This window comes from Daucus carota, chromosome 8 (genome assembly GCF_001625215.2).
Source record: "Daucus carota subsp. sativus chromosome 8, DH1 v3.0, whole genome shotgun sequence".
Classification (NCBI taxonomy): Eukaryota; Viridiplantae; Streptophyta; class Magnoliopsida; order Apiales; family Apiaceae; genus Daucus; species Daucus carota.
This window is the reverse complement of record NC_030388.2, coordinates 21,856,625-21,968,192: the sequence shown is the minus strand read 5'-3', so window position 1 is coordinate 21,968,192 and position 111,568 is coordinate 21,856,625. Positions and strand designations below refer to the sequence as shown.

Below are 111,568 nucleotides of genomic sequence, written 5' to 3'. Positions count from 1 at the left end.
AAACACGTTAAATACAAAATCATGTACTGATTATTATATCTGCAGTGTTCAAACAACAAACTCAGAACCCGTTCAAAAATAATAGAATGAACAAATATACACAATGGAGCAAATATTGTAAATTAAGCTGGATATAATGCAGACCTATTTCACGGCCAATGGTGTTATTCTCTTTTTGACTTCGAGACATCATCCTTTGTCAAAGCATCGTCGGAAAAGGACTTTGATGGATACTACCTGATGCATACACGGATCAACGCAACATCACCTAGCATAGAAAGGATTGCAAAACTTGTTGACGACATTGAATCCGTCTTCATGCCAAAAAAACACGACCACCGTTATCACTACAATATAAAAAAAATGTTACTACCAAACAATCTGCAAATCGAGAGAGGAAAAAAATGATCAAATAGCAGAGAGCATAATGGAGGAGGAAGAGATTGATTAAGATAATTAAGAATGGATTTGTTATGATTAAATATCATGTTTGAATTTGAAATTAATCAGACTTAGTAATGAGTGCCATGATTGGAGGAACCGAATTCAATGCCATTTACAAACTCTCATGTGGTTGGAAGATGCTATGAGATCCAACATTATCTGGGTCGGGTTACATGAAGATCCGAAATTTGAAATTACAGTGTTAATTTGAATAGGAAAGAGACCGGGTTGATCCAGATGGATAATGGGTTGATCCAAGAGCATGTGAAATTACCAGAATAGCCTTAAAAAATCACTCATGCTTTAAGAAGTATATAGATTAAGCGTTCTGTTTAATACATAACGGAAAAACTAGTTGTTTTTTTTTTTTAAAAGCTAAGGTCGTTATGTGTTTAAAAATATTTATCAATAAACATATATGAAAATAAGTTTTTTAAGTAAAATAATATATCTACGGGTACCTACAACATAATAACAACAAAATTACCTAGAACATAGTAGAAAAAGAGGTCTTATTAGTCTTTTTTTAATCAAATATTGAAGTTTATTACCTAAATGTCTCCGATTATTTTCAAGGATTAGATAATAAAATATTTTGAATAAAAAAACATTAGAAAACGACTGTTATATTCTGATAAATGCTCTGCATAATCAATCTCGCAGCCTAATACCCGGACTAAATCAAATTTGTTTGATGCTCAAGTGATCGAAGATTATAAAGAATATTACATTCAATAAATTCAACCCTTATCCACAAATGCTAACTTTTTAGGGGTCGTTTGGTTTATAGGTATGTGGAATCAGGTATGGGGTTTGTTCATTCCAAACCCATACATGGTGTTTGGTTGGTGAAAATAAAATTTCAAACCCATACCTTAAACCCCCAAGGTATGAGTTTTTGATACCTAGGTGGGGAGGTGGGTTTGAGATGGAGGTATGAGAATCTATTCATTTTTGATTTTTTTGTCTCTATTTAAGTAATCAAATATTAATGTTTTATACAAAATTAAATCAATGATGCAAAAATATATAATAATAATAATTTTATTAATTTTTTTAATTAATATAAATTAATAACTTATTTTTTACAAAAATTGTATATATCGATTCCAGCACTCAACCAAACACATGACATCAGATATGATACCTCAAACCCATACCAGCTTAACCCGATTCCTCATTCCAACCCGATATCACCCTTCGAACCAAACGACCCCTTACTCTTTTGGAAAAAAAAATTGTCCCACAATACATGTCTACTTTTAGTTTCCAATGCAAATATATTGCAAATATTTCAAAATTACCCTTCTTGAAAGTTGTATAACAATTAATGGAGGTTGAATAAGAGTCTACATTCATGCATTTATTAGGGGTAGAAGTGAGAAAATTTTATCTAATCAATGCTTTCTTAATATGCGTAATTTTTTCAAAAGAGACATGTATTGTGGGACGGAGGGAGAAGCTGCCTCAATTTGAATATTACTGTACACGTCACGAAATTATTTAATTACTTTTGGCAAAAATACAAATTTTAGTGATGCAAGAGGGGGACTATTCATCATACTAGAAGGATCACAATACAACTTGGCACGTCTCAGTCTTCACAAAAATGGGAAATTATAATTGGTTCGTTGTTGCTATAAATCAAATCCAAGTAGTTCGCTTTAACGTGGGGTTGACTTATTATTATTTGATGTAGATACCGGTTCATGAATAAATGGCGTTCGCCCCTACCTTCACTATTAATATCACAAATATCAAGATCTGTAAAAATAACGTCAAATATATCTATTAACATTACATCATCTAGCGTTCTGTTACGGTTAAAAGAATATAACGTTAAAATCTAGCGTTATGTTAGGTTAACCCTACAAAAAACTACACAGTGTAGCGTTTTTGCTGAGGTTAAAACACCATAACGCTACACGATCTAGCGTTTCTTCTCAAATTAAAAATATTAAATTATCATGCGTTATTAACTGATATTGATGCCATTTTTTCCAACTCATTATTCTGGACATTAATTCTAAAATTTATGAAATCCCACATCATTTTTCATAAATAAAGATTTCGAAGTCTACGCCCGGTTTTGGGCAAGGGCACTTGCTCCTGCTTTTTACTTCTATCTTCTTTACACATTTGTATAAGGAAGTAATAAGTGCTTTTAAGAATTCGTGAAACAAATGTTAAAAATAGGGAAATACGAGCTTGACTTGTAATTTCTATTTTTCTCAAACACTTTAATAATTATAATTATTTGAAACCAATATAATTATAATTATTAATTATAATTTTGTATCGAATTGTCCTACTCAGTTTTTTTTTCAGATTATCCCGCATTCGAAACGGTTTAATTCCAAATATTCATATTTATTCTATAATATAGAATATAAATAATAACTGAAAAGATAAATGTGAGTAAATTTATTTGAAAATATATCATAAATTACATATAATAAATATATATATTATACACAATATATTATATGATTTTTCCCGTACGGTACCGAAAATCATAATAAAATATTAAATACCGCGACCCATGTCAATAACTTCTGTCTTCTTAAGAGCAAGTCCAACAATGTCCTAACAATTGCCTTATAAATATAATAAAAAATAGTGTCCTAGTGATTTAGGACATCATTTTAATATACCAACTCCAACAACATGCCTTATTAATGTGCCTTATAATTAAAATAGTAATATATTTGAATTATTGTTGGAGGGAAATGAAAAAGAGAGAGGAGAGAGATGTGTTGAAATGAGTGAAAGCTAATTTTTTATTGGTACAAATAATTTAGGACATGCATACTTGTGCCTCAAAAATAAGGCATTTGAGAGATGTCCTAGTGTTTTAAGGCACCACTAGGACATTGTTGGAGCACTCATTTGCTTCAAATGCCTTAAATTTTGATTTAGGACATCAATTTGAGGCACTCTTGGACTTGCTCTAACATAATTTAGATGTAAATGTAGCAGCAGATATATGTCACATCCCTATCGAAAATTGAATCCACTTAAATTAAATTCGACACCAACCCATAAAACCCAAGAATTTAGACAAATCTCACGCATCTAAGACACAAAAAATAGGTAGCACTAGTGTCCTAGCTGACGCCAAACATATAAAAGTCGTAAACTTACAACACATCTGTCTCTGTACATTTTGTCTCTAATTAGTCAAATATATCGAACTCTTCTGTTCCTGCACTTTAGTTTATTTCTTCAAACTACCAAAACTCAACTACTTCTTCACCACAAATCTCTCCGCAGTTTCGTAGCGCTTCACGATGCCGATTAAGAGATATATAGAGGAAGTTGAACCGGCTCAACCGGCGGCCAATGGTAGACCGGCCATGGGACCGGTTTATCGCAGCACCTTCGGTGTTGAGCCGCCTATTCCCGGCATGGAGAGCTGTTGGGACATTTTTCGGTACCTTTCCATTTATTTATTAAATTTTATTATTAATGATATATAGCGGCTCGAGAACAGTTTTAGCGTGAGAACACTTGGTTATGGTCTTTTCGTGTATTAGTATATGTTGTTTTGAGTTTAAAATTGTTATATGTTGTGCATTTTTTTGGTAGCATTTTAAATATATATATGTTGTGGATTTATAGAATTGTAATTATTCATTTTTAGAATTGTATCAATTTGTTACTGATTTACATTTTAGGAAATAGACAGTGTAGATTTGATTCCTTGTGTGGTTTTAGTTTATGACAAGGAGGATGATATTTGACTTTTTACATTGATATTTGACTTTTCATATTGAAGTTTGATATTCGGTTGAAATTGTGTTGAGTGATTATATGTTAATGTTACAGCATGTCGGCGGAGAAGTATCCCAATAATCCGATGCTTGGTCACCGTGAGTTTGTGAATGGGACGGTAAGTTTGTGTTGAAAACTATAAGCTCGTAATTAAGCTTTTTTTTTTAGTGGAGCTGAGGTTAGTTTTGTTGTTTTACATGAAGCATGGAGATTATGTGTGGTTGACATACAAACAAGTGTACGACATGGTGATCAAAGTTGGAAATGCTATTCGCAGTTGTGGTGTTGAACCAGTAAGTGATTATAATTAGTGCGTGAAATCATTGTTCTTTATGATACATTTTGCTTATGGCAGCTTGCTGCTTCAAAAAATTGTTTTTCGTTTCTGTTAAGTAATTATTATATACGCAATAACAAGTATGCTGACATGAAATTTCATCGGGTATATCCTTTAACGTTGTGATTATTGTCTTTGTCGTACATATTCTATATCATCAGTTAGCGGTTATTACATTTGGAAGATATTCTCTTGATATCAATAATTATTATCAAATTTGTATAGCTCCGATGCGTTTTGTATTTATACGGAACTTTGATATGGATTTCAGGGAGGAAGGTGTGGTATATATGGTGCCAATTCTGAAGGATGGGTCATTAGCATGGAGGTATTTCTTCTTTTGGATTTAATTTGTAATAAAACTTTTTAATTGTTGTTCACAAGATATTATAATTCAGCTTGAGCTGACATTGCTACTATTTGCATTATGTATCCTTCTCATTATGCAAATATTATCCTTCAGGCCATTTTCTTGTGACAACTTTGACTTTTGATCATTGATTACAAAATAGCATACCTCAAAAGGCCGATTTTTTACTTGTAGACATATATATTATGCGGATTCCTTTTTCACTTTGCTTTATATTAGTTGGCAGAGGTGGTTTCCAAAAACTTTTTTCTTGATTACTGACTTTTCTCCGCATGTGTAATGTGGTAAACTGGTGATATATGTATGTTTGGTATAATGATCTAATTTTCAAACTACATGTGCTAGAGTTTCTGTATTCTATAAGTAGAGTGTAGTTGCTCTGGGTAGTCACAAACACCAATGCAGCCTCATTCTCTTCCTTCTTTCCCAGTTTTCTCCTATGTTTCCTCTTAATATCCTAAGTATACTTCTGATTAATTTTTTATTTTGACCATAAGCTATGGAACCACCCTGTACATAAGTTTCGGGCCTACCATTGCAATAAAGTACACCTAATAATGTTATTCACGGACTGATGGAATATTTCTACATTTAGATGTAAGGTTAATTCTTTTATTTGCACATTAGGGTAGGGTTTAAATTGTATGCGTATGAGCGTATCAGCGTATGTCATTCAAATGAATAAGCAAACACCTACCGCAGCTAAAGCAACAAAATATCCCGCATATAACTTTATATTATTTCCAAGGTTCCAAACCCAGGGGCAATCAGATTAGTGTGACCAGTTCTACCTCGGCCCTATTGACTATTAAACAACTCACGGAAAAATATACCCCATCTCTCCTTAGTGTCGTTATCTTTCACTAGCACTGGATCATGTTCATCCTTGATAAACCTAACGGAGTTAGAGTGCTAGTAAATACAGGGCCGGACTTAGCATTATTTTCTTTCCGGGGCTGAACTGAACTAAAAATGATCAAAATAATATTACACTTACTACATGCTTATGCTCTTACCTGTTTATTGTGAAAATTTGCGGGACCTCATTAGGGCTGGTAATAATCAGAGTCCTGACAGTTGCTCTACTCAGGCAACTACATGTTGACATATGTCTGATTTCTTACTTGCAATTAAGCTTATAATAATTGTTGTTACATATGTTTGAATCAATTTACTTTATTCTACTTATTGTGGCGCTCTCTTTCACATGTGTTAGAAAGATTTGACCTATTTGTGAGATAGTACTTCTGTGATATATCCTGACAAAATGAACGAATGCAGGCTTGTAATGCTCATGGATTACGTTGTGTTCCTCTATACGACACCTTGGGTATGTATTTATTACAATGATTTGCAGTTTTTTTTTACACAACTAAGAAAACAAAAACACCTTATTACATATTAATTTGCCGTTAGATCCAATATCTTGAATATGTGCACTAATTGCACATTTGCACAGTTTTGCAATTAAAAATTGTTATGAATTCAAATATGTGTAACATTCAAAAGTTCAGAAATATCAAACGTGACAGCTTTTACCTTTTAAGTGCTTAGGCAGCCCACCACCTAATAGGAAAGAGTTAAGTAAAAAAAAGAAGTAATTTTAATTTTACATGGTTTGACAAGTCATTAGCGTGGTGTAGGTGCTGATGCTGTTGAATTTGTCATTTGCCATGCTGAGGTTTCAATTGTGTTCGCAGAAGAAAAAAAGATTTCAGAGGTAAACATTTCTTCTTAAGTTTTTGTGAAAATTTGTCGGACCTGGCCTCGTAGTAAATTTTTTGGTTTTCAATTCTTACTGCTTTCATGATATAAGTACTGTTTAGGTTGATAAATTCACATATCACTATTTTTTTTTTCAAATTCTTGGCGGTTACAAGTACTCACATTATGGACTATATTTGGGATATTGTCAACATTTTTCCATATGCTGGAATTTATTTTGGTCCACACCTTCTTGTCTTTTCAGGTATTTAAAACATTTCCCAAGACAACCGAGTACGTAAAAAGTAAGTTGCAGATAATTAACTATTTCCTTCCAACGCATGCAAAATTATAATTTAATCATATAATAATTCTTTGTAGCAATTGTAAGCTTCGGAAAGGTAACTCATGAACAAAGGGAAGAAGCTGAGAAGCTAGGTGTGGCAACATATTCTTGGGATGAATTCTTGCTGCTGGTAAGTTCTACTTCAGTTTCAAATTGTAATGTCCTACTTTGTGAAGTTTATGTTGAACATCACTCTTTCCTGTATCAAAAGTCGTGTTAACAAGTTTATGTGAAAATCTTGCATTATCTACTGTCCCTGTCCAGCTTTTCACTAGAAAATCAGTTTTTGATATTAAATTATTGTCAGTCAAGGAGCTGAATTTTTTTTGTTCAAACTCGAGTGTTTTTTTTAATGCATAAGTACTAGCTATCTGTAGGATAGTCTAAATTTTATAAATTTATAGCACTAATTTCACAAGCTTGTGTCATGGAGAAATCATATATTTATTTGCCCCTCTATGTGTGTGTGGTGATTAAAAGTATCTATATAAACCTACTATATCTAGTCTGTAATTACAAATTTTTATACGTATAAAGCATCAAACTCTACGTTTTGTGCAGGGAGATGATAAACACTTTGAGCTTCCAGTAAAAAAGAAAACTGACATATGCACAATAATGTACACCAGTGGAACTACAGGTGACCCCAAGGGTGTCTTAATTTCCAACAACAGCATTGTTACTATTATAGCTGCGGTGAACCGCTTCCTGCAGGGTGTGAATGAACCGGTAAATAACCACTACTTATACTCCTGCTCCTTTAATGTCATCAACATGCTAAACCTCTTTTTATTAAGGAAAACACTTTCCTCTTTATGTGAGACCCATTTTTTTTCTTTTTTGTTCTTTTTGATCTCCTTGTTTTTTATTCGCTCTCGGTTGTTTACTTTCCCGTTTTGGCAGTTAACAGTGAAAGATGTTTATCTTTCGTATCTTCCCCTGGCACATATATTTGACCGCATTATTGAAGAGTGCTTTATCAGCCATGGGGCGCAAATTGGATTCTGGCGTGGGGTATGTTGGCTACATGTTATATTCATCAAGTATGAGTTTTGAATTTTAGTTAATGTAGGGGCCATTTTACATTCTCAGGATGTGAAATTGTTAGTTGAAGACATTGGAGTGCTAAAGCCGACTGTCTTCTGTGCTGTACCTCGAGTTTTAGATAGAATCTATTCTGGTAAGTTTTCAATATTTTCTTAACTTATAATGCCTTCGTCTCTTGATCCTTATTGTTGCAAGGTTGCGTAGTTGTTTACCACATTGTATAAGCATAGTTGCTGTAGTATCCATTTGTTTATCATTTGCTAGTTGCTAGGAATGAATACCTCGAGCTGTTATCAATCCAAAAAATAAATAAATAAAGGGCATTGCAATCATAGTAATTTTTACAGGGTGTAATTCGGCAAAGGTTTTCTTTTTCCAACACAAAATGTGAGGAACAACTGCAACCTATTTAATCATATGATATTACAAATTAGCGTTCTTAAGTTCAGTTTACCAAGAATTGATAATATCTTTGCTGATGTTTTCTGCTTTGGTCCAAATATGATTGATAGATGTGATTAATAGTCGTGACAACTGTGCAACTGTAGGTCTGACACAGAAGATCTCTGCAGGCGGTTTCCTGAAGAACACGTTGTTTAATGTCGCGTACTCGTAGTAAGTAAAATCAGACCATCTAAATTTGTGATCTTTTGTGCATACTGCATACAATGATTGAGGCCTCAAGCTAAGCCTCTTTCTGGACGTAGACAACATCGTCAACCCCCACCCCCACCCCCGTCCCACAATATAGACCCCAGATTACTGGACTTCGAAAAATATGGTACTCTATATCAAATGACATTTTATACTTAAACGTTTATAAATCAGTAACCTCATGACCTGCCATGTAACATGATGAGGTGATATTCAAATATTTTATTTTTTATTATGTTATTACTTATTAGCCTATGATTTTTGAATATTCTGAAGCAAATTACGTGGCATGAATAAGGGGAAGAAACATGAGGATGCAGCTCCACTTTGTGATAAAGTTGTATTTAGTAAGGTGCGGAAATTTTAATAAATACTGTTTAATCAACATTTTTACATAAAAGGCTCATCAATTTCTCCTTAACCAGGTTAAGCAAGGTTTGGGAGGTAGAGTAAGGCTCATTTTATCTGGGGCTGCACCCCTTGCTAGCCATGTTGAAGCTTATCTTAAAGTGGTGACCTGCTGTCATGTCCTTCAAGGATATGGTAAGTAATATTCACAGGTGTTGAATTTTCTTGATTATTATGTTCTCATCATCATGTTTTTTAGGTAGAAGATTATAAGTCTGTTATGCTGGTCAGTTTGAGAAAGCTTTGCCGTTATCATTCACAGTATCAGCTGAAAGTCTTATTCATGTGTCTAATTTCTAATTTATTATCTGCCCTGCAGCTTCTTTGAGATGCACTTCGCTAATCATATTATTATATTTTGTATTAACTTATCTATCCAGGGAGTTGGCTTCTCACAGGTACCGTATGTGGTACGCTAGATTAATATTAGCCACTTTAGTAAAAACTATATTAGCTCTATTTTACCAGCTACAGGTTTGTATATAAAATTCAGAATTAAGCTCAAATGTTTCGGACACAGATTTGCGAATAGTTACACTGAATCCATTTCAGTATGATACTAGAATGGTTGGGATATGATTTCCCACATGATATTATTATTTGCTCTTGAATAAGCGTTATCGATTTGTAAATATATTATTCAATTAGTCCTCATCTTGGGTTTACAAATGGATCCCTTTCTGCTATATTTTTTCAAAGTAAGAAGGTATCGCACAATGTCTTTCTAGGACACCATAACTTTACTAAAGTTTGCCTTGTATGGAGGTGGAAAATTACTGGGAAATCTTGTGATAAGTATTAACGTCTTTCTAGGACACCATAACTTTGCTAAAGTTTGCCTTGTATTTGGAGAAGGGAATATTACTGGAAAATCTTGTAATAAGTATTACAGTGTTTTTGTGTGAAGTTCTTATCCTCTTGATTCTTTCTTTAAGTATTGGCTGGTATACCTATAATGTGTAAACTGAATGCTGTTTATGTTACCTGAAAAGTGTAGAGCCTCCTAATCAACATTTCATTTCCTATGTCCGTTCATCCTACCATCCTAGACACTTTGCTGCTTCAGTGTAACCTCGTTCATAAGTAACTATCCCAAAAAATTAAGAGTTTAATAAAGATAAATGTTCCGTAAAAGTATTCCATAACTTTGTGTGGTTTTCGATAATATACATAATTATCTGTTCTGCTGAGGTGAGTAGTAGCCCTAAGTCTATAATTATTCCCTAGTTATAGGTTTGCAGGTATGAAACTTGATTTTATGTTTGATTGTTTGTATTAGATTTTATATCTGAATTTTGGTCTATGCTGGTAAATTTTGTAATACATTGGAATTCATAAAGAAAGGGAATGTTCATACTTGTTACTTATTGCTGATCAATTTCTCTATCTCTTTATACCTCTGCAGGCCTCACAGAAACTTGTGCAGGGTCATTTGTCTCAATACCAAATGAGCAGACTATGCTGGGTACAGTGGGTCCTCCAGTACCTAATGTGATTGCACGTCTAGAATCTGTCCCTGAAATGGGTTATGATGCCCTTTCCGCTACTCCACGCGGAGAGATATGCATACGAGGGGACACCTTGTTTTCAGGTTATTACAAACGTGAAGACCTCACGAAAGAGGTTCTGGTTGATGGGTGGTTCCATACAGGTCTGCAAAAATTTAAATCATAACTTGATTTGGATTCCTTGCAGCAATGCACTCACATTTAGCCATGAACATCATGCCTGACAATGATTTATTGCAGGGGATATTGGTGAGTGGCAACCCAATGGAGCCATGAAAATCATTGACCGCAAGAAGAACATTTTTAAGCTTGCTCAAGGAGAATATGTGGCAGTAGAAAATTTGGAGAATATATATGGTCTTGTTGCTGCCATTGACTCGGTAGGCGCTTGGCAATTTTTATAAAAATCTCTCATCATTTCATTACACGAGTATCATATTTAAGCGTGACAAACTTTTATGAATAGATCAGTAAACTATATCATCCTTGGTATGCCATTTTTTTGAATTTATAGTCATCGTTATTATATTTACCGAAAGGGTAATTTGGGATATAAGCACATCTGTTTTGTTGTTTTGCAAAAAGAAATCGAGCACTCGATATGCCTTTAGTCTTGACAATTTAAACAAAAAGAGAAAATGAGTATTTTCCTTTGGTTGCACAAGGTTTAATTTTATTATATTAACCTCACTTTGAGTGAACAACTCCTGCAGTTTTATAAAACTACCCCCCCCCCCCCCCCCCTCCGGCACGGGTAACTACATTTAACATTCTCCTCAATTTGCCAGAAGAGACGCACCATTGAAAGAAGTATTCCAATGTGATTTATAATCTTTTTACTCTAAATGAAGTTTACTAATACTTCAGCTGCCTGACATTTTTATTTTCTATGCCCTTATATATGGAAGTTGTCATTACCTCTATGTACATGCCCTCTCCAGTGGAAATTAGTTTGACATGGGGTTGTATCATATGATGAACCCATCTGTATTTTATAGAAATAGGTAAAGTTATCTGTGTTTTGTATTGTTTGTTGCTTGTTAACTGAAGTACTTTCTAGCTTGTATACATATAGTAGAGCTATAAAACTAAAAGATCTTACTCTACATCACTTGTGCTTTGTTTTGAGATTAATACTTCCATCTTGAATCAGATATGGGTGTACGGAAATAGCTTTGAGTCTTTCCTTGTTGCTGTGGTGAACCCAAATATACAAGCTATTGAGCACTGGTGTAAAGAAAATGGGGTGTCGGGGGATTTTGATTCTCAATGTCAAAATGACAAAGTGAAAGAATACATACTTAAAGAACTGTCAAAGATCGGAAAAGAAAAAAAGGTTCACCTCATATCACATCTTGAGTACTTTACAAGTTTCTAGTATTGGTACCAATGAATTGTCTGTGTGTGTTTTCTTTAGACGGCACAGACAGGAAATAGAATATTCATCATTTTTTATCTTTATTTTTTTGGCAGCTGAAAGGATTTGAATTCATTAGGGCTGTTCACCTTGACCCTCTCCCATTTGACATGGATCGCGACCTTATCACTCCTACATATAAGAAGAAAAGGCCGCAGATGCTTAAGTACTATCAGGTAGCTTTATCTTATTTCCCTAAAATTTTGCAATGTTATGCTCACTTACTCTTCAGAACAATTATTAAAGATATACAGAAATCCATGATTTTTCAGTTATGATGGTCAAAGTAGGTATAGTCAACTGTAAAAGTTTTATGGCCTGTTTATTGTTGTTTACCTGCATCTTCCCTCTATGGGGCTGTGCCCATGGACTCATACTACTGGACGATGTTATAGTCACTTTCCTGAGTATACTTGTTCATTTAAAGGAATCAATTTCGGGTGACGGTCCTATAAGTCACCTTTTCTAACCAAATATATTTCATACCCTAATTGGGTTCAGAGAACCCTCCCCTGTGGATTATGAAATATTTTGTGCTTAAATTATATGAAGTTACGATTTTTTTTTCTTTCGTCATTGAAACTGAGATGGGATTTCCTGTTGCAGAATATCATTGACAACATGTACAAGAAGAAGTAATGTTTCGTAAGGGCACGATGTTTACATCTATTGGTTACCGTCAGAATGCAGACTGTACAGATCCTTTCTTCTGTGTCCAGTAATTATATTAAAATATGAGATGTATGATTTGAAGTTGTATTAGCAACTGAGAATCAAGCTAATTATTTGTTATTTGAAAGAACTACAGCAACGATGTATAAAAACAAATTGAGTTCTCACTACAACTCATTATCTGGCAGCTATTTCATTTTTTGTTTCTCAGTACATGGTAGAACCAAACCATACGTACACAGTATATCATGCTTAGAACAGGTCTGGGTAGTGGAGGGTAAAATATATGTAGACCATGCCCTTATTCGAAAAAAATAGGAAGATTATTTCTGTGAAAACTCGTGGCTTAGTGCAAGATAAAGTATTGTGTGATATATATGTAAATAGTATCTTGGCTCATGATTTTCTAAACATGGGCTCACTTTTGTCGTGAAATCTTTTGTTATTGAATGATGTGAGTTTTTAATTCAAACCAAAGTGCCATAACCGTAAAACTGGAGTCAATAAAGGCCATGAAATTCTTCAAACGGTTAATAAGGAGACTCTGAGCCATATGTTTCTGCAGAGTGAACTGACCCGCTCTAAACCGAGACTGAACCTCAACTCCTGTAATACGCCGTCTTCAATGTTTCTCATCTAATGTCATATCACTCGTGAGATTTAAGACTCCCATGTTCAAATTTAATTAATCCGCCCACATCCGACGAAGACGTTTTTCTTGACCACTGATATGTGTTCAACCCTTTCCACATAGGCTGAAGTACATTTGTTTCCTAGTACATGGTGAAATACTGAAATGTTTAGCATGGCCTTGCTGCTTACACATCGGTCTTAAGCAGCAATTTCCTGCATATATTATGAGGCCATTTGAGATATGTGTAAGATGTAAAATGGTTTGAACTTTGAAGTTGATTGCACAAAAACATTTTCAGTGTGGCTTCTATCCCAGATATCTAGGTACAACACAAGATAAACCCACCACTTTGGCTATCCAATTGTGCTTGCAATACTCATCTTTTAATTGCTATTTAAGTGACAAGCCAGCTTTATTTCAACGTTGCTGCACATACATGATATTAACTTTTTTTTATTTCTATAATCTAAAGAGTAATGATAAATAATCGTTGTACTTGCAAATGCATATAGTCTAAAATCAAAGCTTGAGAACTTAACTAGCACCACCAACAGATGCAAAGAGTTTCACAAAATATATATATATATTCATACTGGAAACACACAAATGCTGTAAAGGTTACAACATTACAATCTGAAGAAAACATCAAGGGGATCAGAAAAATGTAGCCCCTGCACACTTAAGAAACCTTGGCACTCTGTTGAGAAATTCTTTAACTTCTCAACTGTCACTCCACCCAGTCTCAGATATATATAAATATATGTAATTGGATGAGAAAGAGGATGAGCACTCATATATTAATCCTCTCTTCACTCCTTCCTCCCTCCAATATTTAAGCTTAACTTAATCTAACATTCTACTTAAGTTGCACAAAAAAAGAAAGACCTTCCTGGACTGCATCTGGTGTATATATGTATTTTCACAGTTCTTACGAAACCCGAAAATAGTATGACTATGAACCTTTCTTTGTTATGTCTTGATATTCTTCCGCTTTTAATCCAGGGTGTAGCTTGAAACAGAGACAGATGCTGCTGGAGCAGAATGGATGTACACAAACTCTATGCTTTTTCCAGGAGCCAGAGACTTGATCCATGCCGGAAACACATAAGAATTGCCATACTTTGCAAGACCCCATAGAGGACCATAGAGCTTTGACACGGAAATCCTGAGATTTCTCAGTGTCTTGCCAGATTTGTTAGTCACTACTGTGGAGTATCGGTAGTAGGTTTTTCCTCCAGAAACCCATGAAGCGGACATCTTTTGCTCAACAAAAATCTGTTTGGAAGATGACACTGCAAAAAAATGTTAAGTTAGTAACCATGTTTCAGATTAATTTACAGCTATAGCGATTTGAGAAGCAGCAAAAAATTACCTGGGGCAGGATTTGGTCTGTATTTTGGAGCTGGCTTAGGTTTAACATGTCTTGGAGCTGGCTTGGGTTTAACAGAAATAGGTCTCGGAGATGGAAGATTTACTGCATTAAAAGATGTTACTTCATAAGAGTTTCGTAAATGAAAAATATAGCCTTTGTTTCATACAAAAGAATAATTCTATTTACCTGGAAGCAACTGATTATAACCACTGTGTCCAGCATGTAGCCTAGCCAATAGTCCAAGTAGAGGAGCATTGTTGTATGTAGCAGGCTCAGTCTGCTCATAGTTATCTCTTTCATCGGCAAAATTATCATATGCATCAGGTCCTCCAACAATGGCACCAACAAGAAGATTGGGATCACTTGCCTTCCTACTAAACCAAGTTGCATAGCCTCCTCGGCAAGTAACAAATGAAGGGTTAACCTTGATTGACACAATTGAGGACCCTCGGTGGTGAACTTGCCTCGGGTAATTGTTTCCATAGCCAACCATGTAACTTGTAGCTCTTGGGTTGTCTCCGAGAATATAGTCCACCTAACATACAGATGTTAAGTACTTCTATAAACTACATAGCCAACTGTGAGACTTGTTATATTGACAACTTATGATCCATTCATAGTTACCTGAGATTTGGCGAAAGCAAGCATTTCAGATGGTTGGACATTTCCAGAAGGACACCTGAGGGTTTTCCTAGCAGAGGTCAGATAATCAGAATAGACAGTCATGAGGAAGGAAGCACTTGTAACAAACTGCAAGTTGTTCCATCTCTGTCGGAAAATTAGGCCTCCTGGAGTCTTCTGCACATTGCGACTGCCCTTTCCAAGGCATGAACACATGAAAAATTCTGCCTTCTCTTGGTATTTTCCAAACACAGATGCATGTTGTCCAGCTCTTCCACCCATTAGGAACTACAACAAGAAGATCATCAGCAATCTAATAACAGAAACCTTAAATACTAATTTAGTACATTCTGTAATTTTTAGTAGGGCTGTTTAACGAACCGAGCTGTTCGCGAACAAGCTCGAGCTCGGCTCGTTAAGAGCTCGTTCGGCTCGGCTCGTTAAGTTAACGAGCTCGAGCTCGAACACAAAAAATTGTTCGTTAAGTAAACGAGCTCGAGCCGAGCTTTTAGTATGTTCGGCTCGAGCTCGGCTCGAGCTCGACTCGAGCTCGCTCGGCTCGAGCTCGGCTCGTTAAAGCTCGAAAAAATGTAATATTTTTGGGTTTTTTTTTATAATTTATATATGTTATTGAACTCAGAATTCAACATATAATTTATATATATATATTTTAGTGATGTAACCAAAATTTCGGAAAATAATAATTTTATATAGTTTGCTATTTTAGTGATCCAACCGTATGGATGTTAACATATATACATTTTAGTGATATAAACAAAGTTTCAAAAAAATTAAAATTATTTGGTTAGCTATTTTAAGAGTCAACTAGCGGTTTGTCTTTATTTTTTTTCTGGCTCGGCTCGGCTCGACTCGACTCGGCTCGGCTTGTATTTGTTCGCGAACAAGCTCGTGTTCGGCTCGTTAGTTAACGAGCCGAGCTTGAACACAATTTTTTGTTCGATAAAAAAGCTCGGCTCGGCTCGACTCGTCAGAAAAAAAATTAAAGCTCGGCTCGGTTCGGTCAAAACTCGGCTCGGCTCGGTTCGTGAACAGCCCTAATTTTTAGTGTCTCAAATCCAAGTGTGTTAAAATTCTGACAAGTCATTGTATGTGCTGATCAATTCTAAATCAGTGCAATATTGCAGTTGCACCATGGCACATAAATTGCATCACAAATTTTAATTAAATTTTTTATTAAACAGCTGAAATTTTGAAATAACACATGCACACTTATTTTGTGTAAATAATATAAGTACCTTAGCAACAAGAGTTTGGACACCAGCATATTTAACATCCCACCCAAATTCAGTCATGGCCCAGCCAGTCCCACCAAGAGCATCACCATTTTTACCAAGGTAGTTCAAGTAGTACTGATTGTTTGTTGCCTTGTACAACCATGCTGCTCCCCACAATAACTCATCCTATTAACACAACAAGTAGTAACAAATAAGTTTCTTGTCTGTAACATGCATTCCGTAAAATCTTTTTTTCCCAAAAATAAGTCCTTATTCGAGAAAATAAGAATTTGGGTAAATATTTTTACAGTGCATGTAAAAAAAAAACTTACAGCATAACCACTGACAGAACGGTAGTACTTCTGAGCCACAGTAATGCTGCTGTCATATTTACCCCTGTATTTGTCTGCAAAGTCGAACAGCTGAAGGACAAAGAAACACAATAATTAATTAATTGCAGAGGTCAGAATTGTAAATTTAGACTGGACCGGTTGGTGAGTTAAATGTGAAGTTGCATGTGACTACCGACACTTTAAAAGGCCCGTGAGGCCGTGACACAACAAATATGGGCCCATGTCTTAACATCCGTGGTTTATGGATCAATAAAAGTTAACGGTTGAGATTTGGTTAATCTATTCCGGATCTTTGTGGCCCATCATGCATGTGTGTATATGGTCCCAATGTAAACAAATAACGTAGCATCTATTTTTTATTTTTTATTTTTATAAACAGGGCCCAAAGCCCTTTCATAACATGCTATGTTATCAACTCTAATGTGCCTGCTAAATTATTACCAGCATGGATTATGTTATTGTGACTAAAAACAAAAAATTGAGAGCATGGCACATAATTTTGTACACGGGAATAGCGAAAAATTATATAAAAACCCGAACCCGGCCAAAAAAATGAACATATTTTTGACTTATTTTATTTTTTTTAAATTAAGTTATTTATTTTCTGAAAAATATATTTTATAAAAAAGAGTATTTTTGTTAATAAAGAATATTTTTTATTGAGAATATTAATCACATATAAATTAAATATAAGGCAGATATACGAATATTATAAAATTTGGAGTCTTGTTTCCTCTTCTTTTTATAAATATTAATGTACGAATGAAGAGGGGTAGGGATTCCAAATTGTAACACAAACATCTAGTTAAAGAGACAACAAAGAAGAGTGGTGAATTGTTGATTCCATGTGAAAGGGAGAGGGTCAAAAGACACACTCATATTTTGACTTACTTTTAGTACTTTATTAAAGATTTTCTGGTAAATAAAATGACGGTGGGCCCACAAAGTTCGCACAAGTGGGACCGGAGAGTTATATGACTTGCCTTGAACTAGTGGTTGGTTGTTATGCGAGACATAAGTAGCTACCCAACTAAAACTTGTAAACATTTTAACTGGACTAAATCATAATATTAAGGGGTGTTTGTTTCCGGCTTTTAAGCCGGGCTTCTAGTTTATAAGTTATAAGCACTTATTTGTATTGTTTGTGTAAAAAATCAAGAAGCACTTATAAAAAGTTAGGAATGTTAATTTTTGTTTCAGGGCTTCTGCTTAGTTCCCAAATACTTTAATCACTTATAAATCTTAACTTGTTTCTAACTTATATTCCACTTTTTTATTTTAAGCAAGAAGCACTTATTTTAATAAGGTTAATTAAGAGTTTGCTAAAATTAAATTCCTTATTTAAATTGAAAAATTAATTGGTGAAATAAGTAGGAACACAACTAGCATGCTAGGAGTGTTAACGTGCGCCTAACACGGTGGTCCCCATTTATTGTACCCTAGCATTGGATGCTGCGCCACTGCTAACTTACACTGGCCACAACTACCCTGACACAAAGTCTAGACAATCCTAACTGCCTCATTAACTTCAACTGTCTAGCTAACATGCACACCACACCATTTATCTGCTAACATGCGCATTTTTGTAAAAATCATGGCACAAGATTTTACCTGATAGGCATGGGAGAGCAGAGTGTTGGCATAGCCAGGGTTAGAACGGCGGAACACCATGGAGGCCGCTGCCATAGCCGCCGCCGTCTCTCCGGCGAGATCCGACCCGGGATTACTCGGGTCGATCCGGTATGCTTGCCTTGATGTTGTCATATCTTCCGGCCTTTGCCAACAATAATGGTCAGTGTTACCATCTCCCACCTATTAATCAAATAATTAAAAAAAAAAAACGTTATAATTCATTAAATTAAACATTTAAAAATATATTTAAATGAAAGTGACACAATAAAGTACTCCTATTTCATAATGAGTTAATGACAATTATTAGTAACAGAATAATTAGTGCAAAACACAATTATTATGTACTATGTAGTATGATTAGTGAAGTAGTGACAGTAAAGTGGGTACCTCCCCATAGAAGACATGAGGCTCAGGGTGAGCTTTGATGAGATAGTCAGTTCCCCACTTAATAGCATCAATGGCATGGCCAAGCTCCCCACTAGAAGCCATTTGGTTACCATACTCTAGCACACTCCATGACATCATTGTCACAGTAAATGCCATTGGCAAACCAAACTTCACATTATCCCCTGCATCATAATACCCTCCCACCAAATTCACCTGCATCATAAAACCCGTCATTTCGAGACAGTCGGGACTAATATAATATTTTTACAGTTTTTTAACTAATTTTAAAAATGAAAGAAATTGTAATTACTTACACCAACAGATTTGCCATCATTGAGGCCAGAATGACCCCTCCATTTGATTCTCTGAGAAGAGGGGAGATACCCGGATCTCTGAGCTTCAAAGAAGAGAATGCTTTTGCTTAAAGCATCTCCATAGTTGTGTCCTCCCATGACTAGAGGAAGAAGCCCAAGAACTAAAAACAAGGGGCCCACCAAGCACAATCTCAAAACCTTCTCCATGTGTTTGGTATGTGAGATCTGTTCTGTAATAAGGCAATGTTGGCTAGGTTTATCAGCTAAAAGATGTAATAAACCAGGCCAGAACAGAGTGTATGTATGTACTGTGTATGTATATGTGTGTATGTGTGTGATTATATATAGAGGGAGAGATGGGAGAGAAGGGAGGGATGGAGAAATGGAGGAAATTAAGGCGCTATATAAGGAGGAAGGGAGGGAGGAGTGTTGCCAATTGTTCAGAAAGTTGGCAGTGTTAATAAATGCATTTTCAAAATTATTGATTTTTTAATTTCTTGTTTTGAAAAAATGGAGAGGAAATAGAAAAGAAATGCAATTTGGGGAAGGTGATGGTAATAAATAAATGGGGTGGACAAAAACAAGGGGTTTGAGTGCAGAGGCATGTGTTCTTGTTTGGGCATTTGAGTGTGTTGTTAGCATTCTGCCATTTACATTGTTGGTTTACTGTGGACCGAGACAATGAAATTTCAGAAGTGAAGCTTGCATATGGAAACTGCATTCAGTTGATATAGGAACCGGAACGGAACCAGAAATATTTTTTTGGAGGGCAAAATTTTAATAAAAAAATTTTAATCATATAAATTAGTTATATATAAGGGCTTGACTCCCATCCCTGTGCAGGAATGGTTAATTTATCGTAGACAGTGATAAGGCTGGGGTATATTATAATGATGGTAATTATCGAAAAATGATACGTATTCTGAAATTTGTTTATAAATTTATTTTTGAGAATTTGGTTGACAATTTTTAAACGATTTCAGTTATATTAATAATAATGAGATTCATTCATACATATAAAACACCCTACCAAAATCAACCATTCTGTTTGCCTTATTATTTGAAAAAGAATAAACTAAATTTAATGTATCTAGCATTACTCGTAAGTCAGTTACGTGTTGTGATAACTAGAAACTGTTTGATATACTTCGGTGTGGAAATATCGAATAATTTGAGACCAGTACCAAATTAAATTACGCATATTCATACTGATATGCTTAGGGATTAAAACAGTCATCTTTTGTGCACGTAAAGATTTTGATCAAACGAGGAAAGTAAGATGAGGCAGAAGGAATCATATTTATTTATTGTTTGCTACTATATTCTTTTTCGCTTTTTAGTTTACCGTGAGCGTTACTACTGAGTCAGAGCTCGGCAAGATAAGCTTATAAATCATCTCCTATAATAAAAATTCTTACCTAAAACCAATGTTCCAGAAATCGCTAGGCGTCCCAGGGCGGTCGGGGTACCTTCTAGCGATTAATCGGGAAATCGGGGATTAATCGGAAAGATTAATCGGAGCATTAATCGGACATATATTATTTTTAAATTATTATAATTAAACATAATTTAATGATTTTATCTACTTTTCACTACTAGCCGGTAAACAATATAATATCATATATTGAAATTAAATACTTGATACATGTAATACAAAATCATTGATTAAACAAATATATACCAACCACTATCTTATAAATAATGTAAGAAATATTAAATAAAATTAATCATTTTACTTGTTTTATAGGATATTAAGTTAAGTACAAGTAAATACTTAATTTTTTATAATAAAATCATAATTTTCGATTTTATTTATTAAAAATCTTTTTTTTTTGTTATTGGCCGCCTGGACCGCCTAGGCGGTATGTGGACCGCCTAGGACCGATTTTTGTAAAAAAACGCCTAATTCACCGCCTAGCACCGAATCGGGGCGTTTCGGGGCCGCCTAGCGCCTAGGCACCGCCTAGGCGGCCGCCTAGACCGATTTTTAGAACACTGCCTAAAACTATCAAGGTATCGTCTATTTGACATCTACGAATTACTTTTAAAAATTATACAAAAAATTTAGAACTCAAAGTCTCTCTCCCCCTCAGCGAAAAATATAGTCAGTCATATTTAGTTATTTATATTTGTCGATAGAAAAAAAATCTTTAGGTATAATTTTCATAAACATCAATATAGATAAATCTGATTGGAGTGATCATTGTTCACCTTAACAAAAAATTTACATAATCGGGTTGGCCATAACGATCGGCTAAATTGGATATTTAGGATATTTTGTAAAATTTGCTGCCTGTAAGACATTTTTGTTTCGATGGTATTGACTTATATTGATTGCTAATAATTTCAAAATTGTATGTTATTAATATTTTGGATTCTTGTAAATTAAATATATCACTTTAATATGATAACAACTGATGTGCAATCATCATATATGCTTCCTACAAGATCGACAAATATACTCATCCATCAAGATTGGCTATAATTATCGATTAAAGATGGGTATGGGTGGAATGTGACTTTTTAAAAAGATTGATTATATTTTTAATTTTCAAAACGCCAGTTTTTTGCTAAAAATTCTTCATGTTGGGAATACTCTAAGCTAGTCTTCTCTCGTTTCCTGAATATACTCACTTTTGAAAAATAAAAATACTCATTTAAAATATGTTTAATATGTTTATATAAAAAATTAAGTAATGAGTTTCAAAAAAATATTTTACATACATTAAAAAAGGATTAAGAATTTGATTTTTGAAAACAAGATAAGCTAAGCAAGCTCATATCAACCTTGGTAAGAGGTTATTAGTTAGAAATCTTGATAATGTATATTAAAAAATTACAAGAACAAATTTTCACCACTTCAAATATACAAAATTCTTTCTGTAATTTTCATTTGCATTATGTACCATAGATTATTGTGTTAAAATATTATTCTTTATTTGTCAGCGTTACAATACTATCTTATATATAATAATAATAATAACTTAAAACAATAATAAATTTATATTTTAAAATATAACTAATATGTAAGTTGATAGAGCATATATTTGTATATGTTTTTATATGATTTTATTCTCATAATTTTAGTATTTTGTAAATAATCGGGATATTACTAATTGAATTTAAGTGTTTAATGGTAGGAAAATAAATATTCCTAAAGTTGGATTAAATCAAGTTTATTTGGGCTTAATCAGATTAAAATTCGGATTTTCTAGGACAGCCTGCGAAGCAAATCTTGTTTGGGTCATAATTAGAGTTCTGGACATCAGAATTGGACGATTAAACAGCCCACAAGAAGATATCAGAATTTTCTACAAGTCCCAAGTGGTCCAGCAGTCAAAATCCAATTGGAGCAACCCAGAATCAGGCCTGAAAGTCAGCCTGCGAATTTCTTTTCAGAATCCAACTTGTTTTAGAAAATTGGATTTGTTTTTCAAGTAAACCATTGAAAACACTATTATTATTAGGGTTTGTATTATTAGAGAGATATCGAATATTGTGTGTATTGAGAGTTAGATGCAAAGAAAGCTTTGGAGATAACTTGAGCAAAGATTGAAGGGATTCAGTCCAAGTTCGAGATTTCATCAAGTTGTATTTTCTTCACTCTTGTACTCTTGTGACATGATTTCAGTAATATATATATTCGTGTTTTATTTAATTGTTATGGGTAACTAATCCTCTAATCCGAGGATTGGGGAGTATTTGTTGGCTTAATATGTTTGTTTGATCTAAGATTGTGATTTCTCTATGTATGCTAATCTGTCATTGAGCGCTTAACACAGTTATAGGAGTCGTGAACCTGTAATTGTATTTGTAGGATTTATAACGAATCGGGAGAGGATTTATATTTCTTGTACATGATATGACAGACATAACTCAACTAATTAATCGGGAGATTATTAGGTGAGTTGTGAAATAGAAAATCCTTGGTTCGTGATAGCTTATAATTTGGTTTTGATTGATCATGAGAGTGACTTCAAGGTTAAATTATAGCACTACTAGAAAAAGTGGAATAGACATCGCACTTTTAACATCAGTTAGAGTTGCCACTGATGTTAAAAATACTTTTAACATCATTTTTACTTAAACTGATGTGTTAAAGTACTTTAGACATCAGTTATTTATGCAACTGATGTGTAAGGTACGTGTTTAAAAAAAGTTTCACCATTCCCTCCCTCATTTCCCCCCTTATCAAAAATTTCCCTCACTTATAAAATTTCAACTTCCCTCCCTTAAACAAATTTCATCTCCCTCCAATATTCATAACACAAATCTTTAAAATACAATAATTAAAATACACAAATCATATATATTATAATTTTGAAATATTACAAATAAATATTAAAAAATTACAATTAGTCAACTAAATTAAAATATTAAAAATCCTTAAAATACACAAATCACATATATATATATATATATAACTTAATATATTAAAAATAAATATTAAAAATTATAATTATTCAATTAAAATATAAAACTAAATAAAACTACCCACAAACACATAAACTAACATATAATCACCCAACACCTTACAACCCTAACACATTACAAATATAAAACATAACTACATAAATAATAATACCTTAAAAGATAAAACATACATATCATTCACAAACTCTATCAAACTCATTTTAAAACAAAAATGTCTCAGGCAGAGAGGAGAGCTCAGGAACCCTAAAAATCAAGCCCGACATTAATCCACCGGCGTTCTTCAGCCTGCTATGTTCATCGTTCCTTTTGCTGGCTTCCAGCCTCTAGGTAACCCCCTCTCTCGCCCCATCCCCTTTTGCTCTCTTGTTATGGATTTGTATTAACTTTTTGGATGTATTATAGATATCTATGGAAGAACGAGCATCATTTGATGTGTACAGGCGAGATCTGCACTGCTGCCGAGAGATTGTTATGAGAAAGCGGTAATTATCTCTTTCCCTTAATCTCACATCATATTGTGTTTATTTTTTATCTATAAGGAACATATTTTTGCCGTAATTTGTTTTTATGATTATATATTAGCTTGCACCTTCAATTTTTTTAAATGTTGGTATGCCTGTTATGGGTATGTGCCCGAATTTCTAATTGGGGGCTTGGATGTGCTTTTATTAGTTAATTTAATTGGTTTTGTTTTGGACTTTGTGGTTTTAGCTTATAATCAATAGAAGGATTGTTTTTAGCAGAGTAGAGACTTTCTAATTGGGGGCTTGGGTATTATTTTGTATCTTGGAAGAGAACATTATAATCAATAGAAGGATTGTTTTTAGCAGAGTAGAGACTTGCATATCACAATTGATTGACATTCATTGTAGCTAGCAAAGAAACCTGATTCTTTAAGTTTTAAATACGGCGATTTTGGATAAAGATAGTTGGCTAAATTGGGCGGGTAAGACATTTTGTAAATGTTGTTCAATCTGCAAGATATTTTGTTTCAGCAGTACCCATATTTTAAATATATTATAATATTATTATTTAAATAATAACAAATAAAATATATCGTTTAATATTGTAATATATGATGTGGAATCTTTTTAGACATAGGTAATTCGTGATTCGATTGAAGAAAATTTTACATATAATATAGAAATTTTATTTATGATATTACCAATAAGTTTTATTCCAATTGGATTGTGTAAATTTGGCAAGTCTGTGACAAATTGCCATCCGATGTGATTGACTATAATGATTGATTATATCTTAAAATTAGTATTTATATTATTTTTAAAAATTGTTATTAATATAATGTATAATTTGAATTTGACAGTAGATGGTGCGATAATTTCTGTAGGTTCGATAAATACAGTAAATATTAATCGATTTTTGGATTAACTCAAAATAAGTGATTATTCTTATATATGATAAGTTATTTATAAGTGAAAAGTAATTTTTGATTTATGTATTTAAATAATTTCTTAGTATGTATAATTTATCGGATATAAATTTAATAATATAACAATAAATTATAAATTATTTTTTAAAGTGATCATTTACATATTTGTAAAATCAAATTTCAAGAATAAAAATAGATTACAAAGAAACTAGTATTTTTAAATTTTCAGATTCCAACTTATAGGTGAAAAATTGACTTATAAATTATTTACGCAAACAATTGGAATAAAGAATAAGTTGTTTCTTTGGATCTATAAGTAATTAAGTAGCAAGCTAGAATTAAATATTTGTTCAAACAGACTCTAATTGCTTGTCTACAATCAAAGAAAAAGTTTAATACATAAAACTGATGAAATTAATAGAATTCTCTCCCTCGTGAGTCGGCTGCTCCATCTTGCCCTAGCCCTGGCCATATCCATCTCCTTCTCCACCTCTTCTACTGTCTCTATCCCTATCTCCTTTTTCATCGCATCTCAATTCTCTAGCCGCCCCTTCTCCATCCACAAAACACTTCTTCTCTTCTTTTCAATTTTCTATGATGGCAATAATGGACTAAGGTAGTATTTGCAGTAAATCCCCCTATTAAGTAATCATGTATTACGATAGAAACTCCCAATTCTCTGGCAAATATAGCCTTTTTCATCATTTCTTCACATGTACCCGCAGCAGTGTTCAAGTAATGTCCTTTGATTTCACCAGTTTCAGCCTGTGCTTTATAAATTGCTTCGGCACAAAATAAGAAACGATCTCTCCACCGCATAAATGGTTGAGAGTTCACATTCTCATCGTCTTTGGTATCCTCTTTATTTATTTCTTTTTCAATAAAATTAAGTTTTGTTCCACAAAATTCGAGAAATTCATTTGGATTTTTTTATTGCCTTCTGTCTGAGTTATTATTTATGTGTTTGAGTGTCTCGCTTTGTGCGATGTGTTTGTGTTGAAAATGAATTTTACGATGTATTAAGTGATCTGAAGATTTCGCATCAACAACACTTTCGACATGTTTATAGCCAGTGTCCGGTAGATAGATAGCTGTGGTGCGTTTGGAGCGTTGAGAATATTTATATTCAGTTACTTAAGCAATACGGAAACAAAGCGACTAATTATTTAGCTCGTTTATTTATTTTTCAACCTAGTTGTATGATTAGTTTGGGGTTTTGTCCCGATTGACTCTTTTTCGTATTAATGAATTTCATTCTAAATTTTGTCAAAAAAAAATGATGAAATTAATACTCCCTCCGTCCCATTGGATTGTTAACATCACTTTTTGGCACGCTTTTTAAGGCCTCAATAAAATATAGTTCCATGATGTTTTTTTTTATAAAAAAAATTCTGAATAAAAGTTTGATGTCTAAACTTTTATTCAGAAAAAAAATAAATTTAAAAAATATTATATTGCTATATTTTATAAGAGCCTCAAAATGCGTGCAAACAGTGTACGTTAACAATCCCACGGGACTGAGGTAGTATATATTATCTACGATTTTTTTTTATTTGTAATAATGTCACGTACACTTTTAAATAAGGGGTTGCAGAGCGGAGATTAGCGAACAGTCCATCGAACACGAAAGAAACAGGGCCAGATAGGTAATTTCACACTATAAGATATGCATGCGGCCACGTGTCAATAACTTAAGATTTGAACTGAAACTTGATTCGTTAACTCGACAACCCGACACAAACAACTCGGCCACCATGAATTTTATACTACACCAATAATAAAAAATCATTTTGTTTTTGGCATAACTTAAAAACCACCACCGACAATACCGAATTACTTTATACATTTACTTTTACGGCTGTTTTGGATCCACATCAAGTCTGGACCCTGTATCATTGTTAGTATATTTCAAACGAATTGTTGTGCGTAATATAATTTTTTAATAAGTCTAAATAAATATAGGTCACTTTCAGCAAATTATTTTTAGCTAAAACTTTCACACCTCATATTTTCAGGAGAAAGATATTAATAAATATTAAATAATTTTTATCCATAGAAAAGAATGCTATTTTCAAAAAATATATATATGTTTATATATTTTTCCAGAAATAAATAACTTATATCATAAATGATAAAACAAGTTAAGCCAAACGTTATTTCATAAACACCACAATTAATTGGTGTCCTTATAGAAAATAAGTGTAATTTTTAGTACAAATAATAAACTCAAAATTTGTTCAAACAATCATTTATGATGAATGGAGACTCTTTTAAAAAACAGTATAAATTAAAAGCATAATGAAAAGAGGAAAAAGCCAAAAGGGAAAAGATGTGGAGCAACAATTGAAAACACTTTATTCTTAACCGCAATCAACGGTCTTAGCCGAACAAAAGATCATGTAATCCACTTCTTTGTACTTTTGCGAACACAATTTTATTATTTTAAGCCGAATACAAAAAGGTTATGGTCATAATTTCATAAAAAAATAAAAAAATGCATGCAGGTAAAATGATGGAGTCAAAAGAGCAAGAGTCCGGGTTTATCGGTAAACGCCGGTAAAGTAACGGTGACGGAAGTGGAACACAAACTCGTAATCTACAAGCGTGTGGCTGTCGGATGTTAATCCTCCGGTGACCCCACCAAACACTTTCACCGCTACAAACCTCATTAGCATGGATGTCTCCAATCGACGAAGCTTCGATGTACCTTCAGACAAAATATAAGTCCCAAATTTATCACTTTTTTCTTGCCTTTTCAATATTAAATATTTTATTTTGTAGGCATTCGATATTACATATATGTTTATGTATTTTGTTTTAAAATAATCATATTGGTTCAGAAAATGAAAAAAAAACAAGACTAGTATCGAGAACAAAAAGCATCCGCGTTACGTAGGTGGGCTGAATTTTGGAGTCAGGTTGAGTCTCATCCATGCCAACTATTTTAAAAAAATAAAAATTATAAAAATAATTTAAATCAGATATTCTATATTAAAATTCTCGTTTCGTCCCATGCTATGCTCAGGCAAGATGCTTTCTATCTCATGTTTTCTCTTGTTATTAGATTGGAATATTTGATAGGTGTAATATGTGATTTTTTTTCTTATACCTAGTTTAATGTAAGAGTACGTAGTTTAGTTTTTGCTTTATTGCTCATTCTTCTAAAATAATTATCTTATAAATTTTGTTAAACCTATTAAATAAGATCGATCATAATAGTTCTCTTATATATATTATAATTATTTTAAATAATTATAAACAAAATATATTATTATAATATAATAATAGATGATATCTAATTTCATTATTGGGTATGTTCGATAAATATATGCAATTTTTTTTTTGGAAAAAAGTCGCAACGCGGAGCAAGAGAGTCCAGAAGAGTAACCTAGAAATAAAGGGCAGGTAGGTGTATGGACGCGAGTGTGTACGGTTGGAGGGAATTAAAGAGCTTCAATGCGAAAGCACGGCTGGCTACTTTAATTTCTTCTTTTCTTCTTTGGGTAGGTCTTGCTTTTGTTTCTTAAACCCTTTCACATTTCACGCTACTAAGCCTGACCCACGACACAGTGCAGGAGTTCATGCATGTGATTTTGGCCAGCTTAATAAATTACACTACCTAATATATAGTTGTATTTTCACAGCAAAAAATATCACATTTAGAACCGCAAATTTCTTAATCTCATTTTGCCTCTTATTATTATAAATTACAAAAATTGAAAATCGGAATTATTCGATCAACCAATTTATTGAATTTTTTTCTGATAAATTAGAAACTTTTAGTTGAATCGAAACTATTTAAAATATCGATCATATACAGATTTTGAGAAAACCGTCATATAATTATATTAATAAAAAATTACAGTAATTTATTTAATTAAAAATCTAGAAAATGTGGGTTAAAAAGTTCGGATACGCCCGAGGGCGGATCTAGAAACGAAATCTTAGGAGCACCAAACAAATTTTCGGAAAATACCTATATATTTTTAAATTTTGGGAATACTTCTGTAATTTTGTAAAATTTAAAATGATGAAAATATATATAAAAAAATATTTAGGGGGACACGTGTCTCCCTACCTCTTCCTAGATCCGCCCCTGGATACGCCAGGCTACAGTTCCAGCATCGAAAAGCACGGCGGGGGAATGAATGTGGTAATAACTGAGGATCGGAAGAGGATGGGATGGGCAGACCATATAAAATGTGGTGTCAGAGAACAATATATATGCATGTGTATAATCTTCGTATTTATCTGGCGCCTTCGATTTGAATGTCTTCGTATCTTATAAAAGATCCGACATATCATACTTATGGCTTCTATCTCTGTATAAAGACGAGAAAGTGTTAGGATCGTTATCTTGAAAGTTGAAACAGGTTCTCTCATATGTATCTGTGAAACACATTGTATTCTTTTTTTATTAACTGTTCTTTGACGCAATTGGCTCAAAGAATAGATTAGCTTTCATACTGGTGAATGAGAATCACTGGCTAGATCTCTTTTGGATCGGGAGTTTACTTGCCTTCCCAGCTCAGGTAACTAGTGATTTACTACTCCACCGAGAAGGTTTTAGATACCATGACTCTATCCTCGATAAGAAATGTAAAATGTTTTGGGTACGAAATTATGTACAAAATTTTGTATATAATGACATGTGATAGATTATAATCGGTACGAGTCACTTATATTCACGTCAACAATCCTAATTAAAATATTTCAAATCAATTATCATATTATATATGTACAAATTTTTTGTACATAATTTTATATACATAGCATAACTCATAAGAGCATCTCCAAGAGACTCCTTGTTTACTCCTAAATATAAGAGCAAGTCCAACAATGTCCTAGTTAGAGCCCCAAATATAATATAAAATATGGTGTCCTAGTGATTTAGGACATGGTTATGTAAGTTCAACTCCAACAATGTGCTTTATTTTCAATATATGTTTAATATTTTATTATTAAAGTCTTCCTTTCATCATTAAAACACAATATAAAGTAGAGAGAGAAAGAGGGTGGATATAAAATTTTATATTAAAATATTGGATAGGGCAAGGAGAGAGGTGCCCTATTAATAGGGCTTGAAGAGATTGTCCTAGTGATATAAGGCATCACTAGGACACTCTTGGATCAACATTTTTCATCAAGTGCCTTAAATTATAACTTAAGACAAGTTATAGGGCTTCTCTTGGACTTGCTCTAATATAAAAAATGTGGCTCTTAACAATTTAGAACAAAGTTAAGAGTGTAAACTCCAAAAATACTCTCTACATATCTTCTCTATTTAATATTTTATTCATATATTGGGTTCCGCTACAACAAAAGAGAGTGAAAGATGAAGATGAATTGGAGGGAAAGATTTTTTTATTGTAAAAAAATAAGTTAGGAGTCATGTGGTGACTCTTAACTTTGAGGAGAGAGGAGAGAGAAACAAGAGACTCTTAAGATTTAAGAGTCACTTAAGAGTCTCTTGGAGCAATATTTTTGCTCTTCCTCCTCAAATCTCAAGTTAGGAGGCTAAATAAAGAGTCTTTTGGAGATGCTCTAAGAAATTTATGCTACTGGATTGACACATTAGCGATGACAGGATCGTTCAGGATGTACATAAAAATTGGTAATTATGAGGTTAAGAAAAACTTATATAATTGATGGGATTTCATATGAGTTTAAATATAATATTAAAAAAATAAGGTACAAAAACAAACAAAATGATACTTATTTTTAAAAAGTCGATAAGAATCAAACCACGTTTTTTATGTTATTTATGATAAATGAACTGATATTTTTATAATAACGGATGATATATCGCACAACATTATGGGGCCATTTGATTGAATTTAAAATAAATGCTTTTTGCTTAAAATCAAAAAGTGAAATAGAAGTGAGAATCAAGTTAAAACTTATAAGTGATTAAGGTGTTTGGGAAATAAGTAGAATTCGTGAAACAAAAACTAGCATTCCTAACTTTTTAAAAGTGTTCCTTGGGTTTTTACACAAACGGCACAAATAAGTGTTTTTAATTTATAAATTCAGAAACTGGGCTTAAAAACCCAGCCAAACACCCCCTATGTAAGGGTTAGTATTCCCACTATCCCACTATAAATATGGGTGGTCTGTGTCCCCAAATTTTTTTTATAATTGAATATATTCGGATTTTATGAATGGAAATAATTTTTAAAATATCAATCGAATACATCTCAATTAATATAAATTCTTGTAACTATACAAGTTCAAATAAAATGGAGTATTAATTTAGAGAAAAAGAAGCGGTATTATTTAGTGTCCATGCCCTTTTAATCATCAAATACTGACCCCTCTCTCGTAATTAATAGTTCCAAGTGATAAGTTACAGATCGGTCTGTATTATGAGAATCTGAGTGGCAGAGTGTTGCGACAAGTGTTCTTTGAGACGTGGTGCGAGCTCCGCGCACAGTGTTTTATTTCAGACAAAGGATCAGCAGCGGGTCACTCGAATCCTTCATTCACTTGTCACATTCTCTTTTCATGCATTATTATAGGTTTTGCTCCCGAGTTTTTTTAGGAGAGAAAGCAAATGAATGTAATGTTGTGTTTGGTTAGGGTGAATGATTCTGGAAGAAATGGAATGAAAAATGATGATTTTTAAGAATTTTCATTCCTTCCTCCATTCCATTCCCTACATCATATGCTAGATATCACCCCTTCCATTTGAGATGGAATGCTCCATTTTCTCCCATCCTCAATTTCTTCTCAAATCTCATCATAGTAATTTTGCACTTCTTCAAATTTTTTCAAAATTTTCTTTTTATCTCTATTAATTTCAAGTATTTTTTACTCATTTCATTCCATTCTCCCCAACCAAACACAACATAAGTGAAAGAAAGTGTGCTTTCACTTTCATCTCACTTTTGGAGTAATATTATGCTATATTTGCACTCACTTTCACTTGCTTTCGTCCCCTAAAGAACTTGAGAGTACGAGTATGAATGAGAGTTAGATAAGTTTACTTACTCTTCACCTGCTTTCCATTTAAAACTCGGGAGCGGGTATATAATACTTACATTTCGAAATATTAAAACATGCAACAAATTGTCTGTATATCTCGTATTATACAATCATATAAAAAGCTCATATAAAAGAAATCGAGTACATGACAAAAAAACATGGCATGTGCATTCAGTAGAACACTAATAAACCGATTTCATGCATAAAATTTTGTAACTATTAATCCGAAAAAACCTAAATATATATATATATATATATATATATATATATATATATATATATATATATATATATATATATATATTAACTATGAATCAATTATTTTTTATAAGATTAATTACTCAAACTACTTATATATGCAAATGTATAAGCTTGAGATTTTATTGTGAAAAATATCTACATGCATGTGCACGAATTGAGTTGATGGAACATGAGAAGAGGCCCTTATTGTTAAGGTCCATATAAATTATAGGGCATCTATAGGCCCTCCCTTCCTCTTATCCTTACGCTAATAACTTATTTTTGTTCCAACTTCTAACTGTTATATGGACCGCTAAAATAAACTTTATTATTGCAACTTCATATGCAAGTTGCTCAATCAGCCAAATTTTGCCGTTAGCGGTTAGCACCAGCACCCATGTTCACCATGCAATCCTGTTATTCTTAAAATCATAAATTTTGTATATCCGAACAGTCATAATAATCCTTGTAGAGATATTTCAACTGAATCACAAATTCGACTCCATGTGATCAAGAGGATACTAAGTCTCCTCTTTTAACCAGCTGAACCAAGCGGACAAATTTAATCAATTTAATAAAATCTGAAACAAAATCCAATATGTAACATACATTTTTTTTTAGTGTGTATTACGTGGGTGTTTGGGTAAGGTTAAAATAAGTGCTTTTTGCTTAAAGTAAAGAAGTGGAAAAGAAGTTACAAGTAAATTAAGATTTATAAGTGGTTAAAGTGTTTGACAAATAAGCAGAAGTCGTCATGAAACAAAAGCTAGCATTCCTAACTTTTTATAAATGCTTGTTGACTTCTTACACAAACAGTACGAATAAGTGCTTCTAACTTATAATTAAGAAGCCGGACTTTTACGCCCTCCCCAAACACCCCCTACGTATATTGAAAAATACTTTTTCATTAGATTGCGCATTTTTATGAACACGAATCTTTTAAATAATGATGACTTTGTGAATGCATGAAAATCTCTATCAAAAACAATCTGTCATCTAATATAAAAAATAAAAAATAGTTGTTAATAACACACATTAGAAAATTCTATAAAGTACATAATATTGCATTTTAAAAATAAATAGAACAAATTAAGAAATGTTAGAGTATCCAAAATTCTAAAATCTATTTCAAATGTCACCACATTTAGGAAAATAATTAGGATTAAAAATAGATTTAATTACCTCATATTAGTACTATTTAGAAGCCAAGACCTGCATTATGTAATTATTATAGCGATTGGCGCTAATCAAGGTGGAATAATTTGGCTGTATGTATTGTGTATGAGTTCCAGAGTGGACCACCTGAGCCAATTCCGGTTGCATGTTCTGTATTGTAATGTAATAGCCACCCTCCGTTTATTTTTATCGACCATGGACCAGTCTGTAAACATTATTTATTTCCAGACCAATTATTTAGTTTTCTTTTCAATTAAATTAGTAGAATAATTGTTTCATTTTGTGTTTACATATATAACTTGATGCTTGGAATTTATGACAAAAACATAAGTATTAGGTGAAAGCCTGTTCCAGTTCTTGTCTTCTCATAATCGGCAAACGATGAATACGATCAATGTTATTTTAGTTATATTAATAAAAATTTAGAATAATAATATAACTTCAAATTGTAAGACTGCTAATCATTTTTTATATATTGTAGAAATATAAAGGAATATCTATAAATATACCAATATTTTGCAAATTATTTACAAAAATACTGTGAAGATGGTTTTTTTTTTAAATACAACTTTTTCGAATTATTTACAAAAATACGACTTGCAACTTCTGCAATCTCATTTGCAACATCAGTTTGCAACCGTTGCAAATGAAATGTCTCATTTGCAACTGTTGCTGATGCAAACGAGTTTGCACAAGTTGCCACTATGTGCAACTGTAGTAAAATGTTGTTTCAAACGAGGTTGCAGCAAGTCGTATTCTGTAAATAATTTAAAAAAAAATAATATTTTTAAAAAATTTTGTAAAAAAATGTAAAAGGTTAGACAGTTATAAAAGAAACCCAAATATAAATAATTAATTATTGAATATATTTTTATTTTTATAATTTATGTAATCTAATATATCGTCTTATATTTTTCTTATTTCTTTTGTTTTATTTTCAGGATTCTTGGAAGAAGACCGGTTTTTTTTTTCGGACATTAAAGTTTTATTATCTAAATTTCCCCGGTCATCTTGCATGTCCGACGGTTAGATAATAAGTTTTCTTGAATGAAAGAATTATTACGGTAAATTGCCGATTCATATTTGTGAGATTTATTCTCATTTTCAAAAAAAAAAGAAGTTAAACTGTGATACATGTGTGTTTGAATTATTTGATATTTATGATCGGTTTTTCTATGGTGTTCCCATGTGTACACAATAAGCACTAAATCCTATGCATTTGGTGCATTTTTATTGGTCATCTAATCATAAATAAAGATGACCCCCTTGCATTTATATCAAGTCCACTAATTAAAATCCACCAAACTTCTCAAATTTAGTGTATAATGTGTGCTCATGGACAGACACTAGAAAGACCCATTTATGATATCAATTTATATATATGTGTGTGTGTAATATTCAGATTTTTATATATGAGTTATTGTTTAGTTAATTATTCTTCTCAATCATTGCAATTAAACAACACTATTTATGGTAGATATCTAAGCAATTGCTCTCCAGTCCGGAAATTTAATTATTTAAGAAATTCCATGATAAAAATAATAATTAGTCCGCACTCATCGATAATGACAAGCAGGTTCATTGGTGTTCCACTGCCTTTCTCCGTGATATGATATAATTATTTTAATAATTTTATTCAATGTATAACTAGCATCCGAATGATAAGTTTTTAGATGATTTTGATTTAGTTTTTTAGATGTCCGAATCTCAAATTGGAGTAGTGATACAACATATGTTAATATTAGTCATGATAACATATATAACTTAATTCAATTTATAGTTACCCCAGCAAAAACAGTTCAATGCATTTGCCATTTGAGTGGTCTAAACTTTTTTATCATTAATTTTTGTCAATTCTAACATTAGAACAAGGTGATCACACAAATTTTCAAGAAACAATAACTACAACAACTAATCAAATACTTGTTATATATTATCATAATGAAATAATATAATCTATTTATAATATAAATATATATTATTTTTAAAATATAATCAATTACTGGAGCATGATATCAATGTTTACATAATTTTTAATGGCTGGATATTTATTAGTATAATACTCCATCCATCCCAAATTATATGAGACTTTTGCTCATTTCACACATATTAAGAAATATTAAATGATTGTTCATTTTTCCATCTCTGCCCATATTAATTGTGTTGGCTTTCTATAGTATTAATTAGATGATACATTGGAAATAATAAATAAAAGAGCATAAATATGGAAGATTGTTAATAAAAATGTATTAAAAATAGAGAGGCTGAATTATTTTGAGATAATTTTTTTTCTCATAATTTGGGATGGAGTGAGTATTATTTTGTTTGTTACAACGTACTTGCTCTCCATTTGTTTAGTGCTCGTACTGAATTGGTGTGATTTTATTTGGATTTTGGACATGGTTTGTTCGGACAATTATCCTCTAAATTAGTGTAAATTTTATTTGAAGCTTTCTAATGAATAGAAAATTAACGCATGCTGACCTATATCGAAAAAAGCTGAGAATATGACAAGATAGCGGTGGACAAGAGCCGTTTACCAGCGCAATTTCCGGCCAGTTGCTTGCTTGTAAATTGATTTATAACAGTGAAATATCGAAGCTGAGAACAAAAATACACACGTGTGTGAACTCTTGTAAATTGGTCTGCGCCTTAAATTTGTCATGTGAGTGCACGTGATAGTGCCGGACCCACCACGTTTGTATCCCTCCACCGCCGGAAAGAAGCCCTTGCATGTGCATCTTCTTCAATCGGAGTGTCACACGTAAGGGAGTGTGTGGACGGAGACTCTTTGAATTTGAAGTCTGGACCAAGTCATTTATTTACGCGAGATATTTATATTTAGAGGTAATTGCGTATCGCACTCTTGATTATCGTTCAAAAATGATATTGTACGCATATTTTGAGAAATTCAACTCGCACCTCCTATCTTTACATTTCAATAACGATACGCACCCCTCTCGATTAAATTCCATTAACTTCCGTTAAAATACTTTCTCCGTCTCAATTCACATGTAAATTATTATTTTTTAAAATAATAAATAAATATTTTCTAATAGTTGGTTAAAAAATTAGTCAATTGACTTCTCGAAAAGTAAAAAGGACATGTAAATTAAGACGGAGGGAGTATTTTAACGGAAATTAACGAAATTTAACAGATAGGGTGCGTATCGTTATTGAAATGTAAAAATAGAGCTTGCAAGTTGAGTTTCCCAAAATATCGGTACAACATTTTTGATCGTTAGTTAGTGGGGTGCGATATGCAATTACTTTTTATATTTATATGGACTTAAATATCTGCTTGGCGTTCGGCCGCAGGCAAAGTTAATCAGGTTCCCGGATTGATCGGAATTGTATGTATTTTATTAACCGGGGATTGAGTTTATATAAACGTGATCTATTATTATTTTTATCATTATATACCTATTTATAATAAGCGTAAGGGAGATAATTTGGTCGCATGGTCCTATGGTCCAAAAGCTTATCATCCGTCGGATCGTATATTGAACAAATAAGCACCGTTAGATTAGAACAAAATTAGAATCTGTTTTATAAGGAAACTGACATCTACTTGCATGATTATAATTTCTTTTCTAAATCCAAAACAAATTCTGTCTTTCATGTGTTTTTGGTTCTTTTTAATCCAAAATAAATAATTCTTACAAATTTTAATTGTAGAATCGTATAAATCGCACTGTCACAAAATTATTTTTATCCATCGGATCGTATATTGAACAAATAAGCACCGTTAGATTTAAACAAAATTAACTTCCGTTCCATAAGACAACTGATATCTACTTGCATGTTTATAATTCCTTTTCTGAATCCAAAACAAATTCTGTATTTCACGTGTTTACGATTTTTTTTAATTGAAAATAATTATTTTCTACCAATTTTATTTGTAGAATCAAATAAATCGCGGCGTCACAAAATTATTTTTATCTAATATATTTTAAAATTAATAAGCCCGATTTATGTGAGGAACGAATACAAAAACTTTTTCTTAATCCAAAACAAATTCTACCATCTTATTGCATGTTTATGATTCATCTTCTTAATTCAAAACAAATTGTGTTTATCAATTTTAATCTCGAACCATAAAAATTTTTAGAAAAATATTTTAATCACATTATAATAATTCTAATGTAAAATACATTTATAAATATAATCTAATAGGAGTTGGCGTCACATATTTTACTTAAAATAATTTAAAATTTGATAGAAAGAATTTAATACTTTGGCTTGATACATACAATTTTAATATATTATTTATAAATTAAATTTTTCACACTATTTAAAATATATTTAAAAAATTTATAAATAATTAAAAAACTCCCGTGCCTTGCACGGGCTATAAGCTAGTATTAATTATACTACGAATATAATCAAGTTTTCAACATCAAAATCGTATTAATTATATACGAATATAATCGTTTTAATCATTTATTAAGAATAATAATTAAATTTATATAAATTAATAACTTATTTTTTAAAATTGAATATATTTATTCAAGTACTTAATGAAACGTAAAATATGGTAGCTTAAACTCATATCTGTTGTAATATACTAGCTTCTATATTAGAGAGCTGATGCTATAATAATAAATAGAGCAGAAAGATAGCAGAGAGAATTCAAGAGCTGATGGATTTGTAATGCTCGGTGCATTTTCTTCATTCAGCTTGTATCCTATTTATAGCAAAGGAAAAGTAACAAGTAATAAATGCAATGCAGTAATTCTTCATGTCTATGTCATAGCTCAACTATTAGAACATTGACCACATGTCAATCACTATTTATAACACTCCCCTTTGATTGTCATGGTGGTGTGGATCATAGATTGCCTCATTAAAACCTTGTCAAAGAAAAACCCAGTGGGATAAAAACTTTAACGAAGGAAAAAGAGTACAATCTCCCCTTGGATGAAAACATCAATCACTGAAGTTTTGCTGCAACAAATCCTTGAGTCGACGCATTCCAATGTTACGTCGCAGCTTTGCAAATGTTGAATTCGGTAACGATTTTGTGAATAAGTCTGCAAGGTTGTCACATGATTGAATTTGTTGTACATCAATTTCACCATTCTTTTGAAGCTCATGAGTATAAAAGAATTTTGGTGAAATGTGCTTCGTCCTGTCTCCTTTGATATATCCCTCTTTGAGTTGATCAATGCATGCAGTGTTATCCTCAAACATAATAGTAGGACTTCTCGTGATGTCCGATAATCCACACGATTCTTGAATATTCTTGATAATAGATCGCAACCAAACACATTCTCTACTGGCTTCGTGAATTGCAATTAGTTCTGAGTGATTTGTTGAGGTCGCCACTGTAGTTTGCTTTGTGGATTTCCAGGAAATGGCCGTACCGCAATATGTGAATACATATCCAGTTTGTGATTTGCCAAAATGAGGATCTGACAGATATCCAGCGTCTGCATATCCAATCAACTGAGATGTCGAATTTTCCGGAAAGAATAACCCGAAATCAATTGTTCCACGAAGATAACGAAATATATGCTTGATCCCATTCCAATGTCTGGCCATCGGAGCAGAGCTAAATCTAGCCAATAAATTCACAGCAAAGGCAATATCCGGCCTTGTATTATTCGCAAGATACATAAGTGCACCAATTGCTCCAAGATATGGGATTTCAGGACCAAGAACCTCTTCATCATCTTCTTGTGGTCGAAATGGATCTTTATCTGGTTCTAAAGATCTTACCACCATTGGAGTAGTCAACGGATGAGATTTATCCATGTAAAATCTGTTCAAGACCTTTTCTGTATATGTAGATTGATGGAGGAAAATTCCTGATGACAAGTGCTCGACTTGTATACCAAGACAATACTTTGTCTTCCCAAGATCTTTCATTTCAAACTCTGTCTTTAGATATATGACAGCTTCATCAACCTCTGTAGTTGTTCCTACAAGATTTAAATCATCCACATATACAGCAATAATCACAAAGCCAAATTGTGATTTTTTGATAAAAACACATGGACAGATTTGATTACTAATATACCCATTCTTTTGTAAATAACGACTAAGTCTGTTATACCACATACGACCAGATTGTTTCAATCCATACAATGATCGTTGAAGTTTAATGGAGTATATATGACGAGGTTTCTTGAACTCATCCATTTTTAATCCTTCTGGGATTTTCATAAAAATATCACTATCAAGTGATCCATATAGGTATGCAGTAACAACGTCCATAAGACGTGTTTCCAATTTTTCTTTCGATGCCATACCTAATATAAAACGAAAAGTAATTCCATCCATTACTGGCGAGTATGTCTCATTATAATCAATGCCAGGCCTTTGAGAAAACCCTTGTGCAACAAGTCGGGCTTTATATCTCACAATTTCATTCTTTTCATTTCTTTTTCTTATGAATACCCATTTATTTCCAACAGGGTTCACACCGATTGGTGTTTGGACAACAGGTCCAAATACTTCTCTTTTGCGCAATGAATTTAATTCTGTTTGAATTGCGTCTTTCCATTTTAGCCAGTCTTTTCTTCGACGGCATTCATCCACACTTTGTGGTTCAGGATCAGAATTTATGTCGACATCCAATGCCGCTGAATACACAAATACATCATCGATTATGGCTTTACTTCGATCCCATAATTTCATATCATGCACATAATTTATTGAAATTTCATGATTGTTTAATCCCGAATCTTCAGGGACGGGAATCTCTTCAGGAGATAATACCACTTCAGGGGTATTTGCTTCTTCTGGAGCATGTGCCACTTCAGGGGCAATTTTCTTTGTCTTTCTTTTTCTTGGTGCAACATCTTTTGCACCGACCGGTCTACCACGCTTCAGGCGTGGCTTTGAATCTGTAACCAATTCATTTGTACTTGATTTTTGAATTGGTATATCTACTCTAGCTGGAGTATTTACTGCAGGTATATGAGATTTTATTACATTTCTAGAATCGTTAAATGCGTCAGGCATTTGGTTTGCGATATTTTGCATATGGATGATTCTTTTAACTTCAATTTCGCATTGACCGGTACGTGGATCTAGAAAATGTAACCCCGATGCATTCCATGTTATGTCAGGATTAATCTTATTCACATGTTTATCTCCCCCTAAGGGAGGAAACAAAGATTCGTCAAAATGACAATCTGCGTATCGTGCAGTAAATAAGTCTCCAGTTAGTGGTTCAAGATATCTAATTATAGATGTTGAATCAAAACCAACATAAATACCTATTCTTCTTTGAGCTCCCATCTTCGATCTCTGTGGTGGAGCAATCGGTACATATACAGCACTTCCGAAGATTTTGAAGTGAGAAATATTAGGGATTTGACCAAGTACCAACTGTAGTGGAGAATGTTGATTATAGGCAGTTGGTCTAATCCTAATAAGATTAGCAGCATGAAGTATTGCATGACCCCAAATAGATGTAGGTAATTTGGCTTTCAATAACAATGGTCTTGCAATAAGTTGAAGTCTTTTGATAAAGGACTCGGCTAACCCATTTTGTGTATGTACATGAGGAACTGGGTGCTCAACTGAAATTCCTATAGACATGCAATAGTCGACAAAGGTTGCAGATGTAAACTCGCCGGCATTATCTAAACGAATTGACTTAATACAATGGTCTGGGAATTGAGCTCGCAACTTGATTATCTGGGCAAGTAATTTTGCAAAAGCATCATTACGAGTTGAGAGAAGACAAACATGAGACCATCTAGTTGAGGCATCTATTAGTACCATGAAGTACCTAAATGGACCAGATGATGGGTGGATCGGTCCACATATGTCGCCCTGGATCCTTTCTAGAAAACTTGGACTTTCAAGCTTAACTTTAGTAGGAGATGGCTGGGTAATAAGTTTTCCTAAAGAACATGCTGAACATGGAAGGTCATTTTTAGAAAGAACTTTAAGATCTCTAAGTGGATGTCCAGTAGAATTCTCTATAATACGACGCATCATAGAGACTCCCGGATGACCTAACCTTTCATGCCAAAGGGTAAATGATTTTGGATCTATGAGTTTGGAAGCAATGACATTGTGTGACTCAATGGTTCTGATTTTCATCATATATAATCCTGAAGAAAGTGAGTGAAATTTTTCTAAGATTTTCTTGTTGCTAGAATTAGCAGAAGTAATAAGAAGATATTCTTTACCATCCTCAGAAGTGGTTTCGATGTGAAAATTGTTAAATCTGATATCCTTAAAACTAAGGAGATTTCTAGTGGACCTACTAGAAAATAATGCATTTGGAATATGTATGTGTGTACCATTAGGTAAGACGAAACTAGCTTTTCCAAAACCTTCGATTATATTAGATACGCCAGATATCGTTCCAACTTGAGCTTCGGTTTTGGTTATATGGCTAAAGTATTTTCGATTCTGTAGAATCGTATGAGTTGTACCACAATCAGCAATGCATATATCTTCGGAATCCATTCTGTATATAATTAAGAAACATAATTTATTTAATAAGAACATATAACACATTACATAGTTCAAATAAAGCACACAGTACACACTAGTAACTATAGTAATTCGGACCATTAATGCTCATTCCTCCAGTTGCTAATAATTTTATGAAACTAATCCTCAGCCTCCCACATGGGAGTTTCGTTAGACTCATTAGGACCATTAACACTTATTCCCCCAGTTGATATTATAAGGGAATCATCTAAGTTGTTGGCGAAATTGGTTTCCACCATTTTTCCTTTTGATCTTTTAGATGACTGATATAAATCAACAAGATGTTGTGGGATATAACAATTACGTGACCAATGCCCTTCCATTCCACACTTGTGACATAAATTGTCAGTTTTCCCTCCTTGTGGTGCCTTTCTTTTGCTATGTGTTTCAGGTTGCCACTTCTGGTGACTAGAGCTATTATAAGGACGAAAATGCCCACGACCACGGCCTCGTCCACGGTAACGACCATGGCCTCGTCCACCTCTATGCCCTTTTCCACGTACATTCTGCTGGAATGTCGTGTTATTTACTTCTGGTAAAGGGGCAGATCCCGTTGGACGGGATTGATGATTCTTAATCACCAATTCATGATTCTGCTCGGCAACAAGGAGGGTTGAAAGGAGATCCCCAAATTTGGTAAACTTCCGCTCCCTGTACATCTCGGCTAAGTTGATATTATTGGGATGAAAAGTAGATAGTGTTTTGTCGATCTTTCTTTTCTCAGTAACAACCTCACCACACATAATGAGCCTAGAACTTATTTTGAATAGGGCAGAGCTATATGCCCGAACACTCTTAAAATCCTGAAGTCTTAGATTAGCCCAATCATTTTCAGCCGCTGGTAGATAAACTAGTTTCTGATGATCGAACCTATCCTTTAGATTTTCCCATAAAATAAAGGGATCCTCAACTTCTAGGTACTCAGATTTTAAATCTTCATGCATGTGGTGTCGGAGGAAAATAATAGAGGTAAAGTTTTCTTCGATCGTGGATGTGTTTGCTGCTTTTATTGTGTCGCTTAATTTCTTTGAACCCAAATGCAACTTTACATCTTGTACCCACGATAAATAATTCTCCCCAGAAATGTCCAATGCAACGAACGACAAGTTTGTAAGATTTGTCATTATAATCTGAATTTAACACCAAAATTATTAACTTAAATTATCAATGTAAATATTACATAAAATCCTACTGAATCGGATGCGTTAACAAGTAAGCAATAATGAATGTGTATATCATTATTATCATCGATATTATGAACAGATCTATATATAAAATGACAAATGGATTTTCACCCGCCATACGGACGTCTGCGTATACAGGTTATCTCCAACCAATAATATATTTAAGTGATAAATCCTGCATAAGTTAGTTAGGCACAAAAGAATTATTATCCGATAAGCAGGCAATTTATAAATCAAGGTTCCCACTATATTTCGGTATTACCCAAAATTATATGGTACCGTAAATAGGCGGTGCTCCGGCCATATGTAGTTAAAATATTTGTAGAGGGTGTAACCACGTCTACTCCAGTTATATATATAAATTTATTAGTAGAGGGTATAACCACGTCTACTCCGGTCACATATATTTAAATTAATTGTAGAGGGTATAACCACGTCTACTTATATATATATATATATATATATCTGTGTGTACATTTAAATAAAATTATACCTTCTCAGTTCCGGCAGGGCTTCGTGCTGATAACGTGTTGTAATATACTAGCTTCTATATTAGAGAGCTGATGCTATAATAATAAATAGAGCAGAAAGATAGCAGAGAGAATTCAAGAGCTGATGGATTTGTAATGCTCGGTGCATTTTCTTCATTCAGCTTGTATCCTATTTATAGCAAAGGAAAAGTAACAAGTAATAAATGCAATGCAGTAATTCTTCATGTATATGCCATAGCTCAACTATTAGAACATTGACCACATGTCAATCACTATTTATAACAATATCACATTAATCCGATTTCTCATTATAACATCATGCCACTCCACAAACCAAACAAACATTTAAGAATCTATGTTATGAAGGGCTTTTATCAGGTCAATCTTATATATATAGAAAAAAGTTTGTCCAGTGTGTGTCATGATCACATGCTAAACACTAAAATTTATAAATTTGAACGGTTTTGATTGATGTTGTTGTTGTTAATGCATGAGGAGTCCACCATTATTATTAGGTAGTTTTAGTCAATTAAAAACTTTCAAATTCATAAATTTTTATACTTAATATGTGCCCATAAGCATTATAGAAAAACATGTATTTTTTTTTTTTAAGACTAGGTCGGCTTTTTCCCGACGATTATCCAGATTTGTTCCTGTCTTCTTTTATTTCTTTTTTGAAACATAAACATCATTTTCTAAAATCTTGTTATAATTGACTTTATGAATTATGAATATAATAATATAAGTAGTCCATTTCAAATTTTAGCAACTTTACTATAGTCTGAAGCTGTGAGGCAACTCAGGCCAGCCCTCGGAAAAAGCCTAACGTAATAATAAGATAGCTCATGAAAACTATAATCACGGATATCTAGTGAAAAGCTAAAATAAAGCCCAAGCCCTAAAGTGATATTATGGGCTCTTTACTTGCAGCCCGATTTTCCTTTAATATAAATGCCGTTTTATAATTTGACAAGAAAAGCCTGTAATACTAAGACCTGCCAGAACTCAATCCAAAGATCCAGCCCAATACATTTATCCAATTTATGTAGCGTGGTACTTGTGTTTGAATTACGGGCAACGGGCTTATAACCTCCCGCGCTGCTTTTGTTTTTATTCCTTTTTTGTTTTTAGACTTTCATATTAACGAATTACTAATTTTCTTTTTACGATAAGTAGTCCTCCAGTTTATTTACAAGTGAAATCATCCAACTAAGATGCTAGCATGGTTGGCTAATCTCGTACAACCTATTTTTTTTATTGTATCACCGAGAATATAGGAAAAGAGAGCACAACCGATTTTTTTAGTCCCCGTGAACACGGCGTATTAGAGTAATTAAGATTCGGTCTCGTGGCTTCAGAATTTTTGAGTGTTATGACGTTATATTTTGGTAGAAAGGCTGAGATCATTCATTAACGGATGAATTAGCGATAAAGAGGTTTTGAGTGTTACGGTATTATGTTTTGATGAAAACGCTTAGATCATTCATCGTCATCAGTAATACTTGTCCAATTGCAAACGCGAACCCATAAAATACACCCTCTTATAACCCCAATAGTGAAAATCCTTTGAAGATGAAATTGTGATCCTTCACAAAACCCCAACCCCGATTTCACTATTTTCTACATCAACTTGATCATGGATGAACATTCTCGTAAAATGTTCGCTTTTTTCAAGGCAATTCAAGCTCGTTTCACTAGTCCAACAATCTTTTTCGCCTCTTCAAAACACCCTTCACTCATTATCTACTGATCATTTAATTTCAAAACATCCTCAATTTTTCACATTTTCTAGCAATATAGACAGGGATACTTTACGTATTTGGGAATAAAAGAGTTTCGGGTGTTAAAAGGGATTTTCACTGTTGTGGGTTGTTGAATTTCAGAGGTTCTTTCAGGTTATCAAAAGCAATTCAAAATTTAGTGGAGGAGCTAAATGATAAGGAAAGTGAAGAAAGGGGAAAGTGTAAATTTTATGATTTTGAAGTTTGAATTTTAGTTATTTGTTTGATCAATGTTAATTGAAATTGTTTAAAAGGTGTATTGATTTTGAATGTATAATTGTGTTGGAACCTGTAATGAAATGGCGTGACATGATAGGTCAAGCTCGAACGAGAACATGAAAGTCTTCAGCTTTTGATTACATTTTTCATTTGTTAGAACCCTAATTAAGTTTAATTAGGTTATATAACAACTGAGCGGGGTGTAATGCTTAGGTGAGGTTCATGCCACGTCAGATTGCTCACTCGGATTTTCATTCATTTTTTAACGTCAGTAAAGACAAGTGGCCTATTTGAAAATTTTGAAGAAAACAATAAGTTGGCTGAAAGTTTTTTGAATTGCATGACACAACTGAAAATTAGTATTGAGTTGAGCAACCTAAATGTCATTTAACCTGTTTCTTCCCCTATCTTAATTTGTGATTTGTATTATTTTCTTATATATGTTTATGTATATTGCAGCGTGTTGCCACATATATACATGGGCATATTGAACTTATATTATTGTATCATCTCATAAATTCTATATTTTTTAATTGTACTATTTAAATGAGGATCATGCATTTGTATGTGCCTGTTTGGTTAACAGAAGTCGGAGCTGCTTCTGAACTTTGACCCGTTTCCCCCGAGTTCATCCACCATATTTTTCTCTTTTTTAGTCCATATATAAATAAAATATAAACTTATAAAGAGTATTGCTAGAGTTGGCACTCTTACAAATATAATAAATTTCTAAGAGTAATATATATATTGGTCCTGTTTGGGAATTAGCCGTTAGGAAATCGAATTAGATATTTTGACTAGTTAGTTGATTGAACTAGATGTTTTGACTAGTAGATTGAAGCAGCGATTTCTTGTAAAACTGTTTGGTAAATAAATATTTGATTAGTTTTTTATGATGCATATCAAAAACTCTAACTGAAAAAAAACTCCCCGCCGTAATTTTTTGAAAATCAGTTTTTTGAACCCAAACTTATATTTCAATCCGCTAACTGTCAAACACTAGCATTAGCGGATTGAAATAGTGAAAACTCTAAAACACCCCCAAACTTCCAATTTTACCCCAAACCTCTAATTGCCAAACATGACCATTACGAGTCGGTTGCAATTTGATGACCATAGTTTGCATCGAGTTTCAAAACAGTGACTATAATTTCAAATTTTACAAATTGGTGATCAAAATTTTTGTTGAATTTTAAAATGGTGGCCACACTTTATAAACGAATCATATATTAATATTTTAATAATTAAATATTAACTAAAGATATTGTTGATATTTCACACCCAACTTTTTGTGACTCATTTAACCCTCGATTGTATTTTAATATATAAAAGTGAAAGTAAGTTATAAAATGTTGATATATGGTTATTTTCTAAAATAAAAAAGACGGAGTCATATAAATAATATGAATCAACATTTCATTTTCGCAAGAGTTAAAAGAAATTAGGATATGATGAGAGAATATGGTTTATTAAACCCTGAAGTATTGCCTGTTAAATGATTTGCTATGTGATGCGGTGTTACAAAAAAAGAGAGTGAATATGGTTTATTAATTAATATTTTATTACGAAATTAGAGTTCAAGATGGCACAATGGTTATTATATAAAATTTATATTGAGATGTAAGTGGTGTGTAACTCTCAATTTTTACACATACTTATCTATTTTTATCATTAACAATACATGGACTCCCTCCGTCCCACTCATTTGTTTATATTGGGGGACGGGAGCTCGGCACGCATTCTGATGCTCTCGTGAAATATAGTTCGATAAATTATTTTCAACTTTTTTTTTCTTCTGAATAAAAATTTGATGTTTAAATTTTTATACAAAAAAGAAAAATTCTAAAAATAAGTTATAAAACTATGTTTTATATGCGCCTTAAAATGCGTTTCGAGCAGTGTGAAAAAACTGTAAAGAAATGAGAGGGACAGAGGGAGTAACATATAAGGTAAAATAGTAACTTCACAACTAATATAATTACTCTTTTTGTCCATTGTTATCTTTTTATACGGAAATAGATTCTAATTAAATATTCCAAAATTTTGACAAATTTTTAAAATTCAAGTTAAATATCTTGGGAAAAAAAATAATTTGAAATCCCGTATATTCATAAATGTTGATTTCCGCAAACGAATGGTTGAATAAAAGCAACAAAGAAATGGTCATTCCGGCGGTGCTGATAGTAAATTGGTTACTTGTTGGCTGATTAGAACACCAAAAAAGTCTTCGTTTCCAGCTTCAATCGACTACAATATCACCGTCACTGAAGGCACCTCATTTTTTATCTGACGATATGCTGACATCACATTTCCCCTCGGTGACGTTTTGCAGTTCTAGTGTAAACGACGTCGTAAAAAGTGAGAATTACATTGATAAGAGGAGTCTGTTTCGAACAGAAGTCACGAGAAAATAGGACAGGCTGTCTGAGTATTATCCGATAGGAGTGACCACAAATTGTCGGTGTCGTCTGGCGACCATGTCCGAATACTTCCAAAACACAACTTTTTGAGCACTTGTAATCCCTTAAATACCCCTACTCTTCTTGCTTATTTACTCTCTTCGTTTCTCAATCACTTGGACTCTCAAGTGTTTACGTTTTTCCCCGTCTTCCGCTCATTTTCAGTCGACATGGTGCTGAGCCTTGAATTTAGCTTAGACTTTGCGTCTTGAAATTTTGCAATTAAGCAAGCAGGACATATTTCTCTGTGGAACGATAAATTTGTCCCCAGTCTTGTGTGTAGAAAACATGATATCGTCTTATGATACTCTCTCTGTCCCCCTCAATTGTTTACATTGGAGGGGGACACAGAGACCAAAATAATGTATGAAAAATGAGTAAATTATTTAATAATAGATTTGAGATAGTGGAGGAAAGTAGTGGGTGTAATAGTAATTTTTATTATTAAATATGAGATATTAGAGGAAGATAGTGGGTGTGATGATGGGAAATACTTACTATTTATAGTAACGTAAAGAAATGAGAGGGACATCCTAAAATAGTAACTGTAAAGAAATGAGAGGGACAGAGAGAGTACAATATATGATTAGAGAATATTTTGAAAATATTCGAGTTACGAATTTTATTTCAAAAATACGGTATGACCATATAAACAATCTCAATTACAACTCCTGCAATCCGAAAAACTACTTTCAATCAATATGGCGATCTCGTAAGCAATGTTGACTATATTTTTGAAGATAAATGTGAAAATATGGATATGTTTGCAAATTTATCAATATAAATAATATTGTTTACGTAATTATTATTTACTCAAAAAAAACGGAAAGAACAATAAATTTGAAAGAGACGGATAATTTTTAATTACATACGTTTCACAAAATTATGCCTGAAAATGAAGCGAATGGCTCAGAAAACATCTTCCAAGCATGTCAAGTTTTCATAATATTCCCTAAACAAAAATGTCAATTGTTGTGAGCTGCTCAAGGGCAAAACCGTCAAAAGCAACGAACCAAGCATGGGTAGGGCAACGCGTGTGCACATCCAGAAAGATGCACACAATATCGAGATTTTGACTTAGCAAACTAAAAGGTGAAAAGTTAGGTTTAACATCACATGGGATGACTCACTGGCTAGCTTTATGGTGCATGATGAAGATGATAATAATGGCGTGATGGGTCGGGTCCATCACGAGCTACGTCTTTACAAGCTTTTCTGAGATCAACTTTATGAATTTAATGCCTTCACCTTACTCGTACTATTATTGATGCTGACATTCACCTTTTCGGTTTCATTACAGATCCCAAAAATTGGTCATACGTGATTTACAACTTTATTCACCTACATATTCGTGCTTCGACTTGATCGGTTAAGATCTTGTAAAGTTGCGTGTAATGCATCGCTCCATCCACTTGCCCTTTGATTGGTAATAAGAGGCTCTTGCGGTAAATTGATTCGGATGATAAATTTAGAAGGGTCTATTGGATCAGGATTTCAAATCATTTTTTTGCATTCATGAAATCTGAGGGTATTCGGGGTATTGGATTGAAATTGTTTGAAATTCATTAAAATGTATTCAATTGGGATTTTAAATTATGCTAAAAAATCTGGTGGTATTCAAATTGGATTTTAAATTATGCTTTAAAATCCGATGATATTCAATTGTGATTGTTTAAAATCCATTAAAATCTGATGGTATTGAGATGCTGATTGATTTTTTTTGGATTTCATAAAATGATGGATTTTAAGTTTTTTGAAATCCCACTAAAATCAATGGGATTTTGAAGCATTGTGCTTAAATCCTATCAACTCTGCGACATTTTATCAAGAATACACACAAAATCAAAATCACATACAATCCATAGACGAAAAACAATCCATTAAAATCTTAATTCAATGCATCCATTAATTTATTAAATTTGTGTTCATATTCGTATCTAACAATTTTCGACTTGTATTGAATTTAGGGTGAGTGAGTCTATGTGAAACACGAAACATGAGAAGTTTTAAAGGTTGAAATTTGAGTTCGACACGCCATTGCTACGTGCCTAAACTTTACAAGTGACTTGGAATTGTGCTAGAGACGTAAAATTTTGAGTGATTTCCATACAAGGGTGTTTAGAATTGGATGCTAACTGGTTCAATAACTAGTGAAACACTTGTTCGAATTGCGATGGCATCTCCAGCAAAGTTAAAATAGCGACAGAAATATGTATGTGAATTTGACAAGACTGAGCAAAGATTTTTGACGGTGGTTTAGCTTTTGAAATTAAGCTCGATATCATGTGGTTTGTTGCACAAACATTTCATGGAGTTTGTTCACAGGCTAGTTACACGTGGGTTGTTGTAAAGTGTAAACTTTGGAAATTGACTGATGAATTTTTTTAATTTAAAATTGTAAATATTAAATTGATAAAATGTATTATAATTATTAATTGATGAACATGAATAAGTTTTCTAGATATCCCTGATTTATTAAAATTCTCAGATATATTTTTAATTAATCTTTATATATTTTATCAATTATACTCTAACTTGATTAAATTTTTTTTAATATTTAAAAATATTACGATAAATTTCTGATGAATCATCATGAAGCAATAAGTCAATGGAAATATTTCAGTTTATCGACTTGTACAAGATACATAATTATCTATGTTATGTGTCAAACAATACAATAGACGAATTATACACGTTACGAACACAATTCACATTTGTGTGGACTTGAGAAGCAGTCACTCTTGCCACTTGAACAATAAATATAAAAAGTAGACATCTGTTTCTTATATCTTTCCTCCAGGGCTCCACATGGAGTCAAATCCAACTATGAACTCAAATAATATGGTTTACTATTTTCTCAATAATAGAGTGTTGTTTCTTTTTCATCCATGTAAAAAGCTTCTCTTTCTAGATGCGTAATTGAAGAAGAACTTAAATTTTAAAACATCACACTTTAAGCAGGCAGGGGTAAGTTAAGAATCATGATTTGCCTATGATTTTTTGCTTCATTTAGACAAACTTGACATCAAATATTCCACCCTTGCGAAATTCTAGCACCGTATTTAGCTTTGTCCAAAAAGTCAATATATGGTTTCTAGCTGTCGATAGCTACTCTTATATACATGAAATGGTCATAGTTGTTACTTGTACATGAATTTGATGTTATATACTCCCTCTCCTTTGGCTTAAATTTATTTTAATTTTTTTGTATATATTATTTTAAATAGTAGAACATATAATAATAATTCATATTAATTTTATGTTTACTATAATTTAAGTACTAAATTTATGATATAAAGTCATTATGATTATTATATCCATCAAATAAAATTATTTAGTATCAAAGTATGGATGCCGAACTCAAACGAGTTTATTATTCAAAAATACATGTTATGATCATTTTGTGTATTACTTTTCTCACACGAAAATAAGTCATAATATTTAATTTATATTTTTCACTGAGTAATTAACTGGTTTGAAAATTTTATTAGTATATATAGACATCAACTAGATATAACTTATTATATCAGATATGATAATATGAGTTGATTTATATAAAATATGTGGATAATTTTATTTTTTTTTTAGTTTAGGAAGAGTTTGTAGTAGATTAGGACCTATTTATTAATATATCTCCGATCTCCCTAATTCATGGTAATAAAGTTCAAATTCTAGTTCAATTGAGTATAAGTTTTCACTATAAATAGCCTAATAAAAAATGTGAATAAGATTTAGTTGATGAAAATATCGAACAATAATAAATCGTATTAATCAAATAATTAATAAAATAATGAGAGTTTTAATGGATTTGGAAATCTGAAAACAGTGACCGGAAGGTAATCGACGATATTCATCCTACAAGCTTGCAATATTTTATTCAACCAACTAAAGCTTAAAAACGTACTTTTTGCGTGTTAAAAAACCCGTACAATTTGAACCGGTGGGAGTTATGAGGGGCAAGTAAAATCTTGACCCAGCACTATAAATACACACAACAAGAGAGCTACTAAACTCAGACACATCAAACATTTTTCAAAGGCCTGTTCTTCACATCTAACACCTCTTTTATTTCAACTCTCCTCTTCTCTGTTTCAGCTTTCAACTAACCTTAGCTTCTCTAGCAGAAACTATTCATTTTCTGCAAGGCCTTAAGTTCAGAGGAACAGGGACAATTTTTAAGCATCCTATTTCCTCTTTTTTCATCTCGAAAATTTCGAAAATATGGACAGAATGCAAGAAACCAGCATTCCTTGTGCACACTTCCAGGGTAATAACATAGGAGTTTCCCTGTCTAATCTCATACTAGCAAGCAACACTAACACCCTGGATTCAATCTTTTCTAGCTGCTCATCGTCGACAAGCCCGGCTTTCGAGCAATTAGGCTCTTCGGTTTATCTGACACAGAGAGATTTGCTCCAGAAGTTCTGTCAGGAAAACCCCTCAAAAAATTCAGTGTCAGAACCTGATCTCTCCAGGCCACTTGATATCTCTCTGTACAAGAATAACTACCTGGCTCCGCCGAAGAAAAAGCTCTACAGAGGAGTGAGACAGAGGCACTGGGGAAAATGGGTAGCTGAGATTAGACTACCTCAAAACAGGATGAGAGTTTGGTTAGGGACTTATGAGACACCTGAAGCTGCAGCCTATGCTTATGATCGTGCTGCTTATAAGCTTCGCGGTGAATATGCGCGCTTGAACTTCCCAAATCTTCGTGATCCAAGCAAACTGGGATTTGGAGATAGTTCAAGACTGAATGCCTTGAAAAATGCTGTGGATGCCAAAATTACAGCAATTTGTCAGAAAGTGAGACGAGAGAAGGCGAAAAAGAGTGGCAAGAAAAGCTGTGACAGCTCCTCTGCTGGTACAGGTAAAATCAGTGAGAGTGAGAAATCAATGAAATTTGACTCCAATTCCTCGTCTTCGATGATCAATAACAGTACTTCGAGCAATGAAATGGTTTCTTCAAGTGTGTCTGAAGAGGGGTTATGGATGGATGTCAACTCCCCATATTCTGTTCTTGGCCCGTGTTCAGGCGTTCCCCAAGAATTAGAGTTTGAAGGGTGCTCTCTGGCACATATGCCGTCGTTTGATCCTGAATTGATCTGGGAAGTCCTTGCTAAGTAGAACGACAATTTAGACAATCTTGTTAGTTCTGATGTAGTACTAGACTTGCAAGCAGCATATGTCAGTTAATAGTTCCATACTGTATTATCAAAGTATGGTTTACTTTTTTAAGTGACTTGGTTAATTAGTTGTAAAATTGAGTCAAGTAGAAGTATTTATTGAAGTAGTTTATGAGAAAGTTTTAATCTAATAAATCTTGTTAAACATTTCAGTATTTTGTTTTAATTCTTCTAATAAATCTTCCAATAATGACGCTTTTAAATCATATAACGGTTATCTTTACTCAGAATTAGAGTGTAAGATGTTCAGATATACGCCGACCTTACCTCTGGTCTTATAAGTCTGTGGTTGTTCCCACATCAAATGGGGAAGGAAAGGGAAATCAGCCACATTTCTTGACTTATCTTTCTGCCTCTGGATGATGCCAAAAGCTGTTAGATGAAAAAAGGTGTGGTCCTAAGTGTGAAGTCAATGTATCTATCCTAACTTAAAAGAAATCTCTCGACTCTTAAAAGTCTAGTTTGTCATCTAATTAGAATATCCGATAAGGACTTTTGCATGATACTTCTTCAACTCAAGGTAGCATCACTTCTTTTCACTTGAACTAGATATGACTGTGGGAAACTATACTTTAAGGCCTAAGTTAAGAGTTTAATTTGAGGATTTCGCGCTTGCAATAATTCAGATCATATTGTGTTGTTGTTATCTCTGTATCTCGGAAGAAATGATGGCAGAGCATGTGAAATAATCAAGTATGGAGATCAGAGGTCCCCCCGGTCTCCTACGGGTGAACACTGTACAGAGATGTGCAAGTGAGTTGTGTACATTGAATCTTGGAAGTTCAGGGTCCATGTAAGGGACAATCAAGTCCATAATATCATGCTCATATCAGGCTTCTGGAAATGGAAGGGAATCAAAAGCACTACATCTTGACATTAACATCGGAAATTCAAAGCTCAGACAGAAGCACGTAAAAGTTATAACCTCAGTAACTCAGTTCAAACAATCAGACAACTAGATGTTGCTAATGGAGAGCATATCTCTGACGAAAAACTACTTTCATTTATATAATTTCCCCACATGCTTTACTTTTTATCTATTTTTCTGATAGACAAGATTTTCATTACATATTAAGAAGAAAACAGAACCCGGTGAGTCTACATGGCCTAAAAAGAGAAACATGTGATCGACATGACATGATAGCCTCATTGAACCAGCTTTTACAAGTTTATCGGATACAGAAAAACTAAAGGAACCAACCGAAGTGAACCGGCGATACAATCATGTGAAGACAATGACCATCTTAATATCATTTTTAGTTCCGTGATCAATTTGACACATTAAACTCATTTAAGTGACCAACTACATACCTCTCAACAAATTCTCGAAAAACAAAAGATTAGTGTTGATCATCAGGATCAAAAATGGTGAAAGACTATGTACTTTGTATTTGGTGGTGAAGAGAAAATGGGAATATGCATGGGAAAATCTGCAAAATGTGCTCATGCTTCTTCTAATCAGTTCATGGGTATATCTCTTCTTGATTTTTGATATTTCTTACGTGAACAATATGATATGGTATGCCCTTCTATTACAATTATTTACAATATTCTTTCTTTTTCTCATGATTTTGAGTGGAATTGCGAAAAGTGTTGATTTTAATCTTGTTTGTTTGTTTGTGTGTATTTTTTTGTTTGTTTAATCCATGTGTTTTGTTTGGTTTTTGATGTTTTTGGCGATTTTTCGTGTTACATGTGATACGCTTCGTTGTTCGCTTCGCATACGACGAGACAACTTGATCGATAGCATAGCGGTGGTGGCGGTGACGGCGGTTTCAGGACGGGATCCGGTTTCAGAAAGGAAAGTTCGCTAATTGTGCCTTAATTGAAGGCGGTAATTGTGCCTCGTTAATTATGCCTCTTTATTGAGGGCGTAAATTGTGCCTCAATTATTGAGGGCGTAAATTGTGCCTATTTATTGAGGGCGTTAATTGGGCCTTATTTGAGGGCGTTAATTGTGTCTTAATTAAGGATATTAATATTTTATTATTATGCCTTAATTAAGAGCTTAATTGTCTCAATCATGAGTTATCATGATTGTGGGAATATTTTGATGTAATCTGTTAAATATATCGACTTATATTCTTTTGTTTCTCTTGTTTTATTTTCAGGATTCTTGGAAGAAGGCCGGTTTTCTTTTCGGACATTAAAGTTTTATTGTCTAAATTTCCCCGGTCATCTTGCATGTCCGACGGTTAGATAATAAGCTTTCTTGAATGAAAGAATTATCACGGTGAATTGCCGATTCTCGTTGAGATTTATTCTCATTTTCAAAAAAAAAAAAAAAAAAAAAAAAAAAAAGGAACCAACCGATAGTTTCCTTTTGACACTAAATGGTGCATCAAGCAAGAAAACCTCCAAGAATTCAATTCTGCAGAGCCAGACCTCTACTATTGATGACTGAAGGCTTTACTAACCTTTCAATAACAGCCATAACTGCTAGAGCCCCACCTTGTGGAAAGACAGTAAACGTTAGACGAACACAAGTAACTGAGGATGTCTCCTTACATGTGAAACTCCCTTAATACGCGGAAAATTGTATGCAGCTTATGGAAATCTTTATACAGCGGACTTTATTAGCAACCTAAATGTGCCAACATCGTCTGATCCTTGAATGCTTTGTTTTAATACAAATTTACAATGTGGAGCAGCTAGCAATTCAGTAAAGTACTCGACCACTTATCATACAATCATTTGAACTTGAGGACTTCACATTACATCACAATTTCAAAGTGAGTACATTATAAACTTTATTCACAAATAAGAATGTGCGTTACTTATATCCACAAATCATATTAGCTAGGTACTATATGTTAACTAGCAAATAGATCATGTTCTTCATAATCTTTCACAACATCTTTCAGAGTCTCTTCCAATGGCTTAAACACCCACCCCAGGCTTTGCAGCTTCTGGGAATTCAACTTCCATGAGTTTATATGCTGTACCTCGTTGAAGCTGAGATCAAAGTACCTTTTTAGCAGTATGAAACTGAAATTTTGATGACACAAAATAGAAGAAAACAGAACAAGAAGGTTTACCTTGTAGGGTACTCGTAGTCTGGAAACAAGCACTGCAACTTTTCTACCAATTCTTTAACACGAAGACCAAAGGAGGAGCATATATACCGTCCCTTTGCTTCATCCTTTTCATACAGCAAAACGATTCCCTTGGCCAAGTCGCGTACATCCACAAGAGGAAATTCTATATTTTCTACCCCTTCACGTCCACCTAATTTTTTAATATAACGATGATAAATATGTGTAACAAACCAGGATTATGCTACATATTTCCTTGGAGCAAAGAAAATAGCACTATAACACTGACCTTTCATGTAACGAAGAATATGCAAGCTAGAGGCATTTGCTGTGGATTGCAGCATTGGCCCAATGACAATGGATGGACATATTGTCACAATGTCAAGTCCACTTTCTTTTGCATGGCACCAGGCTTCTTTTTCCGCAATAGTCTTGGAAAGACAATACCAGTTCTGCTCATGCAATATGATTTCAGTACATTATGATAGAAGGCCAGTAGATATCCGATACTTAAATTACTTTAATACCATATCGATCCACTATAAGTTACAAGGGAATTACCTTTGTGGATCTGCAATATTCAATATCAGTCCAAGAGGTTTCATCTATGTCCTGATCCATAGGCCATTTGGGATTCACCATATTGGCAGCAGCAGATGAAACAACCACCACCTTATTTACCCCTGCTTTTAAGCAGGCTTGAAGTACGTTTCGTGTACCTGTTACAGCTGGTTCAACTAGCTCTACCTGCATAAAACAAAAATCAAACTTATTAATTAATCATATGATAATTCCTTTATACCAATAATAGGGATTTATTTTGATTGGAGAAATCAAGTTAAGAAGCTTGTTATTTAACAATAGTTTTTCATAATTATATGACAGACTTGCCTCAGGATTAGCCACATGAACATTTTTATCAGGAACTGGAGAAGCAACATGGAACACTCCCATGCATCCAACAATGGCAGCAGAGAGGCCTTCACAGTCTAGCAAATCTGTCTTAAAGAGCTGCAGATTCTCTGATGCATTTTCCAGTTTTCCTAAATGTCCATTCTTTTTCTCATCCCCTACGAATTAACACATGAATGTAAGATCCCTTTCTAAAAGAGGTCAAGTCGGCCAAGATTATTGTACGATATGCACCAGAAGAAAGACTCATCACTTTTCGACAAAGCATCCAGGTGGTTATGACTTATGTAAGTCATGACCATGCACTCAAAACGTTGTTTTATTAATAACATGGACAACATACCGACTGTTTTATAACTTAACTAACAGCAATCATCATGTATTAAGTGTTTTCTGATAGCGGTTGTTCTTGAACAACACCAACAAACAAAGATTTAGGTTTTCAAACTTACTGACACTGATGATTTATCCAAAAAATATACAGGGGTCCTATAAGTTGCAACAGCAGTAAACTGTAATGTATGCTTGAATAAGGAAGTTATAGTATTCCTCACTTACAGGGGTCCCTGGCAGTTCCATGAACGGTATAACCCTTTGAAAGGAGAACCTTAACAAGCCAGGATGCCACATACCCTCCTGCACCTGTTACACAAACCTTTTTCTTTTTACAGCTGCCATTTCCTTCCATCTCTCTCTCTCTCTCTCTCTCTCTCTCTCTCTCTCTCTCTCTCTCTCTCTCTCTCTCTCTCTCTCTCTCTCTCTCTCCCTCTCTCCCTCTCTCTCTCTCTCCCCCTCAATCTTGATCCTACCTCTCTCCCTCTCTCTCCCTCTATCTTGCTCCTCTCAACCTGCTACCGCATTATATAGTCCCTCACGCATAATTATTTGGCAGACAGTCAAGAAAAACAGATGCTAAGAAACAAAATCCAGAGCTTTAAGGGAACACAACTTACTAAATTGGTCTGCCCTACGTCTCGACAGATGAACTGCTACATTAATATATTTTCCTATGCCATCCTCTATATTTTTAAGTATTGACCTGACACAAGTCTTGCTTCTTGGGATGATCGATCAGTGCAGGCTTAAGAGAAGAGCATCAAGTTGAGCTGTATTCAATATTTTGATTGTAAAAACAATTCGGCTATCAAAAAATTTAAGATCTAGTGGAAGCAACTTATATGTTTATCAAATCAAAGCTGGCCGGTAGCTAGTACCTTAAAGTAAACAAACAGCCGCTGCATGATCCTTGATGCTCTGGAAAACAATAATATAATCAGGTGCTGAAATTTGTTATAATAATTATGCTATTCAATATTCATCCACGAGCTAAGCACCATTAGTATATCTATTATATGTTCTATCTATACTTCTATACTATCTTATTATAACCGAACATGGTGAAAACCAGTGGCAAGAAAAGTTAAGACAGCTAGGTAGTCTAGTTAATAAGAGTGAAAAATTTATGAAGATTGGCTCCATTTCTTTGTCTTTGATGATCAATTATGGTACTTAGAGCGATGAACTGGTTTCTTCAAGCGTTTATGAGGGATTGTGGAGAAGGTTGCTCTCTAGCACATATCTCGTCGTTTGATCCTGAGCTTGCTAGTTCAAATGAAACTTTAGGGCTTCTTTATTAGTTTTAGCTTGTTCTGTAAAGATGAGTAAACAGAACTAATTTTCTTTAACAAAAACATGAACATAACTACTTATCAAGCTTTGTTGACAGAAGCACGTCTAAATCAGAATTCTAGATGATGTAGGGGAATCAAAAGCTGATACTTTGGAAACTAGAATAACTGAAAATTGCCACAACCACATCTTACTATCTTAGCACCAATTCCAGATTTTCAAAATTCAGGCTGTGTGAAAGGGAGATGCTTGTAATTAAGAGCATATATCTGGCTTACTCAGTCTACATTGACATGTAGGAAATTAAGAATCAACTTATGAGGGTCTACTAGGGCAGATACATCGTTGTAATCGGAAAACTACTCATTCTCTGCAAGTCCTAAAGTGAAGTTTCTTTCCGATGATACTGATAGCTTTGGTAAAGAAGCATTAAGCTTGAGAAGATAACAATAATGAAGACTATAGGGGCCGTTTGGGTGAGCTTAAAATAAGTGCTTCTTGCTTAAAATAAAAAAGTGAAGTAGAAGTTAGAAGTTAGTTAAGACTTATAAGTGATTAAAGTGTTTGGGAAAAAAGCAGAAGTCATGAAACAAAAGCTAGGAATCGTAGCTTTTTATAAGTGCTTCTCGACTTTTTACACAAACGGTACGAAATAAGTGCTTCTAACTTAAAAGTCCAGAAGCGGGGCTTTTAAGCCCCCCGCCAAACAGCCACTATATTTCATTAAAAAAGGAGTTTGTATTTACAGGGAGATTGTAACTATGTGATTTTAAAAGAGAGAGTCTGTGTTTAGTTTACAACTATATGCCTTATATCTATGAGTGAGACTGTTACCACTACTTTGTAACAACTTTTCCCGCTAGGGGGGGTGCATGGTGCGGTTTGGTGCGGTTCTGGACATTAACCGTTACCAAACCGATGAATGCGGTTCGGTTCGGTTAATCATCATTAACCGTAACCGCACCAACTAAAACGGTTTTTCGGTTGCGGTTAACCATTAGTCGGTTGCGGTTTTTTTCCGGTTTTTCCACTATTATTTGCTACTCTTGTGCATAATGATATTTTTAAAAAAATGTAAAATTTTCATGAACATGTACAATATGTTCGGTTACTATTTACTATTGTTTCTATATGAGGATATAGGAAACATTACATACTTTCATCTAAAAACCTTAATACACAATAAAAACTAAAAGATATGTATTTTGACAAGAAATTAGATGATGTCAAGTCAATAAAATTACCCAAAATCAACTAATCATGAAATTCAAATAAAAAGTTTTCAAAAAATACATAAATAAAAAAAGTAGAATAGGTTTCATAATAAAATTTGATTAGCAGATTAACAACAGAAATATTTCTGCTTTGTGGCAAATCACAATAGCCCTAATTTTCGATCAAGCGCTCCTCCAAATATTTGGGTGCCCGGTTATTTAAGTGACTAAGCAAGTATGCAAGTATGGAAGAAGAACCTCCATACAAAATTAGATGTGAAGTTTAAAAATGACTAAGGTGCTTTATTACTATTATTAATATATATATATATATATATATATATATTTAATAATATAAATATATATATATATATATATATATATATATATATATTTCGGTTCGGTTAATTTCGGTGCGGTTTTAGCATAAAACCGAAAATAAAACCGCACCACTAATTTCGGTTTTTTATCTCGGTTATTTTCGGTTTTATTTGCGGTTTGGTTTTTTTCGGTGTGGTTTTTCGGTTTTTTTAGGTTTTTTTTGCGGTTTCGGTTTTTCCTGCTCGCCCCTACTTCCCGCCATGTTACCAGCTATATGTTGCTCCTCGGTTTACTCTGTATATGCTCTGTATTATCATCCTCCCTCAAGAGTGAGGGTTCAAACAGGTTTGCAACCCCGATCTTGGCCAAAAAATACTGAAAACCAATATCGGGTACAATCAGGATTCAGGGGGTCGATGTAAGATTCAAAGTTCAGGGGTAATAAACAAATTTTCAGAAAACATATGTATATTTTTTTGTTTTATGAAAACACTTTTATAATTTTTCAAAATTTAGAATGATAGAAATTTTTTTTAAAAAAAATACTAGACACGTGTCCCCGCACCTCATCTTAAATCCGTCGCGCACAAAGTGGTACCAATTCTAAGCTAGCGAGATGGAGAATACAGCAAGAATTTGGGACTTCGGGTTAAGCCCGGTACGCTTAAGCGAATATTCAGATGGGGTACTAAATTGATCCGATTGTATTAATTAGTTATCCATCCGGGTACGTCAAATTTCATTCTGAGATTTCCCTGAGTTGCTGGGTGGCTTAATTCTAATTATCATTCAATACTAATAAATATAAAAATGTCACTATATTTCAGATTATATCAATCAGTTGATCACTTTTATATATATTTAGATTTTTAGATTCAAATATTAACGTAAACATTATCTAGCTGCCACGAATGTATATAACATATTTTAAGACCAATATCAGTAATAATAATATAACATATAGACAATTATAATATTATACGCAGACATAACACAAATATTTTTACATAATATGCATATACGTAGAATACATCCGTATATAAACCACTCTTATAGTCTTATTTATTTATGTATTTAAATCAAAAATTAAGATCAAATAATTCTTCGAATAAAATATTAAAAGACATATTATAATACAAAATATATTTTACCTGAAAAACAAATATGGTTTCCAAATTTTAATAAATGATATTTTTTATAAACATGTACCCGTAGCATTCAAGATTTTGAATGAACAATCTATTCCGCTGTGAAGTATTAAACCTGGCTGAAAAAATAATTTTCGCCTTAAAATGAATATATTTATTCGAAAGTGAAGTATTGTTTGGAAATGGAGAGAGCACCGGGGATAACATAATGGCAAAACAATAGAAAAGGCGAAAAAAACCGTAACGGTTGGTTCAGCCGGTTAAAAGATGAGACTTGTGTTGAAATTCACTGCAACGGCGTCGAGTGACAATTTTGCGTAACAGGTCGTATTCGTCTCAGCAATCGGGTCGATTTCGGATCAAATTAAAATCACTTAACATTAAATAAAATTGAAAATTGAAGTTATAGAAATGAATTTCTAATTTTTCGAGTATTTTTGGGTCCTTTTTGAGTTTTGTCTCAATAAATCAGGTTGTGGATTGGGTCGATTTTCGGATTGTGTCCGATATTGTCAGTTGTCACCCATAGACGATGATGAGAGTAGAAACGATGCACCATCGCGTGTATTTATAGATGACCGAGCAACAATAAGTGACCGAAGCAGAATCGTATAAGGGGATTTTTTGCAATAATAAAGAGACAAGAAAAAGAGGTAGTAAGCTAAGAAGGGACGAGTAAGTAAGAAGGGACGACGTAACCGCTCCGACGCTGGACGGCTACAGTCGGTGCACATCGACCTAATGAGGGAAACGAAAATATAGAGGAAGTAAATGATAAAAATAAAAATGTGATTTTAATTTGTGTCTCAAAATGACAATGAAGACCTTATTTTTGGATAATGTGTCTCATGACTAATGCATCATGTAAAACTTAAAGTTCTTTTTTATAAGCAACTAGCAAGTGTTATTATAAAGTAGAAATCAGATTTAATTGATGAAATCACAAAACAAGGATTAGTTGGATTGATCAACGACTAATCAAGTATTTAATCAGTTCGACGAATTACGAAACATGAATTAATGAAAGACTTTTAGAATAGAGCTTATAAATGAATTATTTAAATAAAAAATTGGAAAGAAGAAAGAATTAACATGGAATATAAAAAAGTAGCAGACGCACAACCAAATGTGAGGGCCAATAAATAAGTAAAGTTCATCCCACCCATCCCATCCCCCATCCCCACTTTTGTTTTATTGTTGTCACTCATTAAATAAAAACAATAACTATACCATAACTACTGATAAATTATTAGTATTATTATTGTTATTATTAATCAAATAATAAAATATAATAAAATATAATAATATTATAATAAAGAGAGCGAAGAGGATGTGGATGAAGAGAGAGAGAGAGTGAGAGAGAAGAAAGGGCGTGGACCATCAGCCATTGGCTCCCCCTCTCCCCTTCTCCTGACGCTGCGTTTTCGACGCTTCTTTTCAAACCTATACATACACCTATACATACAGCAGTTGGATCGGCGCGTATGGTAAGTTATAAGATGGAGGATGAGTACATAAGAAAGCATCACAAGCACCAGGTCAGAGAGAATCAGTGCACATCTTCGCTCGTTAAACACGTCAAAGCTCCTGTTCATTTGGTCTCTCTCTCTCTCTCTCTCTCTCCCTCCCTCTCTCCCTCTCTCCCTCTCTCTGCTCTATCTCTCTCTCTGCAATTTCTTGTGCCTTTTAATTAATTTATCAATTAGTTAATTAGTTGTGTTGATTAGTCTGGAGAGTCGGTGATTGTGAATTAGAGAAGGAATTAGATGTTTTGTTTTAGTCGTGTATGCTGCGGTGCTGAACATTTTAGTGAGCCTGTTGAGAGAGAACATTTTCACGGACTGAACTGATTGGAATGGAATTGAACGTTTCGAGTCTTGTGGTGATTAGGTTGTGTTTAAGTTCGCGGTAGTCAAGGAGTTTTAGGAGAATCCGTGCCTCGGTTTGTAATATACATATTATTGCTATGTTTAGAGAGAACGTTTTCAGTTAACTTACCTGATTGGAATGTTACTAGTGTGGTAACAAAGAGGTTTTGTTTGCGTAACTTTATTATGGCTAGTTACAAGTAGTTAACAAGTTGATGAAGAGAACAGTTTCAGGTAGTTACCTGATTGGAATGTTCCTAGTGTAACAGCAGATAGGTTTTTTTGCGCATCTTTAGAAAGGGTAGTTTATTGGTACATTTTATGTTTTAAAGAATATCTGTTGGATATGATTTAGTTAAAATGTTCGGAAATTTGCGGAATAAGTTCTAGGAGAATTTAAGTTGAGTTGGATATATATCAGCAATTGGAATTAATTGTAATAATTTTTTAAAGCAAAATCATTTGTGTGATTACTGTTGATATTTGCGTGATTACTGTTGATATTTGCGTGATTACTGTTGACATTATAAGTTGGACATGTAAAGGGCATTGTTTCCTCTATATAGGTTAAACTTTTAAATCACATTGTATCTAAAGAAGAATGTTTCTTTGTTTGTGTAACTATAGATTGATATGATCTCAATTCATTAGTTCCATGTATGTATATCAGTAGAACAAGAAACAACTGAAGTTTAGTTGTAATTCCTCAATGAGATATTTAATGTTTATGATAGATCGGGTTCTTGCAGGTTTGGTCTCTGGTGAGAAGTTTTGATCAACCACAGAAGTACAAACCCTTTGTGAGCGAGTGTGTTGCGCAGGGTAACTTTGAGATTGGGAGTGTTAGGGAAGTCAATGTAAGATCTGGACTTCCGGCAACTACTAGCACCGAGAGGTTGGAACTTTTGAATGACGAAGAGCATATCTTTGGCATGAAGATTGTTGGTGGTGATCACAGGCTCAAGGTGTGATTTTTTACATTCCTCTTTCTATCATCACTTGTCACGCTAATGACTGCTTTTGCTTCGAGTAATGCTGTTATACTCTTATTTTTCGTGATCATGATTTTAAATTAATTTTATGTCCTGCTAACTCCTTTGTTTTTCACCTACTTTGTATGATATCTCCATATGCATTATCTTTTCATATAGCTATAGCGTTTGCTCCTGAAATTGGTAGTACCAATAGCGAATTTCACATTACTACTGAACATAAAGTATTTCACTTATTAAAGTGCAAATACTTTATTGAAGAAAGTTACCTATATTCAAAATTATTTTTTTGCTCATTAGTTAATGGTTTGAGGACAAATCTCGGCATGTACGCTAGCTTATGGTTCGAGGACAAATGGTCCTAGTCAGTTACAAAGGTCAGCATTTCGAGGTTGAATGACATTGCACAGTTTCTCTAACCAAAGCAAATCTATGACTGTCCCTATAGTGAGTACAACACATGTTCTCATATTTTCCTTATCCTTCCTTGCACTTTTGACCTCACCGACCTCTAGCCCGACTTGTAAAAAGTTAAGAAGATAATGGCAAGCGTGAACAATTAAAATGCTAGTCAAGAATGATATCTTGCCATGATAAACTAACTTACATGGAAGTAAAATTTTAATGGGGTTCAAGCCTAAAGATTCGTATCAGACTTTATAGACACGACAGTTTCCAAATTAAATGGAGTTCCTGAGGAACAAATACATGTTTTTTCAAGATCTGGTATTTTTTATTACCATGTAATGTCTCTTTAACAATATCATCTTTTCGATCAAGTGATCCAAAAATCAAAATCATAATCTTAAATTAATGGACTACAGGTACATTTTAGTAATAAGAAGTGATACCCTGTCATGCATTTCAACCGTCCTCCTACCGAAAGATTGCTCTTCCCTGACCTATAATAGCCATCAAAGCCAATAATATAGATATCAAGTTTATCTCAAATTTTAGATATTATTATTTTAAGGGTTATATAGTTGCAATAGTACTATTACTAACAATATCAGTTGTCACGACTTTTTGGCCTACAAATCGTGTCTTTTTAGAGGATAATGCAGTAGTTGCAATTACAAGCTCAATTAACCTTAACCACCAGAGATTTTACAATGTAATCAACTGGACAAACACACACACACACACAACAGTCTTTTACAGTAAGTCGTAATCAAATATGAGGTAATGCAAAGCCTCCCATGGGTAAAGGTAATGCCACTGACTGATGGTGGAAGAGGTAAATTAACTGATTTTGATTTCTTCAAATTCTCAGCCTCTAGATTAAGCTCATAATTCTCAAACTTATGTTGAGGAGTCACAATATTGCAAGCAGCCACTCCTTGTTCTTTAATCTTGACTAAATGAGCAAGAACACAAGAGTAGGATGCAACCTACATCTTACTACAATAGTAGCATTATCACACTTCTCCCCCCTCTATCCTTAACGGTTGGCCGTATGAGTGTTAATAGGTCACGTGGCGGGTCGGACACATACTCAGCTGAGTCGCTGATCGGAAACACATACGGAACCCATTTTGAAGAGTTTGTGCTCCCTTGCTGATAAGCCAACATCTATGGCTGAGGGTAATAATGACTGCTATTGATATCTAGTAAACTAGAACAATGTTGAAATTATGAGCTGTTGATGCATTAGATTGGGATTTGGAGATAAATGTACCTATTACAACATAGGTTCTAGAGCATCCAAATTAATCATCACCTTGAAGTTTTTAAATTATTTTAATATTTTTATATAATTATTGTAATAAATTTAAATCAATTTGATGGGTTGTTCATTTGGATTATGATATACTCCCTTTGTTCCACTTATTTCATTACAGTTTTTTTAAATTGCTTGGCACTCATTTTAAGGTGCATATAATATATAGTTTCATGACTTATTTTTGAAATTTCTTTATTGTATCAATATTTAAACTTTAAATTTTTATTCAGAAGAAAAAAGGTTTAAAATAATTTGTGAAACTACATTTCAAAGGAGGCTTAAAATGCGTGCCAAGCTCCCGTCCCCCAAAGTAAACTACCTGGAGGGACAGAGGGAGTAAACTTTTATTATTCAAAACCAAAAAAATAAAATAAGTTGTTAAAAATAGTTGCTTCTACTAATTTCCGGCTTTAAGCTTCTTTTTATTTTATTTTTACTTTTAGTCACTTTCTGATAATCCAGAGACATATCTCAACTTAAAGTCTGAAATCACTTTAAGCCTCTAACGTAAATCCATCCCAAACAGGCTCTAGGTCAAATAGGCGGACGTCTTGGGTCTCGAAATATGTAAGGTCTTTAAAGTACCATGTCTTTCTACATTCTCTATAATAAAATACTTAACTTTATTAATGTCATGCTGAAGAGCACATTAATGATAACCTAGTTTTTGGTGGACAAATATTAATGGGGTGCAATGGTGCCTGCTGTGTCATATATACAAATATTAATGGGGTGCAATGGTGCCTGCTGTGTCATATATATTTTTGTTTAGGTTACGTTCACTGTGTTGTAATGTTTGCAGAGAATAATAAAGCTTGTAGAGTACAATATACATTAGTCAGGTTATAGTTGAGCAGGATAGGCTAGAGGACTGGTTACTAAGATGAGCTGTATATGCAAGGGCATTTGAATCATACCACATTGTGATATATGACATTTCAGACGTTAAGCAACCTAGAGATTTGTGATAATTATATTGCTTTGTCTTCTTCAAAAAACCCTATGTTTAGAGATTTATTAATATCCTGCGCTCCAATCTCTAACTTATTGATTTGTTATGCAAGTGCACAAGCATATTCGCTCGTAGGTCCTTCTAATCTTATTGCTTACAGGTCCTTCTAGTCTTATTGCTTACGTATATTACACACATGTTTTATGTGAAGCTGTAATGTGCTAGCTGGTTAAATGCAGCTGCTTGCAGACGCATTTATAGACTTATCTTCTGACCTAGGCCCCTGGATCTGAAAGTAAAAGTATTATTATCAGGATGAAATAAAAATATGCTTTTAAGTTGAGTAGGATCATGATAGGACTACCAGATTTATATAATAAATATGATATGCTATATTCTATTTGTAGTTTTGGATATCTCTGTTTTTATTAGCTTTTATTACTTTAGTTATCACAACTGTGTGCATCCTTTTTTTTTTTTTTTTTTTGCAGAATTACTCTTCAGTAATTACTGTTCATCCTGAGATCGTAGATGGTAGACCAGGCACAGTTGTGATTGAATCATTTGTGGTGGATGTACCTGATGGAAACACGAAAGATGAAACATGCTACTTTGTTGAGGCCTTGATAAAGTGCAATTTAAAATCGCTGGCTGATGTCTCTGAGCGTTTGGCTGTGCAAGACCGAACTGAGCCCATTGACAGAATTTGAGAAACTTGTTTGAGGTTCTGATTAGAAGTTCCAGTCGTTTTGGGTAAATGATGTTCTGTCTGAACTATGTAAGGAAGCTCTCTTTGATATTTGGAAGTACAAATGTGGTTCAATGCTTCAATTATCTGGAGATGGTATTAAATTGTTGCGTCAGCAAACTGTTTACTGGCTCATTATTAGGTGTCATTCTGCTTCCACTTTGTAAACAAATCTCTATGTTTGTTTTATTCACTAGACACTGGACCGGACTTGTGTTGTAAATATCTATGCTTGAGAAAATTTGACGATTATGTGTTCGATTTTGTTGTTAACACGTGTTGTATAAAACCTTTTTTTAAATCACAAGTGTTTCGTCATTATTGCTTATGGTTGTGGTGCTGATCTTAGCATACAACTGATGAGCTTACCAGTTCATTTCTTTTGAAAACTAGACACTAGCAATATCATGTTGTCTTGCTGAATACAAATGAGTGATGTCGAACAGTAAGTATATCATGCTAGACTAAATCGCATATTAAAGCTTCTCTACTTGATCCACTCTTTCTCGGCTCGTGATCATTTTTTGATGAGCATATATTAAAGCTTCTCCAATTTATCTGTACGTCTGTCCACTTGTTTGTGAATGCTTAGAAATTGTAAAGTTATGTCTTTTGCTTTTCTCAGTGGTCTTGGAAAGTGGAGAGTGTGTTGCTTATTTGAGTGGAAATTAGAAGTCCTCGGGAACCAATGAGGATACAATTTACTAAATTGGAACATTCCGAGTATGTACGAGAAGCAGTTGGATTCAGAAATGAAAAGTACAAGGTCAGTGGAATTCGGGGTGTCATTATTCCACCTTTGTTCTCGTGGATGCAAACTGAGATTATTATAAATGGGTTATGCCTTTTCTATAGCAATTGTAGTAATAAAATAGTACTCCTTTCGTTTCAATTTATAGGTCCATTTTGGAATAAACACGCATATTAGGAAAAAAGTTGGTTAGATAGAATCTTATCTCATATATCATTAATTAGTGCATTGATAAGTGAGAATATAGTCGAGTTTCAAAAAAATCACAATAAATATAGAGATTTAGTGCATTGAGAAATGAGAATAATGTTGAGTTTCAAAAAAATCACAATTAATATATAGATAAATTTGTATTGAAAGAAGAGAGAGACAAGTATTTTGGGACAATTTTTTTTTTCTGAAAGCGACCTATAAATTGAGACCGAGGGAGTGACATATTTTTGTGCACCTAAATGAAGCCGGTTGAGAAGTGATATGTTCATGCACATCTTAAGAACTGTTGTTACTCGGCATGCAACTAATCTGACTTGTGACAAACTAACAACGGCGATCTTTTGTGATATCCAGAGTCGAGAAGGCTGAGAATGAATAATGCTGACACGTAGTCAGTCCCGCACTGGATCCGGATAGTGGGGTTCCGGATTGTTTTAATCCGGGACCCTAACTTGAAAACCTAGCTCCGCCGCTGCCAGTGCGTGGTCATTTATTATAGAGTAGCTCGTTAAGCTAACGTGAACTTTTCTAATGTCTGATCAGGCATGGCCTCAGAATTTATCTTTGGTTTGAACCAGTTGTCAAAGACTTGAAGACAACATGTCAACATATGCTAAATTTGTAAGCTTCTGGAGGGGTAAGGACGTAATAAAGTTCCTTCATATGTTCAAGTTGGAAATATCTCAGACTTTTTACTGTCTCAATTATGTAGATTACACAAGTGAGTCTAAAAACAAGCATCATTTACTTCTAGATTTTTTGATCAGAGGTCCTGATTTTCTTGAAATGTACACATTTCACCTTGAAAAGATATTCTGCATATCTGCATATCAGGATGTGATGATGCAGTGAATATTATCTGACAGGATCAAAACAATTATAAGTAATTTAAAAGACCCAAATTTTGGATCTTCTGGGATCATTGTTTTTATCAATTTTGTTCCCCCACCATATATTATTTTTCGATGAGAACTAGGTCTCTGGAGAATCAGACCAATGAATGACCAGATGGTAGCCAACATATACTCCACCCCTCGCTACCTTCATACGTCCATCACCTAAAGAAAATGCTCTCGAGAGCCTTCACAACCCCTCGAAAGAGCTTTAGGTATGGCGAAACCAGCTGCAGATCAGCCTCGATCCATGAGTACGAGGACTGCATTATTGGTTTCATGGATGATCCCCCACTCAAGAATTGCAATGATGTCCCTGGTGCAATCCACTTGACCCTCAGAGAGGTGTTGAGGGGTTCGGTTGGAGTTGTTGGACAGAGCCGTCTAGGCATGATTGAGAAAGTAGTGCTGCTTGGAGGTCAAGTCTGTTCTCTTAAGAGGTTCAGGGAAGTTAGTGTCAAGAGAATTGAGTTCGGGAGAAGAATTCAGCGGCTAGCAGAGATTAGCAAGCAGTGTAAGTATTTGGTGCCTGTCACTTCCTATCTTTACACGAGGAGAATCAAGTTTGTTGTTTCTCATTACTTTCCTATGGGAAGCCTCGCGGATCTGCTTGCTGGTAAGTAATCACATAAACTATAATTTCTAGGGTTGTTCGGAAAGTACTTATCATTAAATCTCATATGATGTTGTACTTAATGTTCAGGTGCCAGAGAACTAGGTCACACTGCTCTAGATTGGAAGCAACGCCTTAAGATCGTTTTTCACATGGCACGAGCCATTGCTTTCATACACGGACAATCTCCATCCCAAGAGAAGCACTTGATCTTAAATGTCCATGGTAACATCAAGTCCTCCAATGTCATGATCAATTGTGATTTTGATGCCAGCATTTCGGATTATGGCTTTGTCCAACTAGCTGAAAGAGTAAAAGTTTCCGACATCTGTCAAGTGAAGCCTCCTCTGGATTCACAGCCGAGGTTATACATTGACTCTTTCTCCCAGAAATGTGACATTTACAACTTTGGGATTATCCTGTTGGACTTGCTAGCAGGGCATACATCAAGCGAGTCAAAAAATGAGATCATAGAGAAGAAAGAAGAAATCAAGAATGGCAAATGCCAGTTTTTTGAGTTTCCGACAACAGGGAAAGCCAGAAAGCAAGCCCTGAAGGTTCTGGATATCGCTCTGGCATGTACAAATAATTCCCCGGACGCCAGGCCTTCCATGGAGCAAATATTGTTATATCTAGGAGACATAATCAAGTAAAATTCTAGTTAGCTAGAAATTGTATCTTCATTATATATTATTTGTACTATATGCGTGAGGAAATAATAAATTCTGTGTTTTCAGAAATAGTTTTATTTTGTGATTTCAAAATGCTAAGATCGAATCAATCAAGAAGCAACCGCGACATTAATCACACCAAACGATCAAACTCTCTGTCCTGAGTACCGATACAATGTCCTGCAAAAGAAAAACTTATATAAGTCATTTTCCGCTGTTCATGAATCTGGATTTTATGGTTTGGATTAAGCTGTTGCAGACTGGAGAATCTTGTGTGAATATTAGTAGAGTACAGTTGTTTGTTATTACCGAAGAGGCAGAGGTTACTAACTTACGTTGGCCAACAGATTAATATCTGCATTTCTTTATATCAATCTGATAATACCATGCATTATTATCATTTAATTTACAGACTTGACAAAATATGGTAAACAATTAGATATAAAGCAGGGGAGCAATAAAGGTAAAGATAAACACCACACGCCACACCCATGTGTAAAAGGACAAATCAACTGTACTTGGCATGAGTGATAAATGACTCAACTGTAGCATGCAGGTACAACAACTCAATGACAGAAAGTATGGTGGCAAGGTATGGTCAAATTTGCACTACACCACGGCACATGCTATTTGTTCTGTAATGTCCACATGACTACACTATAAATACAGGCCTTTTCACATATGAAGGGAGGGGCCTCACTAGTATCAAGCATGCTCACAACACACAAAATATTCATCTCTAAATATTCTCTCTCTGGGCTATCACAAATATTCACTCTTCAAAGCATACAAAGCACATATCACACCTCGCACATTTAGAGTTTCGGCTCTCTGATTACCCTACTTGTCAAGCATTCCAATCACTGATTATCACGCCGGAGGCGCTTCACGGGACACCCCCCCGTGCGGCGTTGTTTTGCAGGTTAGGTCGCGACCTGAGCTTCCCGGAACAGTGCATTGGAACCCCCGACGAAAAAAGGAGTTATCATTTGGCGCGCCAGGAAGGGGCGTTTTTCATTAAGAAAAACCTTCATCACCTCTGCAGGGTCACAAAAAATTACAATCTACTCCAAGTGGAAGCGGTACATCGAGTTATCTCATTTTCACTAGATGGACACTATGCTACTTTTAAAGTGGAGCACCATGCCATTTTTCAAATAGAGCATCACACCACTTTTGTAGTGGGACAACATACAACTCTTCAAGTGGACCACCAAGCCAAACCAAGCAAATAAACAACATGCTAATATCTCTCAAAAGCGGACAAAAAAGCAACATATATATGTCTCTGAAGTCAAGCAACATGCAACACACAACTAGGTCCCGCAACCAAGCAACAAGGAAACACACAACCGTGTCCCGTGACCAAGCAACAAAGCAACACACATCTCATAAAAGCAAACACAAAAGCATCATGCACATATCACAAAACAAGCAAAAAGCATCATGCATCTATCTCACAAAAGCAAGCAACAAAAAGCATCACGCATCTTACAAAACCAAGCAACAAAAAGCATCATGCATCTCACAAAAGCAAGCAACAAAAAGCATCATGCATCTCACAAAAGCAAGCAACAAAAAGCATCATGCATCTCACAAAAGCAAGCAACAAAAGCATCATGCATCTCACAAAAGCAAGCAACAAAAGCATCATGCACACATCACAAAAGCAAGCAAAAAAGTAGTACAACTATTTTTACAAATTTTGGTCCGCCTTTATTGCAGCAATTAGAAGCATCCACATTCAATGAAGCAAGAATATCAACCTTATGGGTCCTCACAACAAATTACTCTTATTTAATAAGAAGCATGATGGCGGACCAAGCTCATCTCTCCCACGGACACAACTAAACCACTACATACAAATATTATATATTTGGGAGGCACAGGTTCTTTCTTTTTCAATATATTTTTATATTCACAATTATCCTGCCAGCTCACCAATCTATCATGATTACATTTACTTTTTATGCTTCCAATATCACAGTACATGTATCCACATTATTATTCATTAACATGCTTCACACTTTATCACTTATATGTCTTGATATGCCCTGTCAGTGTTATTGTTAAAATTGTTGCCAACTAGCATCACCCCTCCTGTATACTAATATTGCCCGCTACCTCCACTTGCCCGCTACCTTCCAATTCTTTTTGCGTCTACCCAAGGTTAAGCACCACATAATGCATTCTTGTTGTCAACCTATCTCATATATATTTAACGCGGACACATAAACTCTTGTTCAGTGTTACAATACTATATATTTTTTACTGCAACCCTCCAGCTCTATTTATTTCACTTTATTTTCTCTCAACAATTATTTTTTATCTCATAAAAATATTTGTTGAAGCAAAATATTCATATCACTCAATTTATTTGTAAAAAAAAAATTATTACAGCTTCATTCCTTAAAGCACATGACGCAACATATTTATTTTTTATTCTAAGATGCACTATTGTTAATGCTCCGTTACACAAAAATTTTAAGTGCATATTTGCATATTTATCACAATTTTGTTTGTTTGCCAAACATTTCCACATTTTAATACAAAAAATTGCACATTGCATTTATTAACTCACACTTTTATTTACAAATTTCTATCGAAGGCAAAAAAAAAAAAAAAAGCAAAAACAAATTCAGTTTCGCATTTTCTGAAATTTTGCAAATTACCCTTTTTGTAAGGGGTTGCTGTGACACATGTTTCTTAGTGTTAATGTACAAAAAATATTATGCTCATTTGGAGAAAATATTACTGCACATTTAATGCATTAAATCAAGCCCTGCAATTTTTACAGATTTATTTACTCTGTCCAATAATAATTTTATTGCAAAAACAATCATTTTAAATATTTCCAGCATATTTATCACTATTCTCACAATGTGGAGCACAACAACAAATTTAATTTTTTGTCAAATATTTTTATTTTTCCCCCCCAAATGTTATCCGCTACCACTTGAAGCACACAAATTATATTATTCAGTAAGCTTCACCTAGAGTTGCAAGTCAGAGCCTGAATAATTATTTTTCAGTTTTCTCTCCTTTTTCGTTTTACCCCACTCACACTCTTCTGGCTCCATGCATGTTATATCACCTGTACCGCTACCAAAGCTCATCACAAATTGCCGCTTGCAGGCTGCCGCTACAACACCCTTCCTCAAACATCATTTTTAGGTCACCTCTTAGCCAAGCCCATCACATAGCCTTACTAGGCCCGCCACCTTTATTCTTGAATATTATAAAAGCGGTACATACTAAGTAATATACAAAACAGCTCACTTCAACAACAGTCCGCAATCTCTGTAACCTACCACAACCAGTAGTAATATATGTGTATATATATATATATATATATATATATATATATATATATATATATGTTTGTCCGCTACCTTCACCTATGTTCTCTCTTGTACCGCCATCAAAGCCTCCCGCCACCTCGTGTCAATTCTGCCTCCCGCTACCACACACCAACACATGCCACCAACCATCCTATCTGTTACTGTTATTAGCCCAGACCCCTACCGGGCCCGCCACCTCATCCCGGCCCATCACCTCAGTTACTAGCTTGTATAAACAGAATAAATTATTCCAATAGCTCACAATCACATGTATGTGTGTTCAACAGAATATGCCTATGTCCGCTACCTCCATTCATATCTAACACTGCCATCACTCATGGACTGCTATATCCTGCACTACTTACTATTTTATATTTCTTCTCATTATGTCGTCACCGAAATCTCTCTCAAGATCCTCCACTTTATACGTATTTGCTAGCTACAACCAACACCAGCTTTATCATCATATATATGTTTTAGTCTTGTGCATCCGTGCAATATTCTCCCACATTTAGACAAAATTCATACAAGCACAATTTTTTCACAAAAAATTCCTATTTCTGTGTTGTCCGCGCCCAACACTGGGGGGCAACCAAGCACAATTTTTTTTCACAAAAAATTCCTATTTCTGTGTTGTCCGCGCCCAACACTGGGGGGCAACCAAGCACAATTTTTTCACAAAAAATTCCTATTTCTGTGTTGTCCGCGCCCAACACTGGGGGGCAACCAAGCACCAATTTTTCACAAAAATTTTCTCTTTCCCGAATGTTGTCCGCAACCAACACTGGGGGGCAACCAAGCACAATTTTTTCACAAAAAATTCCTATTTCTGTGTTGTCCGCGCCCAACACTGGGGGGCAACCAAGCACAATTTTTTCACAAAAAATTCCTATTTCTGTGTTGTCCGCGCCCAACACTGGGGGGCAACCAAGCACCAATTTTTCACAAAAATTTTCTCTTTCCCGAATGTTGTCCGCAACCAACACTGGGGGGCAACCAAGCACAATTTTTTCGCAAAATCTTCTCTTTCCCGAGTGTTGTCCGCAACCAACACTGGGGGGCAACCATCAAAATATTCACAAAATTTTCTTTTTCCGTGTTGCTCGCACCCAACACATGAAAAGCACCCAAACAACTTATTTTTCTTCAAACTTGTCCCAGCTCGATTTTCTTTTTTACTTACTCCTCCCATCCGCTAAAGCAAATGGAAGGAGTAGGGGGGCAATGATAATACCATGCATTATTATCATTTAATTTACAGACTTGACAAAATATGGTAAACAATTAGATATAAAGCAGGGGAGCAATAAAGGTAAAGATAAACACCACACGCCACACCCATGTGTAAAAGGACAAATCAACTGTACTTGGCATGAGTGATAAATGACTCAACTGTAGCATGCAGGTACAACAACTCAATGACAGAAAGTATGGTGGCAAGGTATGGTCAAATTTGCACTACACCACGGCACATGCTATTTGTTCTGTAATGTCCACATGACTACACTATAAATACAGGCCTTTTCACATATGAAGGGAGGGGCCTCACTAGTATCAAGCATGCTCACAACACACAGAATATTCATCTCTAAATATTCTCTCTCTGGGCTATCACAAATATTCACTCTTCAAAGCATACAAAGCACATATCACACCTCGCACATTTAGAGTTTCGGCTCTCTGATTACCCTACTTGTCAAGCATTCCAATCACTGATTATCACGCCGGAGGCGCTTCACGGGACACCCCCCCGTGCGGCGTTGTTTTGCAGGTTAGGTCGCGACCTGAGCTTCCCGGAACAGTGCATTGGAACCCCCGACGAAAAAAGGAGTTATCACAATCCATCACATCCAGTCTTGTAATATCCAACAACTAATCTGTATACATCATTTTCATTCCTTGAAGCGTGTTTATGTATACTACATTATACGTCGTTACTCGTGGAATTACTACATTAAGTTTGATCGAAACATATGATATGAATATGTTAAGATGCATATTTGGCAAGTTACGGTTGTTTAATAGTATAGCTTACAAGGGTTCAGACATTCTGGGGACTTGATAGAGAATGGAGGAACTAGGAAATTTTGAGGATTCGTTCACAATTGACTCATTTTACTGTTCTGTTTTTAAAACAATGAAATTAAAGGGTTTAAAATCTTTGTTAGCTATGTAATTACAATAGATAGTATCACCACAGGTGTTTTTAATAAGCTCCTTGGTTAGAGTTGCCTAGGGTTCTTGCAGAGCCACATTATCAGCTACTGAATCGTAGTTTCCTGAAAACGCGTAACACTTCCTACTGGAATCCCAGGCTAATCTTTGGAATCACTTTCTATGACCAAACGGAAGTTATAAGAAACTACATAAATGCTTAGCAAACAAAAAGCAGATAAATTTTATTAATACTTTTTTTCAGTACTGCAATTAGAAGAAACAAATCATACATGAAGCAACAGCTTTGCTGCCAAAAATTGAATACTGCAGTAGATTGAAAACTCATGATCGTAATTGATACTTTGAATTATTTTTTTTAGGTGTTTAGTTTTTGACAATATCTCCCTTGCTTTCTTTATCAAGAGATCGAGGATTCAAATCTTGTCAAAAACAAGATGGGTGTGTGACTATGGACTGTGGTTAATTATCAAAAAAAAACTAAAAGGTTCGTGAAATATAAATTTGTGCGAAAAAGATAGAATCAGACAGAGTGGTAAAAAAGCAAATTAATATCATGGAATATACCAAGTAGGGCGATTTTGATTTTCTTGCTTGTAATTGCCAAATTACCTCTACATTAGCTAGACTTCACATAGAGTAGATAAAAGTAGACCGAGTAATTTGCTATAAGAACAGTTGCTTTATTTAGCATAGTATTTCATGTGATATCAATAAGCATAACAAAGAAAGTCTTAAACACGGTTACACGGACTGAGAAGAGTATTGAAAACAATGATTAACACAGGAACTCTTGCAGTGTACATGTCTTGCACATCAAATGAGGAGGTGTGAAGCGATTAAGAGTGAGAATGTGGAGGAGTTCTGGGAGGACGAACATTGTGCCGTGTATGCATCTGCACATCAAATGAGGAGTTACAAAATGGGTTCTAATGACAAAGATGATGCAATTAATGAGAATGATTTAAGTGCATTTTTGCCAAGTGCAGTGGAAGTTAGTCTCATGCTTACTAATTATTTAACAGCTTAGTTGCTTCTCAATAAAGCTGCAGAGACCCTGTGAAAAAGAAAAATATTAGATTACGAGATAAATAATTCAAAGCCTTATGCCAATCAAGAGTTCTTACTGTATTTTCGGGCCAACTTTTGATGAGCTATTTCAATGAATATCACACACTGTAAAGCCATTGTAGTTGTGCAAAAAATGTATCCCAGGGATAATCCGCATACCAATCCACTTCCATAGCCTATTAGGGCCATTTGCCAATCAAACCAATTCACATCATCATCATCATCATCATCATCATCATCATCATCATCATCATCATCATCATCATCATCAACTTCTTGTGTTGGCAACTCGTCATCTATGCATTTCTTTGTCAGAGGAACTCCACACAGGGCCGGGTTATGTCGGAATGAGTCATTACTGAATGTGTCGAATTGGCTTCCACGTGGAATAGCTCCAGAAAGATGGTTTTCCGAGAGGTTCAAGGATGATAGAAATGTCAAACCAGTCAATTGGGAAGAAATTGTACCGCTCAACTGGTTTGAAGACAAATCTAAAGATTCAAGAAGGCTCATGTTTCTCAGAGACGGTATATGGCCTGTAAGGCTGTTATGTGATAAGTTTAGCAGCCGGAGTGATTTTAGTTCGCCAATGAGCTCTGGAATCTCTCCACTGAACATGTTGCTTGATAAATCTATAACTGTGTACAATTTGAGAATTTTTTTCACTTTAACATCTAGTCCTTTGACAGTTAACAGGACAGATGCTTCGTAGTGTATAGCTTGTTTGGGTATTATGTAATTACCGTATCGTGGTAGATATATGTCCAAATCATGAATTTGATCTGGATTTACCAAAATTTTGAAACTAACGAGAAATTCGATGTCCAGGTTACCACTAAATTGATTGTGAGAGAGATCCATGATGCGCAATTTGGGGAATGGATGCTCCACTTTTCTCACACCCAACATACCATGAAGTCTGTTTGATCGTAAGACAAAGATTTGTAGCTCTGGAAGAGTAACAAGCCACGATGGAATCGTGCCACTTATTTTGTTATTTCCAAGATCAAGAATCTGCAACTGCTTACAGTTTGCCAAGGCTAGGGGTATCGGCCCTTCGAAGTCATTGCTGTTCATGTTGAAAGTTGTCAGTTGGCAGCTCTCAGTGAAAGAATCTTCCATATAGTGTGTAAGTTCACCGCTTAAGCTGTTCCTTGACAAATCAAGAAGCCGAAGGGACGTATGTTGGCAAAGTGTTGCAGGAATATCTCCTGTCAAAAAATAAAAGAGCTTGGATTGAAATGTCAAAACAAACCAGGTACAAAAATAAAGGGATCACCAGTGTGACAAATTCCAAATTCCCTTCACTGGTAACAGGGTATAATAGAGATATTAGTAAACTAGAATTTGATGTACACGCCTCAGCCTCAGCTAAAATATGGTGTAATACTATTAGTTTACTCTGAAGAAAAGAGTTAAGTATAAATGTCTTGTAAAGCTTACCAGAAAAGTTGTTCTTTGATAAATCAACAAACGTCAAGTTTGGAGTGTTGATAAATCCCAGGTCCTTCGGAATGCTGCCAGTAAAACTATTGGCATAAAGGTAAAGTAACAACAAGTTACTTAAACCAGAAATTGAATCTGGCACCTTTCCATACAATTGATTATTGTTGAGATAAAGAAGTGTTAGCTGTGTTAAATTCCCAATTTCATGTGGAATAGTTCCAGTGAGATTGTTCAAGAACAAACGTAAGGTATCCAGTTTGGTGAGGTTGCCAATAGTTGCTGGAACTGAACCTGCTAAACAGTTTCTTGACAGGTCTAAGATCTGAAGTCCTCCGAGCATACCAATTTCAGAAGGAATAATACCAGTGAATGTATTGTTTCTCATCCGCAGATATGTTAACTCAGTCCAGTTGCTGAAGAAATGAGGCAAGAGCTTACCGGACAGAAGATTATCTGATAGGTCTAGTACAGAAATCTGTGAAAGATTTGTGAAGGACGAAGGCAGAGGGCCAGTTAGAGAATTTGCTCTGAGATCAAGTGTTTGAAGCTTCTTAAGTTGGCCGATAGAAAAAGGAATTTTACCTACAAATAAATTCTCAGACAATCTGAGAACTTGAAGATGGTGTAAAAGACCTACTTCATCAGGAATAGACCCTGAGAAATTATTTCTTCCTAAATTAAGTTCCTTTAGCCTGGAAAGCTTTGAAATATTTCCTGGCAATGGCCCTTCGAAATGATTAAGACTTAGATCGAGGAATTCAAGATTAGTTAAATGGGTAAACATCGATTGAGGCAGGGATCCTGTCAACCTATTCCATGACAAATCAAGAAAGGTCAACTTCTGAAGATGACTAATTTGGGAAAGAATGGTACCATTAAGATTGTTGAAGGAAAAGCTCAAGTGCTGAAGTTGTGTCAGGCTTCCAATCTCTGCTGGTATGACATCTATAAAGAAGTTGGAACTCATGTCCAGGGAAATGAGGTTCGGAAACGAATTGAAACTGAGGTTAACAAGTGTTCCGTTGAGATGGAGACCTGAAACGTTGAGCTTCAGAATGGTTCCTCCAGCATTGCAGGTAATGCCCTTCCAGTTACAAAGGCTTTCGAGATTGTTTAAGGACCAAGAATGCAGCATATCATAATCTCCAGGTGAATCAAATGGTATTAAAGTGTTCTTCCATTGGACAAGAGCCTCTCCTTGAGGTTTTGATGAAAATGTGGTATGAAGTGAAAGTATGGAGATAAAGAAGACATAAATGAGTGCATGAACAAGAGGATTGTGTAATAAAGCCATTTGTTCATATGTTTAGTGGAGTTTCTTGGGCATAATATATATATGGAATTGAGTGCAGTCAAGTCAGTGAAGATAGACTCAGACTCGCTGCGGAATGGAAGGAAATTAGTAGGCACTCCCATGATTTTTCTTACGTGTAGAAAAATACCGATAACGACCCCCATGGGGTGTCCCAGATGATTGGATAGTGGCGCTCGAGACTTGCTCCCTTGAGGTCACGAGTTCGATTTCCTGGGCAATCCGGAAGTAAGTGGGCTACCATGTTCGGGGGTACGAGTCTGCTAATAGCTTAACCGGATTAGTCGATGTGCGTGCAAGCTGGTCCGGAAAAAAAAATACCGATGACGACAAGATTACAAAATTCTGAAAATTGAGCAAAAAGCACGTTAAGGAGGATCATACTAGAAATTAGTACTCCACGATGGTCCAAAATCATGCCGGACCGGCGGACCGGATGGAATACTAGATTTTTTTGAATTCATCCGTGGGGAACGGGATGTTGTATTCGGTTTTCGGGCTGGATCTTGTACTCATTACTTGATATTTTTAACATTTTATATTTTTGAAATTTTATTTTGTTATTATTTTGATTTTAGAGATACAGGTTATTTGTGAGTTAATATTCCCTCCGTGTGTACAAACAATATACTTCTACATATTATTTTTCAAATATCTTTTTCTGAATAAAAATTTGACATCTATATTTTATTCAAAAAAAGAAAATTGAAAAAATAACGTGTTATTGCACCTCAAAATATGTGCAAAGAGTCAAAGCGACTAATAAAAAGGAACGGAAGGAGTATAAATTTAAAAATAGCTAAATATTTTATATTTTTCTAAATAGGAATGAGTTATAAGTATACGAGTTTCGATTTATGTATTTATTCATTGAATTTGATGTCTTGATTATTATGACTCGAATATCTTTATTTTTTTTAGTTTTCTACTTAAATATGACATATTTTATTTTTTCATATCTAAGATTTGTAAATTAAGAGTGAAATAATGAATAATAATATATATGTATATAATCTGATTCAAGTTTTCTGATCGGAAATAAAAATCAATTTTTCGTGTGATGATAAACGGACCGGATATATTCAGGTATGATCCTGGACCAATAATTTAGGTTTGGTCTTTGAATTTTAAATTATTCATAGCAAGAGCATCTCCAACGATATGTATCCATTAGTCAGAATATCGAGCTGGCATGTTGAATTTTAAAATATTCCTAATAGCTTTAAAAATTATACAATTCCTTATTGCTTTAAAAATTGACCACTCGGCGCACTAACGTGTTAGCCGTCAGTTTTGGGTAAAAAATATTTTTCATTTTTTTAAGTTAAAAAACGCTACTTAAAGTGGTGTTTTGGGTATAAAATGTTATTTTAAATTGTGTTTTGAGTGCAAAACGCTACTTATCCTGGGTTACCTATTTTATTTAATAATTTTCTAAATTCAAAACGTCATTTAAAGTGATGTTTTGGGTTTAAAACACAACTTTAAGTTGTCTTTTGGATACAAAACACAACTTAATCCTAAATTACCAAAATTATTATTAAAAAAGAAAACATGAGAAAAGTAACAAAAATGTCAACACAACACTATATTATATTACGTTATTGTGCTGTGTGGGGTAACATAATACGATCTTACATTTTATAATGATATTTAGGGTTATTTTTCTGGGTTATGATATTTGGGATATTCTAACTATAAATTATGATATTGCGAACTTTTTTTGATCGTATTCAAAAGTTAACAGTTTGGAGTAAAATTAGAGGTTCAAGGTATTTTAGAGGTTTGAACATTTTAATTCGCTAATGATAATGTTTGATAGTTGGCGGATTGAAATAGAGTTTTGACTTTTAAGCTCAAAAAACTAATTTTCAAAAATCTATTTTGAAATTTTTTTTGTATTAAAAGTTTTGATATGTAACATAAAAAACTAATTAAAACATATGTTTCAATCAATTACTCAAAAAAACATTTGATTCAATCTAATTCCCGTATCTTTCTCTTTTTGTTTTTTCCTTTACAGCGTGAACAAAATTAGAAGGAAGAAAACAAGTTGACGCGAAAACGAGTTAATAGACAAAAAGATCACTGAACTCATGACTAACTTGCAGTTGAGTCACTGAACTAAAAAAGTTTACAAACGAATCATATAAAATTAGTAAAAATTAAAAAAAACTTTGAAAAAAACATAAAAATTGATTTTCTTAAAAAAAATCTGAAAATTGTGAAAAAACTTTAAAAATTCAAAAGTTTTGTAAATTGGATAAAATTCTGAAATTTTTTTAATTCGAAAATTTTAGGTACATTTTTTGAATTCCAGATTTTTTTGATTGTTTTCAAAAAATTTAGATTTTTTTCGAAGTTTTTACAATTTTTTCATATTTTTAAAAAATTTCATATTTATTTATAGCTTTTTCAAAATTTTGTAAGTTTTCAGTTTTTTATAAAAAAAATCGGATTTTTTATAGCTTTTCTAAAAATTTCAATTTTTTTTTAAGTTTTCAATTTTTTTTTTAAAAAACGAATTCTTTTTAATTTTTTTCAAAGTTTTTTTTTTTAATTTTTTTAACGAATTCCGTTAAAGTCAACTGATACATAACGGAACAGTGAATTAAATGCAACATTTTATTAGTTCAGTGAATTAATTGCAAGTTAAATCTAGTTCTGTGATCCGTTTGCAAACTTTTTGAGTTCAGTGACTCAACTGCAAATTGGTCATGAGTTTGGTGAGCTTTTTGCATATTAACCCGCGCGAAAACCAACACAACTATGTGCGTCAATAAAACTAAGAGGTGTTTGTTTAACAGCAGGGCGAAGAAAGAAACGAGTTGTTTGAGAATGGCAAAAACTGGTGCATCCAAACGCAAGCGAGCGAATGTGGAAGAAGACAAAGAACAACCAGTTGAAGTAAAGACCAGAAAAGGCAGCAGAGACAAGGCACCAGTGGTGGTGTTCGCTCATGGTGCTGGTGCCCCTTCCACTTCAGATTGGATGATTAGGTTGGTAAAAAAACAACCCCATTTTTCATCTTGTTAATTCATATTTCCCACCCCTTACACTATTTTATCACCATAATATGGCCCTGTTTAGGTTTGGGGTAAAATTAGAGGTTTGGGGTAGCTCAGAGGTTTGACCACCAGCAATATAAGTGTTTGGTAGTTAGGGGATTGAAATAAAGGTTTGGACCCAAAAAGCTTATTTTTAAAAAACCAACTTTGAGGAGGTTTTTGGTTTAGAGGTTTTGGTTTGTGTGAGAAAAAGCTAATCAATCAACTATTAACCAAACAGTTTTACGAGAAACAGCTAATTCAATCCGCTAGTCAAAATATCTATTTCAATCCGCTAGTCAAAACATCTAATTCAATCCGCTAAAAGCTAATCCCCAAACAGGGCCTATATGTTTCGTAACTCGTCGAACTGATTAAATCTCGGATTATTCATCATCCGATTAATTTTCGATCAATGTAATTAGTATGTGATTAATCTTAGGTTCAGATTTTCAGAGAAAATACCCCAAATCTCACAATTTGAGGATTAAAATGTCCTAAATATCACATCATTGACCCTGAATATCATAATAAAACACTACATAATGTAGCGTTAGGTTTATGATAATAAAACGCTACATGATGGAGCGTTTAAATTATATTTTATATGAGTTTGAACTTCAAATGTTACATAAAGTAACGTCATAGTACTGTTACATAATCTCACGTTAGCTTTTTTAAGGTTTTTTTAGGTTTGCATTTGTTTTCCTTATGGGTTTAGAAGAGGGTAAACGCTCACAATTTAACGTGATAAACTGATATTTAAGGCCATTTTTCTGGACGTGATATTTGAGACATTGTTGCTTGAAATTGTGATAAAGGGGGCCAACACCCGTGTTTTTACCGATTAAGCACAATTCCCAATCTTACAAGACTAATATTTAATATCAAAACATGATTGAAACAAAAAAAATCAGCGGTTTTTCAGGGCTTTGGTGATGCACAAGTTTGACATACAGAACCTTGTCGTTTTTGAGGCAACTATATTGTGGTAACTGGTCAATCAAGTGTTTTGTAATATGCATAGCATAAATTCCTAGAAAAAACATCACTATTCTGTTATGATGTTTTAACAAGATACTGTCTGTACAATTGACGATCACTGTGTGATAGTTTAATAATTCTGCAGAAATGTTCATCGCTTTTTGGTTTCCTTGACAACTTGATCATTGTATTTAAATGCAGATGGAAGGAATTGTTGGCCAAAGCACTGAGTGCTGTTGAAGTAGTAACTTTTGACTATCCATGTGAGTGGTCTCTAAACAATGCACTCTTAGTCCATGTCGTAATTTTTGTTTGAGGATATTCAAATTTCTTGCAATGACATTTGTCCAAGATAATTTTGTCGAATATGTTACATGGCATGCTTCTGGTTTCCTAAAACTTCTTAATATGGCACTTTAACAGATATATCTGGAGGAAAGAAAAGGGCCCCTCCTAAGGCTGAAAAATTGATAGACTTTCATTCTGATATTATTAAGAAGGCTGTCGCAAAATACCCAGATCATCCCCTGATTTTGGTAGGGAAATCTATGGGCTCAAGGTAATAATTGATGAGAATATTAACTCCTTCTCTGAATGATTTTTGGCATAAAGTTCTGTATTCTCTTTTTACCTTGATGATAATTTTTTTTTTGTTTTGGGGGGGGGGGGGGGGGGGGGCAACTAGTAGTAATGTTGTATTGACTGTGATTGGTGCTGGAACATCTCAGTTCTTATTATGCTGCAAAAAAGTTCATACTGGTAATTATAGAAGAGGAGTTTGTTTCTCGAAATGTTTTATTAATGTATTTATTAAACAGGGAAGGTATTAAAACTGGAACTATCTGGAGATTGCAGAAAGAATAACAATGTATATTGCCTTCCCATTAAAGCGTATATGCAGTCATGTACATTTCCGGGGGGAGGGGGTGGGTTGTAATTACAATTTAAACTTTGGTTGATCCAGAAGTCGTCATTTCTTGCAGGGTTAGCTGCATGGTAGCTGGAGGTGAACACATTTTTGCTTCGGCTGTAGTTTGCTTGGGATATCCACTAAAGGTTTGAGGATAGTTTAATTTTACTTGATCACAATACAAGGTTTGGGTTTCGGAGCAAGTTATGCCTGTTTTGATGAATTTCAAATTTATGGGTTTGCATTTTATGTTGACGTGGTCTCCTCTTCGTTTCTTCCTCTATAGGGTATATGTGTGCATATGTGATATGTACATATATAACTTAATTTTACCTTGCCAATATTTTTCTACAAATCATAATAATATGCGGCAATTGGATCAGATTTACTTGGAATAGGCAATCTAAACAAAACTGTCTTGGAAACTCTATCTAGTTCTTTACTGCCTGCCAGATAACTAATTGTGCTTTCCTAGGGATAAACTTTATCTAGTATTTACTTATCAGATATCAGGATTTCGATTTAAACAAGGGTAATCTTCATAATTTGACAGAGTTGAATATTATGAATTGATGAATATATATTACAGGGCATGAAGGGAGCTGTTCGAGACGATACACTCTTGCAACTTAAGGTTCCTGTCATGTTTGTACAGGTAACCTCTATATTTTGTTATAGTCGTTCGTATGTACTGATACACATGCTGACATGCGAGAGATAGGGAGAGAGCACTGAATTTAATAAAACATTTGTCTTCACTGTTAGCATAAGCTACAAAGCTAACAAGCTTGGTACAGTGATACTATACTTGCTTGGGCTGGATACCAATGCTGAGACATTAGATGTTATTAGTTGTGGATAAACTTTTATAGTCTGCATTTTAGTTGCGTAGCCTAGATTTGTTTCAACCACTTACGCTGAGAGTAATTTAGCAAAAAAATAATTTAACTGATAATGATATGGAGATTTTATAATCAAGTTCTTTATGCTGATTATCTGACATACTAGGGTAGCAAAGATGCACTTTGTCCGCTAGAAAAGCTTGAGGCTGTTAGGAAGAAGATGACTTCTTTGAATGAATTGTATGTGATAGAAGGGGGTGACCACTCATTCAAGATTGGCAAGAAACATCTGCAGTTAGAGGGGTCTTCTCAAGAAGAAGCTGAGGAGTGTGCTGCTAATGCCATATCAAAGTTCATATCCGGGCTCATGGAAGGAAGGTGAAACCTCTTTGTGCCAGTAATCAAGTGGATCAGAATGTGTTTTGCATGCGACTTATAGTTTGTCTTCGAGCATCCTTTTGGAAGAAGTTCATCGCTAGAATGATAACAAATTCACAACGGATACTGTTACTACCTTTTTGTGGTATCTGTTGATATGTTATCATGCCTTATGAAGATTGCTTACTTCTAATCTTGTAAACCCACTTGTTAGTTAGTTGACGTAGTGTTCTTCCAGAACTAGAATATTGTGTATGCTCTCTGTTTGAGAACTGATTATGGTGTTAGTCTATGTCAATATTTTATATCTCAGCTAGCTGACCTAGTATATATTCCGGAGATCCATACTTTACATAATAGCAGCCTTTGGATATGTTGCCAAGTACTCTGGGTAGTTTGTTTTTTTTTCCCGAAAAAAATTCGGTTCTTTCAGCCCAGATTGGACCAAACCGAATTATTTCGGTTCAGTCCGAAAAAAATGAAATTTGGTCCGGTTTTGGACCGGACCAACCAAATGCTCACCCCCATGATCTTAGATAGTAGGAATCACGGCCAGTCCATCTGGAAGTAGGAATGAGTCAGAAGAGAAGCTGAGAACGTAAAAAAGGTTCGTGGAAAGAATAATTATGTTACCTGTGAACGTAAGCCACAAATTATCTCTTTTGTCTCCTGGCAACACAACGATGACTTTTAACATTGGTAAGAAAAAACCAAGTGCTTAAATTGTACAGTTACTAGTCAGAGAAGCTTCTGTGGTCTAATAATAATACCAACCATTTTATGCAGTAGAATTCAATATCTGACTTTGTTTCTTGCATTCTTTTCTTTTTAATGTGTGTCGAAATGATTAAGTGTATAGAGTGACCATGTTTTTCTTGAAACATTGAATCGGTCAGTATTTCCGCTATGTTATACCCCACTGAGAGACCGAGTATAACTTCCTTTTATGAGGAAAGGGAAACTTTGATGGCCTAGCTTATTATAGGAGGTATATATGTAAACTTGAATGAAAGCAATTAGTATTTATATGTAGATCCAAAGAAAATTATACTCCCCCTTTTCCTTTCTTTTATGTTTGATCATACCTCCTTGCCCTTCCTTTTTTTCTTTTTGAGAAAAGTGCTCGATGTCATTATTTTAATACATAATATCTCAAATATCTTTACATGAAAATAAGAATTCTGTTATCATCTCAAAACACAACATATAATTGTGTTTATATTTTTATTCAAAATATTATTCGAAATTATATTTTCCTCGTAAACCCAACAACTTATCATATAGACATAACAAATTTGTAAAAATAAAAAGTATATAACATATTAAACAGTAAACGTAAAAAGAATTTGCGTTTTCATAAATGTGAGACGAAATTACGTGTTTTGCAGTGACATCTATAACCATATTTCAAAATTATGACATTCACATCACATCCCTTCAGATGGCATACGGAACCAACACCCTCTCTCAAAAATTTCTTTTTTGAAAAATTTATAATGATATACTTTTTGTATACATGATTTGAGGAAAATATTACTTTTTCCTGGTACTTCTAATCTGGGAGAATTGGACTGTGCACGGTCTTTAATAATTTACTTGGAATACTTGCGTGATTAATTAAAGGGAAATTCTCCGTTGTATCGCTTTATAATTGATTTTTCCCGTTAGTATTATCATATTTTTGTTTGTAATAGTTATGTATATTTGGGCTTATATATATAATATCAATATATTAAGAAAAATTAAATATAATGTCATAAAATTTTACAATTATAAAATATATTTTATATTTAAAATCAATATAAAAAATGCATGTAATACACCCTTCAATCATATTGAATAGAGTGAAAATGAATAAGATATTCACCGTAAAAGTTTGATGATGAAATTTGAATATATTTCACTCTGTTTTACATGATTCAAATGCATGTATTTCAGTACAACAATTTCAAATGTTTGCCTTAGCTTTATTCAATAGAAAGAGTATTATGTGCAGAAAAATAATTGTACAAAATTATCACAAGTCCAAGCAAAAAAAATGATAATATCCCTTTATTAAATTAAACTATAACCAGTACTAAAGTCTAACAGCCTATTATGGTTACAATATCTTTGTTATTTTGTCTAATATGGACTACTTGTGTTAAACTTAAGTTTGTTAATATAATGTTGATGAACCACGCGGCTTAATTAACAATAGTCTAGTTGTAAAAGGGCATTATAAAACATATGCTGAATGCATGATACGTTAGAATTGAATTGGTCAGCAGGGCCCTCTCGTGCTATCTCATCAAACCATCAAAACCACTCGTACTATCAAAGACTAGTTTAACAAAAAAAACTCGGTTTCTCAGTCAACCTTCAACACTCTTACTAACAACATATTTCAGTCAAAGCTTAAATTGCATCTCTTTATATACCATTTTTCCTTCACTCTTCTGCTTCATCTCAACTTTCACTCATAGCCCAACTCATTCTTTTCCCTCTATTCCACTAAAAAAAAAAAATATTTAAGAACTTGAAATTTTATGATATTGTTGTGAAAAGTCCACTCATTTGAGCTAAAAAAAAATTTTATTTTTTTTTTGAAAATGGGGAGTGCTTGTAACTGGGAGAAGAGTACTATTGCCAATGAGCTGATCCAAGGAATGGAAGTAGCTAGGCAGCTAAAGTTTCACTTGAGCTCATCAACTTCATCACCAGATACTCATCAGAGGCTGCTGCAGAGGATTCTTTCTTCTTATGACAATGCTTTGTTGCTTCTTAACTGGAGTGAGTCCTCAGCAGTGCAGGCTCAGGCTGTGCCAGCCATGGTCAGTCTGCCGCAGTCTCCGATTTCGACTGAGGGGAGTCCAGGGGAATTTAAGGATCATCACCAGGATGTTTCCAAGAAGAGGTGATTCTTAGTGCATTTCAGCTATTAGTCCATGGTTTTTTTTATGCAGTTTTTTTTAGATTTAATGTGGGAATTTGTCTGAAGTTGTTTCTCTTTGGTGTATTGCAGAAAGGCATTGCCTACATGGAAAGACCATGTGAGGATTTATTTTGAGAATGGAGTGGAAAGCTCTGCTGAAGATGGATATAGTTGGAGGAAGTACGGACAAAAGGACATTCTTGGAGCTACTCATCCAAGGTGAGAGTTAGATTCTACTATAATACTCATGATATGGTATCTTTTAACGGAAAAATTAGCAAAACAAACACGTAAGTGGTGTATCGAATGTTGATGTGAACGTGGGTCACCGTGACATTTATTTAAATATTTACCAAATGGCGTACTGTCACCAAATCATTCAGTACACGATTTGGTAAATATTTCTAGATGTTTAAGTAATACTGTAAAACTTATGGCAATTTGTTGATTTTGCAGAAGCTATTACAGATGCACATACAGGAACACTCAAATGTGTTATGCCACAAAGCAAGTTCAAAGATCAGATAATGATCCCACAATATTTGAAATCACTTACAAAGGAAAACATACCTGCCTCCAGGCGAACAACTCAGTTCCACCAGCAACACCGGAGAATCAAGAACTAAAGCACGAGAGCCATTATCATTATCATCATCATAATCAAGAACCAACGAACGATGTGCTTATTAACTTTAGAGAAAATCTAAGAGTTGAAACAGAGGACTTGCATAAGAAGGAAGCCTCGGATTCCTTCTCTTTTCCTCAAGGGATCGAAAATCTGACAGGTGAGGCCCAACTGTCTTCGTTTTCACAACTGGTTAATGAGAATGTGATGGGGAATTTCTCTCCGTCGTTCATTTCTCCGGCCACATCTGGATCAAGCTACTTCTCTGTTTCGCCTTACCAGATGAACAGCTTTGGACAGTTTCCAGAGTCTGATCATAACGAGATAATATCAGCAAACACATCAACCAGCAACTCTCCGATACTGGACTTGGACTTCCAGATTGATCACGCGGATCTTGATCTGAAATTTCCATTTGATACACCAGGATTTTTCTAGTAATTCAACTTCAAAATCTTGATGAGTTAGTTGTGAGAACCCTGATGGCTTGCATAGAGAAGAAGCTTGTAAAGTAACATAAATTTCAATATGCTAGGTCAAGGGTCAGGGGTTGACATGGTAGTAATTTTGATAATGTAGACTACTAAAAGGCATATCCAATCAAAAATGTCTGTAATAATATGGACTCTGTAGGATTACTTCAAACAAGCTAGTAAGATTTTATGCTCAAACGCTATTTCAGAATGCAGCAAGTCAGCAACAGCACAGCACAGCGAAGAATTTAGCAGTATCCAATCTCATCATTCATATCCGAATATGTTTTGAGTTCAGAATTTAGAATGATCATCAAACGAATTCATTAGTGAATCAAATTAACGTTGTAAGAGCAAGTCCAACAATGTCCTAGTTAGAGCCCCAAATATAATATAAAATATGATGTCCTAGTGATTTAGGACATGGTTATGTAAGTTCAACTCCAACAATGTGCCTTATTTTCAATATATGTTTAATATTTTATTATTAAAGTCTTCTTTTCATCATTAAAACACAATATAAATTAGAGAGAGAAAGAGGGTGGATATAAAATTTTATATTAAAATATTGGATAGGGCAAGGAGAGAGGTGCCCTATTAATAGGGCTTGAAGAGATTGTCCTAGTGATATAAGGCATCACTAGGACACTTTTGGATCAACATTTTTCATCAAGTGCCTTAAATTATAACTTAAGACAAGTTATAGGGCTTCTCTTGGACTTGCTCTAATTGGTTATCACATATTAGTATGTTACAATTTATAGGGGTAAATCTGTAAATATAACCCTTTTACTATTTCTTTTAACCTCAGGCAACACCCTTAGGTCACCCTCATGCCCATCAGTCTTAAAATATAAATGCAGTAGACAACAACATATTTCACATCTTTGACAAAATGATTCTGCACTATATGCTGTACTAGTATTGTTGACCGCTCCGCTGGGCTATATTAAAGGTTATATGTATTACTAATAGAAGGAATATGCAAAACTGACTGATAATAAAATATTTTCTCCGTCTTTTTCACTTGTCACATTTCTATTCTTATTATGTTGTTCAAATTGAATAAGTTTTGACCAAAGATTATAAATTACTTTTTCATTATTTTTAAAAACCGAAAATTACATGATTAAAAGTTATTTCCAGTAACATATTTTTTTTTATTTTGTCAATTGATAAAATATTAATAGACATTACCAGTAATAAAACTGAAATGTAGGCATACTATTTCTTCTACAAACACCCCTTCCGACAAAACATTGTTACAAATTATCAGCATTTTTACAATGTCTTCTCGTGTCTTAATAGTTATGCTAAGTGGTGGGTTGAATAGCAGCCTGTTCATGCCAAACTCCATTTAAATTGGACTGCCACAACCTAACCCTTCCATCATCCCCGGTAGTTGCTAGTGTCATCCCACTCATATCCCACTCCATCTGCCATGCCTAAACAAAATTAAGTTGATTGTTAAAATCTCAGCTTGATACCCAGCCAAAAAACATACAATAACTCTCCAAATAAAAACAAAAAACTTGAGGAACATTCCACTTAGAAGGAACAAAAGGAATGTTAAACCATGTTATAGCATTGTTTATTTAGAATAAACAAAATATATTGTTCATGCCTCTTAACGACATGCACTCTGCATACCAATTAGGTACTTTTTTCCTCAAACCCTGCAGCTTTTTTACTACTAGTATACTGGCAGAAAATAGAATGCATACCCCGCCCTCATGACCAGACAATAGTGCTACTTTCTCCACTGAGAGCCTTCCCACCTGATTAGCGTCCACGCCAATATGCCATATTGCAATACCCTTGTTGGTGGCGGTAGCTACAATCTCATACGGCCTGTTCAGAAATTATTCAATTTCAGTCTTACATATTTACAGGAAATTTTTTTGAATGTTTGTTTTCTTCTATTTGGAAAAACAAATAAGCAGCAGTAACAGTAACAGATATAGGGGGTGTTTGGAAGTTAGAGGTTTGGGGTAAAATTAGAGGTTTTGGGTGTTTTAGAGGTTTGACCATTTCAATCCGCTAATGTTAGTGTTTGGTAGTTAGCGGATTGAAATAGAGGTTTGGGCTCAAAAAGCTAATTTTTAAAAAGCTAGTTTGAGGAGCTTTTTGGGTTAGCGGTTTGGGTATGTGTCACAAAAAGCTCATCAAACAGCTATTTATCAAACAGTTTTACAAGAAACCGCTAATTCAATCCGCTAGTCAAAACATCTATTTAAATCAGCTAGTCAAAACATCTAATTCAATCCGCTAACAGCTAACCGCTAATTCCCAAACAGGGCCATAATGTGCTGATTGGGTTGGGAAAGATAAGATATATGTCAAGTGTGAATCCAAAATGATTTCAAAAACCTAAAATTTAAGTACAGGCCGTGTTTGATGTCTTCAGGAAGTAATTGTATGATTAGTGGATTATATTGTAAACTGTAAATGGTCCTACCTGCCAATATTCGGTGCCCAAGAAACTGTGTAAACTGGATCACCCTTGTCATTAGCCAGAGCTAATTCAGCAACTGGAAGCCATCTCTGATGATCAAGATCAAATTCCCAAACCTGCAAATCTCTCTCAGGAAGTTACACATCATATATCATTGAGCTTCTGGGATCCAAGAGATAGCCATAGGGCTTTAAAAATTTTAAGCATGCTTCCAAGCTATTAATTGTTCGGCAACAAGGAATTACATTATTACAAGCATGTCTACAACCTAAATGATCAAATATAAAAGACTAGATTTTACCATTCAAATCAAGGAAAAACATTAACAATATTAGAGATAAACACGCAGTTACAAATCTTAAGAAAATGCCTCAAAATAAAAATTGACGAGTTCGGTTTTGGGGAGATTAAAAACCTTAAAAGATACTTTCAAAAAAAAAAAAAAACCTTAAAAGAGAGACAGATTAGCCATATTGAAGAAACCTATATAAGCTAGGGTCCAGTTAATTAGGTGTGAAGTTAGATAGTTAAGATGATATGATTTTCAAGTTACTTAAGCCAGAAGAATGTATAATAATACATGTGTATGAATTCTTTTAAACAAATAAAAGGTCATTATTATTTGAATAAGCATTATAAAAAAATATAAGCTTACATTATATTATTACCTATTAACAAATATCAAGTCACAAACAAAACTAAATCACATATAGTAATTCAACAATAATTAAAAAAATAGATGAAAACACATATACTTATCTACATTATTATTATCATAATCATATCGAGTCTAGAGCAAAAACAAAATAAGACAGATTATAAATTAAATAGGAATAAAAATGGAAAACAAAGTCTGAAAGCTTCAATTATTTTAAAATCTTACATTGCAAGAATTTTCATGAGCAATAGGAACTTAAACTTCTAGATTTTATTTTTAACTGATCAAGATTTTTGGCAACACATATATAAGTGAAAATAATTCCAAATAATAAATACTAATCACGAAGTATTAACTACCTAGCTAAGTATCTTGAGTAAAACCTCTATCATTGCTGCCACATGTAGAAATGGAATGCTTCACGCAATACAAATGACTGAATCCACTGATGCCAGTTCTATTTGATTTTGAACATTGAATCTTAAATCAATTTTCTTGTGCCAAACTTGTTGAATTGAATTCTTACTGACGGATAAATCTATACTATACTATAAAAAGCCAACATGAGTATAATTTGTAGTCGTACAAAATTTTGGTTTGGTACTCTCCTATAAAACTAAAAGTCTACAACATGCAGATATCTATTAAACAGTTTTATATACTAAAAACACTCCTTATGTATATTAATATCTTATTAAATATAATTTATAATTAGTTGAAAAAGGTGAAACTACTGTTAATAACATATATTAATATTAAAAAATACTTATAGACAAATGTATAAGTAATTATAAATATACAATTTTTAATATCTTTTGTCTAAAATACATATAAATAATTAGAGACGCTACTTTTTAATTATAACATATTTTACTCGAAATTTAACTCTAACGTGTTCTATTTCGTTACAAACACGAACCATCACGTAACATATGAAGATATATGAAATATGAAAATTTTGATTTAAAATTAATTGAATAATATAAATTGTGAAAGCTAAATTTCCGTTAGAAGATATAATCAGTTGGTTAATATAATTTAACTAAAATCCAATTCATTAATACTAAAATACTAATAAAATAGTGTTAAAATTTAAATTATAATTAATAAATTACGAATTATATACCCGCCCGTGCTTTGCACGGGTTAAAGGCTAGTATTAATAAATTTGTAAACCTAGTTCTGTTTGATCTTGAGTGGTTGCATGAAACTCCAATTTTTCCTTAAAACCTGTGAAGTTAGAGCAAGTCCAGTAGAATGCTATATTTTGGCACCAAATGCCAAAAAAGAAAGGAAAAAAAAAAAAAAAAAAACTCCGAAGGGGTTTTATATTTGGATGCAAATATGTAAAAATGCATCCTTGATTCTATATTTGAAACCCATCAATAACTACAAAGGGAGCAGAAGAGATAAATAACTATTGCAACATACATCACCAATACCAAAAGGATATTGAATTGGGTCAAATTTAAAAGAGTTGGCTAATTGAAACCAGCATTTAAGTGAAACTTTTATTCACCAAAAACACCTTTTGATACTATATTATAGCAATTTTGCATCTAGCACCGGACTTGCTATTATATCGAATGATGAAGTTGCACAACTTACAGTTTGCTACTTTGAACTTTTCTGTGCATATCATGTAGTAAAAAGCCATCAAGTGGACACTATGAATTCTACATGCACATTGGGTACACTGGCGGACAAATAGATGGTGAAAGGCCTAATGATTCATAGCTTCAAGTTTCTATGCTTACGCAATTTTTGTGCACTTAGGTGCAAAGCTAGTTTAGTCACTTAAAAGTTAAAAGCCTATAGCCTAGTGAAGGATCTGAAATGAAAACTTATGCGGTTAGAACGATCATACACATAACTAGTCCTGTAATTTTTAAGTAGTATTCCATTTGAGAGTTTCCAGTAGCTAAATCTTTTTTATTACTTTCAATGACTTAAGTTTTGATACATACATAATAATATACAAACTTAATACAATGACAAACATACCTTAGTGGAATTTAATAGTGGAATGTCGGAATTAAACCCTATAGCAAAGCTTGATTGTTGTTCGCCTCTTTGTGGATTCCAAGAAATAGAGGCAGACAAGCTTACCACCTTCCCAAATTTAGCAACTGAATCAATAACATTTTGAAATTCAGCCTACAAAAAAAAAGGAATGAAACATATTACATATACCCTTGAGCTAAGAGCACCATTATACAAAGGCACAAAATATTAACAGGTGAAGATTATGTTAAGACAAATTAGATTTATTGGTTCGCCAACAAAAGAAAAAAGGAGTAGCAAGCGCTACCGTAGACGGGTCGGGTGGTGCACAATTAGAAAATATAAGTACGAAAAATCACCTGAAGTTGCCAATTCTTTAAATCCAACGGATCTGGGAGCTCGAACACTTTAACAAGACCATCAGAGTACGCCGTGATCTAACACATACCTCAAGCAAAAGAGTACATGTCAATTTGATACCAACTTGAGGTATTAAACTTTCACCGCTACAAGGTGGTGGGCAACTGATCACTACAAAGGTTAGATATATACTAAACACTTTTAAGTGTCAACTCAGAGTTTTCCAAGACGATCTACTATAAACCAAGAAACTATTCTATAAGGTTGTATTAAACTACTGAAAAGATTATAAACAGAATCGATCATTAAGCCCAGGTAACAAATATAAAATTAGGTTCAGATTCAATCTCTTAGCCTGAATTAAAATTTGCTAATTAATAAGGAACAAGACAGTCCAGAAAATGGAATCCTGTTTGTCACATATCTTCAAACCTGGAATTGGTAAATTTCTGTTGCATATGTAATAAATAAAAAAAAGTATTCAGCTATGGGAAAAAGAAAAAGTAGCAAATTAATGGATCCTAACAAGAATTTTATATTCTCCATTGAAGTCTAGAAAAACAACTCACCAGTTTCAAACTGTTAAGGAAGACTCCGAATTCAATGTCTAATACTTGTGCTTGATTGGAATTCCCCTCAAAGGATTTGCACAACACCCATTGTACATGTTCTGGATCTAGATGATTGGAAAAATAACGCAAATGTAATTTATTAAATATTCAAACTTACTCTCCTAGTGTGCAGTCATTGATAAAAACAATGGAAGAGAAAAGAAGTATTCAAATACGAGAATTGTTGGGTAGTACAAACTAGGAACAGTAAGACCAAATGACTTCATGTGGTGAAATATCTAGTGACAAATGGTTAGTTAACAAAAGGCCAATCTAGCATGACCAAGCCAAGGCTCACTGGCATACATGATTTCAATTCAGAAACTGTATAAATGGCAATAAAATCCAATTCTAGGCTCCCCAATGTCTCGCAATCTCCACAAATTAAAAATGAAAACGGAAACATATGTCACCTAGTTATATACCTTCTGCAACCTCTTCCCATATGGAGAATCCTCCATCTGAAAAAATGCACGCAACAGCATCACCATATTCCGGAGGAACCCACACAACTTTAACAATACTAGTATCATGAACCTAATTAATTTACCAGCCAATGTCAATATTTTATAAACCAGTTTAACTGTATAAACAACTAAAAAAAATTACATAACTCGCAATATATTCTCACTAAATCCTGGCAATTGCAACACATGACATAATTACCAAAAACTAATTGCAGACTCACCAATAATAATTCAAAACCTGTACTAAAAAATATTAAAAACAAATTTTAAGACAAACCCAGTTCAATACAGCAAATATACTTGCAACAAATTACAAAAGACCAAACATTTAAAACTAATTAAAGACTTACAGTAACAATGTAAGCAAAATAATTAAATTTTAAGACAACCCCAATTCAACACAGCAAGTAAAAAGCCCAAAAAAACAAACGGGGATCAAAAAGACTATAATTTAAAAAGGGTAAGAAGAAACCTTGGATTTAGAAGTGAGGGTGAAAGAAGATGAAGAAGGGTCAACGGAATCGAAGATGGTCAAGGTGCCATTGACTGAGCCAGTGGCAAATCTTTGACCACAGTAGTTCCAAGCAGAGCTTATTGTGCCTTTCTCCAGTGTCAGCAGAGCCTTCTCCATCTGAGTCTGTGTATATGTATGTATACTTGTGTGTGTATGTATAGGTGGTGTGAATTGGGGTTTTTCTAGGGCTTTGTAAAATGAATTTGTTCAAATTGGAGAAGAGGGCATTTTTGGTTAATGGCACATTGCAAGGTACATTCTTTGCTGAAATTAAATTCACAATTAAATATTGAAATAAGGATTCATTTATCAAATTTTAATAATTTACGGATCCTATATTTTCTTTATTATATATTTCATATTTTCATTTTTTTTAAAGATAAAATAGTCCCAACATAATTTTATAATCAACAAAATGTATAATATTGAATTATTATTTATTATATAATTATCAAAACTAAAGTATATATATATATATATATATCAATTGAAAATAAAAATTATTTTTAATAAGTATAATAGACTGAACTATATTTTTATAAAATACCATCAAACTTTCATATACAAAACAGAGAGAGTACAATCTATTTTTGGGGACATGTTAAAAGACATACAAATTCCTGACCGTAAGATTTTTCCCGTCCGGCGCTAAAAAAGCGTTGGACATACTTAAAACTTTGTTTTAATCTTGACCGTTAGAGCTGGACTAAAACTTTGTTTTAATCCTGATCGCTGGATATTTATTCAACGGTCAAGAACCTGTGTGTTTTTTAACGGGTCCCCAACATATGTATGCTAGGGACCTGAACCTTTATATTATTATTTTATTAAAATCGAAATATTAATAATTTTATTGGGTGGTCGAGTTTTATCAACCGGACGGTATTATTCTGCTGATCTCCTTAATATATAACATGTTCTAATAAATTTTTTATTAACAATTGAATCAAAATATTTAAATATTCGGTCAATAATAATCAGTTTGTATTTCAATTAAATTTAAAATAGAAACAATAAAATTGTAGATGTTTTTTTTTATCGAAAAATTGTAGATGTTATAAATCATCCATATATGACACGGGGATAGCATATGTATGTGATAAAGTTGGTATCCCTCAAATATGCCGCTCATCCGACATCCAAAATGATCTCGCGTTTTATCAAATCAAAAGAGGGATATCGATCTATGTGATTTTTACATTTTTGTCGGTAGCAGTGCAGGTGGTCTAGTGTTTGTTATAATGAATGTAATGAAGGTCGAATCCGTTACGTTTTTCAATCCATAATTATTATGATCGGTTGATTTTTTAGGCAATAATGTATTTGTAAATTGGATTGGCCTTAGTTACGGGTTTCTCTTTTATTGACTATTCATTATTTGTTTCTTTAAATAGAACAGTTACTTTTAAATTGTGATTGTAATCGGAGGGATATTCTTTATGAATATTTATTACAATTTATGGGAGTCATTAATTATGACTTTATTATGCCTTTAATGGTTTTGTTCAAGTTTGGATGCCATTTTTATGGCTTGTTTACCATTTTGACTCACTTGATTGTTGCTAATCTTGAATTTTATTTTTTCTCGAGTAATTGCTTTTAAATATATGCTCTAAATGCTTTAATTCTCATTGATTAGAGTTTAATGCAATTTGTTAACCGGTGTATATTTATTTGCAGTCTTGATTCATGGTTTTGTTCGTACCGTATATGGGTGGCCATAATTGATGGCGTATATTCTTGGCCTAATAATCGGCAATTTGGTGCCATTTTGTTGGTTTGTTTATTAATTTTAATTTAATTTTTTATTTAAAATTTTAGATATGTTTTGAAAATTATAGTTTTATTTTAATACATTTTATTAATTATTCTTAGTAATTATTTATTTTGTTATATATCTAGCCAAAGGGTCTCCCTTTGGTTAGATATAATTTTTATTCTGTTTTCTTTCTTATTTTATCTTCTTTTTGTCAAAATATTATATATATATCATTTCTTCTACTTGTACCATTTTTTGATAATCTATACTGATTTTAATTATTAAATTTATTATTTTAATTTTCTTGTTATTAATGGATCGTATTTGTTTCAGGTGGCGTGGTCTTACAAATTGGGACGATTTCTTTTCGGACATTAAGGTCTTATTGTCTAAGCTTCCGGAGACATTTTCATGTCTTTCGGTTAGATGATAAGCTTTTTTGAATGAAGGAAACTCCTCGGAGTATTGGCGTTTATCGATACGAGCAAGTGTATTTCTGTCAAAAAAAAAAAAAAAAAATCAAAAGAGGGAACCCATTTGTCTCCCCACATATTCATGAAGGGCATCCGGTACAAAATATTCGACTCAACTTTAAATGGTCGAACACAATACTATAAGTAAAATTTAAATTTACATAATTAATAATTTAAATTTAAATTTAAATTTATTAAATATCTTTTTGACATTTTTTAATAAAATTTAAACATTTAAATGTTACCAAAAAAATTCACTTGTTAACCAGAGCTAATACCGCTACAAGAACATTTCTTGTATAGCAGGCAACTCAGATGAGGAGAGGGGATTTATAGCCAACTACCTCATAGTTGAAGAATTGATGAAAGGCAGATACAAAAGGCTGTAATGTCTAACGAACAAACTAAAAGTAGCAAAATGTTACTCCCTCTAGTCCTTATTATAAGGCACCAAGACTTTTTGCACACAATTCTAGGTGCTTTGACCACATACTTAAAATTATCTTTTTAAAATTTTTCTTTTTCTGAATTAAAATATGTGATATATATTTTAATTCAGAAAAAGAAAATTTAAAAAAAAATAATTTTAAGTGTGTGGTCAAAGCAACTAAAAATGTGTGCAAAAAGTCTTGGTGCCTTATAATAAGGACTAGAGGGAGTAATTAATTCAAACCCTTCACTACTCTGATCATCGATCAGTAAGTTACTTTTTCTACTACTTTTTCAGTAGATAAACCCAGTCGTCTCTTAATTAATTATAACCATAGTTGATGGCTACCTTTACTGAAATCCTTTGTACTTGCGTGCAGCTTATACCTTTATATCCTTGCACCATTTTATATCATGTATACCCAGTGTTGTAAAAAGCGGGAATCGGACTTAATCAGTGAAGTCACAGAACAGGGATTAATCGGTGATTAATTGAATTGATCGGTGATTAATCGGATTAATCAGTGATTCATCAGAGATTTAATCCGTTCGGCGAGATACGGAACATGGATTAATCGGTGACTAATTGTGATTAATCACCGACTTTTAGAACAGAGTGTATACCTGAGGACTTCGGGAAGCAACTGGGCTATAATTTCGATTGTTCTCTGTAAATCAATAAATATTTTATATTATAGAGTCTTGGTAGAATGTGAAAAATAATGAAGAAATTTATCAATAATATTAATGTGTTTCGATGGTAGATAAGAATGAAAATCAGGAATAAAAATGGAGATATAGAACGAATAGTATGAGTATTGGTATGTGAATGGACGTGTAAAGAATGGTTTACTTATTAATACCACCAAATGGTTAATCCAGACACCGACACACTAGTTTGAGATTCTGATTCTCGTTAGGCAGACTCATTAACATGAACCAAACAGTTAAACACCTTCATTATTTTGTAAATACTTTTTACCCAATTTTATGTCTGAAGCGTTTTTTTATATATTATATAATAGATAATACAATGCCACCCTTTGTTGTAGGGTCAACTCGCTGCCGTTCCCAACTTGGTGAGCTACTGCAGTTTCGATTTGCTGGCAACCCGTCTCTCTCAATCAAAGATTATTTTAAACGTACAACAATCTGTATTGAACTCGATTTATGTACAATAATGAGAATAAAGACCCAGTACCATTAAGTTTCTTGTATGACTAGTTCCTTAGGCTAAAGGCTTGAGTTGTGTGTACGAACTATGAACATGCAGATATATCCATGATGGCGATGATGAAAGAAATTATTGACTTGGTTATTTTATTTGGTATTATCGATTGTTCGAGGAAGTTTGTAACCAGTCAAAATTCAATAAGAAAATGCTTGCTTAATGAAAAAGCAAACAACAAATATATAAAAAACACTCGCACAAGATACAAGACTCGAGATTTCAATTATACAGTATATTTTTAGTTAAACTGTGCAATTTAAATTTAATATTTTACTCGAGATTTCAATTATCCAGTTTAGTTATGTTATGTAAATTAAATCAAATTAAACAAACTCGGAGTAATTACGACACACACAATCATAAGAAAGATCGAGATACTTCATAATTGATGTCGACAAATTAAAAGATATCAATATCTTGATGATCAGTTGCACAAATTCAAATACGAGACTGCTAATTCTATAATTACAAATGAAAAATATGAAGTATAAGTTGCAATTAAAGGAGGCTACATAAGCAACTTCTTGATTAATTCTCAGTGACGTGAAATTAGACTTAAATCAGATATACATAGTTTATAACTCTACCAAATTAATTAAGGTGATCGACGACAGTTATATAACATATATATTACATAATGATCTGTCATATTATATACGAATGTTAAACATTCTAAACAATACTTAATACATATGTCATGCACATGAAATACCGACAGAAGTGGCGGCAAATCGTTCGGAAGCCGATCTTTCCACCAAATTCGACGCGCTTCTCATTTCCGGAGAAAACCCGCCTTCGTAATCCCCCGCATTCGCATTCTCCGACACCTCCGGAATCGTTGTCAGTGCACCGTACCTATCGTAAACCCGATCATGATAAGCTCGTTGACTTTGGACACGAAACAGAGTGCTCGGACTTTGTTTAGTCCTGAACAACGTCCGCATGAGCTTATTAAATGACCGCGAAATTTTCGACGATTTTTTGGACGAGATTTGCGGGGGGTCATATTGAGTTTGATGCTGGCCTGAGTCGGGCTGAGGAAATCGACGGGTGTCGGTTAAATGAGGCATCGATAAACTTCGCGCCGATGAGATGGCCGAGTCGAGTTGACGTTCGAATGATTTGAGCTCGAATGAGTCGTAGAGTGAACTTCCGCAATCCCAAACCGTTGCCTTTTGTGATCCTTTCACTTTTTCCATCTTCCGTTTCTCGATCAAAACACTTAAAAATACGTGTAGATAGGTATATTATGGAAACACAAGAAAAACGGGTAAAATCGACCGATAACAAATACGTAAACACAATAATATGTTGTGCAACAATATTTTTACAAATATTGTCCGTAGTATATATGGATGGATAGAGTAGTAGATGTAGATGGAGAGCAAGGCAGTTGAAGTTTGATTAGGTTATGGCGTGGTACAAATATAAAACATATGGTGGGTGCGAAGCAAACGCGTCGCAGTCTTTAAATGAAGGAAATTAAAGCGCTTTTCTTTAGTGCTTCACGTTTACATGTTATGGACCATGGAATAGTTAGTGATCCATTCATGTGTTTTTTGTATCAGGTAATTCAACTTCATTTATTCATTTATTAGACAATTGACTTTCTTCTATGTGTTCCTTCAAAACTAACTAAATCTTCCCGAATCTTGATATTGTTGCGGTACATCTGGTCGACATTGAGCATCTTCAACGAGATTGGCTAAATTGATCTGGCGGTAGAGTAAGCAAGAGCATCTCCAACTACATAGAACTCGTCTATAATTATGATGTTGCTTATATTTGTCGAATTTCTACTGTAAAAAGATTTAGCCAGAATCATCGAAACAAGGTGCCTTCAATAAATTTTACAAAATGTCATGCATGTCCAATTTAGCCAACTCCGTTGAAGATGCTGTAACATTCAAGCAGGTAAAAGTTTGCCAAAATAAGGTTTGAAATTGATAATAAAATAACAAGACTGACTTCTGGGAATATGACATATGATTAGTTGTAATTATGTACTGATTGAGATTAAAATATGATTACCAATTCTAAATTAGGGTATAATCCCTTTGTTTAGGTGTTAATAGGTAAGCAGTTGTTACACCATCACATGTGGCCTGTGTTGAGGAACTATTAGTGGCTTAGTGCATGGTGATGCATAATTGTATATGCATATAATCTTGTTCTTCTCTGTTTAAAAGATAAAGCTGAGGTCACCTTTTTTTATTAATGAATCCATCTCTTTCAGTTTTAGTATTACCTGGAGAAATGGGAACCTGTGGTAAGTTAACAACAGGCCAGATACACAGGAGCAGATAAGAAGAATCAGTTGAAATGTCACCTTTATGTTGGCTCCCCACATGATTCAGCATTTAGGCTGAGCTTTCGATTTGTCGTTTCTTCTGGGAATGTTTGAAGTGTTTCTTTATTTGCAGATAATATGATTTAGTGTATTCTAATGAACTCGGATTAGATTATCGTATACCAGAGAATAACTAGTAGGTCAAAAGTCTGGATAGAGGAACCTTGTGAATAGCAAGAGGCCAAAATGCTGAACTGAAGAATGAATAATAGGCTTGCACAAACAGATACCAGAAAAAATCTGAATTAATTCAGTATATAATGAAAAAGCTTGAGGTGCATAAAATATTAGCAATCTTTACAAGAATTTCGATGTATTGGACAGTTTGTAGGTTGCTATGAGCTAGGTAGAGGTTTCTATATATGGTGTAAATGTGAGATTAGTCGACTACATCACTAGAGAAGAGCTTAAACTTGTTGGCATCATGGATTAACTTCCTTACTGAAGAAAAAGTTCCCAGGAGTCCTACGCATGTAAAGACTATCATTATAGTGTTGTTGAGCCAGAAAGTGTAGGATGATCTAGGGGGCTTGAAAGTCATATTGTAGAGAAGCATTGGCAGGATAAAATCTAGCGGGATGAAACCAATAGCTCCGACGACAGCACTGATGTCTCCAAAGAATGGTAACATTGCTGCAAAAAAGCCACAGATTACCATGTAGAGTGATCGAAGAATTAGCCTTGGAATTAGGTTCCTTTTGGAGAACAGTCCTTGCTTCACATCAGCGGATTTCTTTTCCATAATCTCATATGCTACTTGTGAGTAAACCTGAGTATCAATTGAACACAATTACAAGAGTGAAACCTATGTAGCTTTCATCAGTTAACGATGAAATGTAAATTTATCCTACAATGTAACGCTAAGTCTGTAATAAGTTTGTGCTATTATTTTTGGATTGCTCAAGTACTCAATAAATTTAGTAAGCTCACCAGACCAATGGCGAAGAGCTGAAGAAGAACAAAGATAACAGCAAGGCCTAAAACCCATGTTGGAGCCAGTGCGGGTCCTTCATCTGGCAGTAGGCTATTGAGAATGTTTGAACTAGCTTTGTTCCCAAATACCCAGTACCCGGAAATTGCAGCCGAGTAAAAAGTAATGAATATTACTGAGTAACACATTGTCAGGCCTTTCACCATCTTCCCAGTGACCGGTGGAGCTAAAGTTGCCTGTTCAGATTCAAAATTTGACATGGTAGTTTTTATATTCAAAAGATATACATACACTAGAGAAGTTCTTAGTACTAAAAAAATTAAGTTCTGCAGCTTCTTCATAAAATATGCAACCATAGCCATAGGCCTAAATGGAAATCCAGAGGTTCGTATGACCTCTGGATATAAAACAAAAACTTGATTAAGATTTTTATCTGTCGTTCAGTATCCATCCAGTAATTTAATGATGATGTTTAATTAAAGATATGAAAATACTTGTATTTCAGGAAGTATTCCATTTCCATAAATGGCAGCAATGATAGAGATTGATGTAAAGGCACTGAAAACTCTTGAAGCCCCTGAATCTTCCAAAGAATAATCCCTCGAGGGAGCATTTTTTGAGGTAGCTGCAAGACATTTTAACTCCATTCAAAGTGCTACCAATCACAATTGTATTCAACTAATGTAATAGTGTTCATCATCTATCAAAATAGACTTAGAGAGACACATGAGTTGCAATAAACAGTATATGATCATATTTTTCCTACGGTCAGACACCCCCATTAAGATCCAACGGAGCAGAAACCTACTTAGCTAACAGACACGTAATGATGATACAAGATATAAATTACCTGCATAGATACAAGCAGCAGTGACAAGGAGGGTGTAGCCCAAGCTGAGAAATAGCGAAACAAGATTGATGTGCCTGAGAGAGTGAAAGGTGGGCATCTGAGAGAGAACTATCATGACTCCTGTCACAATTGCTATAAACTGATATAGTTTCCAAGACCCATCGGGATCTAATTGTTGGTACATTATCTAGAGAAGCAAAAAAGAATAGGAATGACTCAGGATCAATGATATCACATATAAATTGATGATATTTAAAACGACAATGGTACATCTAAGACTAGAGTTCAGAGTTATATAATTATGACTTATGCCTCCTGGTTACATATTCTACTTAATTATGTTGTCTTTCAAAGTTCAAGGTGAAAGGACTGTTTCAATTTGGTTATCCAGTATCGACTTATCATAGATAAACGTAACTTAAGAAAGTTTTAATACCTATACCTGAAGGCAGTCTCCTGCAAGCAAGATAGCACCAATCGATATGCCAGTGTTGATTGTTGTTTGAATGGATATTACAAAATAAAACATCCAGCCAGACCCTACAAGAGTGTAAACTCACGACATGTGTCAATGAAATCTAAACCCCCTGTTCGAATTCATAAAAGCACTCCAAACGTTCCAAAAACTGGGACTTGCAATCATTAGTTATCATACTATAGTTCTATAAGGTGAGAGTACTTACACTTCCAGAACAGTAAGGATTACAAATTTGAAGCCAAGCATGGTGAAAGATATGAATTAGCAAAGAACATGTAATATTATATTACTGAAGCATTTTGAAAATGATATACATGTCATTATTGAAATTTACCACAAAGCAGCTATGCTCAGTTATCAAATATACAACTTGGGCTTAAAAGAGGATTGGCTGAGAAACTAATATACTTGATGTTATTATATTGGCAATGTTCTTAAGTATACAGTAGAAATCTACTGTCGGCATTTTTTACCTTTCAGGAAGACTTAATAATCTTTAGATAATTAGATCCTGCCTAAAAGATAGTCGTATTCAAAATTTCATAAGTTCAAACATAGGAGGAACCTGTTTTCCAAATAAGAACTTCAAGGCCAACACAGAGAGTAACTATGTGTCGGATTAATTAAGTTGTCACTTGTCCAGCTATGTATAAAGTCACAGAAAATCACAGAAAGTTGAATGTGACTGACAGTTGAACCTACAGCTTTTAAGCTTAAGTGCTTAACCATTGCAAGTGTAGCAACTTCTACAGATGATATTCGGATAAATAGAGAGACTTTCATGAAAATCAAATCCAGTGCTCTTATATTTTTCTGTTTCTCAGTTTTGAAGTACTGACTCTGAATTGTAGGTCTAAACAAAAGCAAGCGGACTGAGATAACTAAATATTAGGTAGAACAGAAAACTGTATTTCAAACTTTTGGAGGGCATGAGTAAGCACCAAGTTCTAATATAACTGTTTTTTTTTCAGCTTTCAAAATAAGTAAATTGTAGGTCCAATAAAAGACATGGGCTGAGAGCCTGAGACAAGTTAAATTTTAGAAAGACCTGAAAACCCAACTTCAAACTTGTGGGGGAGGCGCCATGGTGTGGAGAACATCAAAGTTCCCACTTCCATTATATGGCTAATTAATATGTTCATATCCAAGAAGGTGAATTAGCATTAGCACACCTATAATTGTTATACTGTCGTGACTATTATCATGCCCTTCTGAGAACGTACTAATATGTTTAATTTGATTGAATTTTTCGAAGGTGAGAGTAGCAAGCCTCATTATTTTAAGACTTTGAATACTGATACATAACATAAATATTCTGCCATCACACATCCACATCATCTACCCACCAGACGTCTACATAATAACTATTGGTGATCCCCACCAGGCACCATCAACCCTCACATTTTCACTTTTCTTGGTGAAATCATTTTCGCAATTACTCTCATAGGCCTAAGAAGAGACTTAAGCTTTTGTCATCAAGAACATAGAATCTATTGCTATGTTTGGCAATCTTAAATGCAAGTAAAATCGAGGAATCAATGATAGCTTAATGTCATCTATCAAAGCAACAAAGCAAAAATTTACACTTCAAATTCTAGTAAATCTATTGAGAACCGTTCCATCTAAAATTTTAAGGTATCAGATAAAAGTCCCAAATGGATCTTATGCTATATTTCAACACTCCCTCTCACTCGAAATCCCATCATTTTGGGTTGAAAAGTGGATCACGGACGCCCATCTTTGGACAATTAATACTTTCGTGTCCATATTATATTATGAGAATATTGGGGGTGACGGAGAGTCGAACTAAAACTATAAAAAATCATATCACCTATAAAAAATCAACTAAAACTTCAAAATAATTGCATTTCAGCACGCTTTTATCAGTTTCTTCGGACAAGCCTAAATTCTGTGAATATACCAAGAAAGTAATGAAATTACCTAGTACATCAGCAGCTAGTTCCCGGAACCGAATATGTCGCCGGCCGGATTTTTCACAACGCTCAAGCACAAGCGACATGAGATAGTAAGAATAGAAAGTAACAGCTCCCATTAACGTCAAAGAGAAGAACCCAAGTCCCCATCCCATTCCCCTGAAAGCAAACGGCAATGACAGTATCGTAGGCCCCACTATCGCCGTTGTCAAGTGAAATCCAGCATGCCACCATTCCCCTGATCAACACATTCATGCTCACACAAACATTAACATACATGCACATAAACTGATAAACACATATAGGCTCGTGCTCAGGTGAGAACAGTTTTTAACGTAACATTTTAGCTCGGAACAGTTTTAGCGTGTAAACACGTGAGAACCGCTACGAGATCATAGACAATACCTTTTGATTCAAGCACAAAAGCAGCACCTGCATCATCTTCACGGCTAGTATCCTTCGGTACTGAACCAATCTCTGAGTTCCCTTCCATAGAAATAAAATTTCTTTTTTGTGTGTGCATAATATATTGAAATTCGGACACAAATACAGATAGGAAAGTTGGGTCTTGGTTTTGCCGCTGTGATACAGAACTAGCTAGCTATATATATAGATCATAGACTCATAGATACATACAATAATGAGATACGTATTTAAGTAATTAAATACGGAATGATTTAAATTTTTGTGTGTGGATTACTATAATCTCCCCGCGGATACTCTGAGATTTAACAATGTAAATGTAGGCTGATATTTTTGGAATAATAATCAAATTCTAGCCTACTATTAATATGTACAAGATATAATGATATATCACCTTTCATAAAGCTTAGATTTGATATAATTATAAGAGTAAATAAAAAGAAGTGGTGTTGTAGTTTTCCAAATTTTACAAAATTTTGGCTGGACTATAAAAACTACATATTGGTGGCTGGAGTTTACTTCTGTCATGTTATCTTTTAACAAGGTGGCTGCCGTGAACCTCCGTTATTTTTTCTCCGTTGACTCCAAAAAATAAAAGAGTAAACGATAAAGTGGTGGAAATCCAGTCAACATTTTGTTAAATTTGGAAAACTACAGCCACCACTTTGTTGTTTATTCTTTTATTTTTTGAAGTTAACAGAGGATAATTAACCGAGGTTCACGGCCGCCACCTTATTAAAAGGCGAAAGTAAACTTCGGCCACCATTACGTAGTTTTTAAAATCCAGTCAACATCTTGTATAATTTGAAAAACTACGGCCACCATTTTGTCATTTACTCTAATTATAATATCATACGGAATTTCACAGCTGCTACTTTGAAAAACCTTATTAATTCTTAAGAGCTGGTAACTTCTTTTTTTGAGAAATTAAGAGCCCGAGTGGTGGCTTCATCTTCTGTTGGAAACACCCAAGTTCGACTCTGACTCAACCCCGAAAAGTATTAAAATAGATGTTTGTAAGACTTTAAGCCTAAATTGTAAAATAAAAATAAAAAAATTAAGAGCTGGTAACTTGCTGCTAAAAATTATCATTTGATGTGATAGCTTTATATATAACTTATTACTTTGTCTTGAGGCGTTTTATAAATTTTCAAAGTTTTTGATGTTATTATTAATAAATAAATCAGAATACAGTCAGAGTTTTTGGGAGTTTCTTCCATCCACATATATTTGTTTAACCAATTCATGACCCTGATCTATGAATATCTCAAAATTTAGAGATGAAAAGGTTTATGTTAGAATATAAAATATTTTTTAATATATAGACGTTACATAATGCCATATCTACCAATCCAACAGCTTGGAAGTACTTTCTGAAAATGACCGAAACAAATGACAAAGAAAAAATAAATTAATAAAGAGAAGAATCTAATATAGAATTTCTATTTAATAAGATATAAACAAATAGTACTTTATGGAGTAATAAGAGTAACAAAAGTTATTTATTTTAAAAATATCTTTTTTTTGATGATTTTAACTATAAAATTTATGTGAAAAAAGTTTTCTTTTTATATATCGAGTGTTTGGCTGTTGAAAAAGATTGAGTCACTTATGATTTTCTTAATTTGAAATTCTGAATAAATAAGAATGACATTTTAAAAAAAGATTGGTACTTCCATATTTCATTACAGAAAAGATTGACGTGTCACAGATTTAAGGAGAAACATCCTAAATGTAAGGAGTAAATATAATGGTCCCAAATATCACTTATAAACGTTAATTTAAGTAGCATTTTGTCTATTCAATAAAAACGTTATATTGTGTTACGTTTGAAACATAACATATTACATGATGTAACGTTTTGTTTGATTTTTAAAAAATAAAAAGAGTCTATATTGAAGTATTGAACACTGTAGCGTTTTTGTTAATTTTAAATATAAAATACTTTTAAAGGATACACAGCCTTTTGCTTATAAAACCAAAACCTGTGTCGTCAATAAATGATATATGCGACCATAACTATAACTGTTCAATATTAGATAAGAATTGTAACCCTTATAGATGTTCCGCGTTATTTGTTTTGCAATAGTGCTGTGTGCTGCCGCTGGTAATGAAGAGTCACGTTTCCAATTTATACTACAGTTTTCCTTTTCATCTTTCAGTTGTTTAGCTGTGTATTGTGTTCATTCGAGTATCAGAGCAAAGAACCAAGTTGTCATATTGGAAAAAGAATTTAATTGTTCCACTCGCAACGCGGGCAAAAATATATGTCTAATTTTGTCAAAATTTATATTATTTTATTTTTATTATTGCCAGTTTATTACATTTCAACAACCAAAGAAAAAAACAATTTGCAAAAAAGATAAGATCCAAAAAAAAATTACCAAAAAAAGGGGTTATTAACATAAAAATTACTTATCAATTAAATAATTAATTCAACATATTTAATTAACATAGAAAAAATACTTTATTTTATAAATATAAAATTCTATTGTTATATTGGGAACCGAATTTAATTGTTGCACCCACAACGCGGGCAAACATACTAGTACAGATGTTTCGCGTTATTTGTTTTGCAATACTGCTGGTGGTGGTGAGTAATGAAGAGTCACGTTTTCAGTTTATACTAGAGTTTTCCTTTTCATCTTCCAGTTGTTTAGTTGTGTATTGTGTTCATTCGAGAATCAGAGCTAGCACAGAACCAAGTTGTTTATTCCACTTATTCTAGTAGTGCCAAGGGTGAGAAACAAACCAGTGAACCAACCTGCTACCAATTGAAATTCGACCCACTTTAGTGCCGTTTCTCATAAAGAGGACAAACTCTTGAGCGAATGGATGACCATTAGGATAATCTATTAATTTAGCGAGTTATTGTTAATATCGATAAATTAATAAATTATTAATTTAAAGAGGTTTTGCGTACAACGTATATTTGTTAGAGATGAATTTACATTTACAAATTCATCAAATTTGTCAAGTTCATTGTTTTTTCATTGAATTTGTCAAGTTCATTGTTTTTTGTTTTTGAAGTATAAAAAGTTGGGTCCTGTTCCCTGACAACCGTGTGTCAGGGAACATTTATCCAACCATCACTCTCCCAGCCGTTGGATCAACGATCCAACGGCTGGGACAAAAGAATATGTTTTTAAGGATTCGCGTATATTTTCCGCGGATAGACTGCTGTGTGGTTATTATACGCGGACCATCCGC

The 111,568-nt window shown here is 33.8% G+C and overlaps 13 protein-coding genes and 1 long non-coding RNA gene across 14 annotated transcripts; 7 read left to right on the top strand and 7 right to left on the bottom strand.

Moving 5' to 3' along the window:
• The first annotated feature begins 3,515 nt into the window (after positions 1-3,515).
• LOC108200028 (long chain acyl-CoA synthetase 4) lies at positions 3,516-12,894 on the top strand. Its single transcript, XM_017368085.2, has 19 exons — positions 3,516-3,877; positions 4,273-4,336; positions 4,422-4,511; positions 4,827-4,883; positions 6,207-6,255; positions 6,569-6,645; positions 6,895-6,934; positions 7,011-7,105; positions 7,537-7,704; positions 7,879-7,989; positions 8,068-8,155; positions 8,571-8,637; positions 8,953-9,028; positions 9,102-9,219; positions 10,490-10,735; positions 10,833-10,972; positions 11,746-11,928; positions 12,066-12,185; positions 12,616-12,894. Exons 1-19 carry the CDS (start codon positions 3,735-3,737, stop codon positions 12,646-12,648), a joined length of 1,965 nt encoding a protein of 654 aa, XP_017223574.1. The 5' UTR covers positions 3,516-3,734; the 3' UTR covers positions 12,649-12,894.
• A 985-nt stretch (positions 12,895-13,879) lies between these two features.
• Positions 13,880-19,691, bottom strand: LOC108199608 (endoglucanase 6). Its single transcript, XM_064083338.1, has 9 exons — positions 19,230-19,691; positions 18,916-19,128; positions 18,508-18,708; positions 16,876-16,965; positions 16,565-16,729; positions 15,312-15,596; positions 14,874-15,222; positions 14,688-14,789; positions 13,880-14,607 (listed from the first exon to the last, which is right to left on the bottom strand). The coding sequence occupies exons 1-9, from the start codon at positions 19,434-19,436 to the stop codon at positions 14,309-14,311; spliced, it is 1,911 nt and encodes a 636-aa protein (XP_063939408.1). The 5' UTR covers positions 19,437-19,691; the 3' UTR covers positions 13,880-14,308.
• A 22,341-nt stretch (positions 19,692-42,032) lies between these two features.
• LOC108198357 (uncharacterized) lies at positions 42,033-43,037 on the bottom strand. Its single transcript, XM_017366111.2, has one exon. It carries the CDS (start codon positions 43,035-43,037, stop codon positions 42,033-42,035), a length of 1,005 nt encoding a protein of 334 aa, XP_017221600.2.
• A 9,013-nt stretch (positions 43,038-52,050) lies between these two features.
• Positions 52,051-53,385, top strand: LOC108197673 (ethylene-responsive transcription factor ERF061). Its single transcript, XM_017365362.2, has one exon. The coding sequence runs from the start codon at positions 52,269-52,271 to the stop codon at positions 53,169-53,171; it is 903 nt and encodes a 300-aa protein (XP_017220851.1). The 5' UTR covers positions 52,051-52,268; the 3' UTR covers positions 53,172-53,385.
• Positions 53,386-54,627: 1,242 nt separating this feature from the next.
• On the top strand, positions 54,628-55,485 carry LOC135148248 (uncharacterized). Its single transcript, XR_010286197.1, has 2 exons — positions 54,628-54,699; positions 55,342-55,485. It is a non-coding gene; the product is annotated as an uncharacterized LOC135148248 (long non-coding RNA).
• A 349-nt stretch (positions 55,486-55,834) lies between these two features.
• On the bottom strand, positions 55,835-58,238 carry LOC108199905 (cinnamoyl-CoA reductase 1). Its single transcript, XM_064082573.1, has 6 exons — positions 57,736-58,238; positions 57,153-57,335; positions 56,827-57,008; positions 56,555-56,717; positions 56,269-56,458; positions 55,835-56,185 (listed from the first exon to the last, which is right to left on the bottom strand). The coding sequence occupies exons 1-6, from the start codon at positions 57,863-57,865 to the stop codon at positions 56,044-56,046; spliced, it is 990 nt and encodes a 329-aa protein (XP_063938643.1). The 5' UTR covers positions 57,866-58,238; the 3' UTR covers positions 55,835-56,043.
• A 4,526-nt stretch (positions 58,239-62,764) lies between these two features.
• On the top strand, positions 62,765-68,045 carry LOC108199906 (abscisic acid receptor PYL9). Its single transcript, XM_017367931.2, has 3 exons — positions 62,765-63,087; positions 64,107-64,322; positions 67,516-68,045. The coding sequence occupies exons 1-3, from the start codon at positions 62,974-62,976 to the stop codon at positions 67,732-67,734; spliced, it is 549 nt and encodes a 182-aa protein (XP_017223420.1). The 5' UTR covers positions 62,765-62,973; the 3' UTR covers positions 67,735-68,045.
• Positions 68,046-68,976: 931 nt separating this feature from the next.
• Positions 68,977-70,982, top strand: LOC108198353 (probable inactive receptor kinase RLK902). Its single transcript, XM_017366108.2, has 2 exons — positions 68,977-70,245; positions 70,333-70,982. The coding sequence occupies exons 1-2, from the start codon at positions 69,804-69,806 to the stop codon at positions 70,893-70,895; spliced, it is 1,005 nt and encodes a 334-aa protein (XP_017221597.1). The 5' UTR covers positions 68,977-69,803; the 3' UTR covers positions 70,896-70,982.
• A 6,048-nt stretch (positions 70,983-77,030) lies between these two features.
• On the bottom strand, positions 77,031-80,317 carry LOC108198815 (receptor-like protein 52). The gene is made up of 4 exons (XM_017366593.2): positions 78,944-80,317; positions 77,557-78,711; positions 77,441-77,486; positions 77,031-77,325 (listed from the first exon to the last, which is right to left on the bottom strand). The coding sequence occupies exons 1-3, from the start codon at positions 80,238-80,240 to the stop codon at positions 77,467-77,469; spliced, it is 2,472 nt and encodes an 823-aa protein (XP_017222082.1). The 5' UTR covers positions 80,241-80,317; the 3' UTR covers positions 77,031-77,325; positions 77,441-77,466.
• A 2,726-nt stretch (positions 80,318-83,043) lies between these two features.
• LOC108198776 (uncharacterized) lies at positions 83,044-86,731 on the top strand. Its single transcript, XM_017366546.2, has 6 exons — positions 83,044-83,257; positions 84,491-84,552; positions 84,713-84,848; positions 85,273-85,345; positions 85,789-85,854; positions 86,208-86,731. Exons 1-6 carry the CDS (start codon positions 83,097-83,099, stop codon positions 86,421-86,423), a joined length of 714 nt encoding a protein of 237 aa, XP_017222035.1. The 5' UTR covers positions 83,044-83,096; the 3' UTR covers positions 86,424-86,731.
• Positions 86,732-88,853: 2,122 nt separating this feature from the next.
• Positions 88,854-90,629, top strand: LOC108197514 (probable WRKY transcription factor 53). The gene is made up of 3 exons (XM_017365161.2): positions 88,854-89,315; positions 89,424-89,552; positions 89,790-90,629. The coding sequence occupies exons 1-3, from the start codon at positions 89,011-89,013 to the stop codon at positions 90,394-90,396; spliced, it is 1,041 nt and encodes a 346-aa protein (XP_017220650.1). The 5' UTR covers positions 88,854-89,010; the 3' UTR covers positions 90,397-90,629.
• A 1,001-nt stretch (positions 90,630-91,630) lies between these two features.
• Positions 91,631-97,749, bottom strand: LOC108197477 (protein SEH1). Its single transcript, XM_017365111.2, has 8 exons — positions 97,459-97,749; positions 96,945-97,056; positions 96,478-96,584; positions 95,908-95,985; positions 95,549-95,701; positions 92,890-93,002; positions 92,156-92,282; positions 91,631-91,876 (listed from the first exon to the last, which is right to left on the bottom strand). The coding sequence occupies exons 1-8, from the start codon at positions 97,615-97,617 to the stop codon at positions 91,745-91,747; spliced, it is 981 nt and encodes a 326-aa protein (XP_017220600.1). The 5' UTR covers positions 97,618-97,749; the 3' UTR covers positions 91,631-91,744.
• A 4,135-nt stretch (positions 97,750-101,884) lies between these two features.
• LOC108198893 (uncharacterized) lies at positions 101,885-102,936 on the bottom strand. The gene has a single exon (XM_017366664.2). The coding sequence runs from the start codon at positions 102,589-102,591 to the stop codon at positions 102,088-102,090; it is 504 nt and encodes a 167-aa protein (XP_017222153.1). The 5' UTR covers positions 102,592-102,936; the 3' UTR covers positions 101,885-102,087.
• A 1,033-nt stretch (positions 102,937-103,969) lies between these two features.
• On the bottom strand, positions 103,970-108,714 carry LOC108197881 (probable GABA transporter 2). The gene is made up of 7 exons (XM_017365619.2): positions 108,341-108,714; positions 107,943-108,173; positions 105,966-106,063; positions 105,524-105,710; positions 105,168-105,298; positions 104,673-104,909; positions 103,970-104,511 (listed from the first exon to the last, which is right to left on the bottom strand). Exons 1-7 carry the CDS (start codon positions 108,456-108,458, stop codon positions 104,122-104,124), a joined length of 1,392 nt encoding a protein of 463 aa, XP_017221108.1. The 5' UTR covers positions 108,459-108,714; the 3' UTR covers positions 103,970-104,121.
• Between the last annotated feature and the right edge of the window lie 2,854 nt (positions 108,715-111,568).

Excerpts from the sequence above, each read along its gene's own strand:
- LOC108200028 (XM_017368085.2), top strand. The coding sequence starts at position 3,735 with ATGCCGATTAAGAGATATATAGAGGAAGTTGAACCGGCTCAACCGGCG. Across the intron at positions 4,512-4,826 it reads GCAGTTGTGGTGTTGAACCA|GGAGGAAGGTGTGGTATATA; the intron begins GTAAGTGATTAT and ends TATGGATTTCAG. Across the intron at positions 9,029-9,101 it reads ATAAAGTTGTATTTAGTAAG|GTTAAGCAAGGTTTGGGAGG; the intron begins GTGCGGAAATTT and ends CTCCTTAACCAG.
- LOC108199608 (XM_064083338.1), bottom strand. The coding sequence starts at position 19,436 with ATGGAGAAGGTTTTGAGATTGTGCTTGGTGGGCCCCTTGTTTTTAGTT. Across the intron at positions 18,709-18,915 it reads CTCATGTCTTCTATGGGGAG|GTGGGAGATGGTAACACTGA; the intron begins GTACCCACTTTA and ends TTTGATTAATAG. Across the intron at positions 15,597-16,564 it reads TCCAAACTCTTGTTGCTAAG|TTCCTAATGGGTGGAAGAGC; the intron begins GTACTTATATTA and ends TTCTTGTTGTAG.
- LOC108198357 (XM_017366111.2), bottom strand. The coding sequence starts at position 43,037 with ATGACAAATCTTACAAACTTGTCGTTCGTTGCATTGGACATTTCTGGG.
- LOC108197673 (XM_017365362.2), top strand. The coding sequence starts at position 52,269 with ATGGACAGAATGCAAGAAACCAGCATTCCTTGTGCACACTTCCAGGGT.
- LOC108199905 (XM_064082573.1), bottom strand. The coding sequence starts at position 57,865 with ATGGAAGGAAATGGCAGCTGTAAAAAGAAAAAGGTTTGTGTAACAGGT. Across the intron at positions 57,336-57,735 it reads TGGAACTGCCAGGGACCCCT|GGGATGAGAAAAAGAATGGA; the intron begins GTAAGTGAGGAA and ends GTTAATTCGTAG. Across the intron at positions 56,186-56,268 it reads GACTACGAGTACCCTACAAG|CTTCAACGAGGTACAGCATA; the intron begins GTAAACCTTCTT and ends CTTTGATCTCAG.
- LOC108199906 (XM_017367931.2), top strand. The coding sequence starts at position 62,974 with ATGGTAAGTTATAAGATGGAGGATGAGTACATAAGAAAGCATCACAAG. Across the intron at positions 63,088-64,106 it reads TCAAAGCTCCTGTTCATTTG|GTTTGGTCTCTGGTGAGAAG; the intron begins GTCTCTCTCTCT and ends GGGTTCTTGCAG. Across the intron at positions 64,323-67,515 it reads GTGGTGATCACAGGCTCAAG|AATTACTCTTCAGTAATTAC; the intron begins GTGTGATTTTTT and ends TTTTTTTTGCAG.
- LOC108198353 (XM_017366108.2), top strand. The coding sequence starts at position 69,804 with ATGCTCTCGAGAGCCTTCACAACCCCTCGAAAGAGCTTTAGGTATGGC. Across the intron at positions 70,246-70,332 it reads CCTCGCGGATCTGCTTGCTG|GTGCCAGAGAACTAGGTCAC; the intron begins GTAAGTAATCAC and ends CTTAATGTTCAG.
- LOC108198815 (XM_017366593.2), bottom strand. The coding sequence starts at position 80,240 with ATGGCTTTATTACACAATCCTCTTGTTCATGCACTCATTTATGTCTTC. Across the intron at positions 78,712-78,943 it reads ATCAAAGAACAACTTTTCTG|GAGATATTCCTGCAACACTT; the intron begins GTAAGCTTTACA and ends ATTTTTTGACAG. Across the intron at positions 77,487-77,556 it reads AAAGTTGGCCCGAAAATACA|GGTCTCTGCAGCTTTATTGA; the intron begins GTAAGAACTCTT and ends TCTTTTTCACAG.
- LOC108198776 (XM_017366546.2), top strand. The coding sequence starts at position 83,097 with ATGGCAAAAACTGGTGCATCCAAACGCAAGCGAGCGAATGTGGAAGAA. Across the intron at positions 83,258-84,490 it reads ACTTCAGATTGGATGATTAG|ATGGAAGGAATTGTTGGCCA; the intron begins GTTGGTAAAAAA and ends ATTTAAATGCAG. Across the intron at positions 84,553-84,712 it reads AGTAACTTTTGACTATCCAT|ATATATCTGGAGGAAAGAAA; the intron begins GTGAGTGGTCTC and ends GCACTTTAACAG.
- LOC108197514 (XM_017365161.2), top strand. The coding sequence starts at position 89,011 with ATGGGGAGTGCTTGTAACTGGGAGAAGAGTACTATTGCCAATGAGCTG. Across the intron at positions 89,316-89,423 it reads CAGGATGTTTCCAAGAAGAG|AAAGGCATTGCCTACATGGA; the intron begins GTGATTCTTAGT and ends GGTGTATTGCAG. Across the intron at positions 89,553-89,789 it reads CTTGGAGCTACTCATCCAAG|AAGCTATTACAGATGCACAT; the intron begins GTGAGAGTTAGA and ends TTGATTTTGCAG.
- LOC108197477 (XM_017365111.2), bottom strand. The coding sequence starts at position 97,617 with ATGGAGAAGGCTCTGCTGACACTGGAGAAAGGCACAATAAGCTCTGCT. Across the intron at positions 97,057-97,458 it reads CCCTCACTTCTAAATCCAAG|GTTCATGATACTAGTATTGT; the intron begins GTTTCTTCTTAC and ends TAAATTAATTAG. Across the intron at positions 95,986-96,477 it reads TCCTTAACAGTTTGAAACTG|ATCACGGCGTACTCTGATGG; the intron begins GTGAGTTGTTTT and ends GGTATGTGTTAG.
- LOC108198893 (XM_017366664.2), bottom strand. The coding sequence starts at position 102,591 with ATGGAAAAAGTGAAAGGATCACAAAAGGCAACGGTTTGGGATTGCGGA.
- LOC108197881 (XM_017365619.2), bottom strand. The coding sequence starts at position 108,458 with ATGCACACACAAAAAAGAAATTTTATTTCTATGGAAGGGAACTCAGAG. Across the intron at positions 105,299-105,523 it reads TGCTGCTTGTATCTATGCAG|CTACCTCAAAAAATGCTCCC; the intron begins GTAATTTATATC and ends AATGTCTTGCAG. Across the intron at positions 104,512-104,672 it reads AGCTCTTCGCCATTGGTCTG|GTTTACTCACAAGTAGCATA; the intron begins GTGAGCTTACTA and ends ATTGATACTCAG.